This window comes from Nyctibius grandis, chromosome Z (assembly GCF_013368605.1).
Source record: "Nyctibius grandis isolate bNycGra1 chromosome Z, bNycGra1.pri, whole genome shotgun sequence".
NCBI lineage: Eukaryota > Metazoa > Chordata > Aves > Nyctibiiformes > Nyctibiidae > Nyctibius > Nyctibius grandis.
The window spans coordinates 68841718-68985896 of NC_090695.1; the positions used below are offsets into that span (position 1 = coordinate 68841718).

A 144179-nucleotide genomic window follows, 5' to 3' on the forward strand; every position below is an offset into this window, starting at 1 on the left:
GGTGGATTAAAGGAGGTTCTTCTATCAGGTTTTGAAACTAATTCTTCTAATGACAGAAACAATTTGCATATTACTTCACTTACCAGTCAAAATAACAGTCAGTGGCAGTCTCTATTAGTAGCTTCTACGAGTAGAAAATTGCTGCCAAAGGGTTTGTTTCTCTGTTGGGGAAAACTTTTCTTTTAGAGATTTCATTGAAACCACATCCTAGAAATAATGTGGACCAGAGATGGAGATGATAAACACTTGCTGAAAACAAGTAGTTTCCAGCACTTGTGTAGAAAACAGCTTCACTGCTGGGAATAAAAAAGTGGAGCCCAATGAACATGACTGGGCTCCAACAGAGTTGGTGGATAGGGGAAGAGTGACGGATGTCATCTACCTGGACTTACGCAAAGCATTTGGTACTGTCCTGCATGACATCTTTGTCTCTAAATTGGAGACATGGACTTGACAGATGGACCACTCATTGGACAAGGAATTGGCTGGATGATTGCACTCAAAAGAGTTGCGGTCAACAGCTCAATGTCCAAGTGGACACCAGTGACAAGTGGCGTTCCTCAGGGGTTGGTATTGGGACCGGTCCTGTTTAACATCTTTGTTCGTGACATGGACAGTGGGATTGAGTGCGCCCTCAGCAAGTTTGCCGACAACACCAAGATGTGTGGTGCGGTCGACACGCTGGAGGGAAGGGATGCCATCCAGAGGGACCTTGACAGGCTTGAGAGCTGGGCCCGTGTGACCGCATGAAATTCAACAAGGCCAAGTGCAAGGTCCTGCATGTGGGCTGGGGCAATCCCAAGCACAAATACAGGCTGGGGGGAGAATGGATTGAGAGCAGCCCTGAGGAGAAGGACTTGGCCGTGATGGTTGATGAGAAGCTCAACATGAGCTGGCAATGTGCGCTTGCAGCCCAGAAGGCCAACCGTATCCTGGGCTGCATCAAAAGCAGCGTGGCCAGCAGGTCGACGGACGTGATTCTGCCCCTCTACTCAGCTCTTGTGAGACCCCACCTGGAGTACTGCGTTCAGCTCTGGGGGCCCCAACATAAGAAGGACATGGAGCTGTTGGAGAGAGTCCAGAGGAGGGCCACGAAGATGCTCAGAGGGCTGGAATACCTCTCTTATGAAGGCAGGCTGAGAGAGTTGGGGCTCTTCAGCCTGGAGAAGAGAAGGCTCCGGGGAGACCTTATAGCAGCCTTCCAGTACCTTAAGGGGGCCTACAGGAAAGTGGGAGAGGGGCTTTTTATAAGGGCATGTACTGACAGGACGAGGGGGAATGGTTTGAAACTGAAAGAGGGTAGATTTAGATTAGGTATTAGGAAGAAATTCTTTACTGTGAGGCTGGTGAGACACTGGAACAGGTTGCCCAGAGAAGCTGTGGATGCCTCCTCCCTGGCAGTGTTCAAGGCCAGGCTGGAGATGGGGCTTTGAGCAACCTGGTCTAGTGGAAATGTGTACCTGCCCATGGCAGAGGGGTTAGAATTAGATGATGTTTAAGGTCCCTTTCAACCCAAACCATTCTATGATTCTGTAACACTGAGTGAGGCAGGAATGTCTCCCTCACTGCTTAACGCAGTGGTGCTGGGCTTTATACAAACACATATGAATGTCAAACCTGAGTCTCAGAGAGATCTTTTTGAGCCTATGATGCCTGTTCCTGAGCTCACTGTTTTAATGTGAAAGATGCTTCAAGTCAATCACATGATAAAGAAAAGCATAAAAGAGTGTCCACTCTGTTCTTGTTAATATATGTAATATTTTGTGTTTGCTGCTAATGCCACGAGAAATCCAGACAGATCACATCCACACTGCACAGCTGAATTGTGCTGAGTCAGGAGCATGGTTTGACTGACAGTAGAGAGAGGCCCTGTGACCATGATAAAAATTCTGCATTTATCTGGCCAGCAACAGCAGCCGCCGCGTCCAGTGGCTTTGACCTGTGCTCTCCCTCCATGCAACACCTGACTCTCCTGGTGCTGCAGACGGCATTTCACAGGAGTGACGCAGCGCTCTTTCCTGCAGTGAGTAATTTAAAGCAGAAAGGCGGGTCTGGCAGGGGAATTGTGAAACAACTGCACTAGCATGGAAGACTGGAATATTTAAATAACTGAATGTCTTTACTGAAGTAGAATACATAAAACAAGCCAGAATTTCTCCCTGTCACTTGCACCTTTCTTTGGTGGCTACAGGAGTTCCCACTGAGAACTTTTTTCCTAGCCATGATAGTAAGAAATACAGTAACTGCATAGCGCCCAGTCACAGCTGGGGAAGTGGCTCTTCCTCTAACGCTCCTGGACCTTCTGCCACTCTTGGAAAGCAGCTCTCCCTGTTTCATTAAGGGCAAATGAACACTGTTCCTTGCGGAATGAATGGTAAATGGGCAAGTCCTTTGATGGCTTTGTGTTCATTCTTTACACCCATCTTGTACACCCAAACTGACACCGGTAGATAAGGTTCCTTCTTGTATTTTCCTGAGAAGGCAGCAACAGCTGCTTTGCAAAGCACTTCTCAGCCAGGTAGTACTACCTGGGATAAAAAGGCCTGGAAGTCCTCCTGGCAGCAATTCCAAGCTTTGGGCCTTGGTTCAGTTCCAAAGCATACATGGAAACTGTGTTAACCCATCAGTTTAAACATCACGCAGCTCCTTTCTGAACCTCTGTAGGCAGACTGATACTGCAGGGATGCTGCGGGCCTCAAGCTTCCTCTGAAATCTTTACTGGCACTTGACTGCCAGGTCTAACAGCTGCAAGCGGTGTTTCCTTCTGACTGTGAGCAACCCAGGAAATTTAGCCCATCCTATCTGATGCTAATTTGGTTACGGTGACTCACCCCCTTCCAGGATTTCCACGATAATTGCTACAACGTTCTCCAGCTGTCAACACAATCCCCCAGGGGTCTGCAAAAAATTCTAGTTGTAGAGGATTTATAACTTATGTATAACCAAATCAAAGAATCTAATCCTAGCTATCAAAGCCTTTAATGGGTGGAAGTGCCTCCAAAATAATCTCTTTCCTGCTTCTTCTGCCAATATGTACCTTAGGAATGATGAAATAATCCACACTATAGGCTTAGGAAAGTAGGACCTGGTTCTATCCTGCATCTCACCTGGGTTTGACACTGGTTTACATGTGCAGTGACACATTGCCTTCAGCACAAAATTCAAGACCTGTACCCTCTGTTTTCCACAGTAATAAAAGCTTTGGCTTAGAAGTAGTTGATTGCACTCAGCACTCTGCAGAACAATATTTTTTCACAATTGCAACCAATAGAAAGAACTGAAAAAAATGCCAATGCTACAAAGTTGTAGTGCTTTGTAGGTAAATTGAGTGATGGCAGGATTTGCTGATGTTATCCCAATGTTCCCAGCAGATGACCCTTCCCTCTGCCCTCCCTTTCCTTAGCTGATTCACTCTGCTGCATACATTTTGGCTTGTAAGCAGTCCTGTGTAGGGGGTGTGCAAGCGAGACTGATTGATCTCTAGGGGCAAATAGACTGCAATCGTAAGTATACTTCTTTGTGGCCAGGCTAAAATAGCAGATTTTGCAATGCAATGAGCAGCTCAATAAGCGAAGCACACGGTGACTCAGAGTCATACACACACGATCTTTTAACAGCATCAGCAGCCTCACCCCCTAATGCAAGAGCCCTCCCTTCTCTCCCGTGTTTCTCTGAGAACAGTTCTGAAAAGCACAACTTTATTCTCCCCTCCCTGTGCACCCCATGCTGGTGTCTCACCCAGCCCTTACTCACTCAGGCAAATTCCACCTGTTTGCCAGGTAACTCTCCCCCCAGCCTCGACTGCTGAGATGCAGCAGAAGCATCCTGACCATACTTCCAACATATATGGCACAAAGATTCTCCAGGTCAGGTACACTCAGCTGTGACAGTGCCCGAGTCCGCAGGGAAGATGCCTCACCGACCTGCACTCTTTGGATCCTGTGCCCATGCAAGAGTGTACTCTTAACCTGGACACAGGGCCACTAGAACTGGCCAAACTATCGCAGCAGGTGCTACGACGTTTCAGCAGAAGGAGGAAGTATGGCCTAGGCTGTCAACATCTCTTTGCCAGCAAACCCATGTATGACGCAGCATGCCTAGGCATTTACTCCTCTGTTCAAGACCCCTTATCATCCTGCACAGGATTCTTCCTAGTCTTCCTCTCTGCCTAGCAGAAGTGAGTGCATATTAGTTGTGTAGATGTCCTAGGCTTAGTGACAGCAGGACCCAGGGTTCAGGCAAGACAGCCCAGGTTTGCCCTGTCTCAGCGCAGGGCTGTGATTTTTAAGGTACACCCAACTGACTCAGCAACATGGTTGCATTCTGAAGACTGATCTTTTAAATATGTATGTTTTGGATTTGGACCTCACCCACGATGGCCTGGTGGGTGCAGAAACACTATGCCAATTTGGTTAATGCAGATCTGAACCAGGTCTACTGAGACCCTCATCTGTCTTTGAGGCAGCATTAGCTGCTGGCCCCAGTGCTCCTGTAAAGCTTGTTACCATAAACAATGTAGCCACACAGAGGAATGCCATCAGTTCTACCTACAGCTCATCTGACTCTTGGAGACCCAAACACATCTACCTGCAAAGTCTGAGTGACCTGGCTGTAACCCTTTTGGAAACCAGTTACCTCAGGTATTGTTAAAAACTGATTTTCTTCCTCACCCACTATCTTGCCTTCCAAGTCAGACAAAGACTGAAAAGATAAGGGAGTGAATCTGTGGTCCTGTTTAATGTTTTTTGTGACCTGCTGGATTGAGTTTAACAAACAAGTCAAATAGAAATAAATTTTAATATTGTACATAGTGCTTTCACGCCACCTTCAAAGAAGATGCTGCACTGCTCCATCTCCTCTGACCTAGAGAGCGGTTTCAGCCAACAGCATGCTTCATTGACTTTCTTTGGAGTTACAAGTTGGGCATTACTCCTCCATTTCATTGGCAAAGCTGAAATAGTGACGTGATTCAAATCGAGGCACCTGTTTTAAACAACAATGCTGCAACACAGCATCTTTGGAATACAAAGGTTGCAATGAATTAACAGGTAACTTCTCCTTGGAGTGGGCAATACAGCCAGCACAGCCTACTGTAACTGCTTCACTGCTGCTCTCTCAAGAGACCTGACCATTTCGGAAACTGCGCTCTGGCTCCTTTCTAAGCCTCCTGGCTCTGTCCATCTCTTGACACTTGGGAGTTGCTAAACCCCTGTAGTTTCATAACTCTTTCTCAATCATCTGAATCACAAGGATCCTAAAACCTGTGTCTGTCTCCAGTTTATATCCTCCAAAGGCAAGAAGAATCATATATATCCACCTCTGCCCAAGGTCACCTCTGGATGCCCTTGGGGGCCTACAGGAAAGCTGGAGAGGGGCTTTTTACAAGGGCATGTAGTGATAGGATGAGGGGGAATGGTTTTAAACTGAAAGAGGGTAGATTTAGATTGGATATTAGGAAGAAATTCTTTGCTGTGAGGGTGGCAAGACACTGGAACAGGTTGCCTGGAGAAGTTGTGGATGCCCCCTCCTTGGAAGTGTTTAAGGCCAGGCTGCATGAGGCTTTGAGCAACCTCGTCTAGTGGAAAGGTGACCCTATCCATGGCAGGGGGGTTGGAACTAGATGATCTTTAAGGTCCCTTTCAACCCAAACCATTCTATGATTCTACGATTCTATGATTTGTATGTAGCCAGTGATCTCTTGTGGCTTTCCAAACTCACCAGTCAGGTTAGCAGCAAAACTCCCATAGGGAATAAAACCAGTAAAACCTAATACAAATAGCAATATGAAGCACGTTCCTATCCTATGCATGCTGCTGCATGCCAGTGAGAAAAGAATCTACATGGAAAAATGGTTTGCACTAAAATGCTCGCTTCCTCCTTACCTTCTTCTTCAGAAAATCTGTTCAGAGTCCAGATGTCAGTAACATACATTTCTGAACTGCAAGATATCTGTAATGCATCTTGGCCTTGAGAAACTGTGCTACAAGCTTGAAAGTTTGTCTCTATTACAGATTTTGAAAGGAAAATGAACGTTGGGACTCATCTGCTTTACCCTCAAAATTGTGTTTCAGAAGCTCTGCTCTGACACTACAAAGAAGTGCAAGGAAGCCTCCTCATTGTTAGTATCCAGCTTCATTTACCTCACCGGCAGGAGCTGAGCTTGGCATGTTCCTTGCACAAACTACACATAATTTACATTTATGGCTTAAACTTTTTTGATCTTGCAAAGACTTGCATTTCCTCAATTTCTGGAGTGAGTCAGGCAGGATGACTGCATTTTAAACACAGTTCTAAAAATTGTGGAATGAAGCTCTGCTTCTAGGTGCATTCATGAAACAAAACCAGGAGATCACTAAAAGTGAAGCAACTGAAGGGATGCCCACTTCTATCACACTTTGCTAACCTTTTTTTTGGTCAACTTTGTCACTTAAGACAGCGTTTTTTATTGTCAGTGGCACATGATTTATAGGAAAGCAATCCAAAGCTATCCTATGACTGTGATTCACTTTCTTGACCCTATTACCGTGAAAACTGCAAATGATGCAATAGGCTGTTACTACCATTCAAAGATCCATCACAGCATCTGTTAAGTAATTTATACTCCTTATACTCCGAGGAATGCGTTTTACAGTAAATGGAAGTAGAGAATTGTCAGGAACGTGGGGGGGTGGGGGGAAAGAAACGACTACTGCATCAGTGTTGGTAAGTCGACCATGCATAAAGCACCTGGGGACACAGGCAGGGGAGGAGCCACCTGGTATCTCAAAATCTTGCCACTGGACCACAAGCAGAACAGTGGTGAATTAAATCCCAAACTAACAGACACCACTGACAGCCCTGCATGGGAAAAGCATCTCACAGTAGTCTCTGCTCTCACAGGACTTGTGATATCAAGTCCCCCTCCTCTGCAGTCACACAGACTCAGTGAAGGTAACTCCAAGTTGGATGGCTGAGGAACAGGCCTAAAGAAATCAGCTAGAAAACCATGAAGTTATATGAGACGAGAAGGACCCCTCCACATACCAGAATCTGACAGAAGTACTGAACATGTCCACAGCAGGAAGGTGAACCGTGGTGGTGGCCATGAAGTAACACAGGCAAATATGGGCTGTGGAAAGCTGGGCTCTTCACTGAGAAATTTTGAGCAGCGATGTCCAGGGAGGGATTTAATACAGCAAGGGTAAAATATGCAAAGAAAGGCAGTGAGAAATGGCAATCAGCATTTTAGGAAGAGTCCATTTAATTCCTCTGCAGCATACAGAGGGAAGGAGGTATTGTGCAGAGCTGCCTGCATAGGTGCCGTACAGAGACTGCGCAGCTGAGCGATGCTGAGAGTTAAAACAAGCAGCAGCAGCACAGTCCCTCATGTGATGAGGGGATCCTTAATGTAAAGGACCGTTACCGCAGCACAGGTTTTAACACAGTGTTCTCCCCCTTTGCAACACAGTGTAATCTGGAAGATTCGTGATGACAAACTTGCATCTGCTGTTTTGGTTTTCATTGTAAAAAAACACAAAGGAAAAGCTATGTAGCAAACCGCTTTGGCTTGCCGTTTGTCAAAATGAATGCAAATCCCTCTGCTGCAGAAGGACCACCTCTGCATCAAACAAATAAATAAATATTCCTCCAGCGTACTGAGAAATCCCCCTGAAGTGAAACAGAAGGTTCCTACAACTTCAGAAGCCTGGTATTGCCTCTCCAAGATTGCGACTGTAAGGAAAACAGACATTTTGGTCCCTTTCAGCTACAGAATATTAACAACAAGGATGCAACAAGCAACAGTTTATTTGTAGAAAAATCCTTTACAATTTTACTACATTGTAAGATTAAGGAAAAAATAGTATTAATATATGTACATACAATATATATAAACAAACACACATCGCACCATTAAAATTACATGCTTTTTAGAACAGAGAATGGGTCATATTCCCTCATATCAATTTTAAAGTTATCACTGCAAGAAACCTTGCTTCCTTTTTGTTTTTATCCCCATCAAAGTTTTCAAGTACAGGAAGTAAGTAATGCAGGATCTAACAGTAGAAAACCTTTGTTACACACAAATTACAACTGACAGCTATACAATATTATTCTGCAGTATCCAACACTTGTGTTTTTTGAACTCTATAATGATATGAACTTTTACCTGAGGTGCATGGAAATAATGAAGCATAATAATTGGCAAGTTTAAGAGATTTTCACATTATGATTTGACTGTAATCGAAGTTGATTAGGTATCACACGTCTATACCCATAGTACTGGTGCAAGAATGCTCTGCGTGAGTCATCACCAATGTCTTAGAAGTGCAGTAAAAATCAAAAGGCAAGCACCACTTGCAATGATAAGCATGCAGACAATTTAGGTGAAACAGAGGTAGCGTGTTTTTGTAACTCCAGCAGGGTCATTCAAATCAACTGCACCCTCCCTCCTGCAAAAGGCACTCGCTTTTTCAGCTATAAACAATGTGGTTTTAAATTCACTTGGACTGGCCGCAAATGGTGGATTTCTCTCCTTACAAATATAAAAACATGTTAAGCAGAGGACACGATGAAAAGAAATAGGTGTAAGAAGTACACATTTCAGGTAATATGTGCTATTCCTTTCCCCCTACCTTCTTTGGGGAGAATTGAAATATTTTATAAAACAGTTGCAGTACGTCATCCAAAAGTTAAGACTTTCCAGTTAAATTGGCAGTATTAAGCAGCACATTATGTATCAAGAATAACTGTAAAACACCAGAACTACACCAGCCTTTTTAATAGGTAAAGAGCAACGATTCACAGTTAGAAGTAGAAAGTATATGCACAGAAAGGCGGTGCTGGAGAAGGATAAAGATCCTTTGATGTAAAACCTCATAAATGAAAATGCACAGAAACTCTTGTACTGTGTGTTTTACCCTTTCTGCAGTTTGAAAAGATGTCCATGTACAACACCTGCTCTTACCGTGACACTACAGAGCTAATTGAGTTGTAAGATGTGCCACTGTTGCAACTGGAAGCATAAGCCTCTTGACCATTAGCATCTAAATTTATTTTGAACACAGAAGATGCCTTCAGTAAAAAGTCTGCTGCATCTCTGCGACCTAACTCCCTCAGCTTAGACATTAGGATACCTACAGTGCTCTCAGGAGCATTACTCCACTCCTGCAGAAGTGCATGGACTGGGCTTGAGATAAAGTCATTTTGTGTTCCATTATTTGTATTGTACTTTGCAACAAGATCAGGGAGGCCGAGGTTCATGGCCAGAAGGCACCAATCTTTGCCCATAGGATCAGGTGGATCCAAAAGTCGACTTAGTTTTCTCCTGGTAAGTAGATTCAGATCGGAAACATGAATATCCATTCCTAGGCTTCCCTGGGAGTAGACATCAAGACACCCAAAACACAGTATACTGCTAAAGCTCTCTTTATATCCCCCCATAGTGTTAGTTAGTGATGTCTCCTTTTGACTCTGTGCACGGAAAAAGTCTCTAGGCTGGTAGACCATTACTGGTTCATGACGTTCCCTCAGCTGCTGAGGACTAAGGTAGTATTTCCCAGTCAGAAGGCCTGGTAAGGTTGTGGCCATTAAGTTATCAATGGTGCTGCATACGGAATCCAGGAGTAAACAGCACTTGATCTTCTCTGTTTCCAGTCCTCTGACTTGAACCTCTATACCCTGACCATGGTTGACCAGCAGCACTAAAAGCTCAGCTCCGCGATTCATAATCTTTGATCCATTTACCCACAGACGTATATCAGCATCCCCCTCTGTGCTTTGCTGATGAATCCACCTGCAGAGATTCACCTGAACTTTATGAAAAATTCCACAAGGAAACGGCGTAAGATGTTCCACAGGAACGATTCTAACACCACCATAAATCAGCACCTCATCCTCCTCATCTGTCCAAGACCTATGGAGATTGTCAGTCTTTATGAGAGCAGGAATATCCACCATTGTTCCACTGCTAAGGTCCCTTGCACAAATATCCATGGCATCCAAAATCTGTATGAGTTCTTCCACATCACTATCTGTCACCAGACGCTGGATGTCCTCTATAGTGTACCGACCTCTATAGTGATGGAGGGCTTTTGGGTTCTCCACTGACAGGATTTTTCCAAGGACATTTGAACAGAGCCAGCGAGGATCCAGAAGCACAACATCTTGGACAGTTTCACTCTGCATAATGTTAATCTGTTTATAAATATGAAAGGTACTATTTACATCTTGTGAAGTACAAGATGATACCCCACATTCTCTCTTTCCTAACTTACTGACCCCATCACTTAATTAACACTGCTGACAGGAGAAAAACAAACAGTGCATTTTAATTTCTTGCAAGTAGTCAAGGGCAGATCTTGTAACAAAGAGCAGATCTAGTTCTTGATTTCCACTAGTAACAAAGCCATTAGAGCCTGACATCAGTAAAGCCTAGCCATGCCCTGCAAGCTATTTATGCAAAGGTGTTATCCTACGATTCGATTTCTAACAGACACACATACGTTTCTCATATGCACTGAACACATTAGGCACTACCTGATTTAAGATGATAGCATACTTACCCTTTCTGGGTATTTTATATTCTTACAACTATAGCTATAAACTTCTGTAATTCTTCCTGTCTCAAAGAAATAATGTTGAATGAAATAGGAGTCACAAGATAGTAAGGATAATAAAAAGCACTATTAACCAGTCTCTGCTTCTTATGATGTCTTAAGAGGGAGGAGGAAAAAAATAACTATAGACATTTGCTTAAATCCCATTAAGCAATATTCTACCAGAGCAGTACCTTGCTAATAAAGAGATGCAATTTAGATAAAAAAACTTACTTCTCCTATGCTATGCAACTGCTGTGCAATATGCCGTAGGTCATCTTCACTTGCTAGGGGATTAAGCTGTTCCTGTACATCGTATACAAACTGCTGCAAGGACATCAGCTGGTTGGGTCCATTCATTTTTCTCCATGAAGGCATTGTGGAGATTATTTTTTCACACAGATGAGTCATAGGAGGACAAGTCTTACAAAAGCAGAGAAAACATCCATTTGTAATTCTACTCTGCTGAGAATTACAGTACTATTTTTTTTTTAATGGAGGTTACAAGGTCTAATGCATTATGACATATATTCATGTCTAAAGAGTTCCCCTTGTGATGGACCCTTGCTCTTCTATCTGGCATTCACTTGCCACAAGATCCGACTTTTCTTAATAAAGTGAATTCCAGAAACAACTTTTTTTGCTGAAATAAACAAGCTTTCCAAACATCACCATTATTACAAAGGGAATCCTGACACGTGGAACAAAGTTTGGTTTATGTAGTCCTGCCCTGTCAAATGTGCTGACGACCTGAAACAGTGACTTCAAAATGTATCAACTGCCTTCATGCGTCTAGAAGTTAATCTTTACTTTAGAAATTGTCAACATTTAAGTAAAATCTGTACTCAACAATATCTGTACAGGACCAATTTACTTCAACAGGCGAGACAGCAGAGTACCAAAGAAAAAGTAAACATGGCACTTTTATCTATTGATTGTCTTGGACATCACTAATGCCTTAATCCTACACTCTCAAGCCACAGCATGCGCTTCTTATGCAGCAAAGCCCTCCAGATTTCAAGTTAGTGACCACAGCTATGATAAAGTTTTCTCAGAGAAGAAAAGCTTATTTAATCAAGAGACCATCTGGAACATAAAATAGGCTGAATTTTGCATAAAACCATCATTTTCCTCAACCTACAGAATGAACTCAGTAATACACTCACTTTTCATTCATTTTTTAAAAAATACCGATCAGAAGTAGCTGCAGAAAGTCTTGTTGGTATGTCACACAAGTAAGAGGGCCTTTGGTACAAAGAAATTTAAACCCATTTAGCACAGACTACGTAACAACTTGACTTGGTCACCCTCAGTATGGGAGTCTCTGTGGATTCACGGTGATGACATCAAACCATGGCTATTTTACATTTAGTCTCATATACATATACCTACACATATATATATAACTCCAAGCACATATTTTTCAGTAAAAAAGTGTGGTAAAGTTAATGTACATTCAGTTCACACATCTATATTGGGAATTATCTTACGAACAGTTGAGGAAAATGTTCTACTCTGGTGTTTTTTTTTAATGAAAAACGTATTTGCCTGAAATATATTCAGTTTCTCTGTAATACTATGCTGATAGAAAAAAAGATTTTTTTAAAAAAAAAGAAGGATCAATGCTGGAAACCAATCACTGTCAATTCAAAATACAAAACAGTAACTTTGAACTGAAAATCTCAAAATAATTTCCTTTCAAGAAAGATCATTTTGGTGACAAAACACCTACGTTTTTGAAAATGCTGACTGAATCTTTGATGTCAGGATTTTGCTTATCACCAGGTCTGTCATGCATACTGCTAAAAAACTGAAACACCACTCGTTTCCTTAAGTTTCTTCGTGTAAGTACTAAATTCACAGTAGATTATTACAAGATTTTCACATTTTGGCTGGCCCAACCCAGACCATTAGACATTACTTACAGAAATTATTTGGCATCTTATTTCTTGCAAGTGATTTCGGAGAAGCTTCATATCTTTAGACCCAGATGCTCCAGCATCCAAGACAAATAACTTGTCTGAAATTTGCAGATCATTTCCAAATCTAAAAGAGAAAAAATGAGCAATTAGTCCCCAATCCAGTTTTATTTCTTAATCCAGCTGCACTTAAATGACACAAGAGTTATTTTTCTTCAAGGAATGATGAAAAATTTTAAGTACGGATTATGCTAAGATATTTTATAAGCACAGATAGTATAGCTGCTCTCTAACTTTCTCGAAAATAAACAGAGATATTGAGAGAAAATTGTTGGCTTTCCTAAGGAAGAAGGCTGAAGATGTATAAGAAAATTACAACTGCATCACAGAACTTAATTACAAAACCAAACTTTTTACTAGAGAAGGGACAGCAGGCATAAATTCTTTTTAAGGTCTTCATATTTTTTGTCACTGCTATTGACACCAGCTCTCTTTCTCACTTCCTTTTGACTTTTCAACCGCACACACTTGTTTTCCTAGCTCTGGGCTGATTTGCATTTAAGAGGATTCCAACATCAAAGATTACAAACAGGTATTTTCTGTTGGTTTATTGCAACTGATTAAGATACTGCCCTGCCACTACTGTGCTGGAATTCCTACATCTGTTTCTTCTACAGACCAGACAAGTGTCTATGCTAACAGGTATGGATGGTTCCTCGGACCATGTGTTACACACTTACATGCTCCACATTTCTGTGCTCACTGTGAATATAAATTACTGTCACTTTATACAATAGTATGTTCGTGAAAAATTCCCTATTTCCATCTACAACTAGCATGCTCTCCAAACATTTGCTAAAGAACATGAGAAGTTTCCCTAACTTCTAGCTGTCTCTTGGAAGACCTTGTCACCCGTGTGACTCCATGGTGTCCAGCTCTTCACAAACTGTGTATGGAGTAGTTCCAGGCCTGGTTTAAGTTTTTTTCCTACCCATCCTAAATCAATTCAGAGTGAAGGGTGGCTCTCCTGTAAAGCTTCCTTTTTTGCACCCAGAGTTTGTGTGGCTGAGAACTGCCCACGTTTCTGAGACTGGTGTAAAACATGAGCATCAAGATGTTAGACAGATGGCCGGTACAGATCTTTGGATGTATCTCAGTGTTTACAGGGTGAGACTTCCTGACCCTCAACTCATTTTTGCACCACTTCTGCACTCATTATAGCTCACTTAAGGCGGCTCACTCACTGTAATATTGGTAAGTGTTCCAATTTTTGCACAATATAAGCTTCCCGAAGCTTCAAAATACCATAATATCATAAAGTTTAAGCCACACAAAACCCTTTTACATATTCCTATGCATTTTAGTATTTTTTCTTTCCAGTTGACATGTTTAAACACTACATATAAATACACTCCCCACTTACCTGTTCCTGATTTCTTTCAACAACGACATGTCTTTGTCATACCAAAATTCTCCCCCAGCAGGCCGAGGAAGATTCACTATGTCAGCATGTGTGGCGACCAGAACAACACACAGAGGACTTTTCAGCTTTCCACCAAATGCTAGAAGCGAAACAAGAACACTCCCTCACTATGAGACGTGCCTATGGAGATGGCTGTCTTACTGAGCCAGGAAAGTAGCAATAAATTTTATGTTCTTAATACCGATCACTTTTGCAGAGGGTTTACCAACTCTAAGAATAGCCACACTGTGCTTACACCACTGGTGCTTTGGCTATTGTCTGCCTAGAGGATTATCTATATAAGGTGCAATTTGAATAGCTTGACTCTTTGAATAACATCAGATACATTGGTATTACATGACTTCACTGTTTTAACAAAAACATTAATCAGTAACATTAATAATGTATCTATTAACTACAAACTATAATAGAGTGAGGAAAAATAATTAAAAATAACAGCTTCTTGAAAGGGTTTCTCATAATCTTTGGATGGTCTTTAATATTACAGGTGCAGAGTAGAGGATTATAAGTAGAACACAAAATGTCTACAACATTCATACATTGGTATGAATGCTATTTTGCAGTACTTACAGAAACAATGACCTCTCACTTAGGTGAGAGTTAAGTAGGAAAGCCTGGCAGAAACCATGAAAAAGAATGAGAAAGAAAGAAAGAAAGAAACAAATGGCATGAATGAGGTGACAGTACAGAACACACAGTTTTCAATCTTTTCTCAAACTGATCTTCCAGAACACAGGAGACATCATTAGACTGTTTTTAAAAAAGATAGTACATCCAATCCTGCTGGTTTTGTCTGACAAAACTTCAAATGGGAAATATGCTTACATCACTGCTCAGTTTTCATCAACTAAGAGCTACAGAATCTCATTTCATTCATACAAAGCCACATCTTCCCAAATCTCTGCATAGCACTGGAACGTAAGTATTTTGTAATTGTAAGTCTTTTTTTTTTTTTTTTTTTTTTTTGTGGGTGGGCAGCTGAAGGACTTAAGACAAAATAAGTGGAAAGTAATTCCAAAAGTTTAAAGTTTCTGCTAACATCAGTTACTACATATTATGTGAGACATTAGTAGTAGTACAAAAATGCATGGGTACCCAAACTGAGCTGACCAGTATAAACACTGATTTAAGCGAAGTATTTAAATAATGCTGATAATTAGATCAGCAAGAAGAAACAATTAGTGCTAATTCTAACTCAGTCAAACCAAGAACTAAGTTTCCTCACTTGACTGAGGAGCCATGAAAAGCTCCTGCAAATTAACTGTATTTTCAGGTTTGATACTTTTCTGCAAACTTCTGAGTTTTTAATTCCAGAAGTATTCTCATGTTGGTTAGATTGAAATGCTCATATTGTTAACCTTGTGATTTGACCTAAAATGGAAAATGAAAGACACGCAGATGCCTGAACTGAAAACCGAAGGTATGCCTTGGCTCATTACTATCATTATCCTGTTGAAATAATGCATACAGAATCAAGCAGAAAACAAAAAGAGAGGGGAAATACTCTTTGCACTATGTAAGTATTTGATATGCTTGTCTGGTGACTCTCTAGCAGCGTTATAAATGTCCATGAGTGTTGAGTCAGATCCACTGGCTGGAATAACATTTCAATTCATAGAACCAAGACACACGTCATAGCTTGGTTCATCCATGAAACTATCACAGTCTGCAGAACAATGCTCAGCTAAAAGCACAAACAAGTTATATGGTATATATATACCTAGACCTACAGATCTTTTACAAAAAAAAAAGTTACTTAAATTGTTTGACTGCCAAGTAACTTTCAGTTTGTTAGAAAGCTTGAACATAAACCAAGTAAACTTACTTGAAACCTGTGCAAAGTCTGAGAATATGTGAAGTGAAATTTACTAGAAATACTGGTTTCTGTACACCCTAATGCACCAAAGGTTAACATATTTGAAGTCCAAATACAGCTCTAGTTAAACATGTTAAAAGTGGCACATACTGAGAGGTAACGCCACTCCCCGATGTCGTTCTGTCCTGTTCTCACTGACAAGACTGATTTACGCTGGAAACACTGTTAATTGGGGTTAGATATAGGTAGAATTTAAGCAGTAAGTCTAAAACTGGTTTTAAATGCATCTAACCCTCTGAAACACTTTTCCACACAACTTATCTGATATAAAACTTCCACCTGCCATTTACAGATGTAAATCCCAGTGCCACAAGAGGCTGCATGGTACCTCATGACCCCTTTTAGTTGGACTAAGTAGTGTGTACAACTCTTCAGGCTTGTTCCACAGATAAAATTCCCTTTCTCTAAGAAACCTTGTGTAAAGTTTGTTTGAATACCTGGAGATGAAGGCACGTAACAGCACTCAACATGGAGGATGTACAAAGTTGCAGAGAAACACAAGAAGCTTTATCTTAATAGTCCCCTAATATTTCATGAACAGGCAGAAGAGCATACCTATTGGCTCCTCAACTGGGACTAACGATTTCAGGAAACTGAGCCAAAAGGTCACTTGGTTTAACTGGATTTCATAAGGCTCCTCGAGACTAAAAAGCACTATGTGAATTGCAGTGGGATCATTCGCAGCAAAATAATCATAACAGCAGAAATACACAGGATTCCCAGAGAACTCCCAGATGCTGAAATCACCAACTCCTGAAAAGCAAACAGATGAAAAAATCACACTTCATCAGTAAGCATGAAGCATCTGTCCACCATAGAAAGACAAACAAAAGAGTTAATCTGATTTACGCTTTCATAAAGATAACTGGTACACATGTGACAAAGGAAGACTGCAAATGCAATCATGAACAAAGGGAACAGGTTTCAGTCACTCGCAGAGGCTGAGAAGAGGGCTCCTCGCAATCTGTTCCTCTCTCACATTCACTTCTCTAGGATGTTCAGCTGGATGCCACATGGAAGCACCTGTGTGTTAAACGCATGCAGCCTGACACATTAAATTGGCCTTTTGCCTTGCTCAACAGCAACAGAGCTTTAATTCCCTTGACACACAAGAATAACGTCTCCCATTCTTTTCCCGCTCACCCCAAAAAGCTCAACATTTTTATTAATTTTTCTTCTTAACATGCCACTGCTGGTACTAAAAACAGCCGAAGGACATTCTCAAAGAAGACACTTTGCTTTACAGAATTGTACTATTGACATCACATTGTTAAGTCAGGACTGAAGAATCACTATGTTAAGGATCCGTGCTTCTTTTTGCCATCTCTTTTAGCTTCAGGTGAGAAAAGTATTAGTGTGTTGCACTGTATGGTACTCCCCAGACTCACCATCTGATTAGGCTGAAGTCTGATGCACTTGTACTACCTCTATTTAAATAAATGCTGATTAAGATGCACCTCAAACTTCTAGAAGAAGCCGGAAATCTCAAATCTGCTGCTATGAGTACAGCTATTCAGAGGTCTCCCATGTGCACACTTTCCTTCTATATCAATACAGCACAGAGAAAGAAAAGAAATGCCTTCTGACAGGCCGTTGCACAACTCTTATTTCACTGCAGAATTTGACTTGGTTTCAAATTACACTGAAAGAGGAAATTAGCCTGGACAAAGAATAAGCTGTAGCTACATCCAAACTCTTCAGCATCTAGGACAAGCGTTTTGTCACTGCATGTGTTAGTTAGTGTGCATATACTGCATTCCTAAATAGGTTTCTCTCTCCAAAACAAAATCCTGACTAATCCTAACTCAGCCTCAAAATTCCAGCTGCTAATGCATGCAAAACATGATACTACTGGGAGAGTTCTTACCACCTAGACAATGATTAGTATGGCTGGTGGTGTATACATACCATTTGTATGGTCTTCAAAGTCAAAAGCCATATATGTACTTATGACAACTGCTCTGACTGACCCTTCTTACTGCTAAATGGTTTCAACTGCAGAGCAGTTAGCTTCCTTTCAAAAAAAATCGAATCAGGAGCTCCACTCACCATGTCTGGTGAGCTCCAGGGCTCACCAAACATGCTCCAGCCCTGTGACAGGGCAAGAATGGTAAGTCCTTTATGCAGCTGGGAACCACTTACATGGTAAGGATGCTTGGGTCTATGGGACCAGATTAAATCTGATAAAATCCCCAAATGACATACAGTATAGGTGGAGCTTCCACACTAGTAGCCTGTCTGTCAACCCACTCCTATTATACCAAATCCCTCCTTCCTCCTGCCCCACTTATTCATCCCAAAAACATTTCTACGTATAAGGATCTGACACAAGTGATTACTATGTGTATTACAGGTAGACAACTTAATGCAGATTTACTTTCTACTTAAACAAATCAAACCCCACGAGTGCTGGATTCTCAACCACAGTCACTACCATCACAAGTCAGATTTTTTTTTCATTTTTAATTCTAAAAACAAGCAACATAGCATTAACCATTCCACAGCATTAAGGCACACCAGACCAGGGCTCTGCTTACCATACAAGCAGGCATTTTGAATGTCAATGGCCTTGGTGGACTGGTCATCAGCAGAGAAGTGAGAGTGATGAGCAGGTGAAACGAAAGCTTCTAATACCCCTTTGGTCAGGCCTGGCTCAAACATCATGCTTCGGCTTCTCACGCTGACATTCTCGCAACCAGGATAAAGGTTTGTAATGCTTACTGAAACTAGGGCAGAGAAAGGAAAATGAGACTACAAGCCACATGCAAATCACAACCAGATCACTTCAAAGTAAGTATGCAAGGCATAAAAGCTGGTTTAAAAAACCAAACTGCTCTTCAAAGAAAGGAAATGACTACCAAGCTGTGAGCGTACACAACTGCATCCTTATTCTGAACGATGAAAAGTAAAATCTTAGAATGATCCCATGTAGCACTTATTGCCCTTTAACAGACACACCACTGGGTGGGAAGCATGCAAAAAATGGAATGATTTGGCAATGAAAGGTTTCAATAGTTAAAGTTTTTCTGTGTTGCAAAGATACTGCTTTTTTAGCTGAGGGCTGTAATTTCATAGCATGGGCTGTTTTTATTGGCATGGAAATGCCACATATTCATATAGCTGATTCCTGGAAGTAAGGATAAAAATATCACTGTGTAACAACTGTTTTTAGGAAGGTGAGGGAGAAAAGCAGGCCCTTAACCAAAATTATTTTACTAATAAGCAATTTGTTCAGTTCACGCTTAGTTCAGATTCCCTAAGAGTAAATGCGAAATGAAAGGGCTTTTTAATTGACTTGCACCACCTAGTGGAGAAAGTAAAGATTTCTTTCCCCCACTAGATGATGAATTCTAATATTTGGGTTTTAATATAGAAAGAAACCTCCTGTCAGCTGTAAAACCATACTTTCATGTTTTATCTTTTAGTATAATATTTACATTTTTAGGCTCTTGTAAATAAATACATGGGGAATTCACACACTTATTTTTACATAATTTAAACAAACCTAAGCACATGATCAAGTAGAGACCAAATTGTGCTGGTCTAAGTGTTTATTGATTATGTCACTCAACCCATACTATTATTTACATGTTCTATAATGATTTTAATCCAAAAAGAAGATACTGAAACAAGCAAAAACCAAAATCTTTTTTTCAGTCTAAACCTTCCTGCACTGCCTCCAGGAACTGTATTCCTTGAGTGACTTATCTCCCCTTGCATGACACAGTAAATTAAGATAAATAAATCAACTACTTCTGATTGATTAATTTAATTAATTTATTTATTCTGTTGTCACAGGTGTGAGCCCGTTGTGTTAAGTGAACAGCAAATGCAGTAACAATCTCTGTGCCAGGTTATCTTGTCTTGTTAAGCCACTCTGTGAGTACCTTATAGCTGCCAAAACAGAGATGTAATCTATCATCACTGTTCTAACCTTACTTAAAAATGAATGAAACCTAAACCTGCAAGTATTATCCGAAAGTTTTAAAGAAAAAGGCAACCCTGACCCCATCTAAAACTTACATAGTAAGACTACATCTAAACATCAATTAAACTTGAGCTCCTCAAAGTGCCTGCTTAGCTTGTATGCATTGCACAGCCTCTCACTGTTAGAAAAGTGACCCGGACAAATAGCTGACTACTCTTTCCAGTGTTCCTCTGACACAACTATGGGTTCTTTCAAAGCCAGGCACAAGTTGAAGTGTAAACCTAGCTAGTTCCTCCACATCCTGCAGCTCTTCTTACTTCACCCAGGCTAACTGGTGCTACATGAGCAAAGTTTCTCTATTTGCACATTTGCACAGTTTAGAAAACTTCACTTTTCACCTTGTTTGGAGACAATTTTAGACACCTCTAGCTGGGCTAATCCACTCCTGTACCTTACCAAAAAGCACTCCAAGGCATCAGAGGCAGTTCTGAACCCTCTGTTATTACTCAAAGGTCACATAAAGATGCAGCAACTGTTTAAATTTTGCACAAAGTTCATTGAAACTACGCAAACAAAAAGGCTGACAAAATATAATCCCCAAAACAATGATGGTGGAATCTTGTCACGACACTGGCATTCGTACCATAGGACTTTTTGTGAAAAATAAACGCCAGCGTTCACAAGTCCTGTCCTCCACACTCCACGTTCGCTTATGCAGCATGTGAGTAAACAAAACCTTAAGACTCCTACACCCTCGACACCTGCTGTTCCTCTTCTCTCTTACTTTAGGTAGGAGCCTGTGCACAGAGAAGTCAATACCCTCTCCACTTTGCTTTGCTGTCTTACATGCTTAGCCTGTCCTGTTTTTTGTGGTGCCGCCAACAGCTATTACTTAGGAGCTACACAGACTAAGAGGAAAATGTTTTCTCGTTCAAACATCACAGCTTCGAAGCCGTACCTGAAGGTTTGGAGGACAAAGGAGATGGGGGGAATCTGCTTGAGTTAGTGGAGGACAGCCTAGGCCTACGTCTTCGGAAAAAGCTTCGTAACAGGCCACACTTGAGAGATTCCACGAGGGTTGTCTTTCCAGCGCCAGAGTGTCCAAACAATTTCAGTTTGATCCGGGGCTGAGGATTCTGCGTGTGCTGCAGCTGCTGGATAAAAAGCCCCCGGTGCGTATCCTAAAATTCAACATAAAGAAGAAATCAGAATGTGTGGCAGGGAACTTTTGCCCCCAGCAAACTCAAAACACAGCGTTTAGATAATGCTTTCTTGCCAGGCTGGTGTTCCATCTGGATCAGTTCCTTCCTCTGCTTCATCATGCAAATGATCAGTTACCGGCAGAAGGGCAGGGACAAGACAAGGCACAGTTGAGGGCTTGTTCTCAAGACCCAACTTGAGTCTTTGTGATAATCACACATGACTTCAGGCTCACCATCAGTGAATGGAATAATTTGGACCTTTGATGGAGGGCAAAGGAGGAAAAACTAGCTTCTTTCAGTACCCATTCTCCTTATCTATGAGTTTCAATAGCCTAACCAATATCCATAATCTTTTATAATATACATGCAGCACTGAGGAATTTTGCAGTAACAGCTACCACCTCAGCAATCCGAAAACAATGTGCATTTCCCCTCTTTACATCAACTTTTCCTGTACTTCTTGTATTTGGGAGAATTATCCTCTTCCTCTCCCCCCGCCCAGTTCTCTGTTTATTTCCACTTCAGTTCTTTGCAAGGTAAATATTGCTTTTCCCAGGCCACTCTTACCTCCTTTCCCCACACACTTACTCTTCTTTACATTAAAAGACCTCTCGCATACTATTCACATTCCATTTTTCTGCTTCTCTACTGCAAGTGTACATCCTCCAGACTGGTTCCCCTCTTTACTCCCAAGCCTCAATAGATCTGCCTCCCTACTTCATTCTCCTCTCACAATTTGCCCTTCACGTACATTCACTGTCTCTTCCACAGCTTCAATCTCATCCTCCTACACAGGCCCTCCTCAAACCCAATCACATCTCCTACAGAAGAGCTTTCCATTTTGAGCTCCCCCATTACCCCTCTGTATCTTGTCTTGTAGTATCTGAAAGATACTTCTTCTGTTCCTGCCAAAGACAGAGTCGGGAATGAACAAACCAAATCTGTCTTTTCTCTTTGCCCAGCAAGAGGCAATCAGACATGGATGCTCCATTTCCCACACAAGCATGAGCTTGAAAGATCAGCTCAACAAGGGGATACAGTGCATAACAGCAAACTATCAACTGTCTCTTCCCACAGAAAGACCTGTTTTAAGGAAACAGGGAGACAGCAGAAAGGTGGAAGGGCAAAGGAGCTAGCTTCATCCTCCCTTCCTTCCTTGCCCCATTTGGAGCTGAGAGAACAGGCTCTGTTGTTCTGCATTTGTACTGAGTTTAAGATGTAGGATGAGTCATTAACCAAGCACCTACAGCCCGCCCCCCCTAGTTATAAGCACGCAGCAACTAAGCTGAAAAATTTGACAGAAATAGTAGCGCATATAATTTAGTTCCTTCCTCACTAACAGGCATTTATTAAATAAGTTAGTCACAATGCAAATACTGCACCCCTTCTGCAAGAGCCACTATGACAGTAGGTTCTTCATGTGTGTGCTATTAGGGACAAAACCCTCCACAGGCACTGAAAATAAGTGTCATCTCTGCTAGATGACGTTGACCATTTTGAGTAGTACCACAATATTCCCAGTGGTTTGATGTAGTTTATGAATTTCAATTGATCAGATTCTCTGTTGCAAAGTATACTCTGATGAAGTATATAATTATCATGTATTTTCCCCATATATATAGGCAGGCCTTCAATAATTAAGCATACTGTCCTATTAAGAGAATTACAGCTACAAACATCTCTTTCAGAAGAGATTTGTCTGATCTCCCTTCTGTTTTAGGCCTATTCATATTAGTTCCATATTTACATAATGACTAAAATACAAATTTATCCACTTGCATGCAGAAACAGGCAAAGGTTTGGTGCAGGGATGCAACCATGCAAAAAGGATCCTGTTACGACAAACATTTACAAAAGCTATGACTGCAAAGGAAGCCTGAACTTTCATACTTTCTGACATCTTCACTTCCCAGGCAGCATAGATTTACTGGCAGGACTAAAGGACATGATTCTATTTCCACCTTGGTAATGACTAGTACACACCATATCCTATTGCTACTCTGAAATGGTTATTTATTTCAGTTTTCCACTGACCCATCAGCATAATTAAAACAGGACTGTTTTAATTGTCTGGCTGTTGCCTGGAATCTCCAGGCAAGTGGTCCCTGAACCTTCATGGCATCAGTGATGCTGCCTATCCAGAATAATTAATGCATATCAGATGTGTCAGCCTTACTGCCTTACAACAAGCCCAGATCAGCTTTGCCTTCTAGTTGTGAGGGAATTTGGCAATACTGAAATTGCAGAATTAAAGAAAGACATTGAGAACTTAGGCAACTATTCCACATGGTATTAAGAGTTTCCAGAAGGGGCACAAACCCCTCATACTTTATAAGCCTAATCTAACTAAAACAGTGATGGTGGGGAAGTAAGTTCTCTTGTATGATGTACTAATTCTTAACAGTTTATCTTCCAGTTTCTTCTAAACACCTTAGATGCTTTGCCAGGCATTGTCAGAGACACGATAAAATAGATCAGTGATGCAGACTAGCTTAGCCATTTTTGTTAATACGTACATACTAGCTTTAACTGAGGGCATAATTTCAAATTAAAAATGAAGAAGAAAAAAAGACACCATTCCAGTAAGGATTTTTGCAACAGCTTTTTAGAATGGCTTTGATGAATATCTTGTCACATGATTTCCCATTGTCAAACTTCTCTTGGTATCTAAAAACATGAAAACCTCAGTTAAAATTCATGCATTCCCAACCTTTTTAAGTCTTGCAAGCAAACTGGCTACATGTTCATGCTGCTCTGCTCTGGCAAGATCTTCTGCTGTCTTCCCATCCTGTTAAAACACAGATTATTAGCAGCAGTTCCTTCCTTTTGCCCACAATAAAAAAAATCACATGCAACATAGCTCAGCTGCTCAAGCAGTAATAGAATTGCTGTCAGATGCAAACAAAAAAGGGAAAAGAAAAAAAAACACCAAACCAATAACCAGCAACAATTACTCCCCATCAGAATCTCTGTTTTTTTAAATGGCCCCAAAAAATACGGTACAATGCAGAACAACGGCATTTCTTTTACAAACTGGCATCTGCATGCCACTGTAACAAGATACTTTCAATTCAGAGCCTGACAGCGATGCCAGTACTCCCCATCTGAATTCCTCCTCTCTTCTCACCAACTAGAAGATGATAGCAATTTCTAGATATTACATACCGAACAGATCTAAAAGTTTAAACAGTTCACAAAAAGGGGACACATTAGTGTATTCACTCACATGAGTAGCAAGTGAATTTTATTTACTAATGGATAAAGAATGACAGAGGCATAACAGTCACTGGAGGTTTCCAGAAAGCAAGAATATTGTAAGGGATGTGCTTAAAATGCATCAGCAAATTTAAAAGGAAAAGCAAAGCTGCCTTCAGCATTCTGGTCTTGCCATTTAATTACCCACGTTTCACAGGTCAGCAGTTTAATATTAAATAGGCTGAAAGAAAAACTGCTCAATACTTTCACTCTCGTAACTACATTAATGCTATTCTGTTGTTTTAAATTTTGGTAACAGGTAACTAATTTATGAGCACTTTGCTTCTTTCACTCTCTCAGGTAAGAGGTTTCAATTATTAAGAAGTAGTACTAGAAAACTAAGATCTCGTTCTTCAGTTTCTATCTTTGATTTTACCAGCTTTTCCTTTGAAACTTGCATTGTCTTAAGTAGTTCCTGAGGTTACTGTTAATTATTATCCCTACATATGAAATAAATATCTTTGATAATTGAGTGTCCACTTACAGAAGCCATTTTCAGGTTTCCGTAAAAATTAGTATGTACTCCAGAACTTCAGATAATTCAGACAGAACAGGAAAAGAACATTAGCAAGAAACAGCCAAAACTGGAGTTGATGGCATGAACTGACTAAATTTGAACCAATACCTTACCCTTAAATTCCTTCCATAGTTGACACGTAATTGCAACTTTACTAAAGAAACATCTGAATGTATTTTTTAAAGGTAACTTTCCTTAGAGAAGACATATCAAAAGGGAAGAATCTCTTTGTCTGTGCTGACCCCACCCTCCAAATCCCAGTTAATCCCCAGTGCCTGCTGTATGACAGGAAGAGTGGTCTAGTGGCTGGGCAGCCAGCCTGCCATCAGAACTGCTTCAATACTTTCTAGTGCTGCCTGAGCTTCCAGTTTTGGGCACATCCAAGGGAATCCAAAACCTTCAAATAAAGGGGAAACCTTGATCCCCTTCCTGAGAATTCCAGTGGTAACAGGATGCGGCCTTCACCAACCTAAACTGTGAATTTTATCCAGATCCCCAAATCTTTGGCCTCCCCAAGACCAAAGCAAGACTGCTACAGCCTGGCTCTGCAGTCTTCCAGAGCACAGCATGTTCCTGTTGCAACATCAGGTTGGAGATGGTCTGGCAAACTCCAGCACCAAGCACGTATGCAGTACAGGCACTGTCCCTTTGAATCAGAGCAGGTCCCACACCTCTTGATGGGTATGCCACAACTGCCTTGGCATGGCTTGGGCAACTTGACACCCTTGCTTGTGGTGTCTCATTGCTCCATGGCGGTTTGTTCTGGCTTCAAGCCTGGCTTTGGCTAAACAGTTGTACTCTGATACATCATTTGTTTATCTCAGTCACAGCTATTGGGGCATAAACACAAATGAAACATACATCTGGTGAGTATTTAGCAAGGAGTGTGGATGGCAGTGGCTCAGCCAGAGCCTGATCAGTGAGCACGGTTATAATGGGATGGAGGTGAATGCTCCCAAAACTGGAAAAATGGCAACAGGAATGGTTCAAATTGCTTAAAAGTCTAAGCAAATATGTGCATAGAGCAAGCCTACCTGTAACAGTGGGATGGCACTGTCATGACCCAGAGCTTCCTCCCCACTTCCTAAGAGGTTCCTGAGCTCAAGACCAGCTGTCTGATGCAGCTGTCTAATCTCGGTTCAGACTGCTGTGAAGGAATAAGACCTGAAAAGAAGCCCCATCAGGGGCTTTCATGCTACCTTTTGATCAGGTGTTGCTCTTAGGCTGAGGCTTTTGCCCTTGGTCCTTACCTGAGCAACCCTACTGCCATATGCCTGTGTGTGGCCATGTATCCCACTAACTCAACCCCTGACTTCCAGGTTTCACCTTGAGCCTGTTTCTTCACTATGGACTTGCCTGGCAACCACTAGACCCTTGGCTGACCATGGTCACTGAGCCTAATTCCTGACCTTGACTTAACCTCAGACGTGCCTCATTGTTACAGACTTGTCTGGCGATCTGGACTCTTGGCTGAAGCTGGTTGCCACCTCTGGACCTGCTCTGCTTGCCTTGCTTGAGTACTGTGGGACTGGGCCCTTGTTCGTAAGGACACTGTCGCGGCTTGCCTTGTTGTTTACCCTTGGCTCCTAGCTCACCTTCCCTTACGGAGCAATGCCTTAGCAAGGGCACTGCCTGACAAGCATCATTTTTGAAGCCCATGGTCATCAGACCACACAGTAAACAAGACAGGCAGAAAGGCCTGTGGAGTAGGGGAAGGATATCCCAGAACATTGCCAGCAAGCACCAAGTACTACCAGTTCAGTTCACATTATCTGTTGAAAATTTAGATCTGGAAGCTCAATTGATTGATTGGAATAGCAGGTGGAAAAAACACTTGCTTCCATGAAAAAGAAATTAACAGAACAAAGTCCCTTTTTTGTCCAAAACTCTGAACAAGAGGAGGCTGTTTAATTCTCTGGATATCCGCCGCAGGATGAACTGTAGACCAAAACAAAAATTAGAAAATACACACACAAGCAAAACAGCAAACGGGTTTCAGTAAGTTATTTTCCTATTCAAGCTTTCTTGAAAAGTACAGGGTATCTATACACTGGAATAGCAATGCATAAGTAAAGCTGCCATCTGAAAAGGGCTTGGTTACAGGATCCATGAAAGCATAATTCACACCTGGTGGTAATATTTCATTGCAATTGCTGACTGGCTCCTTTGTTGCAAATCAGACAGCTATGCCTGCAAGAGCTGGTCCTGAGTTTAACGGGCCATTTGCAAGCATCATTCAAAGTTTTTAAGCGATCTGCCAATTTTAAACTTGGTACAATTTTAGAAACTTCTGTAAGGAGAAGCCAAGAAACATGGTGCTGGATAGCATTTGAGCACAAAGAATTATCTGGGTGATATTCAAACATTGGAAACGACTGTATACTCCAGGAGCATCAGGTTTTCTAAGGTCACATAACATTCATGCAATCAAATTCAAAATCAAACTAGTTCTAAAATGGGCTTTAGTCTGAGGAGGAGGCAGGGAAATAATATTGCAGCCCAGTTACTTAACAGTGCTGAAGAAGTTAACTCCTCAGAAATGGCATTCTGAGAGAAGAAAATTAATTCTACTGCACTGTCTCAGAAAAAGCTGTTAATAAGACTTTTCAGAACAGTTTAACATCCACCTGCCAAACTAATGCAAAACTGAAATGCTATTAAAATCACCACATGTACTTCCTCCCTTCCTCTCCTCCTTTTCCCTTCCCTCTGCCACAACACTGCTGGAATAATGGACAGTCATGTATATTCAGTCTGTTTCTCCTGCCAGATTTAGTATCAGCATGATTTACTTTGTTACCTCCTTCAAACTGTCCTGAAGAGATAAAAAGTACTTTTGTCTTAGAAGGATGGGGTCCACACTGGCAATTATACCAACACAGCTGTCATGATATAAATGAAGTGACACAGCTGAAGAATTGCCCCATCACCTTTTTGTTATATCTTATCTCTACAGTATGTATTAGTGAAAATACAGATACACAAAGAGATGTACCAAAAAAAAAAAAAAAGGAAAAAAAAAAGGGAAGGGACAAAAACAGGTGACGAAGGAAAATCTGTAAAACACCCCATGAAGTCCACTGCATGCACATTTCATTATTATTGATCAATAGGGCACATGGCAATTTACACTCTAAGATGTTATCAAAAAGTCATTTTTAGATGCTAAACTTGGTTAAGCCACAATTCCAAGTTCATTGGTTTTAATGACTGCTTTTTGAAGGCTTCCTCCTGCCACATGAGGTACATGAACAGTGCTAAATGATGGGAAAAAAAACAAAAACATTTGTTTTTTCTGCCAAATGGGTAAAGCAAATAAAACAGAAGTTTTGTCCCTTTTCCCTCCATTTCAGCTGTCTCAGGGATACTTTGTAAGGAGAAGAACTTGGAAAAACATGGACTCAACTAAAATCTAATCACAACACAATTTCAATATACAGAGCAATAGTTATTTCTGAGCAGAATGCATTGGTTAGGGTGAGCAGCAACGTAAACTGATTCAATGCGTCTGAAAATAAAACATGGTTAGTTTGTTGAAAACACAGGTAATGGTGTGTATGATGCCTATAATGTATCATGTGCGTATGAAGTGTGCATGATGAAGGATACTTCATTTCTCCTGTGGATATGTCAGCCAGGAGGACAATTCTCAGTTTAGTGAGAATAAAAAATACCTTCGATGGTGCTAATTGGAAGCAGGGGCGCTGACTGATCTGACATAAATGACTTGTTTTACAAGGATACTTGCATGCTAGTTCACTCATCCATTCACTCACACATCTCCACCATGAAAATAAAACTTTTTAATCCCCTGAAAGCAAGAAAAATATTTAAGATACATACAATACATTTGTATAGTAACTGTACCTGATGTGAAATGATGTACATCTTAATGACAGTGGCCCACTCTGCTTACAGAAAACACAATGCTACAAGTAATTCTTAGGTGAAGAAACTCTTAGGTATAGATGAAGTGGTAGCTGTACTGTACCTTAATCAGTTTCAAATTTAGTTGTAAGAAGGGAACAAGCAGACAACAGAGAATGTTTTTCAAGCTGTGGACATTCAACAGCCTAACTTTTTTTTTTAAATTTCAAAATGTAATTACATTAGACTATTGTTCTCCCCCCACTCCCACAAGAGATGGATTAAATTTCTCACTATCACAGGTAAAAGAAGCAAGAAGCACAACAGTATCTCTCAATACTTACAGAGGTTAAAGCTTCTACGTTGGCACCAGTAAGACACAGGAATCGGACAACATCAAGAATGCCATTGTTTGCGGCCAGATGTAAAGGTGTTCTTCCATACTAACACGGGGAAAAAAGTGTCATTACGTTAGTCAAAGAACTTCACTCTAAATTTTATGACTAATAATCAAACATATTGTACAATTATATATATCCTGATACACAGCAAAGGTCTTGCAAGAACTGTAAGAAAAAGTACAAAGCAAAAACTGTCAGAAAAAAAGCTTAAGCACAACTGCTTAAAGCTCAATTAAAAACAAAAGCTAGACTGACTACTTAAAAATGGGAAACAATTTTATAGCTAAATCCCCCACAACTCTTGAGGAATGCTTTAGAGGTTTTTCTGCTATATTTGCGAATATCTTTCTAATTCCCAGTAAATTTAATTGCATTTTGCTTAATTAAGTATGAATCAGTTAAACAACCCTAAGTCCTCAACCTTTTAAAGCTCTGGATTCTGTTTCAATCCAAGTATTACTGAAGCTTAAGTATCTGCAGTCTCCCCTCTTCCACCCAAAGCAATAAAAGGGATGAATGCAAGAAGTCAGACTGAAGGAATTTGTGCTGTCAGTGACAGAGCGAAAGTGATGTAAGTATTCCTTCCCCAAGTTTTGCTTTTCCCCTTGAATCTCTCCACTGACAAAACGTCCTCATGACATTCACTTCTGGTCTTTCATATTCAGAGCTACTGTTATAAATATCACTACCATATATTCTCTGCTTGTAACTCGTCTTACTATTACACTTCACACTTTTTCATGCTTTCAATACTGTTCTCCCTGTTTCAGCCCTACATTCAGAACCAAACTCACAAACTTACTTCACGAAAGGGTATTTGAAAGCAAAGCTAGCTTTCTGACAACTGAAAACTGAAAAGATGCCTGGCTCCTCAAAACCCTACACCTCAACTCAAATAAATGCCTATGATGTTCTACTGCACACAGTCTGCGGAAGAAACAAACGGTGCCTTCAATCAGTATTACATACATGTGGGACAATGCCAGATGTGAGGACCAAGGATAGACGGTCGATATGTTAATGAACTCCCATTACAGGACTCGCTGCTAAAATGGGCCAGTAGGAATAAGGATGCTCTTCTTGATAAGACACAAACTCATTCTTTCAAATACAGAGCACTCTAAAAATCACTCAAGTATACATGACTCCTAAAAGAAAAACAAGACACAATCTTTAACCACAGCTTCTGTAGCCATGGTCCCACTCCCACTGAACACTTGATTATTTTTTCCACAGCACGCTTGCGCCAGGCCACTGATCCTAGCTCAGCATTCTCCATTATAACGTAGCCTTGTGCTGCATTAACTCACCTTCCCCAAAATGTGTTCTCAGCTGTGGATCTGGATTTAATTGCCTATTCAATCAAGTTTAAGCTCAGAGGCAGGACTGGGGACTTCATTATTGTAAGTTTTTTCACTTAGCAGCTGATGATTTTAATTATTAAAACCAAAAGTTACTGCACTGGACAACCCTCAAGCCAAAAGCCCCACAACTTTCTTTAGCTGGCTAATACAGAGAAGGTCAGTGCTTTGGTAATAAATGGGAGCGTTAACTAGCAAAATGTTATTGCCAGAGTATGTACTTTTCCAGAAAAACAAAGCAGCTACAACATCTGAAACAAATTGCAGACAGCAACATAAAGACTCCTATGAATAAACTGGGCAGAGAAAGACATTCAGAGCTAACTATCAAGTCCGAAGCCCCATAGCCTGTCAGCAGAGTCCAATGGCTGACCTTAACCTATTCAAACTAATCGAGGTTTCCTGAAACAGCTTACTTTTCCCCTAAATATCTCCAGGAGGAAAGCCAGAATGTTAAACCTGTAAAGCATCACATTCAGTTACCCCATACACTGCAGCACTAGCACAACAGAAGAAGCAAGCAAGGCACTAGTATCTCCAAGTTTAGGGACATGCTATTCAATGTTCTTTTTGGAAAGTGCTTTTTAATTCTGAACTACGTTTTAATTCTGAGATTTCCTGTACCCTGCCAGTGACAATTTGTTTAATAGATGAATTAAAGCTATTCTAGTCTAAGATAAATGTTTAGAATTTAATTTAATAAATCAAACCAATGCAGAAAAATATAAACCAGCCAATACGACACTTATTTTTATAACTGGGAATAGAATCTGCAGTTGATATAAATTTCTTGTCAGATCGCAGTGCAGATTTCTTCACATAATTTGGAAGAATTCAAAGCAGATTTTCCATAAAAAGTCTTCAGTTCTGTATGTAAATTACTGTTATTAAATCACATCAAATCAACACCTGCTTAGGCCAGCAGCAATGCATTTCATCTGTTCTTCCGCGCTTAGATGTAATCTGCACAAAGCAAAGTGATACAGCTAGGGAAGAAGGTTGGCATATACTTCAACATTAGAGTTGAGTGGCAAAATACATTGTGATAATTCACTTGGGCTCTTCTTCATGGATCTTTAATTGTCTATTCAACTGAAACAAACAGGTGAATTTGCAAGGCGAGTCATTTAATGCTTTACATTTGGTCACTTTAAGAGATAAAAAAATAAATGGAAAAACATTTCTCATATCAGACAACTGAAAAGGTAATCTAATGCAATAAGTGAGCTATTAAAGTAGTTCAGTACCTGTATTCCATTTACCTTATTAGTGACATCCAAATTACAACTTGCTTCACAGAGTGCCATCACAATAGGAACATTCCCATCTTTGCAGGCCACATGCAAGGGAGTGTTGCCATGTCTGTCTTGGAAATCTACAAGACATCCTTGACTGATGAGAGTTTTAACTACTTCTATTTGACATCTTCTCACAGCAAGGTGTAGGGCTATATGACCATCCTGAAATCACAAGACAGCTTGTAAGTGAGATTTAATAATACTAATAATAAAAGCATTTTGTAGAGTCACAATCATTTCACGTAACTGGGCGCATCTCCTTGCCTCAAGAATCACAATGTTTTTTGTTTTGAAGGTAGAGGCAGGGAGATGCACAGTATCTCTCAGAACAAATCAGCTATGGGATGAAAGCGAATTTCTATTAAGCCACTGGGCTTTGCAGTGGAATGGATGAAACGCAAATACACATTCTCTACTGACTTCCGTAGGAGGTGGAAGACTGACCAACTGTAACAACCAGATGAATATTGTGAACCACTCTAGTGTTTACTGACAGAAGTTAGTGAAGCAAGTCATGCAAACTGCTTAGTGCTCAGTAACTTTAGAGACAGAGATTTCTCTCTCTGTGGAACAACTTAAAGAGACAATGTGACTGGAAAAAACAATTTAATTATTTTAGAAGCAAAAGCATTTTTTTGAACTTGCTTTAGTAACTATTTAGTAACTATGAGCAATAAAGCTAGCTAAAAGGACAAGCATACCAAAAGTATCAGCAATGAAATGCAAAATTTATTTGTTGGGATTACACCATGAAAGACAAAAAATGATTCTGAGTCCAAGAGAGCTGTATTTTTAAATGGTTGGAATTTAGCTTATTGGAAATAGGTGTGATTTATCTAGCCACAGGAATCAAAGGCAAACAGTAAATCCATCTTTTACCACTTAGGTCAATAGTTTTTTGCCAGTTACAGAACCCAAGGCTTCTGCCATTTTTCACAGTGTTACTCATGAGGTGGTGATTGATAAGGTGGTAATGAATTAGCAAAAACCCAGTTGTGGAAAAATAACCAGTGGGCAACTTTAAAGACTACTGCAGTCATCAACAGTCTTCATGTGAACTGCTCAGAAAACTGACGTCATGGAAACAATGCTGGCTTGCAGCATTCAAATCAGAAATATGGCCTGTGATACCTGTGATCTCTGAACGTAATTCCTGAGCAAAAGCAACTCAAACTAACCTTGTCTGTTGCATCAAGGTCAGCCCTGTGCTCTGCCAAGCATTCCACAATATCATGGTAACCCCGCGCAGATGCTGTCAGGAGTGGAGTCTCCCCTTCTTTGTTTTTAACGTTCACATTACAACCTGCTTCACAGAGTGCTTTGGCAACAGAGTAGTAGCCATGCCAAGCAGCACAATGCAGTGGGGTTTCTTCTTCCTATCAACATGGAAAATAAAAAACAACCCACAACAACATCTGAATCAAATGCTAGGAGGAAATATTTCCCAGCTTAGCTTAGAAAGACAGGAAGATGACACAAAAGAAAAAAAGACAGCCTACTAAGTAAGCCCTATAAAAAGATGTTGTAATTTCTAATGCTGACACTCTTAAAGCAAGAATAACTCCTGCTGACACACCAAGTGATTACAGTAACGCACTAGATTTTCATCATTACCTGGATTCTCAGAGTCCGTATTTTTCACCATAAAACTATCTACTGACAACACACTGCATGTCAGCAATCTTAGTTTAGATGTTTCCATGCTCCTGAAGCTAACTGTCTTGGTTCTCTCACTTGAAAACTGATCCTCATTCATAAGAAACTTCTACATCTTGTGTTCTGAGGGACTAATCCAGTGTTTAAAAAAGATCGCTCACCAAGGAGATCCAAATCACACTAGACCTTCAGTCTGAGGCAGATCACTCTGCTTACCATGTTCAGAGAGCACATCCTAATGATTTAGGAGTGTACACAGTGACTTGAGTACTTCGAAACTGGAGTCCTTTAAACGCGCATCATGACAAGCCTTTGAAACTGCAGGCATTTTGAGTTCAGTTGTGACTTAAGTTCTAATTTGCTTTTTGCTTGAACCCAGGAAGCTTTAAAATATTTACCTTCAATACCTTTGTGCTTCATAACAGCTATCTGGAACATCATTCACAAACTCAAACATTTTACAAAAATATTCTATTGAAAAGTAGCCCACTGAAAAGCAAGGAGGATTAAAACCCACCAAAAAAACCATTCTATCAAATTCTAAGAAACGGGATATCCTTTCTGTATCTGTCAAATATCAATGAGGAGCCAATCGGTGTTGATAATACTAGAGGACTTGGATTGTATTCAAGTTTTCTGTAAAAATCTGAGGAAAAATAAATAGTACAACAGCACGTCCTGTGGTCCCTTGGCCTGCTGCTGCTTAAACAATGTAAAGGTAGTCCTAGAGGATGCAGCACTTGGGTAGGATTGTGGAACTCCCACACACAGTTACATTTGGGTCAACCGGATGTTTCTTTCTATTAAGCCTTTTCTTTCCTGTGTTCTCACATGAGTTCAGAGCTCTAAAGAAGCCCTCCTAAGCTCTCCTCTCATTTTCAAAAATGAGTGCTTGACACTTCAGCAAAGTCCCATGATGGCTAAATATAAGCTGAAATCAAGGGAAAAACGAATAAAAAGCTTTACCTGAAGTCACAGAGCACACATCTCATCCATACCTTCGTGATGTTGAGTTTCTCCATCTTTTCAAGAGAATTTGTGTTTTACAACAGTAGTTGGTTCATTCACACTGCTTTTGAATAGTCCTCCTCTATTAAGAGGCATTGAAACCTCCATAATTCTGTTATTTTTTTCAAATGCAAACATGCCAGAGACTGCAAGGCAAGACTAAGAGTTTTGACCACTCATATTAAAGCCTTATTTGTTGAAGAAAAACAGACAGTGTCCATGGCTCACCTTGTCTTGAAAGTTTGGATTGGATCCAATGGTACAGAGAAACTGAACCACATCCACATGCCCATACCGAGCTGCGACATGGAGAGCTGTCTCCCCAGACTGCAATTAAAGAAGAACACGCCAGTGTAATTTCGTATGTCATCCCTAGATATACACCACTGTGTACAGCCTGAATGCCTGTATGCTGTATGGGGTGCTCCTCCCTTCCCATAACCCAGCAGCACAGCTGCAGTCAGCAGACATCTCCAGCTTACAAACTGTAGTTGTACATGACAGACAAGTCATCACCTGCCAGGTTATTTCTTCAAAGGCCTTCCTTTTTCAGAACTTACTTTTCCTACTTAACTTGTTCAAGGTCACAGCCACAATGGGATTTCTGAGCCATATGAGAAGGCAGCTGCGTGTGCAATTGGTGTTGAAACAGACGTCCTATTTCTATTAATACTATTTCCATATGCCTCTCCTCTGCCCTGTATATACAAATGTAAGCAGTCGGACTAACACTTCGGTACATCCTGGCGTATTTTGGTCATTACATGTAATTATTTGCAACCTTTTGTTGAAATTACATGAAAAAGAAATGGTATTTTTATTAAGAGAGTAACCTCTTTCCTAGTAGTCCTATCAGGAGTTGAACAATAATTTGCAGATGTGCCTTGCCTTGTGCCAGTTCCCTCAACAAAGCAAACCATGTTTCACAAGTATATTGCCTCTGTACTGGAGCTTCAGCTAGTATAAAAACATCATTATGGTGTAAGATTTTAACAGCAACTAGTTTCTAGGACAAATGTTGCTCAAGTAACACTGCTGGAGACAAGGTAAGTGCTCATCAGCTATAAATTGTTAGTTTTCATTATACTGAATAATAGCCAAATTCACTAGTCAGACAAAAGTGATTTTCATTCAAGAGGAATGAAAAACAGAATCATGATTTTATCCTGAGTCCCAATGAGAAATGCAGCCTTCATGTGAAAATTAATTTAGGTTTGTACTTCCCCACCTACCCACCATGTACTCACCACATTTAATATGCATGCTTGGTTAACATTTGTCAAGAAAATAATCAGTACATCCAGCTACTTTAAAGCTGTGTTATCACAGCCCTACATGTCAGCTTATAAAACCACACTAAAAAAGCCAGCTGCATTCTTGCAATTATGGCACAGCTGAAAATAATTCCAATTGAAAAATCTCTCTCCTTGCTAAGATAAGGTTATTAAAAAAGGTGCTCTGCATAAAAAATGAAAATTTTTTTCTCACCTTATCCTTAACATCCAAAGGACATTTATTATCATTGAGAAATTTCAGTGTTTCTACATGACCATGTCGAGAAGCCCAATAGATTGCATTAGATCCAGCCTGTCAAAAATATTTGATTACAGATGTTATTGATCAATTTAGAATCCTAATTCTAGATTTTCAACTGAGGTATACATGCACTCAGACATATGCAGATATATTGAACAGCTGTTCAAGCTTATATGAACACATTTACTTTTTAAAAAAAACCTTCAAATTGGTTCAACAACCCCACATACCAACAATGACAACAAAAACCCCTCTGTGCAAGTATGATCAACAGGATCACTGTTTGCAAGGATAATCCTCTTCCCCCTTTCAAGGGACTTTTTTGCAAAGAACAGTCATGAGATAAAAACCTTTCTGCTGCTTACCTTACCGTCTATTAGATAAAGAAGCAGACAGTGCTTCAATTTGCTTTACATGAACCCCAGATCGTTACAATACATTTCGAAAAAAAGCTTGTTGCAAAGCACACCCTCCATGACATACAAGTTTTAGCTGCAATATTCCCCATTGCTAAAATGTGCATTTATCATTCCATATTAAATAAAGTTCACCATTGTCTTTTAGGGCAATCACTAATTTGAACTAATTGAGGCAATTTTGTAAGCATGAACTACATTTTAAGATAACACCATTCAAATTACTTCAGCTAATAAAGTGATCAAAATCAGATGATATGCACTAGTAATAAATGAAATTATTAAAGATTTGCTTGTAACTTTTTGCTGTGGAAGACAGAAAACAGGCCCTACAGCCCAGATTTTTTCATTTCCAATACCACTTGGTCTGAACTGCTTGTCCTCTGTTAACTGAACCGAAAAACTTATACAGAACAATGACAAAGCAGAACCCTGACCTTATCTTGAACATCAATACGGGATCCACGCTTTAAAAGCAACTGAAGCATCTGAATGTTTCCACAGCCAGCAGCAATCAGTAGCGGAGGTGTTCCATGCTAACAATGAAATACAAGCAAGAACCATATATTTAATTTTTGAAGGATTAAGAAAAAAGACTGGAATAGAAGGCAGACATTGAATGGCATCTCTGGATTTCAGGTTTCAAATTAAGTCTTCAGGGAATACTGTATAGAAAATAATTTGTCTCTTTGTCCAAAGAAATTTATTGCACAGCAATTTTCCGTATTTTTGGGATGAATTCAAATTTACTAAACAATACACCACACATTAAAAGCATGCTTTTCAAATTAGGAATATTAATGTTAAGCTCTCATTAGCCCCTTTGCTACTTCTTTATACCTACATTTTAAGCCAGATTGCCTCAGGTGTTTGCCACTCCATCTCAAAGACACAAGTTACCAGCAACATATACGAATGCTGAATGGGACTGCACCATCAAAACAAAAAATACAGTGATTTCTTGAAAGATTCAAGACCCCATCACAGTAAAATAACAGATGCTTTACTTTTATAGTGCTCTTCATGAATATTTCTCGAAGTATTTTATAATGAAGGTCAGTATAACCATTCAAAAAAGGGAAAATTAAGAGTAGAGATGATTTATCCAATGTTAAACAGCAGCAACAGAACTTTGGTCTCTTGGTCTCAGTTCCAATACTCCTGTTAGTACAGCAGTAGTACACTGAAATACTGTAGCAGGTAAGATCATTTTGGTTCTGAAAATGAATGACACAATCTAACATTATGTTCACATAATCAGTTTCTGCAGTATGGGACCTTTGTTTCTAACAGTGCTTTTGCAAAGTCAGTTTTGGCAGTCTGGTTATTCCTACATATTCTGCCATCTTCATCTGCCACAGGAAACAGCTGCAAGCAAAAGCAAAGGCTGATATGTGATATACAACAGCTCTTGACAATAGATTTGTTTAATACTTTTTCAAAGGCCTAGGCAAAAAAAAACCCAAACATTTTGGGCTCCATTTTCTGGTGGTTTGAGAAGACTGAACACAGAACACATTAAAATTTCTCCTAAAGAAAGGCAGAATTACTTCCCATCCACTTCTCTTTTCATTTCAGCTGTTACGTTTCTATTTTACAACCATGTTGCTCTATTCAACAGGGTGATAGCTAGTCTCCCACACACCTCAACACAGACCCACACTACCTTATTGGGTTGATTGACATCGTAATTTGTCAGAGATCCCAGAAGGTGCTGTAATCCAGGAACATTGTCATCATTGATGGCATGAATAATAGCTTTCATCACAAAAGAATCTTCCTCATCCTTGTAATTAAATGAGAAAGAAGAAAAATTGTTAGCTTCAAGGAAAAAATCCCTATCGCAACAGCTGCCAAGACACCTAAAAAAACCCAAAAAGTAAAATTTTCAAAGTCTTTTAGAGTGCTTCAGCTGCAAGTTGTAATCCTTTGTGAAGCATATGGCTAACACGTACACATTATTTGAAAAGCCACACCAAAAAGCCGCTGCACTTTTTCTAGTACAAGATGCTTTCCTTTTCTTCACACACGAACCCATTACTCATTGAGATTCCAAAGAGGTTTCTTTTGTTAGCTATATTTTCTTTTTCCTCCTAGGATTTCCAATAGATGCAATACTTGCATGAAATGAAACGAATTCCACGCATATATGTGAACATCAAAAAAATGAAGAGGTACACAAATACAAACTGGAGTACCAAGTTTCGTGCCATCCAGGAATATGACACAGGAGCGGTACTTTGTACCAAGCTTTCATCTATTCCAATGCACCAATTAAATATCTAGAACCTTAAGTAACGAGCCTAGATGCCTCTGCAGGTGTAACTTTATTTTTCTCCCATGCACTAAAACGTCAAAGAACCAAAATTCACTGAGCCCAGTATTTGGATCACCCTTGCCTATTCTCTTCTGAGGTTTCAGATTTTTTAGAACACTAACATTAGGCTACAATCCTTTCTGCTGCAACACAGGTATTAAATGCTGATCCAGCATTAAAAGGCACATTGATAGCTGAGGTGGGGGATGCAGAGGAAGGAGGGCAAGACCCAGAGAACAAGGACCATGGAAGTAGAAAGATAAGAGGAGGAAAAGCGGAAACAAGAGTGCAGAGTTCCACAGGAGTGACACAGGGAAGATAATACAGAGAAAAAGGGCTTTGCAGAATTTTTGAAGTTTGATCTTATTAATGCACAGACAAGCTGAGGTTACTCAGCTCTGATCACAGGGAATTTGTGAAGCATGTATTAAAAACTGTAGAGCAAGCTAAGTAAGAATGCTTTTGGATTTACAAGCATTTGTAATTAAAAAGCATACAGCAAATGCTCCTGACTACTTAAATCTAGCAGACTTATATAATACCATAAACCGCATTCTGGCCAACTTTAAAATTTCCTCCTTAAATAACTGCTGTCTAGCATTCATTGGGTCTAAGAGGGACTCAATGATTTTGAATATTCTGTTAAAAAAATGCAATATTATTTTACTCTACGTAGTGCCATGAAAAATTCAGATGCAAATTTTTCACATTATAATTGCTACGGTACAAAAAAGCCTCCTGAATCAAACTTCAAAACCAAGACAGATGAACTTCTGGCACTAGCTATCAGCCTCATCATGGTAATTAATAAATTAAATTTCAAGGTTTGTGTCATGCAGAAGATCAGACTATGGATAACTGACCTCTGTAGCCTTAAAATCTGTTTCTTCCTTCATATGACATTAATTACTTATGCACATTTTCAATAGCCCAATATTTCTGTTAGAATAATTTCAGAAAATGTTAAGTTTCAGATGTAGTAAAGCATTCTAAGCATATAAGTACACACTTACCAGAGTATCGTCACTCCTAGCGACACTCATGTTACTTCTGGACAAGAAAGATCTTGATAATCTTTGGCACAAGGATATTAAACGCACTGATTGCTTTTTAAAAATAATAAGAAAAAAGCTATATGTAAAAAAAATCAGAACAGAATACTTGTGATAAGATGCTATTGCTGAGATTCTAAAGGAATACTGTCGTATTAGCAAAAAAACCCTGGAGTTTGACTTCAACATCCCCCATCTCCTTTTTATAGTGCATTGGAAACTTCAATTTCTTTTGACATTTATAATCCAAATAGGCTATTCATATGCACTAAGCAAAGCTACATAATATTTTTGGATTGCTACTATTTCACCATGGTGTTCTAATACAAAGCAAAACAGATCTGTATTGCATCCTCTTGTTCACACTGAAAACATTCAAATGTACATATTCTAAAGTATGTACACACAGAAAACCTAAACTGAGAGTAAATTAGCTGACAGGATTCCTTTAAATGCTGTATTATAAAACAGTTTAAGATATTCCTAGACCCATCATTTTATTTTAGGGCAGTAGTAGCCTAGTACTTAAATTTTATAAATACCATAGATATTCATGTAACACAGACACTAAATTGCAGCAAAAAATTTATACTGCATAGCTGGATATTTTGTGCCTTTGGTCCATAGCTTCGCAAAATTATCCCATTTCTTCGCCTCTGTGACAATAAATAAAACTCCTTTTTTAGTAAGAGTGAACTCTGTTGTCTCATGTTTCATTTCTCCTCATGATAAGCAGATTTCTCATACAACAGTCCTGCCCTTGCTTAGGGCCACTGTGAATTCCCCAATACGCATGCTGAAGGAGGAGGGATGACTGTCTTGATGAACTGCTCCTTGCACAGATCACCGCTTTCAGCTAATACGTTGCCCCACTTCTGGAAACATTAAGTGATGCCAAACTTCTAAACAGGTTGGCAGTCTCAGACCAAAAATGCTTTGCAGAAGAGACTAGTTTTTCCTTCCTGCTTTGTTGAGTGTTGGCATAACTACTGGAATAATTTAATTCTGTGAGGCCTCCTTAAGGGAGGTTTGATTTACTGGGATTACTGTCACAAAAACACACACCTACACTTACAAGTGCCTCTTCTCTGAAAACATTACCAAGACAGATGATGGCACCATACAGCTAGATGCATAAAACAAACAATCCACACATATGCATCTGTATGCAGATCATTAACAAAGAAGTCTTCTCCCATACCACCACACTCAACCACCTGATTTATTCCGAATGACAGAGGAACGGGTTTCTTCTTTCTTCTTCCCCACCCTTAAAGGCACTGATGCTTCCCTGCAGCAGGTAGCACTACTGCATTTGTATGTTACCAACATTTTGAAGATTTATTGAATGACTTACTTTCCATTTTCGTCGTGCCGCAAACTTTTTGAATTTCTCCATATTCACAGCAGATGCTTTTCTACTAAGTGCTTGCTGCGTGTCTTTAGGCTATGCACAAAAGGAGAATAAAGCTATTGTAAAATATCCCACAATTATAACCAGAACTTTCATAAAGCATCTTCCTGTATGTAAGACTGTCCTTCAGTGATGACTTCCACTTACATTATAATAATACTGTAATCATACTGTAATAATAAAGTAATTCTAAGCACATGATTTTAACATCCACAGCCCAGTGGGGAATGCAGACGGAGTTTCTTGAGAAAATGCCCTAAAGGAAATCCAGACCTAAGAATATTTCATACAATACCAGAATTTGTTTTTTCATTTTTAAACAAAAAAAGCCAACAGCCAACAGAACATTCAGCTTTATCCTTCACCCCTCTCTGTTATGGAGGCATCAGATATCATCTCCTAGATGAATCTTGTCTTCTGGGAAGACTTCCTGGCTGATTTTAAATGCAGTCAAACTTTGTTCCAGTCTCAGTGTAATCAGCTGGATTCTGCTGGGACCCAAAAAAAATCACATCCCACCTACCTGTGCAGCAAGTTCTAAGGCTGCACCCTTCGAACTTTCTCATAGGCTAATACCAAGCAGCAGTTACCAGCAATGTACACCAGATTTTGCATTATATGATCCCATACTTGAAGTCATTTTTATGGAGAAAAGCAGATAAAGCTAGTGATGGGAAGCGGGAAAGAGGATATGACCAGTGGGGTGAAGGGAGAATGCCTGGAAAGTTAAGATATAAAGGAACATAACAGGGTACAAAACATGTCTTGTTGCAGGAGTGGAGACCTTGGTCCCTGAAAGACAAACTTGGACAATGATTGCTTTCACAGTTTAAAAGATCATTTCAACATGTTTCAACTGTTTAAGATTACCCCATCAAAAAGTCAGCAAAGCACACTGAGTATCAATACTTCTTCCAGTCAAATCTGTAGTTCGGCAGACTGGTGTAGAAACGTCTGCTCTAGGATGCTGAACTGTGAACTGGAGCACTGTGGCATGGATAAATATTCTGCTAACTGGTTCTCTGGGAAGTGGAACGGAGTCAAATACCCACTGTGCATCCCCAGTGGGGAAAATCAATGGCACTGAAGAGGTTTACTATTCACAATCAGAATGCAGCATGGAATTGAAAAAGTGGCAGGTATTACTACACACATTAAGAAGAATGATAGGTCCCATTTTCTCCCTCTCAACCTAGTAGCACCACAACAGCGCAATCCAAACCAAACACTGCAGAACACTGAAAGAAGTGGACCACTGCCCTGCATCGACTGCTTTCTTCAGTCTAAAGAGGAAGGACAGAAGAGAGATGACCTTTTTTTGACCAATCTAAATAAGGAGATTAGAAGATGAAAAATGTGAGAGGAAAATGGACTGTATTCAGAGAATGTATCTCTCTCAGTGCAATGCTACCTGAAGATTAGCTTCTCTGCTGTAGCATGATTTTAACCTCAATAGGTGGCTACCTCCCTATTGCTAACTTATATAGAGGGTATGTTAATGAAGTCCACATTCTGGACATATTAGTTTTCATACAGACAGCTTTCCAAAACAGTAAATTATATTAAACAATTATGCCAATTTTCCTTGTCAAGGAACTTGAAAAGTGAAAGCGAAGTATGAATTGAAGAATGATTAGAAACAGGACAACAGAGAATGAATTACATGCTAACCTTGATCCAAGGATGCAGCAAACTATCTTGAATAGTCATTCTCTTCCTTTAATAGAACAGAAGATAGAACTCGTTTAGACAGTAATAAATACATACTGCTATAAGTTTATTAAACTAACATCACAAAATATCATGTAATTCGAAATACTAGAAATGTAGACTGCAACAGTGCATACACATGAGAACAACTCACTTTGGATCCTTGACTAGAAGTCTGCGTATAAAATCTTTAGCTAGGGCACTGGTATTACTGAAGAACTCTTCTTCAAATTCATAATTCACCGCGGACACATTTGCTAACGTTTCCTGTTTGGTTTCTCCAAGAAATGGTGATGCACCACTTAGACTGCAAGACAGACAGAACATTCCTCTCATTACACGTGGTAACATTGCTGTTTCAAGCCTGTTAGATCAAATAACAGCACAAAGTGAACATTTTTCTTTTCTGCTTTAAGACTGCAAACATACTTTCAGGAAGACGTGATCTAGCAGGGCAAAAAGCTTTGCTGTCATTTCAGAGAATACTTATTAAGATAAAAGTCGCTGTTCAAAATCACCCAGAGATTTGAAGAGAGCTTCTCATGCTATCTCAATGTTGATTAATGGCCATTCTTTCAAGAATTATACTATTGCTTTTATGATCATTCAACTTGAATCATGATGTGCAATCGAAATTGTTTGACTTGTATAGACACCACCAAAAACCCGGAGGACAGAATAAGAATTAAAAACCCAGCATTTGGAAGAGCCACCCATAGATTTTGGTACTTACAGAATATAAGTTATTACACCAATGCTCCTGGAGTGAAGGAGGGAGTAAAAAAAAAAAAGGGATGAGGGAGAAGGGAGAGAAACAGATGGAGGAAGAGAGAGAAGAGGAAAAAAAAAGGTTAGAACATTATAAGAATAATCACGAGATATTTATTTCAAGTAAGATCCAATAACTTACCACATATCTGCTTCAAGACCAAGAGGCTCATAATTTACTATTTCAGGAGCTAAAGGAGAAAGCAGGAAGATCAGTATGTAGTCAAAGAACAGATCTATGTCACTCTGAGCCTATATATGTCAGACATAATAAGCTAAGATGCTGACAGATAAAAACACCTTCATGCAAGTCTAAGCAGGAACTGAACGCTACAAATTGCTTATTTAAATTTCAAAATGTCATGAATTACACACAAACTACACAACCTGCAACTCAGCCAAACCAAGCTAAGCCACATGTACTATTTCATAGACCGAGAAAGAACAGTCTGAAGAAACAACAGTTTTCTCACCGACAAACTCTGGCGTTCCGAAGATATTTTTGAATTCATTTCCAAAGTCAATTTTGTGTGCTAAACCAAAGTCAATAATCTTGATTCGAGGCTTTGGTACACTCCTGTCCAATAACATTATGTTTTCAGGCTTTGAGAAGGAGGAAGGGGGAGAGAAAGAGAGATTATACACAGGTATGAAATGTCTGACACATACCAGCATTCTTCAGCACTGAACACTTCTCTTTACTTCCTTCAGCCTCTTGAATTGTCTTCAGCAGAAAAATCCCATCTTTTCCTATTACAATCTAACATATGCTAAAAATTAACTACAGTAAGTTAGGATTTCATGTTGATAACAGAGTGCCATGATTTCCACAGGGACAAGATTTGACCTCTTATAGACTTAACAGTTGCAGTTTTCATGTGGACTGACCCTACGTAAAATATGCTGCCTACAGTAAAGACCACAGCCCCTGCATTATGGCCATCCCAAGAAACCAAGTCCTATAAACTAGTATTTTGGCTTGGTTAACATTACTCCCTGAAAGAGGTTTCTTTCACACTGCACAAGCAATCAGGGAGGTATATCTTGTTGCCTTTCGATCTCCAAGAGAAACTTCAGGAGTGGGCCAGCTCCCAGATTTTAAGGCTCAACATACTCACAAAAAAAGGATAAAGAGCAGGTTCTCATGTCTTTTCTAGCCATATTTTTAAAATACGGACCTTGGATATTTTACAACAAAGATTTGTAAAAACAGAACAAAGTTAGAAGATAAAACGTCAAGATTATAATCCAAGCAGTCTGCTTCTACACTCCATCACTTTAACTAGCATACAGAATACTATCTACACTACCAGATACTTAGTCTCCATATCTTGTCATGTCCGTAAGCTGGCATGCTCTGAAGAGTTCCTGGAGCTACATCCATCCTGCTCACATAGTTAAGAACTTGTGGAGTCACTAAAGACACCTCTTTATCATCACCCTTCTTTTACCTCTCTTCCCCAATTACAGGGGCTGATTATGTGCAAATTATCTTCCTTCCCTCCCTACATTTCTATTGCATACTTTTATTGTTCTGCATACTTCAACTCTTGCTGCATACTTTAATTCACATATTCTTGGTATTTGGTGTAAGGATGTTTTGTTTTATTACAAGCACATTGGCAAAAATTTACATTTTATATGGTAAGAAATGTATTTCTTACTAGATCCACAATTCTTTTCTCTTGCTGACTGTCATACAAAGACCAAATATAGTGTTGTAGGTAAGGACGATGAGATTGGAAAAGTTATGCTTACCCTGAAAACCATTCCCTTCTCTACCTCATCCCCAAAACACAGCACCCCTTTCAGAACTGCACTGCAATGTAGTAATTCTGCCTCCTTTTCCTATTATAGACATAGCTGCTGACTTCAGCAGACTTCAGGGAATGTTCAGCTGCCTGCCTCTGAAAAAAGATCTTACAGAGGAAAACATTCTGAAATCGAAACATTAAAAAAGCAGTAACTGAGTTTAGATACAAAAGCTCTCTTTTCACTACCAAAAGGATGCAATTAACAGTTTTTCTAAAAACAATCGAAAGAGGTCCAAAAGCAAAAAAAAAAAGAAGAGGAAATTATTGGGCCTGTCTGCTCGATAAGAATCTTTGTACTTAACTCTGTACTGTTTCAACTTAGTACCTAACATGCTCCTGTTCATGTGAGCATAAAATGTATACAACGGCAAAAAAAAAAAAGTTGGTAAAAAGGCATCCTGTTCAGAATGTTTCATCCATATTCCATTTGCATTCCATAAAATCATAATCATCATTTTTATTTCAAGACTGCTTCCTCAGAATTGTTTCATTTCATCGAAAGTTGTCATTTTCCATGAAGAACCTTACATTAAAAACAGATGGGAACTATTTAAGGTTCAGTAATTTCTTTTCAACAGCTCAGCTTTTCCCTGTCTACATAAACTAGCAAAAGAAAACTACGGCAGATTTGTGGCTGGTGTTACAAAGGACTTTTAACAGGTGTTGCTTACAGGTGTTGGAAGTTTTTATCTGCTCAACATACCTTAAGATCAAAGTGGGCAATTTGCAGAGAGTGGAGATATTGAACACCATTAAGTATCTGTTTGAGAAATTCTGTGGCTTCCTCCTCCGTGAGAGATTCTTTCTCAGCTAAGAAATCAAAGAGCTCTCCACCTGCAACACTTGGGAGAGCAGAAGCAGTGTTATTGACAAGCTTGCTTTAACCAATGGGTTCCTTACAGCATAGCTATTCTCAGATCAGCCTTGAAAGGATCCAGATGCTTTAAATGTTGTCAATATCAAAAAAGAAGATGAAAATTACTTAATTCATTACCCAAAACAGTTAGTAACTACCCTTTCTCCCTCTGAAAAGAATACAATAAAGAGAGTCTTATTTTCAAACAAAAAATGGTTTAAAAAACCTAACAAACATGGTTGGCTGTATCTAAATTTAAATGAAGTAAACCCCACCTATTCTCTGTACGCACATTGAAAAGAATAAAATTAAATGTGAAGTAAGTATACTTGAAACATGCTAATGTAATGGGACATCTAGAAAATAAAACACGAATTGGTTCATACTACCAGTAAAACAGCAGATTCCCCCTCCTCAACTGAAAAATACAAAATTTAAAGCTTACTTTGAAACAGTTACTGGTACCTGTCCTACTGCTCAAGTTTCTGAACTCCTCAAAGCCTTCAACTCTTTGAAAATACACTCTATTCTTTGAAATAGTGTATTACATTCAGCACGTATGTTGTATTTGTACTCTAAAATTACCATACCTTTCCTACAACGAAAAGCCACTACTGTCCTTAAGACTATTTCCAGCAACTGTTTTAGCTGCCCAGGCAGAAAGAAGAGAGGTAAGAAGTGAGGAGGGTACATAAGCACATATAGATTTTTGCATTTGAGGAAGAGGAATAAATTGGAGACAACCCTTTTCTCAGCTCAGTCAGCAGTCTCGCAGCAGTGGTGATAATTGTCAACAGAAAAAGAGATATTGAAGTGAATAGGGAACACTGAACTACAACTGTTCTTAAAAAACAACCAAACTTCTTTTATTTTAAGGACATATGCTGAGATGGCTGTCCACTGTGGCAAACTGTTTTTCCTGTTTATAAAAGCAGTATTATTACCTAGAAATGTCTCAGAGACTGCAAAGATGGTCATATTTTGCATTGTATCAATATTAAAAAAAATCAGAAAGTACACCCTAATTTATGTTGCCTTTCTGTAGGGAAAAAAATAATCCGTTCACGATTTAAAGTTCTGATTATTAAAAATAATGGAATTAACATATAACAATAGCTGAACAGTCTGGGCAAATTTCTGGAAATACATTTGACTTCTTTAAAACGTCTACTTTTCAAGAGACTTAATCTGCGTTATTGTAATGCAAATTGCATGAAAAGTGTATTTTAATGAGTTCTTGGAGCTTTCACTGAGCTGCCTAGACGATAATGACAGTATTGTTTTGGATATTATTTGTGTTGTAATACTTTCTGCATGAAAGCAATTATTGAAACAAAGTGCCATTAAATATAAGAATTATAGACTGGAAGGAAAAGAGGCCATTTTAATAATTTTTTTGTTGTTGTAGAGACATTAAAATGAAATTCCTAAAGATTAAATACAGTTCATTATTTTACAGAGGATGGTCAGAAACATCTTACAAATGGATACACATGCATATTCTCTCATTCTTTGCTTCAGACTGAAGAAATAGCAGAAGGTTTTCAGGCTAAGCTCTGTAGCTCTGCAGCACTTTAGGATGACGAACAGGAACCTGGATTGTGACACAGTGTGCTGGCATTTCTCTTCATTTCCAGTTACTGGGCTAAGGGACTTACACATCCCGTGGAACTTGTTTCCACATGTTTCCAAGTGGATGCTTGCTGCAGCTGCCAGGAGGCTGTTAACTGGAGCACAGCCCTGCCACGCAGAGCAGGCAGACTCACTGTGGCTACTTCCCCAGCTGTGGGCAGCCGTGGCAGCAGTCACAGCAAAACCCAGCACCTTTACGCACTCAGCACGGTCTGGCACCAGGCTATCCAACACACAGCTTGGAGAGCTGGTGGAGCCGGACCCTCGGCCCAGGAAGAGGCTGAAAGGCTGCACCAAACACCCGGGTGTCCTGTCTGCTTTTCGTGCAGATCACCCACTGTGAAACAGTGAAAGCGCCTGCTGATGCTTAAAGCATTCATCAACCGTCACAAATGCAACAGAAGCACTCCAAGCATGCGTTTTCAGCAATGCCAACTTGCAACACTTTGCAGTCTAAACCAGACCATGACTGTGTCACACAGGTATGGGTATGTTTTATGGCTTGCTCTTATTCCTGTTGGCATTTTAAAGAGACACAGTCTCTGTGAAACTTACTAGTCATCTATGAACAGCAACATTGATTATACACGTTCCTTTTAGATCCAAAAGAAACATTTAATTCCCAAGGTTTACTTATTTTCAAGACAGCTATCAAAGAAACGTAACTCTATTTGTGTAAAATGGAAAAAGCCTCTTCATATTCAGCTGCTTCTTATCTGCAATCATTCAATTTTGTGCGATTTCATATCCTGCAAGTTTAGACTGCATGAAAGTACAAGAATGAAATTACATGAATTACATGTGTTATGTGTCTCAAAGTATCACATTTGTGAATAGTTAATTGCATGAGATCGCATATAGCTCTTCTCTAGCACTGCTGAGTACTACCCTCCTGTCTTCGCCACAAGTCAGTTGTAGTGACATTTCTTTTACAATTATATCATAGGCCTTATAATGGTGTGAAACAAAACATTAATTAATTGCTAAATATTCAGGAGCAGGCTGTCCTGGTGTATAGGAAGACAAGCCGTCGGGGAAAAAGACGGGCCTGGTTAAACAGAGAACTTAGACTAGAACTTAAGGAAAAAAAGAGAGCCTACTTACTCTGGAAGAAGGGTCAGGTAACTTGGGAGGTCTATAGGGACGTGGCCAGGTCGTGTAGGGAGAAGATTAGAAGGGCCAAAGCTCAATTAGAGCTTGACTTGGCTGCTACAGTCAAAGATAACAAAAAAAGCTTTTACAAATATATCAACAGCAAAAGGAGGGTCAAGGAGAGCCTCCACCACTTGCTGAATGAGGAGGGTAGTGCAGTGTCAGGGGATGAGGAAAAGGCAGAGGTGCTCAATGCCTTCTTTGCCTCGGTCTTTAATATTAAGACCGGTTGTCCTCAGGAGACTCGGCCCCCAGAGCCTGAAATTAGGGATGGGGGGGCTGTGTGAACCTGCCGTAATCCAGGAGGAGACAGTTAGTGACCTGCTGTGCCAGCTGGACACCCACAAGGCTATGGGCCCGGATGGGATTCACCCCAGAGTAATGAAGGAACTGGCAAATGAACTTGCCAAACCACTCTCTATTATCTACCGGCAGTCCTGGTTAACTGGAGAAGTTCCAGCTGACTGGAAATTAGCAAATGTAACGCCCATCTACAAGAAGGGCCCGAAGGACGATCCAGGGAACTATAGGCCTGTCAGCCTGACCTCGGTGCCAGGCAAGGTAATGGAACAGATCATCCTGAGTGCCGTTACAGGGCACATGCAGGACAATCGGGGCATTGGGGCCAGCCAGCATGGATTCATGAAAGGCAGGTCCTGCTTGACCAACCTGGTCTCCTTCTACGACCAAGTGACCCGCTTAGGAGATGAGGGCAGGGCTGTGGATGTAGTCTATCTAGACTTCAGTAAGGCATTCGACACTGTCTCCCACAGCATCCTCCTAGACAAACTGGCTGCCCGGGGCTTGGATGGGTGGACTCTTCAATGGGTTAAAAACTGGCTGGATGGCCGAGCCCAGGGAGTGGTGGTGAATGGGGCAAAGTCCAACTGGCAGCTGGTCACTAGCGGTGTTCCCCAGGGCTCAGTTCTGGGGCCGGTGCTGTTCAATATCTTTATAGATGATCTAGACTTAGGGATTGAGTGCACCCTCAGTAAATTTGCAGATGACACCAAGCTGGGTGGCAGTGTCGATCTGCTGGAGGGTAGAAAGGCCCTACAGAGGGATCTGGACAGGTTAGATAGATGGACCGAGACCAACGGCATGAGGTTCAACAAGAACAAGTGCCGGGTCTTACACTTCGGCCACAACAACCCCATGCAGCGCTACAGGCTGGGGGAAGAGTGGTTAGAAAGCGGCCCAGCGGAAAGAGACCTGGGGGTGCTGATCCACAGCCAGCTAAACATGAGCCAGCAGTGTGCCCAGGTGGCCAAGAAGGCCAAGTGCATCCTGGTCTCTATTAGGAATAGTGTAGCCAGCTGGTCTAGGGAAGTGATCGTCCCTCTCTACTCGGCACTGGTGAGGCTGCACCTTGAATACTGTGTCCAGTTCTGGGCGCCACACTTCAAGAAAGATGTTGAGGTGTTGGAGCGAGTCCAGAGGAGGGCGACCAAGCTGGTGAAGGGTCTGGAGGGTCTGACCTATGAGGAACGGCTGAGGGAGCTGGGGTTGTTTAGCCTGGAGAAGAGGAGGCTCAGAGGTGACCTTATTGCCGTCTACAACTACCTGAAGGGAGGTTGTAGTGAAGTGGGAGTCGGCCTCTTCTCCTGGGCAACTAGCGATAGGACAAGAGGACACAGCCTCAAGCTTCGCCAGGGGAGGTTCAGGTTGGACATTAGGAAGAATTTCTTTTCAGAAAGAAAAGAGCTCAGTACCCTGTGTTCTCCCTTTGGGCACTGCTATCGCTGGCAAACACAATGCCCAGCCAGCTTATCCTGCTGCTTACTTTTGCCAGCAGGGACATAAGGCCTGAGAGAAATGGGGTGTTACCGCAATGATGAGTAAAGTGTTAAACTAGCACACATGAGACGACCTGGAATCTCAGAAAAGCCCGGCTTCCCGGAAAGGTCCCTCTGCTTCAGGCAGCCTCCGGAGGCCCTTCCCGACGTGAAGGGCTGTGACCTATGTTCCCGTGGGAGCTCAGTAATGCAAGTTGTGTTTCTTAGCTTCCTCTTCACACTTGCCGGAAGACTGCTTATTCCCTGCCTTCCTGCTGACTCTGGCAGGTCTGATATTAAGCTGTACCACCACAGGTATACAGAAAACCACGGTACCACTGCAAGACAATTACTTCAAGCAAGTCATAGAGGGTTAATACAGGTCCACATTCAACATCCTTTACAAGTTTCACTTCCACAGTTAATTCATTGGATTATAGTGCCCCCAGGTCTATCAGCAGAGTCTGCTTTCACAGATTTGATAACCAGATTATATACCCAAAATCACTAGATGATCTTGACTGGACTTCCAGATATCACAGATCAAGAAATGGGTTAGAACAACCCAGTAAAAACACGGGCTACATAAGCTACTGCAGTCTTCACAAACCTCCTAAAATGCTGTTGGTTTTTCAAATCTAGCCCTGTGCCTCAGCCAGGATAACACAGTCCCACAGCAAATAAACACCACACATTTTACTATCCCATGGCACCTTCAGAAGTGGAGCCAGAAGCCAACCAGAAAGCCCCATTCCACCAATGTACCTGTGTACATCCCATCTCATGCACACAGCCAGTCTGAATCTAAAGAAGAAGCGGCAGACAACTCCATACATCAGCCCCTATAACTGATCTTTTTGAATGGGAGATTCACCCAAGAAGTACATTGGTTCCATCTCCATTACAATGCCCCAGCCTTGTTTCTAAGTCAGCTTTGGGGTTGCTGGTGCACGAACACCCTGTTGAAATCTTGCTGAACCTAGATCATTGCGCAGGTTTCCAGAGCCATGCAAACTCACTCCCAGCCTGCCTTTGGGGCTCTGCAGAGGAGCCCAGGCAGTCATTGTCTAACAGACTGCTAGCAAGCACCAGCTGGGTGAAGATCACTTCCTGAAGGGAGCAGAGGCAAGAGGTTCACTGTGCATTAGTGTTTCTTCCTGTAGAGCACTTCGGAGTATCTCTACCTAGTATCCTCTGGAAGCACAGAGCTTCTCTCTGTTCAGTTTCTGTTTGCTGATAGGAACTACAAGACAGCTTTCTGAGCAGTCCATCTGTGCCGTAATGCAACTCTGATCTCCAAAGTGCTAGCAAGCAGCTGATGGGCAACAACCTATACCCCTTCAGATTAACAGAGGAACTTGATTAGAGTCAAGTCACAGCTCAATTCCTTTACAGCTGCAAAGCATCTATGTTCACCTTCACATACTGTTTTCCTTTAGAGCATTAACTCTTTAATGTTCCTGTATAAAACCTTTCTGTTTACCTTTAAACTAAGTCATAATTTTGCAGTCAAATAAGAATTTGTGATTGATGGAGGTCACATCTTAATCCTAAAGGACATGGTATATTATTGGTCATGACATAGAAAGCCATAAGGGCTGAGTAAATCTACTTTCACTGCTATAACATGACTACATTTTGTATGTTTTTAGAGCACATGTTTTTAGAAATATTTTGTATCAACATTTTCACTAAGGCCAAAGCTGGTATGTGTTGTTTCCCTGATATTTCTAGGTAGAGGTGGTAGCTTTCCTGAACTGGTACAAGTGAAATCAAGCCTCGGGTCAACTGCATTCTTTCTTATAAAATGCAATAGTGGTAAAAGCATTTCCCAGCCTTCCGGAAGGAAGGCTGACAGATGTGTTTGCAATCCATGTTATTTCCCTCTGGGAAAGAAAATACAACACACCCTGGAAAAAGGATTTCTGGATAGTGCTTTTTTACAAGTTGCCAGGCTTTCTTAACTACAAAACAGAAATGATCACCAGATCTCAGAGGAAGCCATTATGGGAACTTAGAACAAGGAACACAAGGAACTTAGAACCAATTAACCTTCAAAGTCAGCATGGTCACCTCGTAATGACTCAGTCACATGCCATGTTGATCACGTTGCTCATATTGTAATAGCACCTAAATGATAATTAGTGATTATCTAAGGATTTCTGATGAAGTCAAAAAACCACAAACCAACCCCAAAAACCTAAAAGAAAACTTTTCTGGAAGCCAAGCTATTATAAATGTAATAAGTTAAATTAACTCTCCAGTAAGACTGAAGAGGAATTTAAAGAGTTCATTGTTATTTGCTCTTATTTACTCTTCGATGAGCAACTCATGACATCATAAGAATTTTTGTACATGGATCTATCATCCTCTCCTCCCTCTGTTCTGTTTTGGTTAATATTACAAAGGTACCAATAAGGTGGCAACTCTTTCTGAGACTCTAGGATGCACAGGACTAATTTTTAAAGAAAGTATACAGGAACTAACTTTCAAAAAAAGCATAAACCCTAGTATTTAATACACAATCACTTTTAAGTTAATGTCACTCCTCTCTCTCTCAGCTAAGACTTCCAAAGCTTTCTTCTTATCTTTTTTTTTTTATTTTAAAACCAGATATTCATCACTCAGAACTATGCTACAGAGAGCTAATGGTCTTATTATATTTAGAAATTAAATGTTTCGTAAATTTTCTTTTTGTAGGTCAGTTTCCTCACACAAGGTAGTTGAGAGAAAAACCTCCTAACATCTATGTGGATAAAGTTTTTGATATGCAGCTCTGTTTCACATTCAGTGTTGTGAGGACCTTGCCACTGCAATCATTAATGAACTGCACACATATTTCTGCATACAGATCGCTACCTTGAATACTTTGCTGGCTGACGTAATATTTGCTGCGAGGGAATGAAGGGAAAACTTCTATAGTCAGTCGCTCACCTCTGAGAAACAGCTGATTGGTAATGCAGAAAAATGTTTAGCAGGTTGCACGCAATGCTGCAAACCTCTTGTTGAACCATGAGATAAAAATCAATAGTGAACAGGCCAGAGATGCTGTTGCCTGAGATGGTGCACTTTAACATCTACTGGCAGCCACCAAAACGGCAGCTGTGGTGCCTTGACGCCTTTGAGGTGCAGCTTCTACCAAGAACAGAAAACAGAGATACTTTTCCTCATCACTGCTGACACTATTACACTTGCTTACTAACAGGAAATCAGTGTTTCTTCTGGGGTTTTGTTCTGTTATGAACTTCTCACACTTAGCTGCCATGTTCATTTTCAGTTTCTCTCTGAATTCTAGAAAAAAAAACAAACACAAAATCCTGTCTGTATGTGGTATACTGTCTCACCTTACAGTCATAAAGGAACACAAGTCCCAGGAACAACTCTATGTTCTAATCAAAAGGGAAAACAGGTTATTTAATGAGCTTTAAGCTTTATGTCTATTTTGTTTGAAATTGTTCTGCAAGAACAAAGAATGTCGGGGGAGTAGGTCCCTAGGCAAAATGTGAATATTAAAACCTTAAAAGAAAGGGATTACATATTTAAGTGTCTAAGCATGCAATTAAACCAACAATCTTTTGCCTTTTCAATAGCACAGAGATTTTGAGAATTACAAAACTTTACAGCAATTAGCATATTCAGTTTACAAAGGCCTTGCTAATGTGTCATTTTTTCCCTCTTCGACCCTCTAACTCCATAAATGTGTTACGTTTGTGACACCCCAAATAGCACTTCTTCAACTTGACAGACTCACACAGTAGTTTCGAAACATGGGGAGAAAGCAATCTCCAACTGAAACTATACGGGGATTGTTAACTAGGCAAAACAATTTGCTAAACTGCAATGCAAATAGTTTGCCGAGCTTCACACTATCAAGCTTACAAAATATTAACACATGTTGTTAGAAACAGTATCTGCTTCCGTTCATTGAACGTTAGTGGGTACACACAGACACAAACAGCAACCTTGCTGACAAAAGAGTTCCTGTCTCATGTAGAAAGGGGTAGGGGGGGCAGAATGGCCCCATTCCTCCTACCACTGTCCATGATTATCAAGTCTTCCTCAGAGTTCTCAAGTCCAGACGCTGGCCTGATTTCATGTGGTCAGATTACGGACTAGAAAGAAAGCACTGCAGAAGCAGCGATACGCTGACAGTAAGGCTATAGACAGGAAGATTGTGAGAGCTAGTATCAAGTGGGGAGAGGAAGAAGCATCACGCTAATTTTGCTGTGAATTCACGACGACATTTAAAGAGTTCTGAACAAAAACCAGTAGCAGTAGATATTCTGACAGGAATATAAGGAAGTTTTACTTCATACAGGATGACAATTTAGCTTTTTTTTTAAAAAATGCTTGCTTAAATTATCCAAAGTTGACAAACTAATCCAAGTGTATACTTCTGGAACTAAAAAAACAACCCAGACTACAACAATTACATGCTGGACTAGAAGTGTAAAAGTGTGCTGTAACATAGCAAAGCAGTATCATGCATGTATGTACCACAAAAAAGATGAAACTCCAAAAGCTACTTTCCAGTTTTCTTTTTAAATCAATACTGTAAATATAAACATGTTACCTTATAAGGATACTTTGGTGTGGCATGCTTTCAGTAAGTGGAACTATCATTTACCAAAGCTAGGAAACAGGAAGACATAACCTACATTAAGAAAAATCACATGAACAGCCAAGGAAAAGAAACAAGGGCTGCCCAAGATTGTGGTCCCAAATCACTTGCTTGCATGAAATACTTATTCTAAAGCACATTTAACTTATACAGAGCAAGTATGGCAATAATACAGTGTCAGGCATGCAAACAATGTAAAGACATGCACGTCCCACTAGCAGACACTGCCAAAGTGTAACGGGTGAGTAATGCTTAACTTCTAAACTTGCAGTCTTTGAGGAACTTGAAGCCAGACTTGAAACAATGCAGAAGTGTTCTCTGCCGACATATTTACCTCAATCCATTAGCAATAACCTTGGATGAAAAATGGGAACTAAAACAAGGATATGAAAGTTCAGTTTACATTTCAATAGGACAGAACTGGGAAAATTCTGTTCTCTGTTATGTGGGTTAAAAAAAAGAGAACAAGCACTCAGTGATGCTACTTTACTTCACACCAACATAAAATACAGTAAAATTTGCCAAATTAACCTCCACTTAGAATCTCTATTTCCCTCTCCTCTTATCTTCAAATCACTTTATTTAGCTCCAGGCTATTCTGCTGGATCCACAACATCAACAATGATTGAAGTAACAAGCAGAAAAAATTCCTAAATATGCTGGATTTTAAAAAAATCTTTTTAGTGCATTTACAGTGAAAAATGTGTAGAAATCGAGAAGCTACAACTCTGACTTAAAAATCAAGAATTCTCAGGCTATTATTTATCTCCTTTTGGGGTGGTAAGGAACATCCATTAAATCACTGCAATTCTCAGAGAAAGTGTCTATTTTTCTAAAAGAAACATTTTCTTACTCCTCCGCAGCTCTCTAGAGATACTTACAGTTCCAGAACAAGAATGACATCTGTTTTGTTCTCATAAACATCATGCAGCGTGATCACATTAGGATGTCGAATCTCTTTTAGTATGCCGACTTCTCGCTCGATATCCTCCCGGCTCACTCCACGCCGGCTGGATTTTGTTCTCCGTTTCTTGATGAATTTTGCTGCAAACTGCTGACCGGTGCTTTTCTCACGGCATTTTTTCACTACAGCAAACTGCCCACTAAAAAAAAAAAAAAAAAAAAAAATCAAAAAACCAGCTGTACCTCCAAATTACCAAGTCCACTAAAGTATATTACTGCTTTGTATGCAGTCTATAATAATAACTGAAAAAATCCCTAGAGGAGGCAGAAAAGGTAAGTTAAGATACCACTTTTACATCACACAAACGTACATACATACACATCCACCCACACATTTCAGCATATCTGAAGCATGAAGATAAGACCTGTGTAGACCATTGGATTTTTGACAAATATATGCACCAGTGATTACTGGGGAAAAGTAACGGTTTCTGGATTTCTCCTTCCACATGCATGTTGAGGATAATTTTTTTGTTCTGCAAGAGAGGCAGTCCTTAGTTTCTTCCAATCTATATGATCTGTCAATATTCACTGTATTCTATCCTCAACTTTTTTTTTTTAAAGTTTTTAAAGCAATATTGGGTTTCAGGACACTTCTTTGGTTTTTAGTTTTAAAAGCACTGACTAAATACAGTAGTATCAAGAATTACTGTTACTGTATCACCTTGTTAAGCAGGAAGAATCTGAAGGTGAGAAAAGTATCAAGGTACTGAGGAACAAAAACCTGTGACTATGTTACAAACCAGAAGAAATGCCAAGAAGCTGCTGACTCCAGCATGTTACCATTGATGTATAAGCCTGTTGCTGCTAGATGTACACACTGATTCAGATCAGAAATCTCCAGGAATCTAACACTGACTTAAAAAGAAATACAGGTTTTCTAATACTGCTGAATTTTCCTTTTAAGTTTTCTTAATCTGTTGCTTAAGGATTCTCTAGCAATTCTGTTCTTGGTTTCTTTCACTGTATGAAGAATTCACAGAATTACAGAATGATACCAATGAGAAAATTTTCTGAAGTTAGCCTACCCTGTTAACCGAAGAAGTGGTATCCCCTAAAGTAGACTTAGAACAGCAGTTAAATCAAAGCTAGGCCTAGTAGGCTTCACTATCTGCACAGCAATGTAACATGTAGGCATGTATAACTCCACCCAGTACTTGAAGAGGAGCTAGCCTGTATTAGTGGTTAATTAATTACAACTGACAGAGAGATCTCTAGGAAAATGTATCACCTGCAAAGAGGACATCACATAATGACAAAGTGCCAAGTGGGAATCACTCAAAGCTACACACCTCATGCATGAACTCAATGCACAATACTACTTTATTATTGGAGAATGAACATGTGCCAAATACACCGACCAAGTAATTAAGCAATTAAGGAATGCACGACAGATATAGAAGATGACAACTGATCAGCAACAGTGTTATGCAACAAATGAAGATAATAAAATGCTGAAAGGTAAAATCACACTCATGATTTTTGAATTTAGAGGGCTGATCAGCTGGGAATACTTTATGCTGCTGGGTCACCACTGCCACCATTACTGTGCTGTCCCCATACAGAACCCCAAGTCACAAACTGTCTTGAACTGGGACATGCAGTTGGGCAAGGCTAAATGACTGTCACCTGCAGAAGGCAGGGCAGAGATGGATCCTCTCCTATGAACTCCGAGAAAGGGACTCCAGAGTAGCCACCAACAGCTGGGAAGCCTTTGAATGCAGGCACAGGCAGCGAGAGAAGTAAACTCTGAGAGAAGCAGTGAACAGCCTTTTAAGTTTTGAGGTTTGGTTTTATTTCAATGTTACGATCACCATTCAAGTTTCATTCTTCATTATTTCATGAAATCAGTTTATGAACTTGTGAGATGACTTTATGTTGCATGAAAAAAATCCTTGCCTTAAATTCCTGCCCCACCCTCCCTGCCAACTCTGCACAAAGTCATCAAGGGCCAGGTTCACCAGACAGGGCCCAACACATTATTATTAGAAACCGCAGCAGACAGAGCAGTGGTTTAGACCGCACCGTATCCTCTTCCTCATTACACGTAGGCTGGAAGACCTGCTTCACTTGCCTAAACTTGGTCAGCTACTGCCGAGATGCTCTTGGACACCTGAGACATTCATATGGGACTGACGGGTAAGGCACAGGACCTCTGGACGATCTGTGTCATCCTAAACCGGCAGCAGAGGACCAGATAACCTACCCTAAGGTACACGAACCCTCTCTGCCTGGTTCAGTTCAACTCCACAACAACTCTTCCTGCAACAGCAGCTCTGGGTTTGATCTCCGAGGTCAGCAATTTTGCACTGTGGGACAGCCAGCCACAGTGGAGCATGCACTCAGGTATTCACACTGCTGCAGAGTCTTCTGGCCCTTGTTTACGAGGGGGAAGAGCAGCGATTCCCTCACTCTCTTCCCCACAATACGCACATCTCCACAGAGATAATGAGCTTTATTTAAAAAGCAATCAGCTTTTTGAAAAGTTCACAGTTCCAGAGAAACTGCAAAGTCGGGCAGTGGACAGACACTGGTGTCACCGCAGCTCTGAGCAGCTAACTCAAGCTCACAGACCAGAAGGAAGTAAAAAGCCATTGCTCACTTTTTGGCCACCTGGCTGGCTTTCAGCCTAGAAGCCTAAACTGCCTGATAGAGGAAGAAAAATATTTCTGCTTATTATTCATCCACAGGCTTGAATGCTATGTGGCTAACCACTTTCTTATTGATGCTCACCTTGTAAGTCTGGCAACAGCTACTGCTTCATTTAAAAAACAAAACAAAACAAAACAAACAAACCCCAAAATGCAAACCAAACAAACCCAACAATAACAACAAAATCCAAAAGACTAAAAACCAAAATTACTGCTAACATCAGCTCTGGAGAGGCTGGGACTGAAAGGTAAGTTTGAAGTACATGGACACACAATACATTTTGATATCCAAAATTTAATTATAAAAGTTGACTGGGATTAAGAACTATTTATGTTTCACTGACAAAGCACATATCATTGACTTTTGGAAAATTCTGGTATTTGAACTTCCAGTCTTTAGCCCATGATAGAATTTTTCATTTAATGCTTCTTCACTGAAGAGAGTAATGCATTTTGGGCTTCTTTCTAAACAAAAGACACTCTGCAAGTCTTTTAAAACATGCACTGGCTGTGGACCTCTAAGTTAAAGAAAGATGATTTTTCCACAGTATTATTCACATTTGAATTACACCATTCCCCAAAGCCCATCTTGCTCCTGATGCCTTTAAGGCTAAGGCTGCTTAATTTTACTTTAGCAATGGGTCAACTATAATGTTACAGCATGAGGCTGACCTACTGAAACAAAGGGGACCAGGTTAAGACAAGTAGATCTCCTCTCTCCTGCTCTTCTGAGATATGTAGCTTTGTTTTTTCAGTCTTTCATTTTTTTCTCCAGCTACAAACACCTGTTTGAAGGATATCCTGAGCTATCACAATTCAATATAAAATTGTTATCAGAAGACCAATATATTGTTTAAAAACCACATGACTTTACAGACTGGTCCCATCCACTGTTTATTGGGATGTCAGGCTCCAGAAATCTTTGACACTACTCAAGACTGCAAGAAAGTTATCAACTAACAGGTATCTAGAATAAGTTCCAGTTACACACCAAATAACCTTCTTATTGTTGCTGTTGTTGTATTCAGCACATAACCCCACAATTAGCTGTTTGTTATTAAAGGCTGTACATGCAGATCACACTTCAGCTGCAACCAAAAGGGCTATTTCATGCCTGGGATCCCTAAGCCACGCTGTTTTACAACCCCCGCTAAACTCCTGTTTTAAAAGCAGAGGAGAGGTATAAATCAAAGGGTATTTACTGGGCTTTAACCCATAGAACTGCAGCAACAAGCTGTTGTAAGTCAGCTCTGTATGGGCTAACACATTTATACCCAGTAATATTCTCCCACAGATCCTACAGTTTCAGATCCAGCAATCATTCATCCAGCATCTTCAAAGCCAGAAAAGCCCTTTAGTTTTTTAAGTTTCCTTGCTTTTGCAGGTTTGATCTAAAGTGAGTGGGGTCAAAAAATGATTACCATTTTAGGAGACAATTACACTGAAAAAAAAATACAGAAGTACATCACAAACTTGCACTTTAATAAAGTATCTGACATAATTTTTTTTCCGTGTGGTAGAATCAGGTTAAACAGTGAAGCAGGATGACAGTTCGACGTGAGAACAAATACGTCTGCTAATAACAGTAATTTGTTTTGTGATCTTGTAATTCTTACTCAACCAGCATTTAATTACTATCCTAAATCCACTCTTTTCAGGACACTTGGCATGGTATCTCCACATCCAGTGATTTTTCAGACTCACTTCAGAACAACTACTTATCCTTTTACCTAATCATTACATTCCTCCACCTCTTTTACATCATAAGACAACACACACTGCCCTTTGCAATACATATATATATATATAAATGCAGAAGACATGTGGAGAGATGATGCAATCACCAATAAAGTGCCTGTACTACACCCTTTATTGGTCTTGGCTTAGCAGGTTCACAAAACAACTGGTCATTAACACGAATTATGGACAGTTTTAACTACAGAGATAGACGTTTTAGAATCAAAGGGAAAAAAACAAAAAAGTCCTTTCATTTTTTCCAGAAGGATGATCACAGTGATTAGGGGTGGTAGACACCCTCTATTCCTCCCCACTTCCAGCCTTTTGCACCAGTTCTTCCCAGCTAGCTCCTTCTGTGAGGAATGAAACTCTTGCCCCAAGAACCCTCCAAGAGGTCCATGCTAGACACAGAGATGCTCAAGTAACTCCCATGGACCAATTTTCTAGTATTTATTGCCACAAAAGGGTAAGCATGAGGGAATTCTCCATGCTGTCTTCTGAAGACTGCATTCAAAAGACAAAGTTTAATGGGACCATGGCATAGGAATAAGGAGAAGGTGTTACACTGACATCAGAGTAGTAAGATGTCTTTGTATGTTTCTGACACTTCGGCACTTTTTCTTCTATTTTAAAAGTTTGGTATTCACTACTCCATTCTGAAAATGTGATATATTAAGATTCCAACTGCTTTTACTATTTGTTTGACTACTTTCCTTTTTAAAATCACACTGATCCAACAGAAAGAGGCTTACATCATACTATTAGATTATCCCATGAAAGAAACTGCAACTCAACCATAAAGCCACTTGTTTTCCCCAATAAAACAGTTACGGGCAGAGTGTGGATACCTCTGTCTTTCCTTAGAGGCCTGCAGCAGGCAAGGCCAGTTGAGCAGGTGATTTCCTCCCCCCGCAGTGTCTCAGTGTCAGTCAGCTCCACCAGTCACTACTGCCAACCATGTACCACTGTCTGTCACCAAGGGGATCTGACCTGCTTCTGCTAATAAGGTTATGTATCGGGTTTGTGTGGCAAGGTTTTGGTAGGGGTGGGGGCTGCAGGGGTGGCTCCTGTGAGAAGACGCCAGAAGCTTCCCCCATGTCTGACAGAGCGAGCACCAGCCAACTCCAAGATGGACCCACCACTGGCCAAGGCTGAGCCCGTCAGCGACGGTGGTTGTGCCTCTGCGATAATCTATTTGGGGTAGTGGGGGTGGGGGGAAACCTGCTGCACAACAGCAGCTGAAGAGAGGATTGAGACTATGTGAGAGAAACAACTCTGCAGACAACAAGGTCAGTGAAGAAGGAGGGCAAGGAGGTGCTCTGGAGCAGAGATTCCCCTGCAGCCCATGGTGAAGACCATGGAGAGGCAGGCTGTACCCCTGCAGCCCATGGAGGTCCAAGGTGGAACAGATATCCACCTGCAGCCCCTGGAGGACCCCATGCCAGAGCAAGCGGATGCACCCAAAGGAGGCTGTGATCCCATGAGAAGCCCACACTGGAGCAGGCTCCTGGCAGGACCTCTGGATCCGTGGAGAGAGGAGCCCACGCTGGTTTGTTCGCAGGACTTTTGACCCCGTGGGAGGGACCCCACGCTGGAGCCGCGGAAGAGTGAGGAGGAAGGAGCAGCAGAGACAATGTGTGGCGAACTGACTGCAACCTCCATTCCCCATCCCCCTGCACTGCTCGGGGGGAGGAGGTAGAGAAATTGGAAGTGAAGTTGAGCCCAGGAAGAAGGGAGGGATGAGGAGAAGCTGTTTTTTAAGATTTGGTTTTTATTTCTCCTTTCTCTACTCTGATTTGATTGTTTAAATTAAATTAATTTCCCCAAGTCGAACCTGTTTTGCCTGTGACGGTAATTGCTGAGTGATCTCTCCCTATCCTTATCTCAACCCATGAGCCTTTCGTCGTATTTTTCTCCACCTGCCCAGTTGAGGAGAGGGAGTGGTAAGAGTGGCTTGGTGGGCACCTGGCATCCAGCTACAGTCAATCGACCACAGGTTAATTCTTACAAAACTCTCCAGTGAGGCAGCAGTACCTAACTGAGTCTTTTCCAAAGGAAAGGAAGACTTCTCCAGAAACCGTGAAGGGTTATAGATACGCTAAGTCCCTCTCCACCTTCTAAATCAAGCAAAACAACATTTTCAGTTCAGCTGTAATGCCAAATTGGAGGCAACCTCTTCCTATTCCTTCCTTTCTCCCTCTTTACGGTCTTGCAAAAGATGGTAAACTTTATGAGGCACTTGAGAGCCTCTCTTGTGTGTATAATGCTTACAGTACCGCAGCTGAGAGTTACTAGCACAAAGCATTACACTTATCCCATTGAGGAGATAAGCTATTAACAGCATTAGCAGGGTGGGGTAAGCCACGGTTAATAGGTTAATAGAGCACTCCAAGCAGATGCAACTGGGAAGCAGTAGTATTTAATGTGTACCACACTCAAAAGACATTCTGTTTCATGGAATAGCGGCTTTAGTGCCAGCTACGGGCATTAGGCCTGCAAGAAAAAAATCTTCGTTGATCTCGACAGATAAAGAAACTGGGATCCTCTAAAACAAAGTATCTTGTCAGGTAGAGTTTCTCTTAAGTGTGCATGCACATCTTTTCTTTTCCACCCTGAAGGCATGCTAGGGAACATAAGGGCCCTTTCCCCAAATCGTGTTTTTAATTTTGCAGCCAACCCAAGAGTACAGGAAGATAGGGGAATGAATGCAGGACTGACTGATAAGCTCACACTGTATTTGTTTAGGCTCTGAAAGCTGGAAATACTTGTACAGCACTTACAATTTTTGTGCTCCTTCCCTTGCCCTGCAATGTTTAATTCTCCAGTAGCGATGCTGAAAGAATGCCAAAAGTATTGTTCAGATGCAAGCCCTCCAAGTACTGGAGAGCTTTGAAAAGAAATGGCAAACACCACAAAGATGATAACATCGCAGGACAGCTGCATCTGAAGGATACATGGATCCTGGACAGATGATTAGGCTATTTATCTGCCCCCCCCCACCCCAACCAGCTCTGTCAAAACAGTTTTCAATGTTAAGTAACAAGTTTACACTTCAAATACTAACACAGACACACTCAGTTGACAGCGGAGCTGTCTGCTTTGTGCCCATGGCGGAGAAATGCATTTTCACGGTCCACAGTGATTCTAAGTGGCAGCACTCAAAAGTCCTTGACCACTCTGTAACATGAAAGAACAGCACCTAATTGCTTGGTAGGAGAAAGAGCGGCAAGCACCTGAAGCCTATCGGTAGCCGTAAACATGTTTCAGCTGCACATAAACACTTGTTATAGGCACACTGGCCATAGCACAACAGAAGCAGTAATTCTGAAAGTCGTACAAAAAAGGCAGTACTAAAGAAAACAGGTGAAAGAGGAGTTAAACGTGATACAGCATTTAAGCTAAAGAGAAAATACTCCTCAAATGCTACATGAGTGACTAAGCAGGAGAATAAGCTAGCTGCATTCTGATGGCACACCACAGAAATCACTGTTAGGACCGAGTCTTTAGCAACTACTATTAACATAGAAAAGCAAATACAAGGACTAATTAAGCTTGATCATGAAAATATAAATAGCACAGTACTGCAAGTACGAAGGCAGAAGAGTAACACACATTATGCAATTGTGCAGTACATTTCCAACATGTACGGACTTTAGGGAAGCAGATGGGAAAATCAGACAGATTTATAAAGCAAAGACAAACAAATGTACTGACAACTGGTATTGCCTAACTTCTGAGTTCCTTAGATGTGTTTACACACTTGTGAACTCTGTCTCTTAAATTCCCTTTCCTAATTTCTGACTTAGAGTATCTTTTTGGTGTCAAATTACCAAGTTTTAGAAGTACCCTGATCCAAACATAGTGACCCAATGTATGTGATGATAAAATAGTTTGATTATCTTTCAGTATGAACACATCAAATATTTAAGGTCATTTTACCAAAACATCCAAAGTATAAAAAGGACTTCTTCCCTCATGTAATATTTTAAGCAAAAAAAAACCACCCTAACAACCTTCAAAATAATCTGTATTATTACTTTATTAAATACTTCCAGTTAGAAAAAACATTGCATTATCAGATAGCACTTTTTGTCTGTATAAATCAACTGAAACCTGTGCTGTACTATTTATTCAAATGCAGTTTGAACAGTGTAACTGTAAACTTATTAATGAAATCAGCAGAAAGTGAAACACTCTGAAAGTCTCTGTAACAGAAGAAGCAGTTAGAATTTGAAGTTTTAAAGACTGGAAGAAGCAGGTGCGCTAAGTTAACTTTTTAAGCATACCCATAGACTGAACTACCTACCATAACTTTGTATAACCGAAGTCAGGTTGCAGGATGGATGAGAAAGCAAAGAATCACAGAAGTAGGGATTTGTCCACTCTGTTATTTTCTCCAGCATTTTGTAAGCTCATGCCTCATAATTTTGTGGTTCAGTTATTTTAAAAGCAACTCATCATGCATTTCATTTTACTTATCTCCTGCAGAAATCTCTGCTGCTTTCTGCAATTTCAGTAGGCTGCTAACGGACTTCTCTAGGTGTTTACTAAGCTTACAGAAAAGTGATTTTTCAGTCTTCTCATTGTTTTCTTCGAAGCCCAGAGCAGCCACTAGTCCTAAGAGAGGACATAACAGCATGATAAAGAACTTTTATCTACCACAGAGCACAAGAAAGATACCACATTGTCTAGTGTTTATTATTATTTCTTACATGCTTTATATTGCTCCAAGTATGAAAAATTTTAGAGAAATAATTACATGCGATGGTGGACAGTGAGAGAAAGAGAGAGATGGAAACACAGCAGACTACTTCTTTATCTGTATACATGTACACATGTGTATCCAGTACCGAATGGAACACTATGCTGCTAAGTGTCTTCATGATACTTTCATGATAGTTTATCATAGTATTACATCACTTTCTGGGCCACACATTTTAAGAGACAAGTCATCAAGGGTGTGATTGGCATTGCCAAGGCTCACTACACAGACCATTATCCATGTACAGATCCAGTCAAGATCGCATCTCACTGAACACAGCTCCCCGGAACAGTAATTACTATTAAGCACGAGCAGATTACTCAGATGGCTCTAGCTGGCTCAGAGAAATGGGGATGAAGAAAGAGCTAGACTTGGAATATTTTTAGTGTATTGTAGCCACATGTTGAAAGTAACACCAAGCACACCAGTACACCTTCCCATGGCCCTTTCCGAACACCCTCACCTAAAGGAAAGGCGCCAATCTGCTTGAGATTTTCTCATTCTACTCAAGGGAACCATGACAAAGTTTTTCCAACATAGTTAATGAGAAACAAGTTAAACTGTTGGAGCATGCGTGCATGCACACACCTGTGCATACATTTGCTGAGCTGAAAAGCACTTATTAACTAGTACAGTCCATCACGCAGAGATGATGGGAAGTGGATCCTACATATCAGCAATTTGACAGCAAACTTCAGCTGCACATGACTGAGGAATTATTCACATTTAGAAACAAGAAGTTTAGAAAAAATGTAATCTTGTGATGATTAGGCTTAATTTTGTGAAGTGGAACAAAGGACAAGTTAAAAAAAAAATCCAGTCCTTATCCTCCTGTTTACATGCGACACATGTAAATGCTTTCACCCCCTCTCTGTGTACGTATAAATATGTCACTATCTCTCTATACATCACAAGAACATTGTAAAAACAGAATACAAAAGTAAAATATGACTGCATGATATTTTGTTTATAGTTTATTTTATACACACTATACTGTGGCATGAATAGATAGGTGGTTGATATACTCTATCTTTGTAAGCAGTAACTGGGTTACTGTCCTTGAAAAGAGTTTTAATTAGAAACATAGCACCTTGAAAAAGAAAAGTCAGGTCAAAAAGCCTGCAACATTTGCATCCTGCTAATGTACTTTGCCTGAAGGCTTACACATAGCCCTTGCCAAGTATCGCTGCTATGTAACCAAATCAGAGTGTGGTCCTCTCTTTTAACTAAGAAGAGTGCCTTCACAGTTTTTCCCTTTAAGGAAGGCTTTGTTTCAAGTCAGGGCTCTAAACTGAACAGGATTTCAGCATGCAAAATGTGTTCTGACTGGGTAACACCGATCTCCCCACAATGCTGCAACTATATCCGCTCTGCACGATTCCCGAGTGTTGGCATATGACCTCGGCACGGGGAGAAGAGTTGAAGGAATTACACAAAGCAAAGTTAGAGATGCTTTATTGTGTGATTTAATGTGAAAACAGTTATGAAAACACTTGAAAAAAATAGCAGTGCAGGTTCTGTTTGAAACAGAGGCCATTTGTATTTTCCTTATGTAGTCCACCTCCTTGACATTTAATTAAATGTGACTGAACTGTGGTTTACTTCACCACTTTAAAGGGATGTTCAGTCACGATGCATGACATTACAGCAGACAAAAAAGTAAATGGTGTTCAAGAACATTTTAATTATCCAAACTAAAGGTAGAGATATGTCCTGGTTTGGCCCAAACCAGGCCAATTAGTCTTAGAGAAACCAAGGTCACTGCTAATTTCCTCACTGCTTAGGAGTGAAGAGCTGAAGGGGGGTCGCACCTGCAGGGAGGAGCAGACAGGGCAGCTGGCCCAGAACTGAACAACGAGGTATTCCATCCCATACACGTCATTCTCACTTTCCTATTTATCACTAACCCACTGCCTCCTGGAGGTGGGGCCCAGGAGGGAGGGGCCCTCCTGTCTCCTACTGATTGGTACCAGCTTTGCCAAATCTCCAGTTAAAAGCCTGCAGGTGTGATGGCAGGGGGAGCTACTGCATTTTCCCCTCTGCCCATGCTGGGGGAGCAACTCTGCCTGAGGAGGATTTCCAAGCTCTCAGTCTTGGTTTTGTATATATTTGTATATATTTGATTATTTCTGTTATTATTGTTATTATACTCTTTTTCATTTATTAAAACTGTTTTAACTTTCCAACCCATAAGTCTCTCTCCCTTTTCCCTTTCCCTTAGCGGGGGGAGAGGGTTAACAGAGAGCATCTGCCACCTGGTTAATAGCTGGCCCAGCCAATAAATCTGTCACGGTTTAAAGCTGGGCCAGCTATTAAACCTGTGGTAAGATACTAAATTATAACCAAACATTAGAACAGAAACATGTACACCCAATTTAATATAAAAAAATCACATGAAGAACATCACCTCTGAAGACTTTATCTGCATTGAACACAAATTTGTCTCTATTCAAAGATACCATTGGTCTTAGTTCAAAATAAGGAGGACTAAGAATACAGGAGTCACAGCAAAGAATGGAAAGCTCTGCACAAACCAAATATGAGTCTTTGCATATACTTCAACGAATATTTATTATCTAAACTGAACTGCCACACAAAGCACGTAATTGTGACACAGTCAAGGCTTATCAAGGCATTCCATCATTGTTTAAAGATATTAAATAACAAAGTTTGCCTAGGAATTTAAATAAGAGTTAACATCCATAAACTCAAATTGGCAGATAACTCAATAGCGTAAGAGAGATTTCCCTCTAAAGCTGCCTGCTCAGAAGAAAATGCTTTGCAAGAAAGATGCATCTTAAAGCCTCTGCACAGTCCTTAAGCTTAACCTCCAAAGCTGCCTAAGTTGTGTGTTTCTATATACTACACTACTTAGCCTTAAATTCAGCCTAACATTTTTACTGATTTTTCATCTTCTTTTAAGGGAAAGAAAAATTTCCTATGACTCAATTTCCCTCAATTTAGATAACTGTAAAATGAATTTAAGTTCTATTTTCCCAGGTTGTCTTCAAATTTCTTATGGCATTAAAAATAATCCTTATAATTTCCTTTTTCAGAGCAAATAAAAGAGGGTTCATACAATTCAGGTGCAAAATAAGTGAAAAAACCCCACACATCAAATCATTATTTTATGATCAAGACACGACAAAGAACAACCACATACAAAATGTTATGTAAATGTTTAAGACTTAATACTGAGGGATACTTTAAAACATTTAAGCATTCACACAGCACTCTTCAAACTATTTCTCTCGGTAGTATTTCTCTTTTCAGCACCGATATGATGGAATCATTTTGGGAAGCACTTGAAGATTCCTGGAAATAGCTCCCGTCTGTTAAGTGTAATGCCGCGTCTGCTTTCCAGTGAAGACCTTTGAATAAAATGTTTTATTGCTTTAAACATACAGCTGCATCCATCTCCTGAGTTTACTCCACCTCCTGATTAGAAATAATGGCGGGGCAACAAAACTGACAAGTCCAAGATTTAAGAGTTTGGAGCATGGCACCTCGTACTAATCACTGTCCTTTCCTTTCTTCCACCCCAATCATGAGTTGATTTCCTGGTTACAATATATCTGACAAATAAGGCTTGCGGTCACCAGGTGGCCCACCGTGGCAACATGATGAGACACCATGCAACGTGCACCACTCATGTTGCTGTACTGCTAGAGGTCTTTCTTGATCAAAGTTTTGCAATACAAATGAAACACCGCTCATTCATCTTTTGCTTTTTTTGAAACACCGATTTTTGAATAAGCTGCATGGTTTCATACGCTGTTTATCTCTGGTGTTTACCATCTTTAGCCCTCTTCATCCCATTCTGTGCTCTGTTAACATAATTGAAAGGTTTTCTTCTCATTATTTTCACAACTGTCAGCCCACTGTATTTATTTTCCTCACTAAGCCCTCTTAATTTCAGATTTTTATCCACCTTCACCTCCAACCTCAGCACTCTTGAGCCCACCTCTCCTCTACCTTACTAGATCTAGATATTTAAGCCATGGTGTCCAAAACTTGGAGAAATTACAAATTCCTCCCCATTCCTTACAACTCTGTTCTCTTCTTTACTGCTTTTCCCTGTGCTTGCACATTCACCTGACTCCAGGTACTCAGGTGTCTTCCTGAAATTAATCAGTACTCCCCACAAAGTCTCTCCTAGGAGAGACGCCCTTCTTCAAATCACCCTCTTGCTGCATATACTACGTCAAGCACAATACTTGGTTTCCTTCCAACACGTCTAGCTCACCCTTACAATAAAATGGCAAAGCACACGAAAGAAACATACCTGGGAAAAAAACCCAACCAACCAACCCTGACAATTATGCTTCCTTTCTGGAGTAAACAGAGTGCTGCACTCCAGATGTGGCATTCACACTTTCCTGGCACCTTTAACACTCAGTAGAGCTTATTTATTACATAGAGAGAAACAATTAGTCAGAAGCTATTAAGTTCTCAACTATGGATGTATGAAACGGGTGGACTCATAGCATGTTCAAGTTAAAACACACATTTTTAAACAAATTCTTTACCATAATCTAAATAAAGGAATAAACAGTAAACTCTAAGTTAATAATTTAAAGCTTCTACATACCTCTCATTAAAAAATACAAATCCATCACCTTCGAAGTTATTTATTCTCTTTTATTTAGATAGCTGAATAACACTTGTTACAAGTGTTCTAAGGAATAAATAAAAAATAAAAACATATATTCACAAAGTCTAAATTTAACTTAACAGCTAAGTGGCAGATGGCACATCATGTCGTTACCCATCAATCTGCAGCATTGGCAAAAGGATTAATCTACAAATCCTGCTGCATAACCAGCATCAATATAGAAAATAAGTGCCTTCCCCTACCCCGCCATATTCTCCCCTCCTCCCCATCTCACATACACAAAAATAAAATTCTGTTCCTTAGGCAATGGTATTTCAGTCGGAAATTCTTGGACACTTACCTATCCGTTTCCTTTGGGCCCAGGCCAGCCCATTTTTAAGTGCTGCTCCATTTAAAGTACAAACCATGTGAAGTTCCTGTATTTGCCAAGATGTTTCACTTCCTGGAATTCTCTTATGTATGAAGTTCCACATCTCTTTTCTAATTCCAATCCACTGTTCTTCCAAAGATGTAAACATAATTTCTACTGGTTTGCTTTAGGTTTTTTACCTCCTTTCTCTCCTACTCCCGATTATTCTAAGTATTGATATCAACAGTCTCACCATAACAGAACTAAATGGAATAATTATCTGACAATACAGCAAACTAAGTTTTCTTTGTCTTACTGCATATAGCTCTAACTTACAGCATCTAAATATTTTTTAAGTTACTCCAAAGACAGAAAAGGCTGGGGCATTTGTATGCTCTCCAATCTGCGTGCATAGTACAGATCCAACAGCTGGAGGGCAGGAAGTGAGAAGACAGTCACAAGCATTTTTTTTTTTTTAAACCATTTCTACCCAAACCCCGGTAAGTTTCTAACACAACACATAACTCTCCAAGCCCCTTCTGTTGCGCTACAACAATCACAGTGTACTTGTGAAACTAATGGATGAAAACCACTAGTGCCAAAACCAGCCACTTTACCCCCTCATTAAAAACAGTGTTCTCTTCCTTTGATAGGATTTGAAAGTGCTGTTGTGTAGCACTAGAGAGATGGCAAATTTGGAGCATGACTGCTGAATAATTACATGGGCTCACGTTAGGTGTGCATTTTATTCACATGAGTGCTCCTTGTGGAACACGAATGAGGTTTGCAGTTAGACTTCCAGATGGAACGTGAGAAGAGGGGAAAATGTCAAGTCTTTGGAGGGCTGATTGGCTAACTTTTTCAGAACCTAAAAATGAGAATTAACAGCAGATCACTGAAAATTAAAAAGGTTGTATCAAATTAATAAGAGAAATACCTGCATCATCATTTTATTCATCTATTGGCCCTCTTTCATTGTCCAAAATAAAATAACACCACCACCATCCCGTGGGATTCCATCGATTTCTGTTCCAGATTCTTAATGGTATCCACTTCTTCTCAAAAAACACCTAACTTCCTTGCACGGTTTTTAACATGCTTTCTGCCTATAAGCACTTACTTTGACCCATCATGAAAAAGCCAGTAATATGCATTTAGTTAAGAAAACAGCATTAAAAGCTTCATTTTTCAGTTAGTGCTGCTCCGCAGAGAATACCATACACACTTTTTCTATACTTATAGGCAGCTGAGTTGATCTTCTTTTGAAGCAGAGAAATGGATTAAGTGATTTCTAGAGATGTCATCATGTTCTAGCTTTATACTTTACAAAAACCAGCTCGTTGTTAAAAATGCATGTTTTTCCAAACACTCTAAATCTGTATTTTACTCAATGTAGGTAGAAAAATTACTGTGCCTTAAGAAAGATTAGTGAAGATGTAGTGATCCAGATTTAAAGTCATTTGAACGAAAGGATCTCTGGAGACAGCAGCACTCTGCAATGTCCAGATCTTACCTGAATCTCATGAATCCCACGATCTGGATTCAGACTTTCATACTTCCAATACTAATACAACCTACTTAAGGGCTAAGTTCCTTGAGTGGCAAGTGACGCCTTATTTTCACTCTAAGTTGTACTTGGGATGAAAGATTAACCTATTGCATAGCTCCTAAGCTTAAACTTCCTAGAGAAGGTAACTTGCATACGCACAGCAGGACTGGGGCTACACTACAAGGCAACGTGTGCACAGGCAGCCATCCATTCAAAGCAGCAGCTATCCCTTGGTGATCTTTTGTGGGCACAGAATGCCTCCTCTACTCCAGCTGCACTTCTGCAAGTGGATGTTGTGCTTTGACCTAACAATATCCCAATTTCTTACTTCAACAGTCAGTATTTTGAAGCAGTCCAAAATCCACATGCATACTTCGATGACCTTTATGAAAGCTGTGAAAACTATGACACTGAAGGGAAGGTCAGGGATTGTTGTAAGCTATGTCTATACTTTCATTAATACAAGCAGCATGCTCAATAAATATCAACAGTGAGAATAAATACAAGTAAAAAAAGAAGATTAAAAAAAAAAAAAAAAAAAGAGTTGCAAGTCCGTATCAGCATTACTAAAAAGAGTTGTTTCCTAAAATTCAGCTTCTGTGCCAAAACAGAGAGCCTTTTTCTAAGTTTGGTTTTGACTAACATGATGCCAGGAGATTTGTCATTCAAAACAGCTGTGTATTTATAATCACTAACGTTGCATTGCAAAAGTTTCACTTTCTACAGTAATTTAGCCAGTCTACAAAAGACTCGCACGCATCAATTCCAGCTTTCAGCGCTGCAGCTCTTTCTACTCAGATGAAGTTAGACATTAGAATAAAAATGCAGTCACATGGACATCAGCGTAACAGCCACTACAAGCTGCATTGAAATCTTTTCTTCCCCTGTTACAACGGCTGAGAGCAAAGGAGTGCACAAACTACAGGAAACATTTTAGAAATTACAGTCTTAACCAAGGAGCACTTCTGTAGACTTTTGGACTGCAGAACTAGAAACTGTCACATATAGCCTGGCCTTGCCCCCCTCCACCCTCTTGCTTTATATATTATGGATATGCAGTACTACACCAGAGATAAAACACGTGGGATAACTTGGGGATACTTGGTTAAGGGATGAAGCGCGTCTCAACACAGCTCCAAAATAAAGCAGTGATTTTTGAATTCACAAATGATTTTGTAAACAGAGCTTTCACAAGAGTATTTTTCCAGAAAGCTGGTACTCTCCAGTTAGAGCTGGCAAATGAGAGAGTAGTACCCCTGCAGACAGCAGCAGCTGAGTCCATCCCTCAGTTGTGCTCTGCTCCAGAGAGTTATGAACGAGCAAGTAGGGCACTTGTGCTTCTTCCTCATTTTTACCACCAGCAGTGCTCTTCCTAGATTCAGTTCCTCATCTTGGCTCTACTCAGGACCTCCCTACATCCCAACTGAAGATGGGCAGGGCCCTGGGAAAAAGCAAAACCAGTCACCCAGCAACATTTCAGTACTTCCAATAAACTTTCTCTGGACATCACTCCCCCCTCCACCCTTCAAGAGGTATTTTACTGCACCCCCTCTGCTCTCATGACTTCCTCAAAAATAACATAAGAAATTCACTTCCTAAGAGCACTAACTCTTTACGTAACAGATTTCAGAGGCTTAGGGAGGAGTACTCTTGACACACTGGAACGGTACAAAGGTCTTTCAATTAATTTTAACTCTGCATCAAAGCTCTCTTTGGAAAATTTTGGTCAGACATTTCTGTATTACATGGTATTCTAATAAAAATAAAAATTGCGCACAAGCGACAGCCTGCCTTATGGAAGAGACAAGAGAGCAAGAGATCAGCATGGTAGTGCATTTGCCACAGCTGACCTTGCAGAATAGTTTGACGAAGAGTAATAAATTTTAGTTGTCCTTTTTCATTCTGGGGAAAGAGGTCTTTTAAGGACTTACTGTACTCGGTAAGAAAACCTGTGCTGCCAGAGGCAGAGTGTGGCAAGCAGCATTTTCTTGTTTCACCTCCCATAAAGCTCTCATGCCCAGCCAGAGACGGCAGCAGCGGCTGCTCCTTAGGAGGTCAGCATGCGAACACAGCTCTGTGAAGCTGGGAGACAGCCCAGTGTTGCGCAGCATGGCTCCCTCCCTATGCATGGCGTCTCAGCAACCTGCCTCAAGGCCACTTAGTGTTTCTGCCTCTCAGTAGCTCAGTGTGCAAAACTCTCCCTTTCAAATCAGCGTCCTGCTACCCCTCTATCCCACAGTGTTTCTGAAACTATTTTGGCTGCTCAGTCAATCTCACTAAGTACCAAAACACTGGGTGCCAGAAAAATGTTGCCCCTTTTTGGCACTGACCGGAAGCTGGTGGCGCTCCTGAGGCAGGCCCCTCCGCCGACAGGAGGGAGACGAGGCACAGAAGGGGTCTGTACCACCTCCAAATCACTCCCTCCGGCCTGGCTACCCGCAGAGAGCCCGTCAGGCATGGAAGAACACGACCAGGCATTTGGCTGGCAAGAGGCGAGTGCCCAGCAGGCAGCCCCCCTGGGCACTGCCGCCCCGGTGCGACCGCGGCCCTTGGCACCAGGGCAGCACGCACCTCCCAGAACAGGGGGAGCGTCTCTACGCTATGTAGTTCGAGGGTATGGGGTCAAAAACCAAACACCGTTGGCCCAAAGAGAGCATGCGTGGGTCCCCAAAATGTCTTTTTTTCTTCCACTGCCCTCACCTGCCTTGGGCTTGAAGGTGATGCACCTCAAACCATGTCAGGAAGGCAAGTGTGCTGGTGTGAGAACAGCATTCTGGATGGACTGTCTGTCACTGCAGGAAAAACTGCCTTGTTATGGCAACCTGTGGGGTACATCCACTGCGACCAGTCGTGAGCAACCATATGTGGCACACTCCTCAGCAGTCACAAAAAAATTAACGAAAGCCACTCGTGGTCTTGGTAGCCCGTCCAGAACACATGGTGGCACTCAAGTTTGCATCTGTGGAGCAAGAGGCGCGTGTCAAGGTCCCCCTTCCTTCACAGCTTGGGTGTTTCTCTTATATTCACAGCATGAGCTGCTTTAGCCTCACAGCTTCCTCATGGCTGAAGGCCAACAATGTGCCACAAGGAAAACAAGTTTTAGAAAAGAAAAACAAAAACAAAAAAGGATTGCCAGAAGTGGAAAAGTGCTAGGTCACCAAAAAAAAGACAGCTTTCCTCTTATTTCCTAGAGCAACACCACTGAAATTTCTCTAGCAATTAACGAGTTTGCACAGGTGTTACTCCAAGTGTAACCATAAGACTGTCTAGCTGGCAGAAAAATCACTGAAGTGATAGTGTGTTGGTGGTGACAGAGAAAGAGAGCAGAGCTCAATTGCCATAGTGCACAGTAACTACTGCGGGGCTGGCAAGCAAAAATCAACTTGTAGGCTTGACATGGAAATCTGTCAAATGGAATAGGGAATCCCCAAATACCTTGCCATCTGAAACTGTACAATCACACCGAAGAGTCAGAAAAGCTTCTGAATTACTTTTCATTACGTTGGCAACAACAACAGACACACCAGCAAGCCTTAGCTCTTTTGTAACACCTCTCAGGCTTAAATTCACTTGTCATTCTCAATGCACTCACTAGGTAAAACAAGATATTTTTTGCGCTTTTTGAAAGCTTTCTCAAAGCATGGAAATAAAAAACCCCTTCAGCATCAGCAAAAGTTTATCTCAGGCTTTGTCTCAAAGAACATTTGAGTAAACAAGCTGAAATCCTGACAAGTGTGTGGATACAGGCTTCCACTAGGTTGTGAACAAGTTAAGTACAGGCATTGCTGCAAGCAGTCAGACACAGCCTTTGCCACAGATGCAGATATAAACTGTCTTCACAGTGAGTATAAACTCCTCCCAACAAAGGCTCCTCAAAAATCCACGTCCTTTTGTAAAATGTAACGCAGTAGTGGTTGCACAGTAAAAAGAAAAGTTACCATGCAGCTGTAAACAACCCTGCACAATCATTTCACCATGGTGCTAAAAGAAGACGGTTTATCAGAGATGGGAACGTGATGATTAAATGAAACTGCATGGCTTAAAGCAGCACCCACATGAAAGACAATGTGATCTCTGCTGAGTGGGCTCTAGATGCTACCACTAGCACTACCTAAGCACAAACACGGCTCTCTGACAACCACAAGTACGGGGGTACAGGAACTACAGCGAGCACAAGGGATACTGCCCTGTTCTGAAGACATTACAGAAAACCCACAACCACATGGAAACCAGACTGCCACCAAGAAGAGTCACTCTTTTTCTGGCCTCACATGATTTCTTGTCCCATAAGGATGAAGTGCTTTTCCCCATCTGCCACATGACTAGCAGAAGAAATAACCTTCAGTTAACACCACCAGAGTACCACAAAAAAGGCCAACATGGGAACTCTAAAAACGAAAGCAGGGAAGGTAGTAGCTTTTTTGAATTCTAAAGCTCTGCTCCAAAGTTAGAGCCTATGTAGGCCACACATTAAACAAACATCTTAAGTAAATCAGGATAATGCATAAAATTAGTTTAAAAAGCAGTACTATGAAGAACAACAGTAGACTTGCCTACGCAATTTATTATCAACTTATAATTTTCTCCACTCATAGCCTTCCCAAAATAGTGTTTTCCCATAATGCAGTTTAACTAATTTTCACATTAACGTCATATACTTCACACACATTTGTTGGGCTGGATTGCTAGCACGGTGGCAATTCTGCAGCATATGGCACTGCAGAAAGGGTCTCTAACTAATGTTCCTCCTCTGTCTCAAAGTGAAGTTGGTTCAAAAATGTCTGGGTATACCTTACCTATCCTCCTGCACACCCAACTACGTGTTCCTGTTGTCACATCTTCTTTTCAACTGATCTCACAAATCAAAATGTACTTCGAACCATTAATGCTCAATGACCCAGTTTAAAAGATAATTTAAAAAAAAAGAAGTGTTCACACAAGTCACGGAGGAAAATGCTACTGCATGTCCTAGGATGAAATGGTAATGAGCTGAAATTCTTCAATCCGACGTTGCCCTGTATCCTGCAACCAGACTTGGAAAGACAGTACTCTAAAACAGGCAGGAGAGACCTTAGAAAAGTAGGCAGACTAGAACATGAATATATCAGAGATTGTTTTCAACTTCTTTTATACTACTTTTTTTTGAACAAGAAAAGGTTGTTTGCAAATACTTATGGAGTTCTTGTTCTCTACTCCCTCAGTGTTCCTTCGTGATAGAAAAACCTCCCATACAAGTCTTCGGCTTGGTCAGCCATTTCCCAATCATTAAGATTAGCCAGAGAAGTCAGAGGAAATATTTTGGGGGTGGCATATGAGAGCTTTTTTTTTTTTTTTTTTGCTTCTCAGCAACTAGTAGTTATTCAGCATAATTTTCTGAAATTTCAATTCCTTTAAGATACTCCATCAAAGACAAAGATGAGGTTATTTGTCGTGCAATATGATGAGACTGAGGAGAGATTTACTAGGACTTAATGTGGGGTTCAGTCAAAAGCTCAGTACTTTTCCACAGTGCTCAGGTTCTTCAAACTACAGAAATTTAATTACTGTCAGGTTAAGAAATAAAACTGAAATAAATTATAGCTAGTTCACTACATTTGGGATACTATTCTGGAAATGTCAAATTTGATTTACATAGGGCAGTTACAGAGATGGATTATCTAAAATGAAAAACAAGCTCACTGTTTTGAATTAACACAGACAAAAAAAGCAAAACAGGTCAGAAAGTTTTTCCTGTAGATGACTTCCTCCCTGAATTATGAAGTTGACAGGACAGAATTGAAAATATTACGCTTGGTTACACTAACTTCCCAGCAGTAGCACCAAACCGCCTATGTTAAAAAGTGCAAAGTTAACACCAAACATTTTCAGCAGCTTTCACTGCTGGAGAACAACACCCAAATTCCACACAAAACAAACAAAAGGGTCCCATTTCAATGGTTGTGGAGGCCACTTTAAGTGAGCAGAATGGTCAAAACCCACAGTTGTCCCTGTAACCTAAAACCCAGTAGAAATGCATAATATAATCACAGAATCAATCAGGTTGGAAGAGACCTCAGCGACCATCGAGTCCAACCATTGCCCTGACACCACCCTGTCAACTAGACCACAGCACTAAGTGCCATGTCCAGTCTTTTCTTAAACACATCCAGAGATGGTGACTCCATCACCTCTCTGGGCAGCCCATTCCAATGTCTAATAACCCTTTCTGAGAAGAAATTCTTCCTAATGTCCAACCTGAACCTCCCCTGGCGAAGCTTGAGGCTATGTCCTCTTGTCCTATCACTAGTTGCCTGGGAGAAGAGGCCGACTCCCACTTCACTACAACCTCACTTCAGGTAGTTGTAGACGGCAATAAGGTCACCTCTGAGCCTCCTCTTCTCCAGGCTAAACAACCCCAGCTCCCTCAGCCGTTCCTCGTAGGTCAGACCCTCCAGACCCTTCACCAGCTTGGTCGCCCTCCTCTGGACTCGCTCCAACACCTCAACATCTTTCTTGAATAAATATACTCCTTTACTATGTAGTCTTCTCATCCTAGAAAAGTATTTTGCAGTTTGGATGCTTGGGAACTTCAGCAGGAAGGTTTGTATGGACAAGAGCGTGGCTGTATGCAGGACTAACTTTGGTGTCTCCAAAGAAAAAAAAAGTGATTAATTCAACTGTTGCTTCATTATGAGCAGACAAAAAGGCCAGGTTATAGCCCTGTCTCTGAAACAGTTCTTCATTCAGGTTCAGAGTAACCTCCTCTAACCTAAAATGCAAAAGATGGCGCATCGTAAACACCTGCGAAAGAGCTTAAAAGCAACGCAGCTACTGCATGTGGCAAGGAAGAGACAGTAAATTGATGTTTAGAGGCCAGTCAAAAGCACTTGAAGGTGAAAAACATTAAGACATTTACAGTAATTCTTTTCTCAACATCTTCCTACCCTATGTAAAAACACAGCTTACAATTTTCAGAAAAAAATTCTAAATGGCTATAGAGATATGAAACTTTCCATCACAGTTATAAATGCATAAGCAAGATAAATAATTAGCAATGTTAACTCAGATGAATGAAAGAATTCCCTGTAAGATGTCTTCTGATACTAATGATCTCAGCTTTGCTATTTTGACTGCGGTTTAAGCTGAAGTAACTGTATTCCAGTAACTTTTGGTTAAAACAGCTATGACTGCATAAAAAAACCCAAACACACGCATGCACATTTTATAACCACCAACAGGGTGATATTAACCATATCCATAAAGCTCATCTCTTTCCCTAAATGATGGATTCAATTCTCAGTTCAAGAAGCATCACACTACGTTATCTTGCTTCTTCCAGTGTTTCAGCTCTAACTGTAGCTGAGAAACTGTTTCTGTAAGATAGCTTTTTTTCTCTATGTCAGCAGTTTGTCATTCTTGAGAATGTATTAAAAACCACCAGCATATAAACACTATTAAAGATAATGTTACTTAGTAGATATAAGAAAGCTGCGTTCAAACGAGACAGCTTGAAAGGCTTTTAAAAATTTGTAATCTCCCAAAACGAGGAAGAGAATTGGACGAGGGAAGAGAACTTTATCATTAAGCCATTTTCTGCAGCTGACTAAACACAGGACCTCTCAAAACACGCCAATTACAATACAATCTACGTGTGGGGTAAAAATGGAAGAAAAAAGCAAGCACAGAAACCCAAATACCATACATCCTGTATGTCCCCACAAACAGGCACATAAAGTCTTTTTCCTCTTCCCCTCCACCCTTGTTTTTAAGAAAAAAAACCATTCAGCTCCCTCACAAATAGATTATCATTTGCCTTTACCTCTCATTACCTCCAAAAGACCTACTACAGGAGGAATTAAGTTGTATGGTCAGGGACCTTGTGCCATAAAACTTTACAGTACGAATCACAGACCAATAGAATTGCATAAAAAGAACAATTCTAATCCAAAAAGACACCCTTGACAACACATGCCATACAGTACACACATGACATTTGAAAGGGCAGTCACCTTTTCTTGTTCCCCTAATTTTTTTTTAAAGAAGTTACAAAAAAGACAGAAAAATGTGATAACTAACACTGGAACACACAAACAAAAAAAATCAATGTAGTTTGCGTTCTGATTTTCAACTGAAAGTGACAGTCAGAAGAGCTCTCCTAGCTCAGCTTTCTTTCTCCCCTCTAAAAACAGGGGCATGACGACAGCATGAAGGATGCTAGAAAGTGCTACAACAGACGAGCTATGAATTCAGCAGGAGTTGCACCAACAATAGAGATGTCTCCACAGAGGCACAATCACTCCTCCAGAAAAAAAAAAAAATCAATAGCTCACAATTAATTTATTTAGCTCATGAATCCATCAGCAGCTAGGAAACACTGATATTTTTCCTTGCACCATACTTTGCAGACCATTAACTTCCATAATCCTTAAAAATTTCACACTTGACACTGAAGGTCTTTCTTATTAGCAAGTGGATTTTCCTGTCACTAGGGTACTCCATAAACTAGAAAAACTCCTGCACCCCCACTTAATTTGGGACTTGTTTTAGTACAGATACACATACACAAAGAACTCAGAAATAATTTCCATCTCCCTCACAAAGGAGCCAGAGAAAACATTTCTTCACTTGACTTGCATCTATGTTCGCATTATGCACAGCTTAAACTAGAAGTGTGTTCAGAGAGTTTTCACAGCGTAGCCCTGCATTCATCACTGTAACAGACGATGGCAGGAAACGCATGTTTCAGATGGAGGATTTGCTCTGCGGCAGCCTACAGCTTCAGATTTTTGAGAGGTGGCCCTGATCAGCTAGATAGAAAGTGCCACCAGTATTGAAAAGAAGGCTGAAGGTTTGCAGTGAGGTGCAGGTAAGGAAGGCACTAGAGGCTCCACGGGTGTGAGCACACACACACGAGCCAGTCACGTTCCCTCTCTCCTCATCACATTTGCTTGCTGCTGCGCGCTACACAGGTTTTCAGAACAAGGGGGCTAATAGCTATCATTGCAACTCCCGCTTTACTTTGTCTTCCGGTCTCTTACTATTTATCTGTTTCCAAATCATCAGAGCATTTCAAATTTACACTACGCCTGCACATAAGCCTTCTAAGGAACAATATGCAGGAACACAGGCCCAGGTATTTTTCATTTGGATGGAAAAAGAAAGTACAGGTTCATAATTCAATCAGGCACAGATTCAAGAGTTTGCGTCTCTTTTTTAAAGTGCCACGCAGCATGAAGGATAAGGGTTTTCAAGAAGAAAAGGTGGCACTGATAATGGTATTTCAGACAACGAAAGAAAAAGAGAGACCTTGCAGCTGCCAAATCCTCCACAGACAGCAGCGGCACACAGCCCTCCCTCCCATCAATGCGCCTGTCTTCTTTCAAAGGAGCACATGACTTTAAAGAAGTTATGACCACAGGGTTAGCAGACAATATATGGGACTGCTCCATGATCATACTCTGCTAAGCAATTAGGTCAAACCATGCTCTTGAAAATTACTTTAGCGCAGGCGAAGGTCAAGGAACGAAAGCATGCAGTGGAGGAGATGAGGCAGAAAAGGAGGAGAAAGCTTTATTTTAACTCTCAAGCACGTAGAAAGCCCTTGCCAGAAAGAGGAGCTGCACTGTTGCTAGAACTTTATAGTGTATGAAAGGAACACTCTTGGCACTGAAAAACTGGCATCTGTGAACAAACAGAAAAAGTGTTGTTCCAAGTTACAAGCTGTACACGGAAACAAAAAGGAACTCCTTTGCATCAATGTGCTCACCAGTACTGTCTTGTTCATTCTAAATTACACTTTTGTCAATGGTTTGATGTGGCTTAGTAGTCAGGTAAATAAGCAGATTTTTGTTGCTGTTAACCAGAACAAAGAGATATTACATGCTTTTACGGAGTTCTGTAATTCTGTTTTTTTTAGAACAGATTCTCTTGCATGAGCAGGGAATTCTGATGTCAGATTTTTCTCCTGTTCACATACGGGTTTTGGCATGCAAATTTGAGTGAATAAAGTACTCTGGGTCTATGTTGGCAGCAATGTTCAGAAGAGAAGGCACACTGAAAAAGCTGGAAGCATTACTGAAGATTTGATGATTCTCTCCCCCTGGAAGCCCATAAATTACTGCAGATACAAAACAAAGACATGCTAACAACTTTACAGATTGCTGTAAGTTCACTGAATTATGTAAATCTGAAAGTAGTCAAACAAAGATTAAATTCTCTTTTCTGCTTTTTACGGTGCTTTGAACAGTTAGAATAGGTGGGGGAGAGGCAAACACCAGACAGGCACAGACAAAACCTTCCCTGCTTCCTGTGTGTATATAAACAATTCAGCTCTGTCTTCAGTTTCATATTATCTATCCAACATTCACTTGTACAGTCTGGGTAACACCAGACATGCGTGCTTGTCACTGTGCCAGTAGACGAGACAAGAAATGCAAGTTATCAACATCACTGAAACTTTATACAAGAGGCTGAGCCATGGCCAGACACTATTTTTTTTCTTCTCTCTGGTCCAGTTATTGCCTAGGCAGAAATAGCAATTACAACATTATCAGGGGGAAAAAAAAAAAATCAAGTTGTTGGCTATTCCTTCGTAAGCAAAAGCATAATAATATCTAAATGCTGTGACTTGCTCTCTTTAGGAGCTGTAAAACTTCTCACTGCTCAAGAGATAAACAATCTTCCATGGTTCCTTGTTGAGAACTCACTTTACCATATGATTACACTTCACTTTTAAATTTCATCTAATATAGTTCAATGTGAGATGGCCTAAATGCACAGGTATTACACACAGAGTTTGAAAACTTCAGAGTTAGTTTTTAAACAGTCTTCTTTGTGGTATGTTCAATCCCTTTTTCCTTTTTAAATTTTTATTTTTAATATGAGACTAAGCCATATCGCAAAGCTCAAGAGCTCTTAGCTTCCTAGTATACAGATGACAGCGCGGTGCTAAACCACGCTTTCACATTCTCACTGTCTCTTTCATTTGTACGCTACAGTTCACAGAACACAAGCGACAGATTGACCTAATCTTGGTATTCTGTAGTCCTCTCTCAACGAACACTTCCAAGTCACTGATCTTTGACATATGCATTGATAACACTGTAAGAAACGGGAAAAAGTACTGACCTGTTCTAGAGGTCTTTGGAGCCAGCCCTTTGTCAATATGCAGTGGAAAAAAAAAAATTCACTAAATGTGGTGTGAGTTATCTCACACAACAAATACAAGATGTACACAACCAGCATAAAACTGAACTCACATCTAAACACACAAGTATCATTCTTGTAAAACTTGCAGATGGTAAAAACAAAAAAAAAAAAAAGTGAAAATGTGAGAAGGTCCCATGGCTCAAGTCCCTTAACACAAGCACTTAATAAGTGATTACCAAACTACAGAATGTGAAGAACTAGGTATTACCTTATTTGCCCAAGGAAGGACTCAAGAAAATGCTTCAGACAGAAGTCTACTCCTAGACGCAGTGGTTTAAAACATCAGTGAGAAGTCCATGCCAAGATGTAGTGGTATTTAACGTATAAGCTGGGGGAATACGTATGGCTGTAAAATTTCCAAGGTAGCTGGATGTCAGCCGTTTCCTATTAATGATGCTTGGGCTGGAGCCTGCTGAAACCCACTTGGTCTGAATACATGTACATCTGCTAAAGCCTTTTCAGAAATCATCTTACAGTATGAAAAGCAGAGTATTCACACTTGTAAACAGTTCAAGTAACAACTACATCTATGATGGAAAGGAAAAAGCCAGAAAGAAGGTGGGATAATGCAGAGAAAGGCACAGATTTTCAAGCAAAGTGCCACCCTTACTGCCATTTACGGTATTAAAAAGAAACTTGCATGTACAGGTACTTAAAGCATTAATGCCTAAGTATATGCCCATATAAATAAAGAACACAATATATCGTGACAGTACTTAACACCAGAGTTTGAGTCTGAATGCTTCTATTATTCTTTAGTACTTCATTCTCCCATTCATTTGGACTTTTCATGAAATTTGTAAACCAGCTCAGCAATTAACATTAAATCACAAGTCAGTCTTGTTGAATGTTAAAAGATGTATGCTACGTACATTTGACTCAGAACTGAATATAAAAGCCCAGTCATCACTTGCTCAGAAATTCATAAAACCAGGAGCCTGGGCTGAACATTAAAACATATGAGCAGAACAAATACAGGATTTTGGTGATGCTAAAGACTGTTATTGCTGCTATGTTTTGAATTTCCTGCTTGTCTTCTGTAGCAATGGGTTCTGAAGCATGCCTGAAGTGAGTGTTTGTCCTCCAGCTTGGGCAGGAAGAGTCTAGTGATAATGCTTATCAAAGCTCAGTTATGCCATCCACTCTTTCATCACAATGAGCAGCTCCCTTTATTTCACCTTTTCAGACGGTTTTACAGCATGTGACCTATGATTTTAACGAGCAGTAACAATGTGCCTCTAGGCAGCATTTCTGTGCAGATTTTGACTCTAGAAGATATGTACACTGAATGGCCACAAAAAAAAAATACACGACATTTGCAGCACAGCTGCACCTGTTAGATACATTAAATGATGCTAATGTAAGAAAGTGTTGCTTTTTCAGTACATTTGAAAACTCATTTAATACAGTGGTAGGGTATGGATCATTCACCAAACATGTGCTAGAAAAAGGGTAAAATCTAATCACTGAAAGCAGAAGCGAGGATGGACTGCAAAGCCCCAAACAGGTTATGGCTCAGCTTTCTCAAGAAACGACAAAGGTGTGGAATGGATTTCACCACGTTTCACTACTTCCCATGAGGTACAGAATCACTGTAAAATCCACAGGTATCTTACTAACCTTTCCATACCAGAGCACAAGGACAGGCATACAACCTCAAGCTTATAATCCACAGAAGATGGCAGAGTCATTTGTTCTGTGGGAAAATTTCTGGGTTCTCTCCTCCAATTATTAATTTGATGTTAGCTAAATACATGAGAAACTCACCAAGCAATACAATCTATAAACACATAATTTAAGCCAGAAAATTTAAGCCAGTGATGAAAATACCACTTTTCCTTGACTGAAGACAGCTTTTTAAGAAGACATGGCATTACAAACAAAGCACAGCTTGTGTCACGTACAGAAATCTCATACCAAGTGCCTTAGTAACTGTCCATACACATTATGGTTTTATGAGCTGCTATTTACAGCCAAATAATTGCCCGCTTCCCCAGCTCTTCAGCCTTGATTCACAACTACTGACTCTTGCAGACAAGCTTGGGCACTCGGGAATTTAGAACATTTAAAAAAAATATTCCGAGTTGCCCCCTCTGACCTCCGTGCAAAGGAAGGCTTGTCTGGCTACCCTGTGGCTGCTGCCGCAGGAAAACATACTCAGACTGTGCAGTCACCGATCTCGTTGCCCAGCGTTAACCAACAGTCAGGTTTTGCTTCCCAGTTCAGAGCAGCTCTTCCACGTGGCCTCAGCCGGCCCCACCTGCACGGCACCGACGCAGAGCACACGGGGTGTGGGCTTTGCGGTGCGGGTTAGTAGGTTGAGCCACGATCCATCACAACCAGAGGCTTCCCCATCCCTCTGGCCATGCATTCCTACACTGTGCAGGTGGCTGGCACTGACACTTGCCCAACGAGCCCGCGGTGACCCAGTTCAGGAAGCTCAGTCTGTGACCCCCTCCCACTTCCAGGCTGCACTCGGGATGGTGCCAGTGCCAGTACATGAGAAGAAGCAGGAGAATGCAGCTCAGCGGGTGGGAAACAGGATCGTCCCGTTCACTGTCCCTCTCATTAGGCTGGTTTAGCCACCCAGTAAAAACACCCGGGCAGGCCAGCAGGCAGGTAGGGCAGCACTGACCAGGAACTAACACACCCTTCGGAGAGACAGTAATGTAAAGGTTTCTTTTTAAAGGAACTAAAGGGGCAGCAGAAGTGGACCAGCTTTATAAGATATAATCTGGAATGGTTTGTTCTCCAGTTAATGTTAAAACTGGCAACAAAAGCAGGAAAAGCGATCCTGCTTTTAAGCAGGAATGTGAAGTAAATAATATCAGAAGGCCCTTTCAAATAAAAAGCAGTGAGTAAACATGAGACATAAGGAACTAAGCCGTTCCCCGATATGTTCTTCTTTCGCAGGGAATCAACAGCAATTCTGCACAGATGGCCCTGCTCATGGAGATAAGAAAACACTACCAGACATATAATATACCAAAAAAGTTGTAACTCCCATACCAAAATGTCTGAAGTCAATGCTTGCAGAAAAAGACCCAAACAAACACAAAAACCAAACACAAAACCCCCCAAAAGATAAAGAAAGCAGGAGACAAGGTGAAATACTCATCTCTGGGATTACATCTGCATCACCTCCATTAAACATAACAGGAGCCAAGTATCCCAATAAAGGAATCAAGAGTCAGCAAGAAGAAAGGTATCAAAAGAAAGCTAAAATTTATTACCATCCAAGACTCACATGTTTTTTTCTTAGGAAGTAATAAAGTGCCAGTTTTGTTGAAGCTATTGAAAGTGCTGAGTTCTTGGCCACGAAGTTGTTAGACTTGAAGTAAAATACCCACTGATATTATTTTCCTCTGTGGATAAAGGTGAAAAACCTCCCACCACAATCTCCATTAAACTTTCCAGAATAATTTAGTCGTAAACCATGCCAGAAGAGAATACAATATTATCAACTAACATAAAAGTTAGCTCTACCCAGTTATACCTATATAACTAAGCAAAGTAAGCACAGTACCCAATAAGACTCACCACACAGAGTACATAATGATTGCAAATTTTAAGCATTGGCTTTCTTAGTCTCATTTAGAAATACAGGATTACAAAGACCATCTCAGCAAGAGTCTTCTCCTCTTAAGCTGCAGACAACCCTGCAATAGTCAACGAGTCTAAAAATTACAGAAAACAGAGAAAGAAGAGAATAGAAGAGATATCGCTTTTCTATAACCACAAGACAGTTAAAAGTCACCAAAGACTCCAGAAAATGAACACACCTTCTCTGTCCTGTAAGAGTAACAACTTCAAAACATCACAGCTTCAACACTGTGTGACCTGGGGACAATGTCCCTCCACTATCAGTTCCCATGGCACATGAGCAGGTACTCCAAGTGAACATTTCTAGAGGCACACCCACCCAGTACCTCAAGTCTTACAATGACTACTTAGTGATACTGGAGAGAAAACTGAGGAAAGGGACAATAGCCCAGAAGCCAATTTACATACCAGACAAAAAGTAGGGCTCCTCAAGTAACTTGTGAAAATTTAGAAACACAGTATTAATTGCTCAGAAATAAAGACACAATGGAAGTCAAATATTTCCAGTACACCAGTTCAGTTACAGGCTAACTTAGCATCCTGTTTAAGCAAGAAGTACACAGACAGAACATTATTGCCCAAAGCAAATATTTTTCCTTTCCAAAGGCTCACTCCTCTGCATAGTTCAGCAGAAAATTCAATTAAACTATATCTTTCAATCAGGTTGTACACACAGTTATAACTGACTGTGAACTCATCCAAGGTTTGGATACATCCCCTTACGTTTGTGACCACCCACTAAGAGATATTTTTCTTTATGTTAACATACAGGCAAGACCATCTAAGCTTCCTAAGAAACAAACAGACTTGCACCTGCAGGAGGATGATACTGGGGAAGACTCGCTCTAGTAAGGAGCAGTACACCACTGCACTCCAAGGTCCCTGCTGCTGTGGTTAATGTATGCAGGGGGTCTGGGCAGCCATGCAATGCTGCTTCCTCCACAACAGTATTGCCTCTAGAAGCGGAAACGGTCTGTCACATTTGCTTGCATAATCAGGAGAGAATAAGGGGAAGGAAATAAAACATCAAAACCAAGAGTATAAGGTTGCAGACCATCATGTGGATTACTCAGTGTGGTGTTTTACAGCAATCCTAAACCCTGTGAAACTAAACCATGTTCTGGATCTGGGTGAAAAGCACCTGTTACAAGACATTCTCCCCAAGGCCAATCTGTGCCACAACGAAAAAAAACCCACCAAACTCCAACACACTAAAAATTATAGTTTTAGTACAAAAGGACAACAACTTCAAGGACTACAATATGCCTGGAGACTTTGAAAAAGAAAGTTAAAACCAATCTAAGATATCTACAATGACTATATCCTTACCAGCTTCCTCCTTCCCCAGGACAGTATCACGCAATCCTTTTCTTTAGTTTTACAAGCTCAGTCTTGATACAATTTAGGTTCCCTGTTCACACTGGCTTCATTTCAAAGACAAGTCCCAAAGCTGACTCTCCTGGAGGCAAGCAGCCTTTCAATTTCCAGCCTGCAGATTCATCTGTGAACACTGTAAATGTAAATCTAGTTTCAATCTCATCACTTAACAACATTACCTGTATTAGACCTTGGCACAGGCCCTTGTACCCTGTTCTACTAAATCTCACACCATTTATGTTACTCTAAATTACATTGCATAACGAAGACATGCAACGAAATAGTTCAGGCTTTAAGATCTTTAGGCTTTGTCCACACTTCTCTCAGCTTCTGCCTAGCTCACGCATGAACTAGCGATGGTTAAGTAGGATCTAGTATACTGCATGGTAAGATGAATGCTTTTCAAGTGTGTTGAATAATCCTCCTTTGCATCACCTATCTTCCTGAAATGGGGTCAAAATATAGTTTGAACAACAGTCTTATTTGAGAGAGCACTCCTATACAAGCCACTACCATCCAGGAAACAGAAACTACTGAGCCACTTCTTTAACTGGCACGATTTCTTCAGAACATAAAATTGTACCAACAAGTTGCACAGGTTCACCAATCAAGCCAGTTAAAAACAAAAGGACACCTGCCCATTAAGCCCAACTGTGGGTCTCACAGGAAACATGCAATTTCCTCCAAAAACTGATACACTTTTGAATATCTGTGACCAATTGCAAAAACCATTCATCAAGGTTACTCCCGAACCACTGCACCATCACATCGTTCTCCTAACTTCCACTTTAACTTCCTTGTTGTCCCTTTATATTCTTCTGCCTTTGTAGTAATGTAACTATCTCTGTCCCTCCTACATATTTAACTTGAGGTAGATTTATGGAGGCAATCACAACTCCACACAGGCTGCGATTTCACAGTGCTCTCAGCTGATCTGAGTTTGCACTGCTGCCATAAATTAGATATAAGGTGGGTTTTTTCCCCTTTGACAGCACTGCTGCATCAAAAAAAAAACAAACCCACAGAGAAACACACAGCAGAGGAAAGTGATAGTGCTCCTTTCAGCCACAGACAGCGTGGACAGAGCTTGGCACACAGCTCTCATGAAAACGTGGCCTCAGCCTCCCTTTTCCTAAGCTAAAGGGGCCAATTTCTGTTCGGTACACACAGCTCCAGCAAAGGAAGTGACATACTGGAACATCTGTAAAGGGAGATAATGGGGAGGTAAAAAAAAGAAACACCAAAAAACCCCTGCAAACACAGAAGGACAAAAAAGCAAAGCCCGGAAAGATGGAATGAAAGTTTCAGCACACCCCTAACAGCTCCAGTACTGATCGTGCCTCACTGAGCCTGGCTAGAAGAGAAATCAAAGACCAGCATTTTTATCTGCTTCCTGACGTGTTTAGATTTACAAAGATTTATGCATTTAAACTGAAGGCACAGAATAATCAGCAAGCTCTAGTTTTACTTACACTTCGTTTTAAAAGAGCTACAAAGCAGGCACTATTCTCCCTGTGAGCGAGAAATAAACTAAGCAGGACCAAGCAGTTATACCAAAAAAGCATCTGCACCTCTTGTGCTTTTCACGCAGTTAACCTCTCAGCATGTTTTATAAGCCAGTAATTGTCACCAGTAGCACTGTATGGTGACAGCCTCATGCAGCCTGCACAATCAGCGGTTCACAGGTTATTAAGCGTTTGTGAAAAGGAGGCATTTTGAGGCACGGCTGGGAGGCAAAGTGACTTGAGACACAGAAGAATCATTCCTCCCACCATGCTTTCCAGTTAAGAGACCTTCTTTTTCAGTACCCACGCAACCACCAGGGCCAGGACTTGCAGGCAAGCATGGAATAACCAGTTTCTCTTCTGAGAGCTGACAAGACTGATACAACATTCACAGGGTTCATAAACAGCACAGAAAGGGTTCTGTGCTGTAATCTGAATTTCACAATTTTCAAGTCTCAAAAAAAAAAAAAAAGGCACACAAACACACTAACCAACCGGGTTTCCTGCTCAAACAGCAGCTTTGTGGCCAGTGTTTTCATAGTTCCTTCCCAGGTCCTTGTCCCCAAAAAACTCATACAGTCCACTCAATTTAGTGTAATTAATTATCATGTTCTACTGGAATTTGCATACATGCAGTTATAGAAGCAGTGAATACCACACTTTCAGTATTTGTCGTTGTGCTTGTTCAAATAACACCGGAAACGGTACCACAGAGGTTTGCACCTTCTGCATCTATTCTGCATCTGTACTCAACTATTTTACCTCCGTATGAAAAGGAAGGTTAACACATGCCTTTTAATGGAGCAATAGAAATGAAGTTACAGCAAGAAAATAGAAACTGGAAATTTCAGTGTATCACAGTTAAAAATTGTATATCTTACACGCAATACTTTCAGCCTTACCAGACCATCTTTCACATTGCTACTTCCCCCCACCATATGATCTTCTATCTGATAATTAATAGGAAAAAATGTTACAGTATAACATTATTAAAGACCATTGGCATGTGCTTTAAATGCGATCATTTTGAAAGGAAGTATCACCTCCAAGGAATTTCACATCCTATACATCTCACAACGGAGCCTGACAATACTCACACCATTTTAGTACATTGGCTAGTTAAACAAGACTAGTTTAGGTTGTCAAGTCTGAAAAGTGCCACAAAGGTCAAATTCTAGTTGCCATCCAAGTATATTTTGTTCAGTGTTTCTGCTTTCCTCCCGACACAGGAGTGCAATGTAGTTACAGTTATGGTGTTCTAATAGATGACAGGCAGCCTCTGCAGTTCTAAAAAGCAGCATTTCTAAAAACTAATATACGAAAAGCTAAAAATACATACATACATATATATACGCATGCATGTATGTACTGCCCACATACTCCCTGCTTACTACAGAAATCGGTTTCCGGCATTCAGAAAAAAACCCAAACCTCTTCACTCAATACTCAAAGGTAAAAGAATGTTTTTCAGATTGTAAACACATATCTGCACAACCCCCTGTTCTCTCTTACCAGCACCTTCAGCATGTTATCCTACACATTTTTCTCTCACAACTGATAAAGCAATTAGATACCTTAGATAGCAGGGTTAGCCTACTGCTTTTTACTGTTAGCGTCTCTGCTTAGTGAGCTACCAAGCAGAAACAGACTGGTTTCTAAAACTGCTGAGATTCATCATAGCTTTTATTCAACAAGTTGCAAGTATTTCCCTAGGGAGTCCAACAGGTCCAAGCAAGTTTGACATTTAAAATGGTTAGATATCTCTTCTTTTTGAATCAAAAAGAATCTAAAAATTGCAAACCACAATGCAACGCAAATACCATTCTTCAGTTCCAAAACTTTATTTCAACAATCTGCATCTCTTTTTAGGAAGCACATGAAGGTTTAAAGAGAAAAAGACACAAATGGGGGATAGGGGGTGAAGAAGGAGGGAGCTGTTTGTAAGACCACCATCAAATCCCTGCAATTCACATAAATATGACACAGTATGTATCTATATCATAGCTCTGTTTGGGTACTTCTCCCTGTAATTATTTAAGCAATGCCTCCTTTCTCATAGTACTGTAGCAACTCCCAAGTAAGGCCAGTCACAGGAGGGTAAAAAAATATTTTGATTAGTTTGATCTGGTTCAAGGTCTGCAGCAAGGTATTTAAATTGCAGTCACACCACCTACAACTGTAGGCAGAATCAAAATGAACAAAATGAATAAAATTAGTAAATTTGATCTCTTTCATCATAATCTCTGCTACCCCATGAAATGTCATGGGTAGACGATTACTTAACACATCTGTAGGTAGCCTGCACCTGAACAATGCAAGTAATACATATCACTTCAATTTTGTAAGATGGAAAAAAAGTGTATGCAATGCAGCATACACAACGATCAAGAGCACAGCCTTCTCATACGTTCTGAGCTAACGACAACATTTGATCCACAAGTCTCACAAGACTGTTCTGGTAAAAAAGCTTAAGATAAACCAACTTGTACAGCCCTGAACGCGTTGGAAGAAATCATGTACAGGCAAGACAAATAAGGGTGATCCTGCCAGTATTCACAATCACAAGTTCCTTTTTTCTTATTCTCTCCAGGCATAAATCAAAACAAACCAAAGGATGGAACAAAAACTCAAACATTTTGGTAAAAGGACAAGAACTGTTTATTACTTTTTCTGGAAAGGCACTGCGAAATACCAGAAAACTAGAAAGAGCATTTTTTTTTCAGCGCAGTCACACCATTATCCCTTCATGTTTCCAACAACTATAGGTTTTATGTTAAGCAATATTTAAACCTCCTTTATTAGTTTCAATCAAAAATTTCATTTATACAACCCATTTACTTTCTTCAAGACATCTTTCTTAGATGAATTTCTTCTTCAAATGGCTTTTTGTTCTCATTACTGTCAGAAGTATTATAAGGTAATAAAGACTGCTAAATAGAGAGAAAATAGTGAAGATTATTAAAATTTCTGAGTATTTGCATCTTCACTGAGCTTTCTCAAAAGGCATTAGGAACTTCAGGATCAACTCATTCAAACACACCTCTGCCAATAAAAACTCGTCTGTTCATTTATTCACCTTGTTTGCTGCATGAGTGCAGCTAAGAGGAAATAATTCTTCCCTAAGAAGGGGAAAAACAGGTTGATTTTGCAAATCGGAATCGTTCATCATTGCTTAGCTTAAGCATTAAATCACGATTTGGGTTCCCAAATGAATATAAAAAATTTTTAAGTCAAAGGTGTTTTTAATATTCACTGCTTTCCGAGTTTTGAGCCTCAGGGTTGACATTTGCAACTAGATTTATATGCAAACGTAATCGTGAGAAACCTACCTAAGGCGTAAAGGAGGAATGGAAAGCCATGCGATTTACAGCAAAGTATTTCAAGAAACTCTAGAAATTTAAGTTTAAAAAGAAGTTAAAAACACCACTGAACTAAACCATACAACAACTATCCTAAGAGTTGCTTACTCATGGTTTTATGGCAATGCTTCGCTGTGGAATAATCCCTGTTTCTCAAAGTGATGCTGAAGTGAAAGCTTTGGCCCTTTTAAATAACTGCATTCCATTTTTAAAGCAAAAGCCCTGTCAAACATTTCATAGTGTTTTACTGTCCACTAGTATTTTCTCACAAAAGTAGATAAAATCGATGATGTTCTTAGTTCTCTTTACTTTTTTCAAGGAAAAACAAGAGCAGACTTTAATATTCTTCTAAATTCTTAAAATATTATAAGTTTAGACTGCCTGCTAAGCTTATGTAGCGCTAAGACGAATAAGATCAACCTCAGTACTGTAATACCTTGTCTGTAACTGATCACATTAATATACCAGGTTTTTACTGATTACCTAATATTCTGCCGATGTGAAATACTTTTTTTTTTTTTAAACTATATAACATTATTCAGTGTTTGCACTTTCCTTTACCGTAAATTAAATGCTTGGTCTTCACTGTTATGTTCTGGAGCTAACATGTGACTTCCAAAGCATATTTGTTTGGAAAAATCCCCCTATATTTAAACATTTCTCATGTAACCGGCCTGAGGGCAATTGTTCTATTTCATAAATATGTACTGGGGTCCAAACATTTCGTTGACTCTCTCTCTTCAAAAAGAAATACGAGAGATTACGTAAAACTTAACACTTCCTGGACTAGCATACTGACATCATCTTCTCCCTGAAGAACCTTAAGAAAATATCAGAGATAATTTCTAGATCTGTGCTTTTATTTTCCTCTATAAAGTAAATTATGTATCAGTGTCTGTAAGCACAATCACAGTTTTTTTAAGAGTCCAGAAACCTAAACCTGAATTTCAGAACACTTTATGTGTTCTTGCCAAAAAGAATGAAAAGCAAATAAAACAGTTTAATGTGTTCAAATAAAATGTTTAAACCACACAACCTAAACTTACGGTTTAGCATGATAACATGTCTTTCAACATGTCTTTCTAATGAGACATCCAGCAAGTAAATATGACTTTGCTGTCCAACACAGCCTGTCATTCTAGACGCACAAAAAATTCAACCCAGAACACTATGTGAAAATAAAAGTACACATTCATCCTGTACAAGTCATGGCAACAATCTTGTACATAAATGGGGTGAAGTTTACTTTAAATACAGTATCATGAACTTTCTAATAATGTGGGGGCTTTTTGTTTGGTTGTTTGTTTTTTTTTAAGAAACAGTATTGTATTTCTACATTCCTGTCTACACCAGTACCTTGTTCACAACATTTTCTATTACTGGACCCTTCACTGGAAAGGTACACACAAGTAGACATGGGATCACCTGCCCCACATACACGGCCCTGTGGTAATTAAACACCAATCCTAAGCTTTGAAATCGCCGAGATGAACACTAGAAAAGGATTCTGCCATACTGGTGTGCTAAAATGCCACCAGATTCCCCCTTAAAGTAGGAAGGAAGATTAAAGGACTTGCATGTAACACAATTCAGTTAAGAGTTTTAAAACACACAAAGCACTGAAAAAACAAGGCATGACTACCAGCTTGAGCTCTTCACACAAATAGTGTGGCAGGAGATCACTACACAGCATTCAAGAACCAAGGTTCAAGCAGGCAGCGCCTCATCTGCAGCGCTCTGCTCCACATCCTCTGACCTGACTTCCAGCTCCAACAGCGATGCCCAGAAACTGATCTTCACCGCAGTGCTACTGATAAAATAGAGAGTTTCTCTCACTTCTTTAACGGTGTTACTAAAGCAAAACTGACACACAGTACACACCGAGTCCTTCACTCCGTTTGCAGGATGCAAACTCCTGCCCTGCAACCCCACCACGTTACAGCTACCCGCCTGGCTAGCAGCAGCGTTACCACGCCACAGCTGCCCCTCCGGCCCGAAGGCACCAGGTACGCGCCGCACGACACCCAGATGGGCACCACGCTCGGAAGGCACCCTTTAGGATCTGCTCAAGTCCAAAATCCCATCAGACCCGTATTAAAAAAGCAAACACGCCGCAGCTTAAAATCCATCTCCCTTTCCCGTCTCCGGGCACCTCAGCGGGGCTAGACAGGCAAGGCGGGGGCACCGCGAGCGGCGGCGGATGCGCCTGCCCTCCCCCCGCCCAAGCGCGCCGCCGGCCCGCACCCACCTGCCGAGGTCCTCGCCCGTCTCGTAGTGCTCCTCCAGGTTCTCCTGCCTGAACACCGTCATGGTCGCCGCCTCGCCACTGCCGTCGCCGGCTTCAGCCCCTGCTCGGCGTCCTCATCACCCGCGGCCCGGAGCCGCCGGGGCCGCCTCGCGCTCGGCTGTGCGCCCTGCGGAGGAGCGCGGAGGTGAACGCCCGCCGCCACGCCCGGGCGGCCTCACTCCCGGCGCCGGGGCCGTCCCCCGGCCCTCCCCACTCCCAAGCGAAGCGGCACCCGCGGGCCGGAGGGCGTCTCCCCTGCCCCCGGCCGGGCGGCGCGAGAAGAAAGCGGCGCCCCCCGCCCCCGCCCCTTCCCCAGCAGCGGCAGCCACACCGCCACCCAGCCGCCGTGGCGGCCGCCGGCGCCCAGCCGCCCGCCCGCCGCATTGCTCCGTGGCTCCGTTGCCCGGCCACCCGGGACGTGCCGCCGGGGCTGCGGCGGGAGCCCGCGGGCATCCCCACACCTGACCCCGGGCGAGGCGGGGGGTCCCCTGCCCCGCCGCGGCGCCGCTCCCCCCGCCCGCGCCCTCGCCGACCCGCTCGCCCCTCACCCGCTGCTGTCGCCGCGGCGCCCCGGCCGCTCCGCGATCTGTGAGGCGGCGACAGCGCCGCGGCCGCTCCCGGCCGGCGCGCAGGCACCGCGCGACGCCGCCGCGCGGGTCTCCGCCGCCCGGCCAATGGAAAGCCGCCCGCCGCCGCCCCCCCGCCCTTCGCCGCGGCCTGCCCGCTCCTGTCCAGGCACCGCCGGGCGCCGCCGCCAGGTGCGGTCCGCCCCGCCCCGCCGGCAGCGGCGGAGGTAGCCCGCGGCGACGTGGCGGCGACCCCCCCCCGCTTCCCCCGGCCGGGCCGCGGTCCTGCGGGCGGCTGCCGGCGCGGCCATTGTGTGCGCTCCCGCCGGCCGCGCCCGCTCGCAGCCCGCGCCTTCCCCCCCGCCCCGGGAAGGGTGAAGCGGAGCTGAGGGCAGACGAGGGCCTGGCGGCCTCTGCCCTCCTCCCGCCCACCGCAGGCTCCCCGCTATGTTACGAAAGACGTGTCCGCAGGACAGAGCGGGGCGGCGCCGCGGAGGGCACCGTCCCGCCGGCCTGCGGGAGCGCCATGTGCTGCGGATATCGCCGCCCGCTGCCCCGCACCGGCACCCGCCCCAGGCCCCGCGTCCGCCGCGGCGGGACCTGCCCTGGGCCCCGCTCAGCAGCCGGGAGCGCGGAGGCCTGCCCCCGCCTTGCCGCTGCTCGCCCCGGGCACACCGAGCGGCCCTGGCCCCGCCGGACGCGTGACCACCGCAGAGCCCGTGGCGCGGAGACCCCGGCGCCGTCCGTGCTCTTGGGCACTTTACAAAAAAGTAAGCGATTAAGTACAGTTTGCAGGTATTCTTTTATCACCAGGCAACAATAATGAGGATTTTTAGAATAAAAAATATGTTAAATTATCTCTGCAGAGTGTTGCACCTTATATTTGGCATTTGTTAACGTTTCGTATTTTTGCATGTGCTGCTGCTGCTTCTCAGGTTCAGCTTTCCCAGCACGTGATCTTTCCTGTAGTGTATTGGTCCTAAACCAAGTTGGAACTTCGACTACTGCTTGCATTTTGGAAGGGAGTTTTTTCCTAGTTCTGTTCAGCCTTGAGTGAATACATGATGTCGGCTAACTGAACAGCTTTTAACTTCCATCTGAATTCTTGAGATCTCTCAGAAGGAGAATTGCTCATCAAAGGTGAAAAAAAGTTCAATGCAGTCATACGATTTTACGCTTACTTGATTTAGCGCTTGGGAGAGCCTGGCATTCTTCAGGTAGAGGGCAACAAGTACAGAAGCCCTGTCTACTGAGTGAGTCACGGCATGACCTTGGGCAATTGTCAAAAATTATGTGCCATCTGCAGATGTCATCTGTAAAATGAGGGGAGGGCATATGAATGGATCGCAGGATGTGAAGTTACATAAAGCCATCTTCAAAGAGGGCAGCATGGTGGCGTCTCCTTAGACTGAGTTACATTCAGAACTATGCCCCCCTCACTGCGTGATTTATAGCCAGACATGCAGAAATATCATGCTGTGCCTTGTCTGCAGCCCATCATCTTCCCTGTATTTATCTCCATCAGGTTTTCAAAGTCACAACACACACTTTACGTTGTTGGATTTTCAACCCAGCTCAGGGTTTATAATGAACGCTAGGTACAGGTTCAAAAGCTCATTTTTGTTTCAGAGATTCTTTCTTTTCTGGAAATGAGGACAATCACTGGAGCCAGCCCATGAAATATGAAGCACTCTAACCTTGCTTCATCTTCAGATGTTTTTCACTTCTTTGTTTCAGGATTTTTCTTGATGGTCCTGTGCTCATACAAGACTAACATTCCTAGTAGCTTGTATGTATTTTGCATTGCAAGCAGTACTCAAACACGCAATTCAGTATTATTCAATATGATCCAGCCCTGCTTTAGCTGAAGCAATTGAAATTTCACTATTGATTAAAGTAAGAGCAGGGCACACGTTGGAATCAATACACCATAACTGAGATAATTACCGAGATGCATAGGATCAACAAAAAATCACTCAAAATGCTTCTCTTTTCCCTCTCGTTTAATAACTGTACCTCAAAGGGGAAATCTTGCTCCTATCACCTGTCCATCTAGGTCTGGGACGCCTGAATTTTGTTGTTCAGGCCCCTCAGTGGACCTGAGAGTTGTGTTTGAATATTCTTGTGGCAGCAGCAACAGGACATGTCACCATGTTGTGTGCATGAGGAGGAGTCATGCTTCACTGGAGTGGAGACAGACATGGTGGCACGTCCGTGCTGTGGTATACCCAGGTGCAAAAGAAGATGTTTGCCAGTTGAAGCACCATTCCTGTTTCTTCAGAGAAATACTCAACTGGTTGTGTTCGATGCAGTCCACTTTGAAAGGGCTTGCCTGTTCCTGGTGGCACTTGCCTCGCAGTCTGGGAACACTTAATCTGGGTGAAAACCCAGCCCCATTGCTATGCTTTCAAAATGCTCATCGACTTCCATGAGAATGGTATTGGATTGCAGTCGTAGTAAATGGGAAAAATAATTTTAAATTGCTGTCAAATGTAATGCATCAATTGTGATTGTGGTTTGCACTTACAGGTTTAATAGCACATTGGATGAAATCCAACCCTAATAAACTCAGTAGCAAAATCTCCATGATTTCATGGTTCTGTGATTTCAGGCCAATGTGTATTTTTTGTTTATTGTAACATAACAGAAAATAAAGTGAGATTAACCCCTTACTTATACTGTTGTAAATCAGGAGTGATACTGATGTCAGTAAGATTATTTCAGTGCGAAAGAGGATCAGGAGCAAGATTAATAATAACAAATGTGTTTTCAAAGGAGTGATTTGTGCCTGCCAGCTCAAATGGTTCATGTATATTTGGCTATGTAGAAAAACAAGCGTTCTGTTTCTCAATAAATATTACAAAGAATTCAAATTTGCAGAAAGCATCTGTATCCCCGAGCAGTGTTAAGTGAAAGGAAAGCTGAATTATTTCTGCAAGCCAAGTGATTTATAGCACTCTTCAGCCACGTTGCTACTGAATCTACACAGCCATTTCTACATAAAGTTAACAGACAAGGAGGCATATTAAGTGTATTGTTTCAGAATAAATCTTTTCAAGATCACCATCTGATTTGTTTCTGTCATGCAGGTAAGATATCTCTCCTAATAATGTAAGATAATAATCATGGCAAAGAACGTAAATTACTTAGGCTGGCTGTTATTTCTTCTGTGTATAGTTTTCTTTTTTAAGAGATCAGTGTGTATTTTTGACATGGCTATAAAAGCCATTTCCTGGGTTGTGTATGATGTTCTCTGTGCTGATTCATAGGGTTTTTTATACCTATTTTAATTTCTCACAAGGCAAACTAGTTACTGCCCCTGAAAGTTGCTCTTCCATATCCATCAGAGACACCAGGGATGACATCAGAATCGGACGGTGACCATTAGTGTCACAGAGCCATACAGTTTTGGTAAACCCAAAGCATTTTTCCTACAAAAGGAGCTCCAGATGTGCCAGTGACTTTTGTGATGAGGGCTCACATCCCTTGGAAAGTAGACTGAATCCATTGATTCCTTTCACAAAGGCCTGAAGCTGCTGAAAAAGAAGGGAGGATCTGTAGTTTCACAAGGCAATACTTTTAGCACTGGAACTAGACTCAACTAAGTGGTGCAGTGTAAATTTTGCAGGCTGGAAAAATCATTCCTTAGCATTTCAATCAATAAACAAAACACTATTTTCTTAAAAATTGCTAAAACTCATTTAATTGCTGTGTTTTGGAAGCCATATAGAAGTCAAGTTCATAGAAGATTACCAGCACCACTCTGTTGAAAGCACCACAGGAAGATTAGTGCCTTTTATATTCTCTAGGTATTTATGTCAGTTCCTCATAAAAAACCCCACGTGTTTCATCTCCCAGGAGAGTAACAGCTAATCTAGGATCTGCTAATTCTTGTGTTTATTCATGTGTTGACTCATCAGGGGCCCATATCATGTACATCCCCCAATGAAACCTCTATTTGTCAAGGCAATTAATTGAATGCCTGACTTGGACCAGCAAATAGCAGATTATCTGAACTACTTGCAGGCTTAAATGCATATGTTTCAGCATCTCCCCGAATCAAAGCCCAAACCCAGAGTCATGCGCAAAGCACTTCTGGAGTTTGGGTTACAAAGCTCTATGCCATTCCTTCTGTGATGATGCTCTTGCAGGGCAGCTCTTCTCCACTGGAAAAAAGCTGTCAATGGAAAAAGACTTACATCTGCAGTGGATGGATCTTTCCCTGAACCTGAATTAAGATTATGAAAGCCTCTGCAAAATGACCTAAGAATAACCACTAACCACAATCAGAACTAAATAGAAATTACATCTCTGTGACTTAGATTTCCTATAACTATTCTCCCATGTAGATTTGGTCTTTGTGTTATTGTATATTTATTTAATAGAAAATAAACTGCAAATGATTAAATTTTTGGCAGAACTGCTTCGTTCCGAAAAGAAGGTTTACTCCAAGTCAAAACATTTTGACAAAGATTTTGTTAACGTATAATTTCAGTAAGGTAAATGTGTAATCTGTTACATTTAGTTAAAATATTACCTTTAACAGTATAATATATTTTTATGTTGCATATAGGATTACATATTCTGTGAGACAAAATATATATTCTAAAGTGGCATGAGGAAGTCCTTTGGTTTTTGGCTTTTTAATTTTGGGCTCAAGGAGTTTGATTTCCTACAATAACAAAACCAATCAAATATGGAATAGAACGTTTGGTAAATTTTCTTCAGTCAGGCCAAAGAATACTCCAAGCCTACATTTGAAAGAAGAAATCAAGAAAGCACTTGCTGGAAGTCCTTGGTAATTCTCAAACTACTTCAAGAATTTTACAGGGAAATCGAAGACCTTATTTGTACAGTATGTTGTGCTATAAACTTTGAACTTGACTGACATCTCAGTATTGTGATATGCATGTTTAATAATAATAATTTATAACATTTACTATCATAAAATGATGGTCTTTGCATCAGCTTCTTGCACAATATGCACTAGAATTCCTGCCGCTCAACCTTGAAATGTAAAAGTTCAGCAGACCTATCAGTAATATATGATACCATTAAAACATACTTACTCAGATCAGTAAGCTTCCAGAGGTAACGTATGACAGGATAAGGCAGCACTTGCTGTCCTGATTTATGTCTACTTCTGTTTTCTTTTTCTAAGGGAGGCTCTACAATCTGAGTCATGAGACAAACAAAAAAATCAAAGTATATATATAAAAGTAAAAAAAAGTTGATAGGGGTAATTAAATTTATATAACGACTTCCATTCAATGCTCCCAAAATGCTTAGCAAACATCAGTTGCTTTAATTATCTTTTGCTGCACCTTTGTAGCGGCAAGGGTTGTTAAGTAATTATGCTTGTAGATGCTGAACAGGCACTCACTGCCCTTGCCAGGGATGAGAACCAGCTTTAGAGAAAGCCATGCAGAGGGCAGAGGAGGTTGGTGGGACAGTGCCTGTGGCGCTATCTTTTGGTGCCTTAGTCAGCCAAACCTCTCACACCACTTTCCTGCCGATGTCAGCTGTTAGAAGGGAAACGTGCTTGCTGACACTTGGCCTTGGCTCGCTGCCTGGCAAAACCACTTGTGGGTTCAAATTCCTTTGGCATAGTACAGTAATACAGCGGTCATAGCCTTATCCTTAGAAATAAATGCTGAGTAGTATTTAATGTAATCATTTTACAGATAAGGCATTGGAAGTGCAGGCTGGATACAGGATTTAACCCCAAAACCATGGATGCGTATTTAATTGCTGGAAGTAATTCTTCTTTTTGTCTTTTTAGCTAAATGTGACTAAACTGTACATGCAGGATGTCTGTAGGATCAGTCTGCCTTGCACAATATTGCACTTGAAGTGAGTGATGATGACTGAAAAAAGATGCTATCTTAATGCTTATCTCCTTATTCCAGTTAGTCCCCAAGACTGCCTCTGTCAGCTCCCGTGAGCCAAGACACCTATGTGGTGGTGTTCCCTTTGAGGATGCACTGTGAAAATCTGGCTGTAAAGTCATTAATGCTTCTAACTGCTGCCCCAGATTTTTCCTGTCCCAGTAGGTCTGGCATGACAGATATTACTGCTGTGGAGTCCACATTAAATACCTCATTACTACAGCTAGCATTGTTGCCTCTTCTGTTCTGAAAGAACATTTACCAAGGGAATCTCAAAATCTGCGCACTGTGCTGATCCAAAACTCTTATCTTCACCCTGGTGCTTGCCTGTGCCTATCATGATTTTTCTAGGACAATAGCTCATAACGCAAGACTTGACTAGTGCTAAATCAGAACAGATACAGCGGGTGATATTTAAAGGTAAAAGTGTGGGGGATTTCTTTCGTTGGATTAGTACATGATACAGGTTCCTCAAAATACTGGGGAAACAAGGGCAGCAGTTTCAAAATCATAGGATGGGATGAACTTATCAGCTGCCTGGCACCCTGACTAGCTACAGGGGGAGTGTTAAGACAGTAGCACTCTCCAGCTGTTGGTGAAATGCCTATGTGTGAAATCATTAGCATATTAAAAATGTCTGTTTGACTGTTTTGCAGCGTTTGCTCAGTGTATTTGGGCATTTCTGAAAGCAAAACATCCCTAAGCATGAATCTACAAGTATGTCTGCATGGAGTTGTCCTCTAGGTGTTTGGGAGATAAGAGTAATCATGTTTGGCATGTTTCATTCCCATACATTCTATCTGCCTATCTTGCCTGCACGTACAGCAAGCAATGAAACATTTGTGCTGTAGTTTCTGCAGAGAGAAATGTGAAGTTTGCGCTCAGTTTCCTTTGCATCTGATTCCTTTGCCCAGGTACTGCCCATGACACACTCTCTTCCTGCGGAGTGCTTTTGTGTGCATGCCATCAGATAGCTAGGTAGGAGCATAACTAAGCTTTTGTAAACTGGTGGATTCACCAAGCAAAAGGTTATTGAAAAAAGTACAAGAGGCTTCTGTTGTGTAAGTGACACTTAGTCTTGGCTGGCTGATTAAGAGATACTGCATATTGTTCAAGTACTGTAATCCGGTCAGTTGAAGTTCCCCGTGGTATAGCAAAAATCTGTCCCAATGAAATGCCAGTTTCTGAGGTTGATCTCTAACTTCACCTGGCATAAAGTGTAATGATTGTGATGCTGAGCCATTGCCTGCTGAATTTTGGTTCCCTGGCCCTCCCCATCCCCTTTATTTCCCCTGGTTGCACTGTTAGCTCAAGGTAATGCAACCTAAGAATGTTCCACTTTGCTATGGACGGCTACGATAGCCTGCTGAGGATCAAGGAGTCATGACAGTTTCCCTGATAGCACCTCTTTGTTGGGAGTAAGCTGTGAGTAACCATGGTGGAGGAAGGGGTCTGGGCCAAAATAATAATTTCCAAAGCGAGGCAGGATGCAGCTGTGGTGTGGAGGGTGAGCAGCAAGCACCTCCCATGTCGTATGATGCAGAGTGTGTTAAAAGGGGGGTAGAATCCATTTTCCCCAGCTCAATTAATACCTCCCAGCATACCTTTAAGTAATTAAGTATTGTATCCCTTTAATTGATTTATTATTGTATCCCTTTATTTGATTTATTATTGTATTACAAATAAAGCTGAACAAGTTACTTAATGAGTTCAGCTACTAGGATAGATAGATAATTTTTTTCTGTGTTTTGGTGATTGTTTTCTTGCTGTGCAATTTTCAAAGGAAAAGCAGGCTGCTGTATACCTACATACTCAACTGTCCCAGTAGGTTTTTAGATCCTGAATCAAGGACCTTTCTTCTCCAAATACCCTAGAGGCTCAGCAGCCACAAATAGAACAGGTGTGACAAGTGGTATTACTGCTGTCATTGCCCAGAACAATGTACTTTTTCTTAGTGATTCCCGCAGTTGCCCATTAGGATGAAAAATTCTTGCAGGAATCTGTAGCCGAGATTCGGCAAACCAATCTGGAGGTCTAGATGCTAGACATAGCATTGCGAACTCTGAATCTGGTGGAGTAAACTGCTGCTCACATAGATACAGGCTGGAGAGTTTGTAATCGCTCTGCTGGGTCAGCATCTGAGCATGCAGCACCCTGCAGAACAAAGGGTGAAATTCTTTCTAACGTGCTTAAATAAAGGGATTGCTTTTCAAATCCAGTCTTCTCCTGACTTCAAGACATCGGGAGTAGTGTGAGTTTGTCCACCATTGAAATACAGAATGTTATTTTAGTATTCTCAGCATAAAAGTAGCATCATGATTCATTCATAACCACATTACAAAAAAGAGACATTATTTACATGCATATTGCTTAAATAGATACTATTGTATCCATAAAGAATTACTAAATGGGCAGTAAGCATTCAAAAAATCTTGTTCCTGAATTCGCAAAGGCATGCATTAACAATGACATGTCTTGTACCTGAAACCATATTTAGTAGCTAATTTAACTGACAGGCAATGAGAAAGAGTTCTGTCATGTAGCTCTTTTTTTTTCTTTTGACTTTCAGCTATCATGCTGTTGCAAAGACCTAATGCATAATACTGTTCAAAGCACATTTTTTTTTTACAATACATTCTATTTAGCCAAGTAGAAACTTTTTTTTAATTAGAAAAACAAATTTTATTCTGCAAAAGAATACTAATATTTAGAAAAGAAAAATATTTTACAAGCTGGCCAGTGAGAGAAAAATCTTGTCAGGATGTGTGAAAGAACAACAAAGACATACCAAGAAATTCAGATTAAAACCCAGAAATTACAATTGAAAACCTGGTGAATGTTGCTGAAGGGAGAGGCAGCCCTGAATCTGAGTGAGGTAGGTGGGTGGGTTGGCAGCTCAGCTGTATGACCAGGACCTCTGTGTCTGGAGCAAAAGCAGTGCTAATGGACTGGGACTGGAGGAGGAGGAAGCTCATGTCCCTTCAGCGCTCTTGGTAAATCCACAATTGGATTGCTTTCTCTTAGCAGTGAGAACATGAAGAAACACTAGAGAACACTAGACTCTATTTCAAATAAAGTGAAAAAGGTTCAGTAATATTAAATGTCAGAAGGTTATCCAGGGCTAGTTCTTCAGCTAGTGTAAATCAATTAATAAATTCACTCGGTCCTCTAAAGCAGTGGGACCCGGATAACTTAAGCAAGGTCAGCGTTTACCATGAATTAACTGTTTAACTTCATCACTTGCTTTGATTTGGGGCATTTGGTGTTAAAAAAGCATGTCTGAATCTAACCTTGGAGAAATACCCATGCAGCTAAATGCAGGGCTAGATACTCAGAGACAGAGTGGTAGCTGTACATTGTTTCAGAATAATTACATGGAGACCAGGAATTTTTTCTTTCTCCTGGTACAAGCCTGTTAAATTACATTGCGTTGTATTCTGATCTTCAGACCGTGGGGCATGTTCTGCAAGCTCTGCTTGGCCTGTCGATCTGCTACGGTGGTGTTCGTTTTGAAGTTGTGGTGCGAGGGTGAGGTGGCACACTGAGTTAATGCAATAGCATTTTACCTTAGGAAATCAGGATTCTACTGCAAACTTGACGTTGCTTTGGCAATGCCAGGCTAGTGTAGGTGCTTGCTGCCACCCTTCCTAGCAGATCACAGTGCAGTGTTGCAGAGCTGACATGGGCAGTTAGCCTGTGTGCAGAAGAGGTACGGGACTGCGGCTGGACGGGCGCACACAGGCATCATGGGAGGGGACCAGACTGCAGACATTTCAGACAGCATGCCCGGTGCTCCCTCAGCACGCGAAGAATTCACTTGGCTTCTCTACACCTGTCAAAACAATAACTATTATGTCCTCCACCCGAACATGCAGATGAATAGAGGCTGGGGGTGGGGAGGGTTTGCTGGTTATTGACGGTAATGAAGGAGAGTGGGTGGTGATTGCACATTGCAGAAACCTAGAAGAAAGGCAGTATGATATAATTTCACCCTGGGAATCTATTGCTATGGCAACAAAGAACATAATTTTTTTGAAAAATAGGGTTCAATACAAAAGAATCACAAAAGCAGAAATAAGATTTTTAAGAAACCTTTTCCTTCTTTGCTTGTATTTTATTCATTTGTATTATTACTGAGAAGTTTGTAAGCATGAAAAATAAGTGTTTGTGGCCCACAGACATTTCCTCTAAATGAAATAAATTATTGTTGTGTTAGCTTTATTGACTTGGTATGAAGTCACAGCAAAAATCCTTGTGGTGTTCTTGATGTTTAGTCTACAGACCACTTACAGTTTACATTCCATTTTCAACTATTAAATTGTTCCTCCAGATTTAATGAGATGTAACTGAGGTCATGATTCAGCCTGCACCGTTTTCTGTTTCATATAGATAAAGAATTAATGAAAACAATTACTTTTACTTAAAGCCACCGAAGTAGGTTTTGATGGCCATTACAAGACACTGCCAGCAGCGTTTCACTTCAGGAACTGCAGTGGCTTGGGCTGGTGAATAGGTGCTTGGGGAGGCAATCTTCCACATTTTCTGTGTGAGAAAGGTTTAAGCTATGCAGTAACATTAAATGAAGGTGCAGTGCTAACCACCCCTCTACAGGAAGAAGTAAGGCCTTTTGTCAGAAGGCCAAAAAAGAAATCCAGGAACCAGATGAATACTGTGTGGCTTGGTGCCAGCATTGCCTGCCAGACATCTGGGATCATCAGTTTGAGTCTGCTGGAGACAAGCTGCTGGTACAAGGAATAGTGACCAGCTCTGAGTTTCTTTCCCTCTTCAGGGTTTAAATGAGAATTATGAGTGGCTAGCTAGATGAGCCAAGGATTACCCCATACCCAAGATCTGCCCCTCTGTTTTCCCTCGAGACATCTTCATTTCATTCTTTTAGGCTTCATCCCACCCCGTTTTCCTAATGCTTGCACTATGGTAATCACATTTGCTGATTCTCTGCTCAGAAATTCTGCTCAGAAATTCATTTCAATTACACGCTCATATTTATGCTATTTTAGCTCTACAGCAGGCATAATTACATTTTTTCATTATATTGATCATGTATTTTACAATATCTGCAGGCTTTTCATATGATATTAAAATGAATTTTTTCGCACCTTGATTCTGACATAGAGCTTGCCGAAGAGATTTCTGCTGCTGTGAGACTCCCTGAGCTTCATGCACAAAAACCTCTGCGAACATCAGTAACATCGATAGCCAAATTACAAATTTACTGAATAAAGGCAGCATGCCTACAGCAAGAGGCATTGAGTCAAACAAAGCAATTTCTCTCTGTATGACTAGTTTGCACAAAACACAAACAAACCAAAAGCAAAATTAAAACAGGAAACAGAGAAGAAATAAAAGAGAACCAGGGAGTCATTTTGACAGAAGACAAGGGTAAACACAGAGATGGGATCCTAAGGGCATTTCCCTCCTATGTGCAGATAGGACAAGACAAGGATGCTGTTCTGTTTACAGGTCACTTTAGAAGCACCTACCAGGCTGGTAGGTGCTGAAATACTGGTGTCCTATACTTTCACTATATTTAGCATACATGTATAGGAAATGAGACTGCCAGGCATTGCTCACCTTTGGACCACTTTGGGAAGCTGGCTGGGGAACTCTATTGCATATGGGAACCTGTGGTTGGCATTGACCTTGTTCAGACAGCTCTGCAGAACCCGCTTCCTCATCTTTGCTGTCAAACTAGGCTGCAAACCTTAGCACATGTTGGGTGTCCTGAGATGAGAAGATAGGGGAAAGAGGGAAGTCTTCTTAGGGTGTATTGAGATGTGGCAGTCTTTGGCTGGCAGAACTCTCTGTAAGGAGCAGTGGTGCTGAGAAATTTTCTGAGACCAATTTTTGCTTCTCTTCTCAAGTGTCTTGCCTATAAATTATGAATTTGCAACCAAAGGACTCTGTCCAACAGACAAAGCTTCCACTACATAATTACTGCTCACAGAAACTGCAACACTTGTATCTGGATGGAGAGTGACTGATTGTATTTTCATAACACCGAAGAAGTGAAAATTCGTCTCAGAGCTCTTGCTGCATAAAGAACAGGGGCAATCTCATGCGCCTTTTTGGCCTGGCATCTCCTTTTAATATTTGTTTGCTCTTCTTGTTCTCACAATGCTACCAGTTTTCCTGCTGGCAGGCCCTCTGGCAGGAGCCCTGGCCCCTAAAGTGAGCTGGAGCCTCGGCACTGCCACCAGCAGCAGCAGGGTGTCAGCTTCTTCCATCCCTTTGTGTTGCTAATGGAGCTTAAAATGAACACGGCTTTTCTACGTGTTTGGACAGTAACTTCACACTGTTTTTCAGAGTTGTGGTTTTTTTTTTTTAAATACTAATCACCAGAAGCTGAATTCACCTGTGCTTACTCTACCCTAAGCAATAATTTTATGGCAGGCATAAATCCACCGTCTGCATTCTTTGAAGGCTGAGAGTTACTGGAAAGACCTCTGTGAATACTATGGAGTACTTTCAGTTTGCTGCTAGTTAAGCCTAACTTACAATGGTACTTTTTTGAAACAAGTTGTGTTTAGTATGAACCGATTTTTGTTGAATATCAAATGCTTGGAATTTATGCAGCAGAGACTTCCCACATTGTATATAACAGAAAAGAAAAGTAGCAATTATACCTCCTGTTAAACAATACAGATTTCGTCTGCCTTGTATCTGTGCAGGCTGCAGTAAAGGTGCAGGTTTTTTCTATGGAAAAGCCTTATTGAACTGAACAGGGAAGAAATCAGTAAGATTCCATGGAAATTTAGCAGCTAATAGGTTCAAATGGAGAATTACATCCCTGTTGCAGCGCTTTCTGGGTTGTTCTAAGCATTCAATAGAAAGCTTGTCGTTCCCTATTAAACTCCATAGGAATTTCCCATAAACGCTGTTTTTTTTGAGCTATTGGGACTCGAAGTAGGCCCTAAGGGTTAGGAAGCACCGACCGCTTCTTGGACTACTAAAAGTTATCATTTAGTCTGCCTTACATAGCTGTCATTCCTCTAGGACCACAAGGTAATCCAAAACCTGAATTCCATCATGGTGGTGAGCTTACCCAGCACCACCGCTGTAACAGGGGGGATTCGTTGCAGCTTTACTCTGGTACAAAGGAGAAGAGAAATGGGATCCTCATTCTTAACTCCAAATCAGCAATATAATCCACACTATATGGTGTAGCTACACTACTGCAGTGTTAGGTACTGTTTAGGGGTCAGCAAATTAACATGTTAGATTGGTGGGTTTTAATATACACTGTGGTGTAAGTGCTGGAATTGTGTCTGCCTGTGGGCTGCAGAAGGAAATCCTGCTGTACATTCAGGGATTGCACTCCCATGAATGACACCAAGTCTATGCGATTCAGGTATCATAGCAACCTCCATGAATCATGATCTTTGTTTCTCTGTGACTTGTTTATATAAAAAACACTGCTAGCGTGGGGCCTGCCCTTCCACTCTTCACCGCAGTGAACAGAAGGACTGCAGAAGCGGTGCCACCAGCTCCAGCATGAGTCACAGGGGAAGGATCGTCTCCTTTTGTACTGAGTTTTCTGCAGCAGGAACTGCTTTGTGCTAGGTGCCTGTACAGGCATTAGCACCCACTGAGTTTTCCAACAATTATGCAGTTTTAATAATGAAAAGGCTTAGTTTTGCAATAGCACAGAAAACAAGTAAATATCACTTAAAACAATCCCAAATATCACTTAAAAAATTCCCAAATGTGATTTTCCAAGAAAAAGAAAGGATTAAAGGAGTTATTGTGCTCACACAGAGTGATGCTGTGTGGCTGGCCTTCCTCTTTGTGTTCACCAGGTCGTGCTGCATGCATCACTGAGGAGGAGGTGGCTCAGGAGAAAGTAAATTCCTTCAGTACCTGACAGTAAGCGATTTACTTTGCTTATGCTCACTGCTGTCTTCTCAGGTTGGAGAAGGCAACCTCAGGTCTACACGCTTCTCACCAGGCTCCACTTCCTCCCTCCCTACCATTTGCAGTAGGATTAGGGAACAGAGACTTGGCTCCAAACCAGGCTGGCGAAGCAAGCAAAGGGGTGAGATCAAGGTAGTGAGGCTTTTTTACCCTCTGCTTTGGCAGGTAAACACAAAGAAGGTGGTGCTGGAATTTGCTCTTATGTAGGAACACAGAAAGACTATGCCATGTAGAAGAATAACTGCAGTGCAAGTCCTTGGGCTTATAACTTCTGGTCAAGCTGTTGTTTCCATTTGGCCCTGAAACTTCTGTGCAAGACAAAATGCTTTCATTGACAGTTTCCCTATGAAAAGATAATCTACCACAGTGCCAAGTATTGCATGGAGAGGAAAACAAGGAGAGAAAGAGTGAATCATCACTATGACCAAGCAGAACAAGACTGGCGAGCCATAAATTTCTACTTATTGAATTTTCTTTGCTGTCATTGGTATTAGTTCATGCATTTGTTCAAAATGGAAAATAACCAGTTCTTAAAGCCACTGCAGTTAGATGGTATTGGCCTGAAAAGGAAGAACATCCATTAAACTCTTGAAGTTCTGTATAGGGCAATAAAAACATACTGACTTTTGTAAAATAAAACACAGGGGTTGAATGACTATCTTGAGTATTACATTAAATATCTTAGAAATTTTCGCAAGCGAGTAGAGCCTTTTTAAACTTAAGTTACTGATTCTGATGTATGGCAACATAAATACTACTGCAAAGACAAAGCTAGTGCTAACTTAAAAGCTCATAACCTTACCAGGCAAAAAGTGCTGTAGATATCAAAAATCCTCAGAGATACTGTACATCCTCCTCTGGATGAAGAGTATTTTGCAGTTGCTGGGAACTTGAACATTTGTAATCTTGATTCAAAATGCAGCCTTTTGACAATAACCTAAATTTGATACTGCAGACAGTAGAGCTAAATCACAGGATTCCAGAAATGAACTGTAAAGATGAAGATCAGACATAAAGTATCATTTTAGGTGAAAAAAATTATTTCAGATCACAGCTTCAGAACCTGAAAAGAAATGTAAATATTCTTGTCAGTGCTACAAGAAAGATTCCCCTATGCACTTCTGTGCAGAGATAGGTGGTGGCTCCCACGTATGCATGCATTAACCTCAGTTCCAGGATTTCAGGCCAGTTGGCCTATCGGAAGTTAAACATTAGTCCTGGCATTATACAGCGTGCAAGCCACCTCCACACTTCACACTTTCATTTGTGGTGTTAACAGAGAGGTCAAAGATGTGAGTAATGCGGTGATTGTGCTTGAACCAAGTGTTTTGCTTCCAGGGAAATACTAACATACTTCACTGCTGAGCACTCTGGTGTGGTCACAGCTCTGTTTTTTTAGCAGTTCTTTCCTCCTCACCCCAATGTGAAACTGGTAAAAGAAACATTTTGCTCATGCAATTTTATCTGCATGGGGGTGTCTGTTATATCTGCTGCATCAGTTATATTTATTAAATATTGTAGGCAGCTGTGGCAGGTAAGCTGCAGTTCCATACAGTTTGAACTACCTTTCTTGTTTCTCAACAAGGTAGAGGCATCATGAGGAACTGGTAGAGGTGGAAGAAGTCTTCTAGAGAGGAACGTGTGCCCTTTCTGGCTCCACTGGGATTTTGTAACTCTGGAATTACAGGTGCACTATCTAGAGGAGCCTAATGCTGTGTAACTCTCCTTCATTTTAAATTTGGTTCTTTTATTTCTACAGTATATTTGTTCTTATCTCTCTTTCACCCCGTTTGGCTGATCCCTCTAATATCTCTTCATTTTGCTCAGTTTTCCATACCCTCCTGTTTTTTGGTTGCTAGAGGCTCTTTCTGCCTCAGCCACTTCCCGGCACCTGAGCTCTGTCTGGGCAGCTGAGGCTCAGTGAGCTGCCTGATCACAGAGACCAGGGGCAGAGCTGCAGCCCGGTACAGCCCTCTGCTTCTTTGCTCCAGCCTTACACCATCAGTTACGAACTGCCCTCGGTCTATCAAACCTGAGATTAGGGAACTCAGAGCCTTGGTGTGCGATCCTCTTCCTCTTTTCAGTGATACTAGAAATTAGAAAGAACACTGAGGGTGTCTGTCCAGATTTTCTATGAAAATTCTAATACAAAGCATGTTGTGCCCTTTCCTATTTTAATTCTGCTGTTCCAGCCATTATTTCTAGAAGACAATGATGAATTCCTGATCTCTGATTTCCTCTGTTAACAGGGCTCATTAGAGTGACCTTGAAGTGCTTGGCAGTACCATATACCTGAACTTTTTCTTCCCTGACATTTAACAGTCACTCTGAAGGTATAATCTGTTTACAGCTCTTGAAAACCTGTTTGCCTCATATGAAGCTGGTGTCCTTGACCGCAAATTGAGGGCATGTGTAGCAGCTGGCTGTTTATGAATCTAAAGGGAAACACAGGATCACTGACAGATAAATGGAAATGAGAAAAACAGGTGCATATAATGGTGATGTTCAACAAGCTGGGACCATGGAAAAAAATGTTGCCTCATGAACAAAGTAGATGGTATCCAGGAAACTGGTAATAAAAACAAATCCATCAAATAAGGCAGATTTCCATAATGGTTATATACGTTTTGACAGCAAAAGAGTTTTGGGGGAATCTCTTGCCTCAAATGTAGTTGTAAAGGACACAAAGAGCAATCCCAGTTCAGCATTCGCAGATTAATCAGAAGATGGAGCCTCATGTTTTCATGTGACCATTCACGTAAGAATGAAGGTGGCACCTCCAGTGTAAGAAGACAAAAGATCAACGGCTAACACAATGTTCTTGACATAAGAAATTACTTCTGGTGTTTCCACAACACGGTCCCAGTTTGCAGATCATAAAAGAGAGAGCACCTTCCCATATAGATTCTGGATCAAAGAACACCATAACAGAAGCCATGGGTTCAGCTCTGGGCTCCTTTAGACATCATGCTCCTCAGTAGAGCCTCCTACGTAGGTCTTAAAAGGCCCCAGTGGACCTTTCTAATTCAGACATTTGCCTTTCTTGATTGTTGTGAGCGGTTGCTAGTGGAGAGCGTAGCTAATGGCTGCAGTAACAAAAATAATTAATCTTGTTTCAACACTTATGAAAAGAGCTGACAAGCCTTGCCTCACCAAGATAGGTATCTGCTTTCAATCATTAGGCAGGGTGAGGGAGCAGAAAGGATGGAGTTGGAAAGGTCTTTCCTTGCCAGGATGAGACTATGGTTGTTGCCTGTTTCCAGACCTGGAAGACCATGAGAGCCTTTTAGCCTGTAGAAGAAGGTTTGCTGGTAATGGACTGTGGGGATCTGCTCCTCGATACGCCTTGCCTCCCCCTTTGGCATTGTCTCAGAAACTGTCCTATCCCATGTGCTGGGACGCCATCTTCTGGGATGAAGGACTACCTGACCTGGACGACATTTCCTGAGGTGAGGAATTAGCTACCGACTAAAGGTGAATGACGTATGGTGTCCCCGCCCTACAGCCCTCCACCCCCTTCGAGAGACCCATTGGGGATACCAGGCGACAGCCTGGTGACGGGCCAATCCTACAGTGCGGGAACCGCGCATGCCACGCCTTTATGACTGTGAGTGGTGCGAAACGGTAACCACACCTTTGTGACTGCGACTGATGGCTCCGCATCAGCATGACTGTGCAAAAATTCTCTATGAAAAGGAGCCATTTTGTCGCACCATGTGTGCACCCACCACCGAGGGCTGAGAATCAACGGAGGAACCACGGGATGCCGCGGGATCTGGGGTGGTGACTATTCTTTCCCTCTTGACTGATCTCTTTCTCCCTCTTGCTTTTATTTACCTCTCTCCATCTCTCTCTCTTGTTCACTTTATCTTAAGAAGTTGCCCTATCGTTGGAATCAATAAAGCCAAAGGTTAAGTTTATCGATACTGTGCCTCGGTTGTGCTTTGTCCAAACTCAAGGATCTTGGATCTATTTTATTTTCAGTCAGGGTTTTGGGGTGCTTTACCTGCAGGCAAGTAAAGCATACCCCGTTATTCAAAGGCGGGTCCCACGTGGGACAGACTGCATTGGATTTACTTGGGGTTGCTGTCAAGGGCCAAGGGACGGGCAATTGTTGAAGCTCTGGTTTCGCTGCCGTAGGCGACAAGCTTGATTCGGAACCTGACACAGACCCCTCACACCTTTTCACAGGGCTGTTGGAACAGAGCACTTCTCCTTGTAGTTAGGCTTGATAAGTAACTTCTTTTCATCATTTGATTCAGTGTACTTAGAAGTCAGGGGGAACCACCACCGCAGGTAGCTCAGTTATAGAGATTAGATCCTTTAGTCCAACACACAACTCCTGCTTCCTTCTCCCTTCAGTTAGACTACACTTTTTACATTGTATTTTCTTCTACTTTCTGTACAGTTCAGACTGGGAGATGCAGTTCACTTCCACATGATGTAGATTATGTTAGGCTCTATCCTTCTCACCTAGCAGGAGAGAACATCGCTCGCTGAGGAAGCTGCATTTCAGGGCTGCTAAAGTTGCCTTTGATTAGTACCTTTCCCTTTCAATGGTGAGTCACCCTGTTCTTTCCTCCTGTGAAAGCTAATCTTAATTGTTGTTCTGGGACAAATACTCTACAACTGCAGAGTTATTCACTAGCAGTGAACTCAGTGCCTTTCTATTTACAGCAAACTTCCCACACTCTGTTGTCTTGTGATAGATCTGAACTTCACAGAATCACAGAGGATGGCACTGTACCCTTCTGTGCTAAAAAGAGCTTGAGAAGAAAACTGTGTGATACCAGAAGCAGAGAAGTGGGAAGGGGCAACAGAACAGCCTTCCAGGGACATGCTTTGAGACATATGTATTTGCTTCTGAGGAGGTGGAAAGGAAGCTGAAGCCCTAAGAAACTGTGGGCCATTCATTAGCCTCTCGCTATCCAAGCACAAGAACTCCTATGTCCCAGGTTGGCAGAAGACCTCTTAATATGCAGCATAACACCATCCTGCTGGAGAAGGGGAATCCAAGTAAGAAAGGTAATCACTTGAAAGAAATGCTGTCGTGGTCAATAATTAAGTTGTGTGACTGTGTAAACAGAGATAACTCTGTATGCTACGAAGGTTTTGCTTCCTGATGGGGAAATTATCAGTGACTGAGGAGTGCCTACACCTCTGCTACAGGGAAGCGTAAGACCTATTTAAATGTGTGCAATGGAAAATAAGACAGGGAACCAGAACACAACTGGCTGTCCAGGGTGTAGTGACAGTGGGATCTATCAATCAACTTCATTTAGAGGTTTGTTCAAACTCCTGTGTATGTCTGAGTATTGCTAGATGCTACTTTGTTTTATGTCTGAGTTATTTATATATTTTTTCCAGGTTAAATGCAGCAAGGCAGCAATACAGTCTGAAGACCTAATAGCAGGGGAAGGAGAGATCCCCAATGAAAGTGTTTGTGCATGGCGCCAGCCTCCAGGCTAATGAAGGTTTGTCAGTGCTGGTTTGGGGCACATGACTCCCATCCTGCCCATGGGACTATCATAAGCAGTAGCTGGTTTAACTTCCAAGAAACTATACTCCAGATGTATCTTGATGAGATTGTGCAATATGAAGAGGGTGGGGTTTTTTTGTCCAGAAATTGGGTCATCCTGCTCCTATCTGTTGCTTCTGAGTCAATCCTAGTGTAACACCATCAGATTTGTTTTCTCGGTTCAGGACAACAGCCTTTTAAAGAAAATATTCTGTCTTCACCATTAGCTATTGAAACAAGATGCAATTCTGCAGATGCTTTGCATTTTCATAGAAAAGAGAGACAAGTCATAGCTATAGGGAAAGGCACAGCATGGTTTTCAAAATTGTTCATGCTATGTTACAAAGAGATTTTACTTTCTGAACCTGAGGATCTCTTTTACTCTCATTCACCATTGTATACTATCCCTGTGGCAACACCAGTGATTACTTACAAGGAAACATAATGTTACAAAAGAGCGAAACATATTTCTAGCAGCCCTTAATTCACCTTAGTGGGTAAGAAATAAGGAGAAGAGCCATTCCCATGAGCTGAGCCTGTTCTCCACTCACGAGTGTAAGATTCTGAGAGGCAAAGTTTTGGTGGTGGGCAGATGGCTAACCATTGCTCATTGTGGCATTTTTTCTTCCCTCTAAACTTCCCATCAAATACCATTTACTCCTTACCAAATACCATTTACTCCTCATCAGAACTATTCTGCTCTTGTGGGTTCCAGATTCCCATTCCAACATATTTCAGGTGCATAACTGAAATCAGCTGGGGGATGGGAACCTGAAGAGGTTTGAGTATTGGGCCTAAGAGTTACATGTGTATTCTCAAGTTCAGATCTTTCCAGAACATGAAACCAAGAATCAAATAAATTGTAGAATGCAAAATCTAGCAGCTTTTTTCCCTTATCTTTTTTAAATGCTACAGTCACTTATGAAGCAGCACACATCCAGTTTGACGCATATTTAGCTTTTGGATGGCCAGACATGAGTCCTAATTTTACAGTTTGTGCAGGCCGTAACGAATCAAGGCAAAGCACTGATGGTCTTAGGTAAATTGCTAACAAGTTTGTTTTAGTGTCCAGATGCAGAAAGGTCACATGACTTCATGTTTGCAGTAGTTAAATGCTATCAGGCAGAATTTGAAAGGAAATTCTGTATAATTTCTGTAATCCAAAACAGTTTGCAGTATTTGCTGCCAGCACAGATTGTTCAGGTTCGGATGGTGACTGATGTATTTGTTAAAAAATACAACCTATGTGAAACTGGTTATTCGCTGGTGAAAAGGACTAAACATTTACTACGGAATGCACAGAACAAGCAACTACTTTCTACATTCCTCCCACTGTACCATCACCCTCCTTGCTCACTTACTTTCCCTTCCCCAGGACATTTCACTACAGCTGCATCCTGCCCTTTACAAACTGCCCTTCTTTTCTGGAATTTGGTCCCTTTAATAGAAGTTGCAAGTCATGCTGGTTTGCAACAGCTCTGTGATGCATTCAAAAGAGGAAAAACAAGATCACAGCCCCATGTTCATGTTTGCTTGTAGCCTAGGGAAAGACTTGAACTCAGGTTTGCAGGAGGAAAAGGCATAATCTTTTTTGTTGTTACAATTCACAGTATATTTCAAAAATTGTCATGGCCTAAAGCCTACAGCTTAAAACCTGGTGCTGAATTTGTGCTTCCTTCAGTAAAAAAAAAACCCCCACTGTGTACAGGTCTGAAAGAATGTAAGGCATAGCACCAAGTGCAGGTCTTTTATGTAGGCAGACAGAAATAAACTGCTCACTTACTGTTTTCTAAGATCTTCTGACATATTGAGGCACGCCTTTTATGAAAAACTGTTCCCTCTTTCTAAAAGAACTCTGCATGAGTTCTTGTTTGGTAGCTCAGGGCACAGATGAAGGTGGAACAAGTCTTGCTCTTTGCAAATTATTATACATTTGATCATCTAGGGTTAAGTTTGGCCAGCAGAGCTGCACTGCTGGGTCAGTGAGGCCTCCTGTGAAAAGTTTGGCCTGCTTTTCCTTGACGCTTGCAAACAGGCACTCCTGAGTCTCCCTGGAGGGAAGGGATGAGAGTGACTGCCTCAAACAGCAAGTCTGCTGCCCTGCACATCCAGTCGGTTGCATGGTAGGAGACATTTGTTACCCCAAAAGCATCCAAGAAGCAAAGCACAGCAGCGTAACTAACACTCCCCTTCCTCAAAGGTCCTGCCAATAACAAGAGAGAAAATCTCCTTTCACAAGTCCAAATCTGACAGTTGGTTTAAGGCTGACTCTCTGATCAGGTCTCAGAAAGTGTTAGCTTTCTCAGCAAATGATCTCTGCAGTGCAAGGTAACTATTGATCCCACTGTAGACTTAACAGGCAGAAAAAGGATAGCTGGATAGCAAAGTACATGGACAAACTGTCCAGGACAAGTCCCAGATGTTCTTGAGTGAGGACTTATCTTGGAGATACAGAGCTGTTATTTCCTCCTCTGGCTTGCTGTGCAGGATTATGAAAGCGTAACATGTTACTGGTGTTTGGCTGTTCTCAAAGTACAAGAAATACATCAAAAATAAATGTAAGTCCAAGACATTTCCTACAGTGTGGTTGATGCAAAGGTTAGAAAACAGTGGTTGGACTATTATGAAGTGGCAACATTTGTGTGATAATTTCATGCTGTAATTTCATGCTGAATATTTATTTCCAAAATCTAAAGCAAGAGTTGATGAATGTGACAGAAACAGTTCACAATGAAACAGGATTCAGTTCAGGTATGTTGAAAATAAATGGATACAATAGTCTGCCTACTGTCAGGATAGAATGACTATTTAGCAGATTAATGTAACAATGTAGACAGTTATTATTGGTTATTACGTGCTTACCTGGGCTCTTTCTAAAGATACTGAGTGTTATTTACAAGTAACTAAGTTTTCAAATACTCTATTTCTATGCATTGCATTACATAAGTACTTAATTTGAAGAAAATGGGTACCTGCAATAAGAAAGGTTTTACACTTTTTCCTGAGTGGAAGCCAGAGCAAATGAATAGAAAGGAAATGTAAGGACAAAGGCAGGTTGACCTCTACTAAGTGGTGGATTATTGCGATATAATTGCTACGTTTGGTAAATAGAGCATTTCATTAATAACCCTAATGTAATACTGGAAACTCTTGTATAAGCACAGATTTATTTTGTACTGTTTGAATTCATAAAATCCTTTTAGTGGTAAGACTCTGAGATTTTGCCTGAATCAGAACTCACTGGAGATGGAGGATTTACTCATAAAAACAGTGCTCTGACCTCCATACATTAAAAAGTGAGAAGGATGCAAAAGACTAGGGGTCTGCAATACCCCTCATCCTATGCTTTGAAGTCCTTCTTCAGCCAAGGAAGAGCTCTTTCTATCTAGACCTACTGTATTTTCTCCTCACTCTGCCTCCTTCTGTCTGCTCCCAATAAGTAGTTCTTGCTGCTTCCTTCCAGTATGATGAATGGAGAGAATGAGCCCTTTGGTCCTATGGTCCCTACTTGTCCTATGGACACTGCCTGTTTGTTAGAGGGAAGAAAATAATGTGGAGCATCAACCCTCCACATGTTCTCTCTTGGGGTCCAAAGAGTCTGGGCAACCACCAGCCTTAAGGCTTCTTTTGAAAGCATGGTTACCAGAAAGACATCAGGTAGCTTTTTACTTTTCTTCACTTTCGGGCCCCTCTCCTGCAGCTGGAGGTTATCTGACCCCCTGCCATTCAGTTTGGCTGTCATTATAAGGTACCAGGTGTGCAGTTCTGTCTCTGTATATAACCCTGCCATTAAAGATGGTAGGATTATCAGTTTCTATCAGAGAAAATGCTTTGAATTCCATTAGAGTTCATTGACATGTGTTCCTTCAACTCTCTTCACAAGTCCTTGCTTTGGAGTGTTGACTATTTAATTAATTGTGTCAAACTTGCTTCTAAAACTAAAAGAGACAGAGGCTGAGTTAATTTACATTTAAACAATTTATATTCTCTTCTGAGTTATAGATTAATCCTTTTTTCAGAAGGATATTTGAGTAAGAATGAATTACACAGCCAAATGCTGCTTCTGTTTCCTGTTATGCACTCTACATTGATATCTACGTTGATAGTCAATACTCCTATCAAATTAAGTAAATGCTTTAATTCTGTCATTCTGTCACACTAGAAACAGAATAGTACTGTATCTGAGCTAGTATTTAGGCATACTTATTTCTATTTTTTGAGAAGATTAGTGGCACCTAAATCTCCACAGGAAAGCACAAGTTACAGTTTTAAAAAAATTGTTACTAGGGACGTTTCATGTAGGTTCAAATATTGTCCACTGAGATTTTTCAGCACAGTTTGGTAGCAAAAAGTGTAATATTTGAGAGAAGATTTTTTTTTTCTGTTCAGGTAAGATAACTTTGCATGAAAAGTGAAGGTGGTAGAATCTTTTAACACTAAAACATGGGTATTTTTTGATCTGTAAATACATACCGTGCAGTTGCTGTCAGGAAAAATAGTCTATCTCAATTAAAATGATGGTGAATTTCCTACAGTGTTGTTTTTTAAAAAACATAATAGTGCATTAGAGCTCACTTAGACCCATTTGTATTTCCTTATTATCACAGATCTTCAGTTTTAAAATAGGCAAGACATTTTATTTTCTTCCTCCTGGAAACAATATCCTGCACCATAATCAAAGGGATCAGCTTTTGTTAAGATATACAATTAATGCAGAGAGAGACATTTTTCTTACTCTCACAGAAGTTCAAGAGCCAAGTTTGTTCTCTGTGCAAGCTCAAGAAAAAAAGTATGTCAGCAGCTGTGCAGACACCACTGGTCCAGCAATATATGCTGACAAACGTAGCGTGTTATTGCATAGGACAGGACCAGCGCTCCTGACATTGCCGTCCTTCTCTTCCAAGAATTCTTGCCGTATTCATCACTGTCCCATGTCCTGCTTCCTCAGCCACTGTCCTGCAGCCTGCAGAGTTATCGGAGGGTACTGAGTAGTGTGTTCTTTTACTCATTTTCCTTGTCTTTAAGAGAGGAGATGGTGACCATTGTAACCACCATATTGGTAACAGGATTTGTGGCAATGGTTGCTTACACTGAGCAAAAAAAAAGACTGCAAAATTGTAAGTGAGCATTTTGTGATTTTTTTTAAAAAAAAGTTGCCTTGCAATGAACCTAATCAACCTTATATGTTAATACCATAAGAGACAAGGATGCCCTGTTTCCTGCCATGCTTTAGAAATAGCCATGGAAGAGACCCTGCAGTTTCCTCCCATCTATTTCTAGAGATGCAACAGCATTAGGGATCTGACTGGATAAGCTCCATGTGGATAAACTCCATGCAGCTACCCACTTGAATTCTTGTAAACTTCTCAGCCTTTCACTTACATCCAAAGAAGAATTTACATGTAGCGTGCTAATGAACATTTTCATCGAAGTATACCATTAAATAAAAGGTGCTGTGCTACAAATTAATTCTGTTATGTGATGCCCACTCTGCACAGTATCCAGGAAGCAGTCCCACATGAATTGAAGACTGGGAACCCTGGCTCTAAAAACTGGTCTGATTCCAATTGCTGTAACTTGTGTTGGCTTGCAGCTTGCATTCTGGAAGGCATCTGCTTGTAGCAAGGTCATATTTTGAAGTCAGACCTTGGTAAAATGTGGGAAGAGAAGTGTATTCACTTTATTAATACTGCCAGAGACTGCTGACTCCAGAAAAAAAAAAAAACCAGCAGGTAAGAATCATCTTTTCTTAAAAACTCAAAGGGGATGAATAACTTTGCAACATCTCAGACCTTCCAGCCATTTCTCTGGAAGGCCAGAAAGCCAAAATTACAAATAGACAAACCTAGAACTCAGCCAGCAAAAAAGTCTGTGCATGTACCAGGGAGCAGGGGAGCACCACAGAGGAGCCACAACCTGCTCCCACCTCCCTGAGCCATGGGAAGGGCAGTGCAGAGAGATCTGAGCGGGTTGCTTAAAACCAGGCTGGACACTCGGCTTCCCACACGCCACGCTGGAAACACTAGCATGCAAGCCAGCTTTTGGAATGCACTTCTCAAGCCTTTTAAATGTGCTTGTCTGGGTGGATGTCACTGCGTGGGTCTCTGCTAGCACAGGGAACACTCGCTGGGCTCTGTCCCCACTCACCCAGCTTGCAAAGCAGGGGTTAAGCTTTGCATTAGTAATTAAACCCTGGTCTGTATCTTTTTATCCTGGAAGAATATCTGAGGTCTGCTCTTGTTTTTTAATCCTGTCCTTCCTTTAGAGGCTGTTGTATGCTGGCATGGGTTACTGCAAACTGCTGTAGGAACCATTCAGCTCTACTTTGTAAAGCACAGAAGATGCACACAAAACAATGACAGAAGGCAAACCACATTGTCAACCATCACGTGGCACTTCCGAGGATGGTGGTTCTTCTGCCCTAATGATATCAACACCAGCAGCGGGCCTTATGGAAACGTGTCATTTCACAAGATGGGAGACACAGAGCAGAAACCAAGGTGGCAGAGGCTTCCAGCTGGCAGCGTCCCAAGAGTTGTAGCAGTTCCCTGACTGTCCTGACCCAGCATGCCTGGAGGTGTGAAAGCCTTGTGAGTGCTTGCTGTGAGAGTTGAGCAGAAACCATGGCAACAGTAACTATGGCTGTGCCTTATCACTGTTTAACTTCACATTCTGGCCCAGTTTTAACTTTTCCACTTTTAGAGTGACCACTTGGCTCAGGCACACAGTTGCCTGTGTGTTGGCTAGGTATTTTGGCCTGATTGCTTTAAAAAATTATTTATGGAATTACAGGCTCCTGGATTTTACCTAGATGTTGCTGTGTAATATTCTACAAGAGGTTTTCTTCTACATGTAATTGCAACCACAAGTTGTAATTCAACCACGCATGTTGTAATTCATTGTTTACTAGATAGATGCAAGGACTAAGATGTTCCCTGGGTTAGGGATTTCTCCCTTAAAGACCTACCAGTCTCATACTTCCCCCCAGCATTTCATTCATTGATAAAAACACAAGCAAATGGAAAAAACCCAGCATGGTGTGCACTTTGCCTTCAAGAGATATTATCACAAAAACTAAATTCTTTGTACACATCAATTCAAAATGTTATCATGGCAGATCTGCTCTGGAAAAACCCTGCTGGACAGAAAGTAATTCACAAGAGTAAGGTGATATAAGTGCAAGAAAGGTCTGATGTTGCAGAGAGATGAAAGCCATACAAATAATTTGCTTTCATCACAAGTGCTTCTGCTTTATGTGATACAAATTGCTTTTTCTGCTGAACATGTAGCTTGACATGAAGTCATATCCAGACAGATTAAAGGACACGGCTTTACTTTCTACTTCTACTGTCACTGTTCTATTTTTGCACTTCGTAGACTACTTTCTCATAAAATAGCTATGATTTTACAGGGCTTCATGCTGCAGTGCTCATCATCTCTCCTCCTGATTTGGGTCATTGGCCACACCAATGGGAGGAAGGTTAGACAAAACCTCATGGCAGTAAAATCCTTAGAAGGGCTACTTCTCGGCTGACAAGCAAGCCTTGCTGCTAAGCCATGTAACTTGTGCAGATATTTGTGAAAAAAAGCAAACGCATATGCTGCATTTTCCCATCTCTAGCTACATATGTTGCATCTTCCCAAACTAAGGCTTTGGTCTTGGACCCCATATCCTTACCCACACTCTCCTGCCTTGCTCTAAACTGTGACTCCAATACCATGCATGTTCCTCTTTCTCCATTTCCTGTATTTCCCATTCCATATTCTCTGCTTCTGAAGCTGGACCCATCATACATGCTGTCTCCATCTCCAGGCCCTTTTTGATTTACAAGGTTCCTTGTATCCCACACAAATACCAGCTAATTTCTTGAAAGCTGCAGATATAGACAGAAATATTTGCTGCCTTGCCCAGAGTCATCCTGGTGCTTGCAGGGTCACATCCTCTCTCCTGTTCTGTGGATACTGCCAAATGCAGTAGGCTATCAATAGAACAGCCTGGCTACCCAGGGCAACAGAGAACTGCAACACACTCTGCCTTGCAGCCATGCAAGGTCTATCAGGAGCTATGCTCACGTGGGCCCCTCTAGAAAGTGTCGGGCCAGGGCTGCTATGTAGGTCTTCCTCTCCAGGCATGTGGCATATCTCATGACATAGCATCCAAATATCAGAAGAACTCAGGTTAAAAAGAGAAAGCTGGGGAGAAACTAGTAAAAGAGCAGTATTTCGCACATTAATGAGCTTCTGTCAGACCAGTCCTAGTAAAGAGGGAAAACAGATCAGCAACAGACCAAAATCAGGGAATGCCTTGTTTTAACTGCATGCATAATTTCTTGGATCACTGATACAGGGTTGCCATTGTCTTCTGTACCAACACTGAGCTTTATCTTGGGTTCTATTTCTCAGGGTTTTACTGGGCCTATTTAGCATAATCCTTGCAATGGGACTCTGGAGAATACCCCAAAGACATTGAAAAATGCCTTGAACTTCTTTTCTGAAACAAATTTTCATCTGCCTGCTTTGCTGTGGAGAATGATGGCTCTTTTAAGTATAATGGAATATACCAGGTGCTATGGTATGTTACTGAATTTTTTTTTGCCAGAAGCTTCTAGTATGTTGGTCAGAGTGACATAACAGAAGCTGCTACTTACGCTTTTAAGCCTTTCTTTCATCAGTAGCTTAATCATTTCCTACCTTCAATCAGGGAATTTGTTTTGCAGATGAGGAGTATGTAGGAGAACAGGAATCTTATTCTGAAGGGAAAATATGAAAGAAACCTGCTGGTTTCTGACAGCTTGATCAGAAATGCAAAAGAAGCATGGAGAACAGTGCTGATGAAGGAAGTCCACTGCTAATGCTGAAAAACCATTACTAATATGTCACGGGTGAAGACTTCTTTATTTCCTACAGAGATGTGTTCTGGAGTCCTGTGTTTCAGCAGTTCTCACACCATCTCCCCTCTCAGCATCAACACCAACAAAAAAATCTTCCTGTGAGTGTTTAGATTGGCTGAGAGCATCTGTTCGGTCAGTAATAGAGATGAAAAACAAGAAAGGACAGTTAGATACTAAATAGCTCCTTGAGAAAAAAACACATCAAAGCTAAGCATTTTGGAAAAAATATTGCCAGACCCTCCTCCCAGCACAACATTAGAAAAAAACCTGACAAAACATGATGGGTGATGAATTCATGAGGGTTTATTTGGTTTGCTAAGTCAGAAAAATATGTTTGAAAAGTCATTCCAGTGTAGTCACATATTCCTAAACCTCTAGATGGTTTGATTATAAGTGTTTAATCATAATTGGTGGATATAGTTTTTCTGGATTTTAGTAAGGCTTTTGATACTGTCCCTTACAGCATCCTTCCAGACAAGCTTTCCAGCTGTGGGATGAGAAGGTACATGGTGCGCTGGGTGAAGAACTGGCTGGATGGCAGGGTTCCAGGGGTTGTAGTGAATGGGGCTACATCTGGCTGGTGCCTGGTCATCAGCGGTGTTCCTCAGGGCTCAATTCTAGGACCAGTTCTGTTCAGCATGTTTATCAATGATCTGGATGCAGGAGTTGAATGCACCATTAGCAAGTTTGCTTATGACACCAAACTGGGAGGTGCTGTTGACGCTCTTGAGGGACAAGAGGCCTTGCAGAGGGATCTAGATAGATTGGAGAACATCAATGGCATGAAATTTAACAAGTCCAAATGCCGGGATCTGAATTTGGAGTAACGCCAGGCACAAGTACAAATTGGGAGAGGAGGGGCTGCAGAGCAGCCCTGCAGAAAAGGATTTGTGGGTGCTGGTCAACAGCAAGCTCAGTATGAGTCAGCAGTGTGCCTTGGTAGTAAAGAGGGCAAACCACATCCTGGGGTGCATCAAACACAGCATAACAAGATGGTCAAAAAAGGTGATTGTCCTGCTGTGTTTAGCACTGGTGCAGCCTCACCTTGAGTATTGTGTGCAGTTCTGGCCCCACAATTTAGGAAGGATGTGAACGTACTTGAATGTGTCCAGAGGAGGGCAACAAAGCTGGTGGAAGGGCTGGAAGGCATGTCCTTTGAGGAGCAGTTGAGGACTCTGGGTTTGTCTAGTTTGGAAAGAAGAAGGCTGTGGGGTGACCTCATGGCTCTCCACAGCTTCCTGAGGGGAGGGTAAGCGGAGAGGGAGGTGCTGAGCTCTCCTCCCTGGTGTCCAGTGATAGGACATGTGGGAATGGTTCAAAGCTGTGCCAGGGGAGGTTTAGACTGGACATTAGAAAGCATTTCTTTACTAAGAGGGTGGTCAAACACTGGAACAGGATTCCTAGAGAGGTGGCTGATGCCCCATGCCTGTCAGTGTTTAAGAGGCATTTGGACATTGCCTTTAATAACATGCTTTAGCTTTTGGTCAGCCCTGAAGTGGTCAGGCAGTTGGACTAGATGATCATTGTAGGTCACTTCCAGCTGAAATACTGTGTTCTGTTCCATTCTGTTCTGTTCTATTCTATTCTATAAGAGTATAAGACTATTTTAACCTTGACAGTTATGGTTGAAGGTCAACCTTGAAGGTTATTTCTAGACTACAAATAGTCTAGGGACTATTTCTAAGGTCTGCAAAAAGTGAGGGAAACATGTCTGTTGTCAGAGGTCTGGAATTTATTATGCAGGAACCCATATCCCCATCTGAAAGCTTGTATATGTCCACAAGATTCTGGTTTAATACATCAAAATTGTGAAAGATTGCCTTGAGGTTTTTTTAACAGGGAAAGATATCCTCTTTTGCTCATTAAAGCCAAATAGTTCCTACCTTGGGGAAATAGTGTGAAAGCTCTTGTTGCCAGTTTTATGATGTTCAGTCTGACTATAAAGGTCACAAATGAAAAGATTACTAGGTGTTGCTCCTTCTTAGGCTTAGTTTTTTAGCTTACATTTTAAAAAATATTAAAAAACCATAAGGATTAAAAAAAGAACTATATATTACATTCACTATATATACTGCACCCACTCTATATACTATATTCACTTACAGTGTGAGATCTGGGTCAAAAAGGTTACCCCAAATTTAGTACACAGAACAAGGCTGGGGCATGTGTGTCTGGACATTGGCATGAGATCCAGAGCAAGGTTCTGGCTGCCACCAGCTAGCCGTCTCCAAAGCAGCATCTTGGCATGCCTTGGAATAACCATAGGACATTAACTGTTCTCAAGGGGCTGTACAGATGAAGACAAAATACTCTGGATGATAAGAGGGCTTTCACAGAATCACAGAATCACAGAATGTTAGGGATTGGAAGGGACCTCGAAAGATCATCTAGTCCAATTCCCCTGCTGGAGCAGGATTACCTAGATCATGTCACACAAGAACACGTCCAGGCGGGTTTTGAATGTCTCCAGAGAAGGAGACTCCACAACCTCTCTGGGCAGCCTGTTCCAATGTTCAGTTACCCTCACTGTAAAGAAGTTTTTCCTCATATTTATGTGGAACCTCCTGTGTTCCAGCTTGTAAGAATTTTGCTGTAAGGATTTAAGCCAAGCCATGCCTGTTGTCCTCAAGGCCAGAGAATGGCCCCTGGCCAATTTTATGTGCTACTATAGATGTAAACAAGGCTTAGTTTGACAAAGTAAAACCCAACTCAGGTTTGAAATAGCTACCAAAAATGGTAAACTGCTCTCATAGGGTTGTCTCTCTTTTAATCCTGCAGCCCAGCTCCAAGGAAAAAATTGGTGCCAGTCCTTCAACAGGATCTCTGCAGTAGACTTTAGTCACAGCCTGCTCCATAGCTGACAAAAGCTATTGAATCTGTTCTGTGTGTCACATGGTGGTTTGTTTTTAATATTCCAGACTGGCTAGCCAACAGCCTTGGGGAATCTTACTGCAAATTTCCTCAAACATAATATAAAGCCACTTTTGTTTATCCTATTCACTTCACATGACAGAGCACAGGGAAGGTTAAAAGAGCTGTATGTGCTGATGATAAGAGTTACAATTGAAGGTGAAGAGTATTTTAGACTATTTATAGCTGATGTTTTTCCCCTCTTAGAAACACCACTAATAATTGCCATTTATTGGAGAGACAGAGCTCTTTTTTCAGTTTGCAAAACATGGGTTAAAATGTTTGTCAGCTCAGAAAGATAATGAAATACACACAGGAATGTGATAGGAATGCTGAGGTTCATATCTTGGCTGTCATAACCTAGACTTAAAACAAGTCATAGGCACCCTTGCACACTCATTTAGTGCTTTACATGCAAAATTTCTTAAGTTTCTGTTATTTAATGTGTAGAATACTTGTATGAGCATCTCTAGCCTTGACAAATTGGATATACAACTGCAAATGTGCATACTGGAGAACAAAGTCCTCAGCTAGGAATTAAAATGTGCTGCTCAGATTCTACACATTCCCAAATAGCAAATGATACAAGTAATTACTTGCCTCTGAAGTCTGCTGTATGGGTTAATCAAAGAATATTTGTGCAACATTTACAAAGTGCGGTGTGCTATTGTATGGGCCAAAGCTTGTTTTTAATTGAAGGCTCCTTAAATGGCCAAAAGGCAATAAGAGAATATAAATGGACAACTGAAATATCATGGCAACATATCTTTGCCATTGGCAATGGCAGCTGATGATATGCAAATAATTTTTAAGCCACAAGATTACTGGAGGGGCATGTTTCTATTACGTCATTCTTTTCAATGGGCCTGCACTCCACAATAAATCCATATTTTTAGATAGCATTGTTGTTTTCTCTGGCTTTGTGTTATAGTCTTTCTTTATATGCTTCATTGTAAGGTATGCTAATTGTGCTGTTACAGCGTGAAAGTGGGTGGCATAAAATTCTTCAGCTGAACTGCAAATCAGATCATGTAGGTTTTTAACCGATAAATTATGTCTCCCTCCTCATAGGACTTTGAGGAATCTTTAAGGTAAAACTGGAACATCAAAGGTCAAAGTTTTGCTTCATTAATTGCAACTTCTTTAAAGTGAAAAGCATGGCAATCCTGGCAAGTAAGATCCGGGTTACTGGATTAGTTAGCTGTCTTCAGCTGTAGCTACACAAACTTGGGAATTCTTGGTTTCAAAATACAAACTTTGCTGCAGATCTCTAAGACTGCATCCTTCCCCTGGAAATGAGTCAGCCATGCCTTAGTGCATTTGATTTGTTAGTCAGAGTATCAATGAGACTTCTGCCCAGGCAAGAACATCAAAGTATGTTTTCTAAACTGTCCCCTTTTTTGGTCATTAATAGGTATTACTCTGTACAGGATCTCCCGTAGAGATTCTGCTCTGAGTGATCACTGAGTTGAGTCATTGCATCTCTAACTGTAGGCATCTGGCAAGGTTCTATCATCCAGAGTCTGCTTTCAGATAATTAATGTAATATAATATGATAGGATATGTGATAGGGAGGTTTAGATTGGATACTAGGAAAAATTTCTTCACAGAAAAAGTTATCAAACATTGGAACAGGCTGCCCAGGGAAGTGGTGGAGTCACCATCCCTGGAGGTATTTAAAAGACGTGTAGATGTGGTGCTTAGGAACATGGTTTAGTGGTGGACTTGGAAGTGCTACGTTGATGGTTGGACTTGGTGATCTTAAAGGTCCTTTCCAACCAAAACAATTCTATGGTTCTATATTTGTATGATGTGATATATACACATCTTTTTCTTATGACCTCTGGGTTTGTTGTAATCTTTTTTTCTTATTATTTTGCTGGTTCCTTTCTGATACATAATTTTTGTTTATATCAAATCAGGAAAATCTGTTTCCAAATTTCATGGTGATTGTTTAGATGAGCTTCAGTGAAACAGATTCCTGTTACAGTTTCACCTAAATATATAGCACAGATACTTGCATGGCACAGCTGCTTTCCAAGAACACTTGTGTATTTTGCTCCTAATGATCTCTGTATGTGGATTTCTCAATGCATGGATTACTGGAAATTTACACGTTCCAGCACTGGAAGAGAAAAGAACCAGTATTCTTGTTTAATGCCTTCTGAAACAACCTTGAAAAAGGAACCTTGGGTAAAAGTCACTTCGCATTACTGAAACTGTTTTCCTAAGACATGTTTTCACTGATGATTTATGTTAACAAATGGAATTTCTGTAGCCATTTTCCACTTGCACCTGGGCAGTCTTGCTTTGAGCGCTGCAGCCTGTGTACTGCAATTGTTTACAGGGCTAGTGTAACGTAAAGATACTGTTCTTCATGGGCATTTTTGCACAGAAATGTTTTGTGAAGGCATTTTTGAAGACTACAGGACAATGTCAGAGCTCCACCCCACAGAAACATAGCTCTGTTCCTTCCTTAAATACTGATTTCCCTTCAAAACAGAATAGACTTCTCAGTTAAATGATCTTTTTTTTATTATTTTTGGAAATACAAGGTGCTTTTTCTCACTCCCTTAAAAAGCATTGTAGACTGCTACATGCATCCAGTTCCGTCTTTCTACTGAACTTCTTCCCCTCTGCTACTAAAGCACCCTGCCAGGTACCACGTATTTCAGGATAAAGAAGAGCAGGAAGAACAACTAGAAGTCTTTAAGAGAAGGAAAGAAAAAGACAGAGACTATGATTCAAGCTAATATTTTCCATAGAAATTGGGACGTGCAGAAAGTCAGCTGCCTGTGGTAAAGATATGAAAGAACCTCTTATATCTTGAAGTTCAAAGCAAGAGCAGGGTTTTTTTTGTACCAAGGAAAAATGTGGATTTCCACTAAAAATATTCCTTCTGCAGGTATATAGATGAGAGTGTCTAAAAACTAGTATTTTCAGTGTTTAACATAAAAATTGAATTTATTTCAGGGAAATCAGTGCTTAATTTAATATCTAATGCTCCAGTGATAGAAAACATCTGTGAAAACCTTCAATCCACTCTGCTCAGCACACAAAACCAAGACTGGTTACACAGTCTCCCAGTGAGAGGGCTTTATACTATGCCATATGCAACAACTCCTCAGAAGATACACCCTAAGCAGCATCTCACAATATTTTTCTGCCTCAGATTCTCAGGAAACCTACTATTATGCCTATCTTTTTGCCTTATTAAGCAGGTAAGACATGCAAGGAAGAAATTATTTTTAAATCATGAGTTATGTTTAAAAAATTTTAATTTACTTAAAAATAAGCTAGCCAGTTCAGAATAATGATGAAACAAACTGGATGCTCAGTGCAAAGTATCATTTTCTCCAAATCCTAAACACACAGATGCATTTAAGAATCATGTTTCACGTGGGACTTTCTGCCTCAGCCTGAGCTTGCCCGTTCTTCGACTGTGCTGCTTGATTCCTGCTCTGTGATGTGCTGCTCTGCCACCCACTGGCCTCTTTATTCCTGATAGAGTCAGTGTAGTGAAAGAATAAAATGATTTTCCTACATACATCAAAATGATTATTTGAAACAGGCCCACTGGAAGTATCTTTAAAGCAAATGAAGCATAGTTTCAATGAGGTATCTGTACTTTTCCAAAACAAAGAAGTCTGTCTAAACAAAGCGTGGCTCAAGGAGGGGGACAGAGGCCATCCAGCACTCAGCCTACCTGTGTCACATCTATCCTGGGTACCACTGGGCTGCTGAACTTCCCACACATTTGGACTCATATTTAAGAGAGATGAGTATCTTCCACTGGCATTAAAAAGGAGCTATGAATGACCTCTGCCTTGGAAAGTTAAGACCACTCTTTAAGTATTTAATTATGGATCGACCTCATAGATATCTAAAGTAAGGCTGCATATGCTAAAATAAAAACTTAGAGGTGAGAGATGCCCTGGGTTCTACTTACCTGCCTGTATGAGTTAATACCAAATGTGTAAAAAGGAATTTCCACAGACTGGAAAGGTCTCTCTTGCCTTTGTAGTCTCTGTGTTCATGTCTTATGGCTGTGTTTTACATGCTGCAGACCATGTTTTCTTGTCCACGGGAGCACTAGCGTTAAGTAGCAAAGCCCATTTTTGCACTTCCAACTCTTCACAAGTTATTTTTATGTTTTGAAAATTAAAATGATACTACTGAAACAGTACTATTGTGCACTTATAATGTTTTGGAAAGCTTCAATAGTCTTACATAAAAATGTAAAACCTTTCCCCTAGTATTCAAAGGAATTAACAGATTCACAGTTTTTATTTTAACTTGGGAAAGAACATGATCATCATTGAATTTGATTTAATATAAGGCATAAATATGTTACCCCATATTTCCATGCTCACATGAAAGCATGTGGATAAGACAGATAAGAAAGGATATCCAATATTCTGCTATGATTAACAAGAGGCCTTTTTGTGCCACACTTCCAGATAACTCATGGACATCATGCTCATCCTCCCTTACCACTTAAGCAAGAGGCTCATTTCTGAATTCATGTTCTGATCATTATATGAACAGTACTATTAAACAGCACAAAAGTATTGCTGCTCTTGCTTATCAGATATCCTATCCTTTGAAGAGACTCTTCCAAAGTACATCCCCCCACATATGGCTTACACTTCTGTTCTGCTTTTGTTAATGAAGTATGGTAAGTCTTAGCACACAGTCATCCATCCAACTCGACAGCCTGGTATATCCCTTATATTAGAGGTTAGAATAATTACGGTTTCCATAGCCACCAAATTGACCCTTATTTTAAGTGGTTTATATTCTCCAGGGCTAACAGATAGCTCTGTGTTTCCCTCCTGGAATAATGAAGAGCATATTCCTTTTAACGATGGTCATATTAGATATTCTCTCATTAATTGTGTTGGAATCAACTACGTTAAATCAGTTTCCATGAAGTAGAGGAAAAGAGAAGAAAAAGATAAAGATGTTGCCACACACCGATACTATGAACAGGCTATTCATGAACATAGAAAAAGGAGGTGGAAAAAAAAAGTATGTCAGATTCTCAGCTAAAACATATTGGCAGTGATGGGATCCCAGGAGCAGCTTCAACTACCACCAGCTGAGGGACCTTTGTGAATGCAGTATCCTTGCACATTACCAACTGAGGCATCCACCCGAGTTTCAGGACCTGGAGCTGTGAACTGTCGCATCACAGGAGAGGGAAGAGGAGACCTGTACACCCTCCTATCACCCAGTGTCACTGATTTGAGCAGACAATGATTCAGAAATGAGATTATCTTTGTCTCTGAAGTATTGTTCAGTACGGAGGCCCTCCAGCTAATGTCTACCAAAGCATGATACATATAATAGGGCACAACTGGTATTCAATATGCCAAAGGCAGATTTCTGCTAACACATCTGAGGTAAAGGTAAGATATGGAAATACTGAAAAGCCCAGGGATTTTACCACAATAAGCCAAAACCAGGGAGAAAATTTTGTATCATGAAATTACCAGAAACAGATAAGCAGAGATTTGTGAAGCTTATCTTCACTGACATCTGCTCCCAAGCAGCACCCTTATTAGTTCATTTGCATTCAGTAATTATCTTACTGTTCCTTAGCTAGACTTAGAAGTTGTGCAAATCAGGGTAAAGAAGATATGGAATTTCATCGGGTGCTAATTAAGTCACCTAGGGTTTACTTTATGGGAATTTTGCCATCAGTGCAGATGGAACAGAATCAGACTCATTGGTTTTGGTGCTGGTCACCTGTGCTAAACTGCTTGCACCGAAGACCCACACTCAGGTACGATACATACATGATCTTTTTGGATCAAGTGTTCATCAGAAAAATATATTGTATTATGTTTCATTATTATATTTTTAATATAAGATAGTATTCTATACTACCTAATACTTTTGTTTGAGACAATGTTCTAGTTGTATCAACACTGGGTGAAGCCTAGCCTCAACTAGGGTTTCTGCCTGACTGGGCTCGCACTCAGTTGCCCACAAACGTTTGCTCTTCAGGTCTGAAGTAAAAGCATCCTTCTGTCCAGTGTTAACAACGACCTATGTCAGCTCATAATCACAGATGTGGTTACAACATGTGTTAAGCATTCATGTTTCTAGTTCAGCACAAAGAACAATTATGGGACTTTACACAGTGACAGGGACAGAGCTGAAACAATAGCTGAAACAATAGGACCACCATCTAAGGCAACAGGCAGAAGGGCTTTCTCGTTGCAAACAGGCATTAGAGGATTATTTGGCAAGCTATGTATGCACAGCAAAAAATCCAGGGGAAGATGCCAGCAGACAGAAGGAAACAGTTTGGTCCAAGCAGAGGGAAAGAGTAAGTGTGCTTCGCAGGGAACAAAATCATGTGTGTAGTGATTCACCTACTGATGTTTGTTCCTCCTGTGTTGGAGGGAATCGGGACTTTTGTTTGATCTGGATGCTAGATTTATAGCTGTTCCCCTGTCTCTACCTATGATTGATCACACTTGTATAGACATTGAGCTCCAAAGTGTAGAAGAGGAAAGAAACTAAATGTCAGCATTTCTGTGCTCTCCAGACTGAATCCACTCACGCCTTCACTTGTCTATACTTGCACAATCAATTTGTCTTTATAGTTCAGATTATCAGCATCTTAGGGAAGGAGCTGCCAGAGGTATTTTTTTAACAAGCACCATGTCTGCCCATATCAACATACCAATAATTATAGTTCTGGATTGCTTTCTGTGGATTGTTTGCCTCAGGCAAAAGTGAAAAGAAATAAATTAGAGGTATTTTAGTAGCCGAGATCACAGATTTTGAATGAAGCTGTTGGGCGCAGTAATTTAGATTTACATTTGTTAAAAATAGCTGTCAAAGTTATATGTCAATCTGTTAGCACAATGTTTAATTTATCCTTCTCCTTAACAAGGTTGCCTGGAAACAGGGAAACAGCCTGAGAAATCCCTTTGTGAAAGTGTGGTATCACTTGAAAAATCAATATGGCCACTTTATGACTGTTATTTTTATTCAAAGATTTAGAACCTCTGAGATAAAACAAACCCACAACACATCTTGTAGTAATTTTAAATATACCTGGTACAACTACCAACTTGGAGGCAGGACTTTGTCCAGCATACAGCAATCTGTCACTTTCACAATTATAGTGCACACTGGTATCTCTCCTGGCGTAAGTAACACTCACATTCAAGGCAGAGTTTCTCTTGCAATATGCAAACTTAGGGCCAAGGGCTGACTGGCTGAACAGAGAGAAAGGAAAGCAAATTATTTTTAATCACAGACCATGAAATTGCAGCACAAAGTGCAGTAAGAGCATGAAAGTATCTATACTTACATTGTCTGTCCCTGGCAGACAAACAGAAGTCTCATGGCAGGAGCAGCTCATTCAGATGATGCTACTGAAGAGATATCCATCTAGGTTTGCTGTCAGCTCATAAACCGCTCCACGTCGTGCGTGGCTGAGAAGGGCCAGGAGGCAAGGACAGACAGCAACAGAGAGATGACTGCATCAGTTATATTAACTGGTCAAGGAGAGAAATGATCATGCAAGATTTTTCAGAAATACAGCTCTGTGCTGCGAGTCTCTCATCTGCCTGTGCTGAACTGTCTGCTGATGAATAATGGCCTTTAGGGAACACTTATGAAACATGAGCATCAGTCACTGCAGAGAGCTTTCTGAGCCGAACAGCTAGGTTGCAGGATTTCTTCTAACGCAGGGGATTTATCAAAGCTTTTGATTTTTTTCTTTATTGGATTATACAGAGGTTTAAGAACTCAATACACCCTTAATTGTGTGAAATAACATCATCACACAGGTTATTCCCCTAAGTTCTTGGGACATGTGTACGAGTTTAAAGGGATCGCTTGATCAGGCTCCATGATTCTCTGCCAGCTGCATCTTGCTACAGGTTTTGCAGACCTACAGGTGACCCTGCTTCTTGCACTGCCCCCGCCCCGCCCCAGTTGTGCTCTTCTGTTTTTCACATTTCTGAGCATCTTGCCTTTGTAGACACCAGATAAGCACAAAAATTGCTGAACTATGAGTATGCTGGATATTAAGCTGTGAATGCAATAAGCAGAGGTGGCTGGAAAAGGTTTCAGTGGAGTCAGCTGCACCATTGTGCAGTCAGGACTTGGAGGCAGGTGCAGGCAGAGCAAAGAAGAGTAGAAGACAGTGCCTGCTGGAAGAGCAGGGTGAACATTTTATATTGAATAATTAATATGCTGTGCTTCACCATTCTCATTCTTCACAGATTTTCTGTCAGCAGGCTTATGATTTTCCCATTAATTTTCTGCAGGAAAAAAAAATCCAGGTTGATTTCTGCCCGTGATGTTGTTTGTTATCAGTGAGGACAGAGTGAGCATTCAGTATGCAGACTCATGGGTCGCACTGGTTGCTTTTGCATGTATAAATATGCCTTTTTTCTGTCACCTTATCTGAAGAGTGACATTCTTCAAAGCCTGGTCCTGCTACACTTGAATTTACTCCAGGATCCCCATTGACTTGAATGATATGAAACAATATCCTGCAGTCATATGCTCAAATCAAATCAGTGCAGCACAGGTACTCACACTGAAAATAAAAACAAAGCCCCAGAGGAGTTTATACTCCACATGTATGAATTTTCCTGTCCAAAAGGTTACTTATACATGGAGGACATGACAATAAAATGCATAGGTCAATTCCTGTTCTTTGTTAGATCTGAGTATGAGAAGTATAATTCACTTGTAGCCAAAAGTCATTTTACATTGATATATTTAACAGCAAAATTTGACACAAAGCAGGAAGGCCAAGAGCTGATATCAAGCAACCTTTTGAGTTTTGTGACCTTCAGCTACAGCTAAGATGGCTCAAATAATGTAACATGCAATTCCAATAACCCTACAGGGATGCTGTTCAAGAGCAAATGTAAATTATGATGAACTTAGGCATCCCTGGAGATTTACTCAAAGAGAATACAGAAATGATTGCCTTTGGGATGAATGAAGGCTACAGTACTCACTGTGCTATACCCACATCGGCTTCTGTGAGCAAGACATGAAGAATGATGGCAACAGAAAGCAGAGAATTGTTCTCAGGAGGGTTCCGAAAGAGCTGCTCCACGGGTGAACACTCATCAGAGAAGCTGGGGTATCTCCAGGGCAACTTGCTTCTGTGACACTTCTGCCACAAGCACAAAGTATTGATCCATACAATCCTATAGATGTAGGCCTTAGGATTTCAAATCCTAAAGATTTCAGCAGTCTTTCAGTATAGTCTCTGTCTGCTGTAGCAGTGTTTTCAAGAGCAGTTCATTCACGAAGAAAATTCATCAGCTCTAATATGGACACCAGCACATGCACTCAGACGGATGTGGCCTCTCTGATACCGAGGCAGATGTTTGTACGCTAAGGTGTCCAGGCATACAGGGGAACGTTTATGCATAGGCAGGACAAGAAACAGTCATCAGGAAATGATTATTAAGTCAACAAAACACATGGATTAGAATGTGGGCTTTTCTCAGGCAAAATAACCTTAATGGTATTTGATTTAAAATTTACCAATGCGAGGATCACTCTGGGCCTGTTTCTTAATGTGTAATAGAAATGCTAGTACTTCAGGAGGTTGGGGGGGTGGTGGGTGGGAATTATAGTCCCAGTCACCTGAGTTCCACCGCACCCCTAACCAGCTAGCACCTCTTAGGGCCAGTCCTTATAGTCTGCTTCATTGCTAAAGGCTGGTCTGAGGGTGTGCTATAGTTTTACTCCCTGACAGCTCCATTCACCTCACCAGAGGGTTACTCTCGGAAACCGAGGAGTGCCAATGTAATTCATTCCCTTCACTTGAGACAGAGACAAGCAAAGTGGCTACAAAGTAACAGTGAGAAGTTTTTTTCTGCAGTGCCTTGTCTTTGTTGTGGTCCACATGAAGATGGTCAGCCACGAAAGGGGCCTTTCAGAGGGGCACTGTGAATGTTCAAGTAGAAGGCTTTATTCAGAGGGGTCTTTAATTAGCAGCTGTAAAGAAATGGTGGTGTGGAAACTTGCATAAAATACGCTGCACTGAAAGCAAGGGAGGAACTTGAACAGTAGGGCAAGATAAAGGAAGAGGGATATGAGTAGGAAATTACAGATGAGTTTTCAAGATGACTTGGTTCAGCCATTCACTGAAACGGATCTTTGTATAGCCTGCTTAAGCTTTCTAGCCCAGGCATTGTAAGGTGTACACTAACAGGAAATTATTTTCTGGTCTGCCTTGCATTTGCAGGTATTTGTTAAGTAGCACAACAGGTGCTTTGCTAATGGCTAAGAATTGCTAAACTTTAATAGCAATGTTAAGTTCAAAACTCATAATTTTTTAAGTTTGTAACTCAGATGATGTCAAAGACCTTACTGTGAATTTTCACTGGGCTGATGTCTGCCTGGCCACCTGGCTTCTGTATTCATGTAAGTCATACAGACTACAGACTCTAAAAAAAACTTATACAGAGAGAAGATGGGTTTCACTGACTTACTAGTCCTCCTTCCTTAGATACATAAGAACAACTAGCTATTGCATTTAGAGTAATTATAGCTGGCCAGGTTAATGAACAATTGCTTGTCCACATGAGGAAGCCCCATTAAAAAAATCCATTTACCTCAGGAGCGCAAGAGTGGTCTTCTCCCTCTTTGTGCTTCACAGATCTCCCCAAATCTAACTCAACACATTGCTGTAATACATCAAATCTGCAGAAACATTAACTGAGGACTTGTGGGCTAGGCGTTTCGCGGAAGGAGGAGGAAAATAGATTCTGACTATATTTGCAGAATTTTCTTCTTGTCTTGATCCTTAGAACATAAGGGAGTTGAGAGCAGATCTATAAAATAACCTGGAGGGTGGTTTACACGGAGGAGTTCAGAAAGGTGGCACTTCCCTGTGCTTTTACCCTTGCCGCCCGTTTTATTGAGAAACAGAAAACTGGAGGGAACGCCAGAGGCGACGGCAGCACTGGTGGGGGCCGTGCTGCCCTCCTCGGGCACCCGCCTCGGAACGCTCACTGCTGGCTGCAGACCAACCATTGCTGCGGGAGAGGCGCCACTCCAAGAAATAACATTATTTTATTTTACGTTAACTACCAAGACACAACTCAGGACAAAAAACAAAACCAAACACAAACAAACACCCCTCCCCCAACAAATAAACAAAAAAACGTCCATCACAGCCACCAAGCCGCTGAACAGTTCCTATCCCCCTGCGAGGACACTTCCGCCACGGGCCGGTGGCCTTCCCCGTTCACCTCCCGGGCGTTAAAATGGCGCCGGGCGAGCCGTGAAGAGGAAGGCGGTTTTGCATGGGCGCCCACGTACCCTCCTGTCGGGGCACAGTCTGCGCTAAGACGAAGGGGGAGCTGAGGGACGGTTGTGTAGCTGCCTGCACCTGCCCCGCTGCCAAAGGAGCTCTGGGCGGCTTTCACGGGGGGGGGGCTGCAGCCCCCCTCATCCCCCGCCGCGCACCCGTGAACGCCACTCGGAGCGAGGACTCCGTCCCTGTGGTGTGTCGGGGAAGGGCCCAGCCAAGGCAGTAGCAATTTACAATCTAAACGAAGTACTGGTTAAGAATCGGTGAGTTTGGCCCGGACACAAAAACCCCCTTGTGCTCTCGAACCGCTCCCCTTGGCAGCAGGCAGGGGTCAGGCCTGGCCTCAGGAGGGCTCTGGGAACCCCGGTAAAGCGGCACGGTGATGTTGCTGGTAAAGGATGAGGTGAAAGTCACGTTAGGGTGACTAAAGGGAGTGCGTAGGTTGGTAATGGTCCTGAACCTCTTTTTTTTTTTTTTTTTTTTTTTTTTCAGCTGGTGGCGTGACTGGTTCTGCTTTTTTGTGCCTGGATACGAATCTTCTCATAAGCAGGTAGAGCTGGTAACCAAGTGCATCACAGTCAAAGGCATGCACTACCTTCTCACAGTAGTGCACCTTCAGGTTTTCGTGAGAGATAAAGGTGAGGTTTGTATTTGCACTTGGGAAAATAGTAAATAGGGCAGGGAGCAGAATAATCTGCTTGGCCAATAAAGATGGCAAAAAAAGTCTGCTGTGTCATTTCCCCCCTAGGTGTTTTATCGCCACAGCCCTTCATTACTCTTAGTGGACTAGAAAAAATCTTGGCAACTTTTACCTCAAAGTGCACAGAAAGCAAATGATAGCCAGAATCTTGAGGCACAGAAGAACCCTTATTTTGGACCTGGATTATCAAGGTAATTGAGCCTTATGAATTCAAGTTGTGCATGGCACAAGTGGTAAGATTTATCTGCAAAAGCACAGGTTTATAATGACTGTAGTCACCCCCTCTTTTTTGGGTGGAAGGCTGTATGGGATCCACAGAGACTGCAGCATGCCAGCACGCTGCACTGCACTCATTTCTGATGGACTCACCACTTGAAGCTGCTGTATCAAGAGATGGGGAAGTAGGAAATATTTCTTATATCCCACCGTGCTCCATCAGGTGGGATTACTGGCTGACATCTGCAGCCCAACTCAATATTGACTCCAGCCAGGTGGCTGTCAGGCTGAGGTGTCCAATGTGGGGGATGGTCAGTCTGCGCAGAAGACTTTGTAGTTGGTTGTCTTGTTGCAGTTTCATCTCTAGGCCTCATCCCTGATTTCTTGTCAGAGGAGGAAGCAAAGCTCTTTCTAGCCCAGTTTTGCAGACCCAAGGAATTTAGGTGAAGATTGGCTCAAGTATTTAAATTTTCTTATTTCCTCCAGAACTTTGAACTGCCTCTTATAGGTTCTGCTGCAGCTACCACTAATGAAAGCTATAGGTGTAAATGTATGATGTGATTCAGAGAGTCAAGTTCCCATTTTGGTGCAGTGCAAAGCATCTGTTCTGAATTCAGCACGTGTAACCTCTCCCACTGATGCTGAAAGAAATTATGTATGTGAAATTAATAGAGGGTATATCACATAGGTGAACTGAGCAAGATGATTTATACTATCAGTTACACTACTGTAAAGGTAAGGTGGTTCATTAACTTCTAGTGGTCCTAGGTTTATACCACTGATATTGTCATTTAGTCTAATTTAATAATATAGATAAAAATGTATTTGCATTTCTGTCTTTAGCATGGTTGATCTGAGCCTCGGGAAGCGACCTTGTGAGTTTACACAGCAATCGCTATTAATCCACAGAGTGGTGCTGTTGGCATATTCTGGATGTACTGCAGCAGAACACAGAGGTTTCTTTAATCTGTTTAATTTAGCTAAACTTTTTTCCAGGTGGCATTGTAACTAAGGACAGAATTTAAACAAAATACTTTACATTTGTTTCCAGGCACTCAGCCTCTCTGAACAATAAGGGTTCTGTTCTAACTGCAATTTCATGTGTCTGGATTAGTTTTCATGTTTTTCAACTGCGCTCAAGTCATGTTATTGTTGTTGTTTATAAGTGACTGTTAGTGTTCTTTGACCAGGTGCAGGTCTGGAGAGGGCTGTCTGTCCTTCTCGGTTCTTTTGTCTCTCAACGTTTGAGGTAATGTGGCCTCAGGGATCTAGATGTCAGCTGTTTACTATGCCATCTAGATGGGCTTCCTTCGGTGTGAGGCTCTGTGTACAGGGGAGCCTAGTGCAGGAGCCAGGGTAACACCTCTCGCAACAAGTGATGTGTGATAGTCACCAGTGTCCTCTGCTTTATGACTGAGCAGAAACAACACAGTTGATACTGGGTCAAACTTCTCTACATTAGGCCACCACATGCTCTTGTCTACATTATGCTATGACAGTTTAACTCTCTGAGGAGAGTATTTCGGTTCCCATGCCCATGAACTCCTGCCTTTTCTGAGGCGATTGCCTGTGACTTCTATCTATACATAAGTTACTCTTACTCCTTTAGAATTTACTACGGTCTTGGTTATTGTGGAGAATTAGTCCACCTTTATCTGAATCATTGGTTCACCAGCTACAGGTCGCAAGAATCGAGTTCTTTTTAACTTCCCAGATAAATCAGCCCTTGAAGGCCTCTCTGCCTTTTCCTGAATTCTCTCTTCTGTCTACTTGGACTCCTTGACTGTCATCCCAAAAGGAGGGAAGTAACTGCTGCTTCACAAAATGATGGGTGTCTTGATTTTTCTTGAGCCTCACCCATGAATCTAGCTTGAATCTCCCCTAACTACAAAATAACAGAGGAAGTCCAGACTTTTTGTCATAGCTATAAGGTAGGATTTCAGACACTTTGGGTTTGAGATCTCAGTTGATGTGGCCAGTTCTACAGGAATCACTCTGACCTGGTTTCTAATCAGTGCTCACCTAGTTAGTTTAAAATGATTACTGGATATTTGTGTAAATGTACTCTGAGGGACACATAATGTATTGTATCAGGAAAATTAATTGCAATTCTGTGATGGATAAAAGATTTCTAATGGCTTTAAAATTTATACAAGGTGAAACAAGAAGACTAGACTGCTGAGAACAGATATAGTTAATCCTTATTTGAGAAATCAAGAGCAAATTCTGCACAGAGAATCTGTGTTGCTTTACAGGAAAAATGTCTTGTTTTATGTCTGTGTGAAAGACTATTATGCTTTAAAGCTGCACAGAGTATATTGCAAAACATTGATGAAAACAGAGCACATTGCCAGTGGAACACATGTGCACAATGAGCCCGATCTCTTCTCTCTGCATTCAGTGTATACAAGGTTTAATTTTGTAAAGGCTGACTCTGTCATACCTTCTCTGCTTAAACTTATTTTAATATATACTTCAGTATCCAATTCTTGACTGTTTTACCTATATATTTTAAAGTGTGTGTCACAAATTTCATTAAAATACACATCACGCAAACTTAGTCAGTGACAAGTTGTAACAAAGCTTTATTTTGAACAGCAGCTTCTTCAGCTACATCATGCTTCCAAGATGCCTGCCACTGTTCTGTGAGACACTGTTTTTGCCTTATTACGTATCTGCTTTGGGCTGACATATATCTAAAGTTTAAGCTCAAATAGTTCTGCCATTTCTGGGAATATGTACAGGAGGATAAACAAATTCTTTGTTGTTGTTGAGAAGACCTGGATGTTTTGTAGAAAAGTTTTTGATGTGGCAGGGAGATTGCTCTTTTGCCAGCTGGTGCTTTCTGTAGCCTACACAAACGTAGCTCTGTCTGGCCAGGTTTGAACTTTTGAAAAAGCTTTGTACGTGCTCAGTAAAAGCTTTTTCACAGCACAGAGCTAAATTTAGCTTAGAGATCTCACTTGCAGTGAGTGTGCTGCATCCTCCCTCGCTCCTTTCCGTCTGCCCTGTATGCCTGTACCAGGCCCACAGAATGGCAGAGCATACTTACTTTCAGGATGAGCATGTTTCAGAACTTGTGCCCACTGTGAGTTTGGAGAGCCTTTTCCAAATTAGATACTGGAAGAGGTGGTGGACTGGGGCAGGGAAGCCCTCACCACTATTGGAGAAAGGGAGAGCATCAGGGCAAAGCAGCATAAAGAGCTTGTTGAAGGACCATTCCCCCAGGTAGAAAATGCTTCCTGCCAGAACTTGGAGTTGAATGTGGGATTTCCAATCAGTATCGTCCTCCATGGCCAGAAAACAGCTTTGAAATCCACTGGCAAAATACATCTCATATTTAACACTACAAAGTTAAGCACTCCAGATTTGTGATATGCAGGCATTCCTCCCCTTGCCTTATTTCCTATGAGTCCTCCAGATTGTACAACAAATAGTTCAGGGATTCTGGAGACAGCAGTCTTATTGACCGCACAGCTTTCCTACATTCCCAAACTGTCTGTCTTCCACCCATAATTTTGCAGAGGTTCTTTGGAAAAATAGGATGTGCTCACGTACTTAAAAACAGCAGGATAGCATATGCACAAAGGGGTCAAGTTTCAGCAACCTTAGTATTCTTAGCTCGTAACTGAAGTTTTTAGACTGAAGAGTGTTTGGTTTTGCTTAGTTTAATATAGCTTCGGAGAGGGAGAAGAGGTTGTAAGATTAACTGAAGAAAACCAAAACACTGATCCAGGATAAATATTACCCTGTTTGAAGAGGAAGTAAACTAGGTATCAGAGCTTTCTTAGCTGGGGGAATGGTGAGATTTCTGCCTTTAAATGTTTATTCAATTTCCTGTAAGTCCCGTTTTGTTTCCTTTTTCCTCTGGCTATAATTCATGAAGAACTGAAAGGTTAGCTGCAATTTTACAGAAAGGTAAGGACCTCATTGTTTGTAAGTACTTACGTTTAGAAAATGGTGAGTGCAAAAAAGTGTGCATCTGTTTCAATTCAAGTGACAACAAGGCATTTGGCACTGGCCAATTCCTGGAGGTTTGGAGCTACAGTCTTTGTAGACACAACTCCATCGACTCCCCTGAATAAGTCAAATACTCTTCAACTGTTTTTGCTTTCTTTCCTTTCAAAATGGAATTTGGTGTGGCTTTGTCTCTGGTCCTGTGGGGCTCTGACACACACTGGTGCAAAGCCCAAGGATTGCATGTGTGGAGCGTTGTACCTAACTGTGCAGGGTTAAACAGTGACAGCAATTCTCTGTAAGTAGTTGTTACATTTTTTTGTTTTATAGCCATCTCTTGAATTGCGTAGATATATCTATGACTGCGTTGCATGTAGCCTTTTAACAAAGGCATGAAGAAAGGAACGATTTTCTGGCCTTTAACACATTCTCACTTTCTCATTCCTAAACACTAGCCAGAGTCAATTAGAGTATCATTGGAAACATTTAATCTATTCAGCAATTAGGCTTTGTTATTAGTGAATGGCTAAATTTACATGCCCACCAGTATTCTTTTTCACACCAGTAGCCTGAATTAGAGAGAGTCTGAAGTTCTGCAATGTGAAACTCATGGTTTAGTGTCCCCTTTCTAAAGAAAAGGGCCCCATGGCCTCTTCTTCCTTGGGTGTCTTTTCTGTTTCTTTTACGTTCCTCTAAGGCACTATTAACACTGCAGGTTAGCCAGGTGACATTTGTCTGAAAACAGAGTCCTTTTGGGAAAGCTCCCCTTTTTGCATAGGATGGGACAAAATGTAGGGAAGTGACTGGAGATCAGTCTGTTTTGCTTCAGTGTTTATCACGAATTGTGAATTTTTTTTTGGATGACCTTGTGTAAGTATTAACATTTGCTTTGGAAATTTAGTGAGCTTCTGTGAGGATAAAGGGCAATACTC

The 144179-nt window shown here is 41.1% G+C and overlaps 1 protein-coding gene across 1 annotated transcript; it reads right to left on the bottom strand.

Annotated features, from left to right (window-relative positions):
- Positions 1–7889: 7889 nt before the first annotated feature.
- On the bottom strand, positions 7890–95455 carry DAPK1 (death associated protein kinase 1). Its single transcript, XM_068422074.1, has 25 exons — positions 95314–95455; positions 56290–56511; positions 46076–46214; positions 44032–44161; positions 43701–43749; positions 43524–43550; positions 42945–43097; positions 42752–42797; positions 41024–41113; positions 39628–39720; positions 37964–38083; positions 36735–36833; positions 35834–35932; positions 34574–34672; positions 32860–33057; positions 31646–31843; positions 28966–29064; positions 23693–23770; positions 20739–20961; positions 18390–18578; positions 16408–16605; positions 13917–14055; positions 12500–12620; positions 10809–10997; positions 7890–10173 (listed from the first exon to the last, which is right to left on the bottom strand). Exons 1-25 carry the CDS (start codon positions 95373–95375, stop codon positions 8941–8943), a joined length of 4293 nt encoding a protein of 1430 aa, XP_068278175.1. The 5' UTR covers positions 95376–95455; the 3' UTR covers positions 7890–8940.
- Positions 95456–144179: the final 48724 nt, after the last annotated feature.

Bases quoted from the DNA above. Each gene is read 5' to 3' on its own strand.
- DAPK1 (XM_068422074.1), bottom strand. From the start codon at position 95,375: ATGACGGTGTTCAGGCAGGAGAACCTGGAGGAGCACTACGAGACGGGC. The intron at 29,065-31,645 runs GTAAATGGAATA...TCCCCGTGTTAG, and splicing joins ATTTGGATGTCACTAATAAG to TATGGAAGAACACCTTTACA. The intron at 20,962-23,692 runs GTTGGGAATGCA...GTTGAATTTTAG, and splicing joins TGCTTGCAAGACTTAAAAAG to GATACGCACCGGGGGCTTTT.